This window comes from Neolamprologus brichardi, chromosome 23, assembly GCF_056152115.1.
Source record: "Neolamprologus brichardi isolate AB-2024 chromosome 23, ASM5615211v1, whole genome shotgun sequence".
In the NCBI taxonomy this organism is placed as follows: Eukaryota; Metazoa; Chordata; class Actinopteri; order Cichliformes; family Cichlidae; genus Neolamprologus; species Neolamprologus brichardi.
Genome location: NC_142125.1, coordinates 10,720,331 through 10,843,886, shown reverse-complemented (window position 1 = coordinate 10,843,886; position 123,556 = coordinate 10,720,331). Strand labels below are relative to the sequence as shown.

General features: G+C 41.6%; 9 protein-coding genes and 1 pseudogene across 9 annotated transcripts; 7 read left to right on the top strand and 3 right to left on the bottom strand.

Moving 5' to 3' along the window:
- The first annotated feature begins 26,135 nt into the window (after positions 1-26,135).
- On the top strand, positions 26,136-38,213 carry rorca (RAR-related orphan receptor C a). The gene is made up of 10 exons (XM_006790313.2): positions 26,136-26,429; positions 31,565-31,650; positions 31,750-31,891; positions 32,009-32,449; positions 32,574-32,695; positions 33,349-33,481; positions 33,804-33,911; positions 34,082-34,192; positions 34,904-35,016; positions 35,139-38,213. Exons 1-10 carry the CDS (start codon positions 26,423-26,425, stop codon positions 35,298-35,300), a joined length of 1,425 nt encoding a protein of 474 aa, XP_006790376.1. The 5' UTR covers positions 26,136-26,422; the 3' UTR covers positions 35,301-38,213.
- Positions 38,214-39,801: 1,588 nt separating this feature from the next.
- sh3gl1b (SH3-domain GRB2-like 1b) lies at positions 39,802-54,402 on the top strand. The gene is made up of 9 exons (XM_006790312.3): positions 39,802-40,203; positions 45,729-45,797; positions 48,036-48,108; positions 48,193-48,336; positions 48,581-48,714; positions 48,909-49,067; positions 49,682-49,785; positions 49,886-50,019; positions 51,976-54,402. The coding sequence occupies exons 1-9, from the start codon at positions 40,159-40,161 to the stop codon at positions 52,167-52,169; spliced, it is 1,056 nt and encodes a 351-aa protein (XP_006790375.1). The 5' UTR covers positions 39,802-40,158; the 3' UTR covers positions 52,170-54,402.
- Positions 54,403-55,355: 953 nt separating this feature from the next.
- On the bottom strand, positions 55,356-64,460 carry mpnd (MPN domain containing). Its single transcript, XM_006790311.2, has 13 exons — positions 63,949-64,460; positions 63,381-63,583; positions 63,060-63,281; positions 60,297-60,396; positions 60,135-60,213; positions 59,957-60,053; positions 59,802-59,874; positions 59,633-59,709; positions 57,287-57,455; positions 56,975-57,045; positions 56,523-56,612; positions 56,336-56,428; positions 55,356-56,265 (listed from the first exon to the last, which is right to left on the bottom strand). The coding sequence occupies exons 1-13, from the start codon at positions 63,950-63,952 to the stop codon at positions 56,179-56,181; spliced, it is 1,365 nt and encodes a 454-aa protein (XP_006790374.1). The 5' UTR covers positions 63,953-64,460; the 3' UTR covers positions 55,356-56,178.
- Positions 64,461-65,819: 1,359 nt separating this feature from the next.
- LOC102785390 (galectin-3-binding protein B-like) lies at positions 65,820-69,452 on the bottom strand. Its single transcript, XM_087836344.1, has 5 exons — positions 69,320-69,452; positions 68,033-68,224; positions 67,816-67,947; positions 67,433-67,703; positions 65,820-67,360 (listed from the first exon to the last, which is right to left on the bottom strand). The coding sequence occupies exons 1-5, from the start codon at positions 69,450-69,452 to the stop codon at positions 66,337-66,339; spliced, it is 1,752 nt and encodes a 583-aa protein (XP_087692470.1). The 3' UTR covers positions 65,820-66,336.
- A 735-nt stretch (positions 69,453-70,187) lies between these two features.
- LOC148096014 (serine protease 1-like) lies at positions 70,188-72,891 on the top strand (annotated as a pseudogene).
- Positions 72,892-76,186: 3,295 nt separating this feature from the next.
- On the top strand, positions 76,187-77,449 carry LOC148096013 (granzyme B(G,H)-like). The gene is made up of 5 exons (XM_087835902.1): positions 76,187-76,252; positions 76,341-76,491; positions 76,589-76,721; positions 76,880-77,134; positions 77,241-77,449. Exons 1-5 carry the CDS (start codon positions 76,195-76,197, stop codon positions 77,421-77,423), a joined length of 780 nt encoding a protein of 259 aa, XP_087692028.1. The 5' UTR covers positions 76,187-76,194; the 3' UTR covers positions 77,424-77,449.
- A 3,914-nt stretch (positions 77,450-81,363) lies between these two features.
- LOC148096012 (granzyme B-like) lies at positions 81,364-82,650 on the top strand. The gene is made up of 5 exons (XM_087835917.1): positions 81,364-81,436; positions 81,521-81,671; positions 81,769-81,901; positions 82,060-82,317; positions 82,415-82,650. Exons 1-5 carry the CDS (start codon positions 81,379-81,381, stop codon positions 82,580-82,582), a joined length of 768 nt encoding a protein of 255 aa, XP_087692043.1. The 5' UTR covers positions 81,364-81,378; the 3' UTR covers positions 82,583-82,650.
- Positions 82,651-102,907: 20,257 nt separating this feature from the next.
- LOC102795466 (granzyme K-like) lies at positions 102,908-105,305 on the bottom strand. Its single transcript, XM_087836026.1, has 5 exons — positions 105,219-105,305; positions 104,926-105,076; positions 104,043-104,175; positions 103,498-103,767; positions 102,908-103,385 (listed from the first exon to the last, which is right to left on the bottom strand). Exons 1-5 carry the CDS (start codon positions 105,280-105,282, stop codon positions 103,236-103,238), a joined length of 768 nt encoding a protein of 255 aa, XP_087692152.1. The 5' UTR covers positions 105,283-105,305; the 3' UTR covers positions 102,908-103,235.
- Positions 105,306-108,232: 2,927 nt separating this feature from the next.
- On the top strand, positions 108,233-109,438 carry LOC148096011 (granzyme B(G,H)-like). The gene is made up of 5 exons (XM_087836932.1): positions 108,233-108,290; positions 108,378-108,528; positions 108,628-108,760; positions 108,919-109,173; positions 109,280-109,438. Exons 1-5 carry the CDS (start codon positions 108,233-108,235, stop codon positions 109,436-109,438), a joined length of 756 nt encoding a protein of 251 aa, XP_087693058.1.
- A 2,958-nt stretch (positions 109,439-112,396) lies between these two features.
- LOC102784813 (duodenase-1-like) lies at positions 112,397-113,645 on the top strand. The gene is made up of 5 exons (XM_087836912.1): positions 112,397-112,464; positions 112,549-112,699; positions 112,797-112,929; positions 113,058-113,315; positions 113,413-113,645. Exons 1-5 carry the CDS (start codon positions 112,407-112,409, stop codon positions 113,578-113,580), a joined length of 768 nt encoding a protein of 255 aa, XP_087693038.1. The 5' UTR covers positions 112,397-112,406; the 3' UTR covers positions 113,581-113,645.
- The last annotated feature ends 9,911 nt before the right edge of the window (positions 113,646-123,556 follow it).

The window sequence follows — 123,556 nt, the reverse complement described above, 5'->3', positions numbered from 1 at the left end:
TTTTCTTTTCTTTTTTAAAAAAAGATACAGCCAGTCATTTTTTAAGGTTATTAAAACAGAAAAACTGTGCTCATAAATATACACCGAGTATTAGTTTGCAATTACATCTTTAAACATGGCCACCGTTTTATGCATGGACCTAGATACCAGCCACATGTGTAGTACACCTTATAAGTTACTTTTAATTAAATCAAATTAAATTTCTACTCTATCTGCACACTCAAAGAGCTTTACACAACTCCTACATTCACATTCACCCATTCGCACAAGCACTTTCTATCTAACACTCATTCACACTCTGATGGATGCATCTGAGGCAACATGGGGTTAGTATCTTGCCCAAGGATATTTGGCATGCAGACCGGAGCAGACTGGGATCAAACCACCAACCTTCCACCCAACTTGACCTTAATGGTTGGCTCAAGTGTCCTGAAAATTGTACAAGAGTTCACATTGTTGGGATTTTCTCTCTATTATAGATTTTATTATTCTTTTAATGATATTATATTAATTATATTTTATTCCAATCATCCATTCCGCTTATCCTTGTCAGGGCCGGAGCCTATCCCAGCTTAGGGCGAGGAGCAGGGTACACCCTGGACAGGTCGCCAGTCTGCCGCAGGGCTAACACATAGACAACCATTCACAATCATATTCATACCTATGGTCAATTTAGATTTTTCAATTGTCCCAATTGTTTTTTCAATTGTATATTATATTATATTATATTATATTATATTATATTATATTATATTATATTATATTATATTATATTATATTATATTATATTATATTATATTAGGGGTTTTACCTTACAATATAAAGCAACTTGAGCAACTGGTGTTGTGATGTGATGTTGTATAAATTGAACAATATTAAATAATTCTTATTATTACATGATATTATGAGAAAGTTTACCTAATGCTAACTAATGCTTTCACTAACAGCAGCTAATAGAGGCTAACAGCAGCGCTTACTAACAGAAAAGTTCAGATTATCCTCCACAGCTCCCCTCAGCATCGCCATCATTGGACAGAAGTGAGCTCCACCGACTCATTTCACAAACTTTATCTCTTCCAGAGTAAACAGACTATAGCAGTCACTGTAGCTTGATTATGCAGTTGAGGGAGAGAGAGAAAAGAAACAAATTTTAGATGGCTGCAGTCTACTGATGACATTTTACACACTGTACCATTAATGTCACACTTATCATCAATGTTTATACCACGACAGCCTGAGCGTGCACCCGTCACTATGCCTGCTATTAAAACTGTATGCTGTGTTTTAACAAGCAAGTAAAACGGCTTTGATCACGGCTATATTTCATACCAGCATCTTCAGCCTGTCAGCAGAGCTACAATTATGGTCCAGACTGGAATATCTGACTTTCTAAATCCCAGACTTCCACATCCTGGAAGGTGTCTGAATGACTTTGCTTAGTTGCTGAGCCGCCGGTGAAATCATAAAATTCACTTTGTCACTGTGGGGAGCAGTCTGAACATCTATTCCACGGATTGTCATTACCCTCCTGAGACCCAAGCTCTGACAAGAATACAATATAAACATTATCTCTGAACAGAAAGCAATAAAGATTCATCCTCCTATGGGGGCAATGGCTTTATTTTACAGCATAACACAATAAATTTAACACGGCATAAAACACGTTAGTGACGAGAATGAGGTTTAAGGTGTAGCAAAGCATAAATGTAATATCCACATATGAGCGTGCCTCTTTGTGACCTGCAATAATGACGTGACCCCGTAACTTACAACTTGCACCAACGTGTTAGATTCAGATTAGTTCAATTTTGGTCAAACAGCCTCAGCTCACAGCAACAGTCGTCTCGAGGGGAAAATTATAATAAAATACACACTACAAGGTTAGCGAGACAACCCCAGGTACTTGCAGTGGTGTGATGGTAGGAAGGAAGAACTCCCTTTTAATAGGAAGACACCTCTATGAGAACCAGGCTCCAGGAGGGGCAGCTGTCAGCTGTAGCACAGGTGAGAGGGCGAGAAGCCAGCTCACCAGCTTTCATTTTCCCTACCCCTTCAAGCCTGCAGCATGTGGGCTACTCTGCACGTATTATTATTGGTAAGGGGTTAAAATGACACCTGTTAATAAATCTGGTGTTGATTACTTGCAAATGTGGTAATCTCCCATCTGCCCATGGAAACCGATTTCTCATTAATCTGCAGGTGCAAACATCTGCTGTGAGCACTGTTTTAGCTCGATGAAGCTGACGTCTACATCATCTGTACTAGAACAGTGCGTGATGGTCAAATCTGACAGGGGGCAGGAAAAACAGATCTGCGGCGTTTAGCGGCTTTTTCCGTGTCAGTGCATCTCAAAAAACCATCAGACACTGCTTACAAGTATTTATACAGACAAGTCATCATAATAATGGAAATAATGATGTGAAAATGAAGCAATTTTCCCCCATAAATACAGCTGTGAACCGTCTGAGAGATACTTTTGTCAGTAGTTTGATCATTATTCCATACACAGCAGACTACATAATAAAACAGCTTTTAACAGAACAGAGGGCTTCGCATATCAAAGTGTCTGTAACAGTAGCACAGGCTCAGAGAATCCAATTTGACATACAATACTCAGAACATGCTGCAAAATTGCCCAATTATCCAGCGGTCTGGTATTATGTGACGACTACACAGGAGTGCCCAGGTTGAAAAAAAGGAAGAACAGGTGGCTGTTGTAACAACTCTTGATATATTCTTTGCGGAGAACAAATGATTGTTTTTATCATGTGTGAAAAAGCACAGTTTGTTTACGCTGAAGCGCATCTGTTCAAAATGAGCTTTTTGTATTGGCATCGTCGAAAAAGAATCGTGGCTTTTCATCGCTCCCTAATAACGACCCTTTCACTGGAAGTGTCAGACTTTTATAGCTTAATACGTTCAGATTATAATTTGGCATTTCCTCTGTTTTGTGAAAGAAAGCTCCTGAAGGGTTGGTCAGAGTGTAGATGTCACAGTTTACTGGGGCAGTAAAGCAGACTGCTGTTAAATGACGTCTGTTGATCCTTTGTCCCGTTTCCACTTCCTTTGTCCCTTCTTCAATGCAGCGTCCATTTGTGCCTCAATCTTGCTCCCTATTTGCTGTAAACTGTCCTCGTTTTTTCTTCGCTCCTGCACAGAAAGGTGTTTACTTGCTTTGTGTGATGGCGAGATTACCTCTGCCTTTATCCAGCTGAGCAGGTCGGTGAGGCAACCAGACATCTCCTTGGAAACGAGGTTCAAGGGTCGGTATATTGCAGACGAACTTGCCGAGATTTAAAGATCGTGACTGGGCTTTAAATGCGAATCCTGCGAGTTTGTGTTGTGCCATTTTCTTTTCAAATTAAACCAAACAAATGCACGTACCGTATTGTGTAAGTCTCTCTCGTGCTGCCCAAACGGCCCTGAAGTGGACACAAAACCTACAGACTTCCTGTGGTGTCTGGTACAGGACGCTTGATTGGGATCTGACACATTTCCTGTGCCTACTGGAGGTGTTTTTGTTTGTTTGTCTGCCTTAATTTAATCTAATGTGCTGATTTTATTGTTTTGTGTTTAACGTTTTTCGTTTGGCATGCCAGGCGTGCAGCACTTTGTTTCCAGCCAGCAGTTGTCTCAAAGTTCTTTATAAATAAATTGTTTGCTTTGTTTGTTTTGTTTTTTCGTTTTTGTCTCTGTGTGTTATCGAGGAATCAGGTCTTTGCAGCTGAACACTGTATTATAATCATAAGGTCATCATTTCTCAAGGAGTTGTTTTTATGTTATGGCTATTATGGCTAATTCTCCAAGAAAGCCTGTCATGGTCCTGGGTCACTGGCCCAGTGTTTCTGAGTTAGTGGACCTTTGTTTAACGGGTGGTTAATGGTTCAATAGTTTCTTATTCTCTTGGCATATTTAGTCTTTTTCTACTATACACAGTGTTGGAGTAATTCCTCCCTCTGTGTTCCCCGCTGTTATTGGTGTCTGGCTGTGAAGTCATAATAGAAGAGTCTGGGTGCTGAACTGGCCTTCCTGCTGTCCGGACCTTTCATCAGCTGAAAAAATCTGGAGGATCACAAACCAATGAATCCTCTATCACAGCGGTCCCCAACCCCCGGGCCTCAGACCGGTACCGGTCCGTGAGTCGTTTGGTACCGGGCCGCAAGAGTTGAGGCTCAGGTGTGAAATGTATAGTTTTCAGGGTTTTTATCGGTTTTCTGCGTTATTTTGTTATCGTTTTGATCGTTAACTCTGTTTTCCTGGGTCTTTTCACGTGTGTTATGAATAAATTTTCTTTTTTTTCGGTACCGATACTAGTTTTATTTTTTTGTATTTATCCGCGACACCTTAAAGGCCGGTCCATGAAAATATTGTCGGGCATAAACTGGTCCGTGGCGCAAAAAAGGTTGGGGACCGCTGCTCTATCAGACAAGAGCAGGACGATATTCCTCTCCCAAAAGTCCAGCAGGTGCTCTCCTCAGCTCACGGATTTTTCCGATTGTTGTAGAAGAAAATAGGAAGCCACACATCTGTGGTAAACATGGCCAACCTTTCTGAGCTCTGCTGCTGCGATCAAATAAATAAATGAAATTTTATTTGTATAGCACTTTTCAAGATAAAAATCACAGAGTGCTTCACAGAAAAGTTAAAACGGAAAAACAGAAATCAACCATAAGCAAGTTTAAAAAGTTTTTAGCTGTTTTTTTTAAATGAAACCACTGAGTCCACCGATCTCAGGCTCAAAGGAAGGGAGTTCCAGAGTCTGGGGGGCACAGCTACAAACGCTCTATCGCCTTTTTTTTTCAGCCTCGTGTGTTGGACGACCAGCAAGCCCTGATCACATGACCTCAGGGACCTGCTGGGGATGTACGGATGTAAAAGATCTCTGATATAGGTTGGTGCTAGTTTATGCAGAGCCCTTAATGTCAAAGTCAAAATCTTGAAGCGGATTCTGCAATTTTATGGGGAGCCAGTGCAACTGGATCAGCAGGGGTGTAACGTGAGAGTATTTGGAAGACTTGGTCAGAAGCTTTGTGACAGCGTTCTGAACAACTCGTAGACGATCCACAGAGGCTTTACATAAACACGTGAACAAAGATTTACAATAATCCAAACAAGATGAGACAAATGCATGACTCACCATTTCTAGTTCTGAGCGTGATACAGACTCAGGGACTCACTTTAGCAATATTTTTTAAATGGTAAAAACAGGACCGAACCAATAAATTAGCATGAGTGTCCAAAGTCAGAGCTGAGTCAAAATTTACACCAATGTTCCTCACAGAAGGTTTGGCAAATGTAGCGAGAGGGCCTAAGTTTTCCATAACCATAGGTACCAATTTTTTGGGAGCACAAACAAGGACTTCAGTTTTCTTCTCATTTAGCTGAAGAAAGTTATCAGCCATCCATCCCCTAATGCAGACCTTCCCAAAGTGTGGGGCCCGCCCCCTGGGGGGGCGCTGAGCCATTGCAGGAGGGGGCGCGGTATGAAAAGGGGAAAAAAAACAAAACGCTTGGACACTGCTAGCACGGGGCGCCCACACAAACGCAAAGCAGGAGATGAAGCATCGCTGAATATGTTTCCAAACCAACTTCATTCTAAGCCAAATACTAGAAAATATGGTGAAGCATATCTTCCCTTTGGCTTCACCTGCACAAGTGCCAAGGTAGGTCTCCCCTGCAGAATTGGTTTTCCCTTCGTCGGGAGCAGCGCTGGGCTGTTCAAATCACGGACAAACAGTATCCCACATTCTTGATTTTTAGTTCACAAACACTTGTTGTAATGACTAACTACTCCTGACATTTTGGAGATGTTAGCTTTATACAGTAAAGTTACAGTGGGATACAAATAATATCAGGCTGATCCTGCCACAATTTGTTCCCCCGGTTCAAACCAAACAGTATCCCACAGCTGTTCATGTTTTTGAACAGAGAGGCATTTTTTGAAAAATGTATTGTGTTAGGAAATCAGTTTTACCCCTGTTCTTTTATTCGTCGAAACTTCCAGAGACGGCACCGGAACTCAGTAGTCATTTTCACAAAACCTTTATTCATCTTTATTCATCTTCATTTAAGCATGCACTTCTAGAAGGGAAGACGAGGCCGGTGTGTCCCTCTGCAAAATCTTCACCCCTTTGTTAGTTACAGCCAGCTTTATAGAGGTGTCCCCATCATAAAACCCCCCTACGGTGTGCTGCAAACTCTGTGTCTATGTGAGTGCTCGTGCGTGACTGTGTACGCATACCTGTATGTATGTGTGTGCACGTAAGTGAGTGTGCGTGACAGTTAAAACACTTTGGGTGTGGGTGACTCCCTAGAGGTCATAAAAAACCCATTTCCCTTCCAGACCACAGTTATCCAGGTCAAATGTTGAGACCCCCACCCAAACATTCTCTGGGGAATTTCCTCTCAGGATTAACTCCTCTCTGTTTTACTTTCACAGTTCAACTGGGGAGGGTCTCCTATACTCTGCTCCTAAATTCAGGACACCATCAGGCCTTTATTACATTGAGGGCTGTGTCAATGTCTCTACAATAATTCTAGATTCTATGTTAACACATTTCTAAACTCTAAATCAGCTAAACATTTCTACAAATGATAGCAATGTTGAATATTATTACACAGGAAAAAAACAACTACATGTAAAATAATTACACAGCGAGGCTTCTGCCTTTCTAAATAGAGGGACAGTAACTGCGTGTGTGTATGTAAGCGTGTAAAACCTGAAGATAGAGACAAAATACTGTTAATCTCACTATCTGCCATTCTGCAATTCATCTCATGTAAACAATAACGTGGCGCACAGCGTGACGTGAAAAAAGCCACATACCTTTGACGTTGCGTGAGGAACTCTGTATTCCTCGTCCACACGTAAACGCAAAAAAGGAATTTTAAAAATCTCAGTTTCCGGTGATTCGAAACGCCGTTTACGTGTGGACGAAAGGTCCAAACGCATAGAAACAGCTGCGTTTTCAAAAATACCCATGTAGGTGCGGACGTAGCGTTAAAGAGTTAGTAGATTATTTCCTTACTAACTGTAATTTATTGCAGATTACTTGTATTTGCTTAATTGTTTACTAAATGGTGTGAAAGGTGTGAAATAAACCGCAATGGAGCAAAATACGGGTGTGTGTGGTTAGAGGATGTGTTTGTGCGTGTGCGCGTGCTGGGGGGGGGGGGCGAACATTTTTCTTGTAAAACAAAGGGGGGCCCAGCAAAAAAAGGTTTGGGAACCACTGCCCTAATGGAATCTAAGCCCCTATGCAAAATCAGTAGTTTGGAAACATCTTGGGGCTTAAAGGAGATATACAACTGAATATCATCTGCATAGCAGTGATAAGAAATAACTTTAAAAGTGCTCAATAAGTGCTGAAGAGGGAGTATATACAGCAAAAACAAAAAAAAGGCCCCAAAACAGAGCCCTGTGGCACACCATATTCAAGAGAAGTAGAAGAGGACCTGTATTTAGAGTTAGCCACAGAAAAAGATCATTCACACAGATAGGATTCCAACCAGTCCAAAGCAGACCCTGATATACCCACCCAATGTCTCAGCCTATCTAGCAAAATGTGATGGTCAACAGTATCAAAGGCAGAGGTCAGATCAAACTCAAAATGAGCTAATATTTTTCTTAAAATGGTCATTTTCCTCATTTTAAACATGTTTTCTATGTTCTACTGTGACTGAAATTTGGATTTATGACATTTGCAGAGCATTGCATTTCACACAACACCCCAGACTGTCAGAACTGGGTTTGTAAATTGTACACTGTGAGCGTCAACATATTGTAGAGATCCCTTTATCTTCAGCGACCCAATATCCCGCACAAATGACAGCACAGTGATACATCACATGCATTAGTTTGCGCCTGCAATTGCATGTGTTGAGGCTATGAATTTGTGTCAGTGTGTCAGGCCCGCCCAATCCTAGTGATTAGCTGTAGTGCTGATGTGCTGTAACACAATGAGGGCTGGATTTAATTGAAAAGCGATCCTCCTCCAAGCCATTATAGATCATTCGTTGTGATACGTCTTTTCTTAGGCCTTGTCTTACTGCAGTCCACCGACTGCAACTAGACTGAAAGTGAGACCGACAGAAGTGATACAGAGCACGCTCTGACCCTGTCACCATTTGTTCAGTGGCAGGTAGAATCTAATCAAGTGTGAGTCCTTGATTTCGCTCAGGCTTTAATACCTAAGATGAAAGACATAGTGTCAGCTGAACAAAAACATCATCAAACAAAAAAGCAGAATATACAGCACTAAATGTAAAATATGTGCACATTTTATGCTCGGAAGTCAAAGACTTTCCATCTTTGTTCTGTGTAACTGTAGGAGCACCGTTCTCCTCATCCCCTCGCCTGCTTTTTAAAACTGTTCTGATGTTAACAGCAAGCTCTGCGCGGCCAGACATCTGCACACCTCACCGCAGACTAAAACGCTACGGTGCGTGTGCAGAGTGCGTCAGAGTCAGATAACGTTTTCTTCTCTGTTAATGGGCTTATTTTAAAAGACATTACTTTGTTTTCTATCTATGCTAATAAAGATAACTAAGAGCTAACCTGTGTCGGCCAGTATGGAAGAGCACGAGGATGTCATTTTGCTGAAATCTTTTTTATTTATCTGCCTGTAAATAATGACCCGAGGACAGAAACAGAAACCTTGGCTCATATATCATTTGTCCTAAAGAGACTAAATAAGCAGCCTGTGGGTTTGCAGACTGGAGTTAAGGCTGAGGTAATACTGCAGAAATGGCGTCCATGTCAGACATAAGCTGCAATGTTCTCAGATAAACCTATTTCAGCTTTTTTGCATAGCATTTACATTTAAACAAACGATGAAAAAGGAAATCGCACATCATGGACACACTTTCACTGGATGCAGTTCCTTCTGCGTGTGCAGAGTACAAATCGCATAGTCTCTATTATCCTGTGTCATTATCATCGTATTCACTCCTATTCAGCCATTCTTCATGTCCTGTGCGCCACAACTAACAGGATGAAAAAGACTTGCGCTGTGTGTTCAGGTATAGAAATCGTACTCTTCACTTAAATACATAACAGGCTGCTTTTGCTGCACATAATGCGTGACCTCATGCTGTAATGGTAGCAGAGGCAATGCAAAAGCAAATGTTTTCCTGGCTCATTAGTTGTGATCATATACTGATAATAAATGTGGAGAACCGACACTGTGAAACTGTCTCCATCCAAATTATCCCAATAGAATAATTACAAGTATATTAGCCGCAAATGTGGACTCAGAAAGCTCAGTTAAATGAGTTGTTGACAGCCGCTGAGTAATTTGATTAGCTCAAGGTGTAATTTTACAATTTTCCCCTGATTGCTTTTGTTCACGCGCATCGAGCGAGAGCCTCGAACAATCAAACCATCACGTAATTTTGGCAGCTTTTGTTCGATTCCACTAAAAAGACACTTTGTCCTTTCACCACACACATCACGCTGCATGTGAACAGTCGGTCTCCACGACAAAGGATTAGCAGCTCTGTGCGCGAGTGCTTGGCCATGGGAGTATATTTTTTTCCTTGGACTTTTTGTTCAGTTATACAAGATCCTCTTTTTCTCTAATAACCAACAACAAACGAAGCATTTCGTCATCACTTTTTAATCAGCAATTATTGTTAAATGGCATCAAAGGAACTGGTATTAGGATTCATTTAAGAAATCTTTTTTCTTGGAAAATTGTAGTATGCTGACACCAATAAGGTCATGTGTATACCTGCATAATACCCAGCGGCCATGTGCAAAAATAAAAACATGAAAGAATGATGAAAAGATGCTGCTTTTTACGCTCTTGTGGGAAAAAAAAGTACACCCTCTTTCAGTTCTGAGGCTTTCTGTATCAGCAGAGGTTGCAAAAGTACGGACATTCAACACTTAAATAGAAGAACAACTACTTGTATTAAAAAGTGCTCTGGTAAAAGCTGAAGTACTGATTCAACTCTTCACTCAAGTAAAAGTGGAAAAGTACAGGCTCTGAAATGTACTGAAGTGTGCTCTGAGAGTACGTCTCAGGATAGACGTGAAAAGCAGCTGCTGACACGCAGGAACTCAAACTCATTTCGGCCTAAATTCAAATTCTTATGAGATTCAGCTTTAACATCTGTTGTGTCGAGCACGAGCAAAGAAAAACAAAGGGAATTAAAAAGCCAAAGCTCTGTTTGCCGTTGCCTGCACTGTAAATGAGTGACTTTGCCTCCACCCCCAAAACAGAAAAATGAGTTTAATTAGGAGTTATAGCAGGTGTGGAAACTAACGTCAAGTGTAGTGGTGCATCGTGACGAGAACATAGCGGCAGAGCAAAGCTGCATCTGAACAAACTGCAAGAGTTCTGGAACAATATCGTGACAGAGGATGATTTGTTTGCAGTATCTGGGCACCTTGAATCGTTGTGTTTGACCATGAACTCCTCTGGATACCAAAGTTTTTTAGAGTCACGTTTGAGATCTGTGTGACAGCTAAAGCTTGAACTCAAAAATCTCCAAAAGAACGACTGAAAAAGAAAAGAATCAAAGTCCTGCAAAGAGCCAAAGTTCAGACCTCAAACCTGACTGAGAGCCGCGCATGAAAATCTGCCCGCAAACTTCAATGAACTGAAGCCACAATGATGTGAGACACTGACAAAGTCACGCAGTCAGTGTTAGTTACTTAGCCTTTGTTAAATAAGTAATGACGTGGTGTAACATGTCAGTGTTGTGTATTTAAATCATTTTAGAACCAGATGATTATTTTATGTCCTGATGTAAAAATTTAGGATTGAAAGATTCATTTTACGTGACTGTATATGCATAAAGTAAGTGTTAAAATGTTATTATAACTACAGGGGTCCAACAAACAATGGCCATGCATCATACTGATGTCTTCAGAAGTTTATTTCTCTCTCTCTCTCGTATTTTCTTCAGACATCGTGAAAACTGAAGAAAACACAAAGTACTCAACGTAGATATGTTTGACCTCATCAAAGTCTCTCGTGTTAGTGTCCATAAACAGTCTTGAGCTAGCAGAACAGGAAAAATGCAATGTAATGGATATTACTGAAAATGTCCTGTTATTGCCAGTGTAAAACATGTAAAGAAACATTACATACACAATATACCTGAAAATGATTACCGCGTGCGCCTCTTGGACCACATGCAGAATAACATCAATGTTTTGGCTGTAGCCACATTCGTAGCTCTAGCCATGCTAGCCACGCTAGCCATGGTTGTGCTCTCAGCTAAACTCTGGTCATGTGACCATTACAAACTCTACCTCAAACAAACTTTGCATCAATTTTTAACCCTTTCCTACAAAAAATTGAACTAAACTAAACATGAATCTATCACAGAAACATATAAAACAAACACCTTTACTTAACTGTCTCAGGGACAGTTACAGTTATTATAACTTACAATATTTTAGATCAGAAGCTAAAAAAAACCATTTGTGATGGGCTATAATCCGTTTTGTGAGCTTTTCATGTTGTACAACTGATCACGAGTTGCAATCACAAAATATGGGAAACAGACGATGTCTGTGAAACAATGCAGAAAACAGCAACGTCTTTGTTGTCTTGTTCGTGTCCTCGTTTCTGAGTCCGACGTGCCTCATTCATTACAAATTAGATTTTTTTTTCCACTTTTTTTTTTGTTTTACTTTTTGTTGTTGTTGTTGTTCTTAGAAAGTGTTAAATTATTAAATTAAGAGATCCCTGATCTGGGTCAGTTTAACCATCCTAGGACAAGATTCGATCAATTATTTAAACTTCAGGCCCGATTTGCATCAGGTCGCACTAATTAGGGATTGTTTACCGATACTTTGTTATATAATGAGAAATCCTAGCCATTTGAGAAGTAAGTAAAGCCTACATAGCATCGTGGTGGACCAGCTAAAAAGAGGCTGCTGCTGCTTGTAGCTCGGCACATGTAATTCAGTTACAGCAGGCATAAGTTTGTTCGGCATGAAACCACATATCCATGGCTAAACTCCTCCAGCAGTCCGCTTTAAATGACTGACAAGCAACTACAGCACATTTGGGGTCTACATGTGTATCCCAGCGTATTTACATTATGACAGATGAATGGTTTCATTGCTATATTCTAATGTATTAAAAGAAGCATTACATTCCTGATGACAGTACATACCAGCAAACTGAATGCTGTGAATCAGCTTTAGAACAAACTGCACACAGCTTTCACTGCTCCTGCGTTCAGTCCTTACGGTGCGATGCCCTTGTGTAAATACGAAACTGTACAGCATGTACAGGGTGCACAGGGTGTGGGGTGCAGGCTGAGAGACGGAGCGTTTCTTTCTAGGTCATCCTCTTTCTTCTCTGTCGCTCTCTCACGCTTTCATTTTCACTTTCTTCTTTTTTTGCCTTTCCCCTAGATTTTATTTTAGAGTCTTATCACTCACCATTTTATTAATTTATACATAACACATCTATCTATATAAAAAAAAAGCCTTTTTGGTTTGCATTAAAAGACCCGTCAATCCACAAGTAAACAGTAACCGACCTTTTCGCTCTAAGAAGTCGAACACGGTGACTTTCAGTCACCTTTCATGTGGATTACTGATTAACCATTTGCCGATCTGACAAGACTGATTTAAACAACAGACCAGATCACAGCCCATATATGCATTTATATGTCATATACATAAACATGTCAGCTGTCAATGCAACCTTTTTGGTGATTGTGTTGCTCTACATGTTGTATGTGTGCGTGCATGCTATTAATCAATAACAAGCACATTGTGTGGTTTAGGTTAAAGTACTACTTGGTTGTATTCAAAGAAAATACACTTTTTTAAACTGCATTTCAACCTTTTCTCTGTGCATTTCTAGTTGTAAGTATGCTTGGTGTGTTTTGGTGTCCTTAGAAACCCAAATGTTCCTGACAATAGGTGCATTTATTTTAAGGTTAAACACACTATAGGTTGTGTTCGTCAGTTTTCTTGATAGTTTCAGTTTATACTTTCTTCTGTTTCTCGTCTAATTTCTACTCTTCTGTCCTTTATAATCTCGGTGTGGGCTGAAAGCACCGTGCTGCATGATTCGCCACTTTTTGCTTTTCCAGACACACCGAAACAATTTTTCCAGTTACTGAAAACATCAGCTGTCAAATCAACCTGTGCTGAATGTGGAAAAGAGCCAAAGTCAGAGCGGTATCCCGAAGTTGCCCGAGGGCACAAAAACACCAGCGAGGACCTCCACCGAGCTCTCACCGCCGCTGCACTTGCATAATACTGATTAATCTGGCTCAGTGAGAATATTAATGTCTGCGATCCCAACACACGTGAATGGAATTATAATGCTTTCATTATAGTCATTTTGCTCTATGAGCTCTCATTTACATCTGCTGTAGAGAGCAGCTGCGCCAAAGAGCTGGCTGGATGTCTGTTATGCAAGGAGCCTTCACACATCTTATCACCAGGGGTCGTCGTTTCACTGCAGTGGGCTGTTATTCAAAACATTCCTCACCACATGACTCTAATAAAAACCAAAGAGGGGAAAGGGAGGACGCATACACATAAACAAAGACATTTCTCTCCTGCTGAGACGAAAACACAGTTTTAAACTGGTCGGCTTAACTAAACAAAATAATCGAATATTACTACGAAGCCTGCAGAGGAAATATGTTTGTGTAATCTAAAGACGGGCAGCGATGAATGCACACACACACACACACAAATCAAGTAAATACTGGGAAAAACAGGTCGTTGTGGTTTGCACACCAGATTTTGATTAGCTGGACCAAAGAAGTGCATTTTTGAAATTGGAAAGATTTTTTTTTCCAAGCACAGCAACACAAAGATTTCTAATAAAGACAGATGAAAGGAATGAGGAAAATTGCTTGACTGCAGTTGAACTGAGAGCAGCTCTAAGTGCTCCGCAGTACAGATAGGTGAAATGAGGGGCTGATGGCTGGAAGTGATGGAGTTAGAAGAAGTAGGCCAAAAAGCTGGAGCAGGAAAGAGCAGAATCTGAAAGAAAAAAATCAGGACCAATATTTTGTCGCACAGCATAATTATTAAGGCAGTGTGTGGATTTTGACAGGGTGGCGTTATCTGAAATTGAATATAGCAGGTTGTGCAAATTAGCTTCCGCTTGTGCTAAAATTATGTCCGCATGCATGCTGTGTCTTGGCTGAACATGTGACAAAACATTTATCTGCATCTTTCCGGCTGATTTGTACTCCAGTGTGTGTCACTGCAGCTCTACTTGTCTTGTCCTGTTGCACTTCCTCTTGGCGATCGCCTTGTTTTGCATGTTGATCTGATACATTGTTTTCTATGATGTGTAGGCTGCAAGCCGTCATCAATACTTCATTAAAACATGTTAGCTGATCTCTAAAGTTCTGTCAAAACAAATTCTGCTGTTATGAAAGCCGTTACGACTGGCTTTCGTAACAACACAGTGCAGCATGACAACAAAAGTTACACTTACACACAAAAGTAATCTGACACACAAGGCTGTAAATATCAGCCGAAGGATACAGATGTATATTAAAGCAGCTCATGTGCACCAGAACTTCATACATGTGCATCTGTCACTAGGTCTGTTTGCATAAAGGTGACAAAGGTAGTGCGGAGACAGAGAATCACACAGAGAGTTGGGGAGGAGAGTGCGTGCATGTGTCAGCAGCTCATCGAAGTGACAGTTTTGACCTTTTGTTGAAAGGCCAGTGTGACAGAGCTCTGGTCTGAGGAGTTTGGCGTGTGCGTGCGGCTCATACCTGCTCGTGGATTCGTGTATACGTGGGTCATGCTTTGGTAAGTAGGTCGTAAAAACACGGCGTATCATGCTGATTCATCAAGGATAAGTAAATCCTCGACAGCATGGTGCCCCATATACAGCCCACCATCTTATCACCTGACAGAGCAGAAATTTGGGACACAACAGGGTCGAGTGGCAACCGTTGACTCACTGCTTGGGATGTCTGCTTTTTTATTCCTTCCAGTTTCACAGCTTGTTTGATATATGTCTGAGGTGTTTTTAGGGTAATTAACCTACTAATTTTTATCATTCAGAGGACCAGTGTGTAGGAACTACAGCTGAATACTTTTTCCAGGCATAAAGGAGAACTGGAACCATCATTTCTTTACAGTTTGTGTTTGCCTACTTTCAGCTCCTATCCAAAATGTCATACACAACTGAAGTCTTTATGTGAAAGATGGACTGTTTCATGCAGTATGAATGAAGCCCCTAGTTGAGAGTTATGATCAAAATAACACAAATACACACACCCGTAACAGTGTCACTTGTGTCTCACACATGCCCTGAAGCACAACACACAATTTACAAAACAAACAGCATGCTGTCTTGAAACTTATAAACTTGATTGGAATCTTAACTTCTATGTTTTATGTTGAAGCCTGTATTTATACTGTTGGTGGTATCCGAGTTGGAGAATCTCTTTTAAAAGGTCACCGAAACAGACAGCTCACTGCACCCACAGACGATCTCCTGTGAGCAAGCACTAGGCGACGGTGATTGATTTACACAGAAGATGAATGTGCGCCTCCTATAAGGTCTACAGGCACATCATAGGGGCTCTGTGAAAGAGCATCCAGGCCCTATTTCAACATGTTCACTGGCAAGAATGCAACCGTTTGTTCCTGATAACAGCTCCACCCAAACAACGGCCGTATACAGCGTCCTTTAACATAAAATCGCTGCAGTAAAACTGACTTGATTTGAGTGTTTTTTTATGTTGAAAATGTTGCTTTATAGACGACGTTCTCAAACCGTGTAGAATAGAAGCAGATGAGGCATGAAAAATATGGACTGAAGCAAACAGAGTGAATATAATTTATGAAGGGAAAAGAAATGGTCTTTGAAGAAGCTAAATATGTCATGATCCTGGTGTTTGACTTTTGCTGTTCTTTGTCCTTAATTAAGAGTTTTCTTCCCCCCTTGTATTCCTGTAACTATGTTTTGGGTAATATGAGGAGTTTCTAGTCCTTGAGTTTCAGGCTATGTCCACACGTACCCGGGTATTTTTGAAAAAGCAGATTTTTCTATGTGTTTGCACCTTTCGTCCACAAGTAAACGCTGTTTTTCGGTCACTGAAAACTGAGATTTTTAAAAACTCCGGCCAGGGTGGATATTTTTGAAAACTCCGTTTTTGCATTTACATGTGGCCGAGAAAAACGGAGAAAACACAGAAATGCAGCGTCAAAGGTGTGCGCCTTTTTTGACGTCACACTGTGCGCCACGTTATTGTTTCGGTGAAATGAATTTCTACAATAGTGTTACTGTTACTTGTACTCTCTGCAGTGTTTAAATGCTTACACATATACACACAGTTACTGTCCTTCCACACATACGACTCAGTTCTGCTTCTATGCCCCAGCTTTGTTTACTTTTTCCCACTGAGGCTTCTAGACTTCTGATGGGCCAACATTTCTGCACGGTTAGGAATATATCGCCACCTGTTGCTTTGGCATGTTCCTAGCAGCGTTTTCCTTCATTTCTGCCTTTACGTGTGGACGGGATTATTTTTTAAAACGAAAATGGAAAATCTCCGTTTTCAAAAATACCCGTGTACGTGTGGACGTAGCCTCAGTCAATGTCTATTTTTCTACTTGCATTCAATTTGGCGTGTTTTTGGTGTAATTAGTTTGATTCTGTTCACCTGTGTTTTGTTTTCCTCGGCTGTTTCCTCTCTCCTGACTTAACTTGTGTATATTTAAGCCTTCAGTTTTCCTTAGTCTTTGTCACGTCCTTCCTCAAACGCAGTGTGCTCTTGCTTTGTGGCTGGGGTTTTGTATTTCTGGCTCCAGCCCTGCCTGCTTTGTGTTTTTTAAATGAGACATCAGTGTTAAACCTGCTTTTCTAAGTTCTGTCTCCAGAGTCCTGTAGTTGTGTCTTCCTCTGCCTGTCACACCACCGTTCTGTGACTTGGTTAGGAAACTATTCAATACTAAAACATAAGCAATTACGTTTTAGATATTAGCTTTTTCAAATATGTTCCTACTTGTTTCTACTACTATGTCACTCGTGATAAATTCTTCCTGGGCCTGTCAGTTCGAATTTTCTTCATTTAACTGGCGAGTCTTACCCAGATCTGAAAGATGGAACTTATTAATTATATCTGTGATAGTGTTTGTTTAAAGCAAACATCCTAATTCAACTACTGTGGTTATCCATATCGGGCAAAAACTGCTCAACTAACTATAAAAATTACCAGTCCAATACTTCAATGCATTAACGACAGTCAGCCCCTGAGAGCTTCTACTTCCTAACAACCTAACCAGGAAACCTCAACCACCACAATAAATTTAACAAATGTTGCACATGTGTTAACTGCTCTAACAGTTGAAGTGTGATCTTGTTCTGTGGAGTAGAACTCCCACTTCTGTGAGAGCTGAATTAAAGTCTCTGAAAGCTGATCCGACATAAGAAGAGAACGTGGTCGTGTGCGTGTCTGTATGTCACCCGCACACTTCGCACAGACCTGTGTGAACACTCGCACAATATGTGTTTTCATGTATTTACATGCACATGTGTGAATCTTTGCATGCCCAAATGTGTTTTGGTGGGTGTTACCGTACCTACAGCACAGATGATTCATTACAGACGAGCCACGAGGTCGGGGGCCCTGCAAGGCTGTTGTCATGGAAGCGAGTGTAAGACACAGTAGATCTCCTTTCAGTATCATCTTCAGATCGTTGGGACGTCGGGCTGGTTCCCCCTGAGTGTCTCACTCTTGTGCAGTGTCTCACCTTTTCTCTCCTGTTCAGGTTCTTTCTTTGTTAGTTTATATATATATATATATATATATATTTTTTATTTATTTATTTATTTATTTTTTTGCCTGTCCCGTTTGGTTCTTTTGCCATCAGAATTATTGTCTAAAGGCGAGGAAAGATGTCCAACGGATTTGCTTTACCAAATTGACCATCTCAGCCTTGCCGTAATGGTCTATTTGATTCACCTTTTATTGTTTATTTTATTTTATTTTTTTATTTTCACTTGCTAGATACGGGACAGACTTGAATAAGGAAAAGAAAAGGGAGAAAGGAAGAAGGGGGAAAAAACAGCTGAGAAGAGGGACGGGGATAAAGGGCAAAAAAACAAAAACCAACTAAATAAGCAGACACAAAAAAAAAAATACATATATCAATCACCTGGATCACCTGTTGAGAAAGAAAAAAGAAAACAAGCAGAAGAAAACGAGAGCAATACAATAAACAACATCACGATGATATATGGGAATATAACAGTAAATACTAAATATTAAACATTATTGTGCAGCACGTAAGATTGACAGCGCACAGTGTGCTTTGAGGTAGGAGCCAAAAAGGGTGTCGTTTGTGTGTGTGAGCACCCGTGTGTACACCTGTGAGCATGGACGCGCTTGTTTTTAAAAGGTTCCTTCATGTAATGATCTGCTAGAGGGTGTGGGGGGCCACAGCCCCGTTAGTTTATATTTTATATGGATATAAAAGATTCAGAAGAGCTTTTTTAAAACACATTTTGTACACTTAGTCTTTGTTCTTACTCGCAGCATACTTTTGTAATGTTACAACCAAAAACTGCAATTCCTCTAATAACCACTTGGGGCTATCTCCAAGTTATATGTGCTGTGTGGCAGGCAGGATAGGACCCAAATGTTCCTCACTGTACACACACTATCAATCAATAGCAATGGAGAAAGAGACCGTATGGGTGTCCTGTGAAGCAGGCTTTCTGATAGATTGTGTTCACTCATCTTTGTTCATTTGTCTTGTTCACTATAGACAATAAATATTAATAAGGGTAAGTGTTTTTCTCTTCTTTTCCTCCCCAGGAGCACATCTAAATATATGCTCATGCCAAGAAAATGTGGAGTGGATTAGCAGTTAATTAGTAATGAAGGGAAGGGTGGGAAAAATAACAGCAGATGGGAGGAAGGAGATAAGAGGTAATGAACATTCAGGCCTTATACGCTGGAGCCACTCGAATGTCTGCAGCGTGGTTATTCAAAGACCCCTGTGGCGATGAAGAGACTTACTCATGATCTGGTTTGGAGTCATTATAGTAGGAGAATGATATATAAGCTTATATCCACCAACGGTTTCAAGTTGGAAGCACTGATTTTGCAGTACTTACCTTCAATGCTGATGCTAGAATAATGTTATGCTGTAGCAGGGACTAAGAAATGACGAATACATGAGCTGAATACATGAGTGAGGATCAGTAATATTATTCTGAGGAGATAAGTACGAACCCCAGTAGGCAGCAATCCCTTGTCCAGCTCTGTCCTTATTTAATGTTCCTCTAAGACTCCATTTTTATCTCCCAGTCATAATCTGCCATAATCTCATCTGGGTCCTGGTATTATCTATTAGGCTGTCTAAATTGATGTTTATTCCTCTGTCCTTTTATCAAACCCCTGTGACAACTCTGAAAATGCCTTCAGCCGCTTTTTCCTGTCACGATTGTAAGATTTGATATTATCTGGATGGAAGCAGAAACAATATCGACAGACAACGGGACAAAGAGCGTGTGCACACACAGATACACCATGCTAAATGTCAGGTTTAATTGGATGTCTATCATTTGAATATTGCCTTTCAAGACCAAATAAACAGCACAACTTCACAGATGACAGGATCCAACGATAATGGGCACCTAAGGGTAACAAATGCAGCCATCTCTGGTATCCACAGCTGCTGATGGAGGACGAATACCAACTTAAAAGTGAACTGAAGGGCACTCCAGTTTGCATCTTCTTTGTTTGTTTAGTACTTTAGTGCATTCTCAGTATGTCACATCCAGTTCACCTTGGAGAAGTATGACAGCAGTTGTAGCTGGTGGCATATGAGAGGAAAAGGTGGATGAGGGTTTATTTGTTTGTTTAACACAGATATTATTTGATTAATTTTAAAAAAACAACAACATTTAATTAAAAGCAAAACCGACTATCTGCCTCAGCAGGTGTCAGCCGGACTTACAGTGTTGCTTTGTAGATCATGTCAGAGGTTTATCCTGGTAAATCTTTGTGGTTCACATGAATTCCACTTACTTCTTTTTCCTGCCTCCCTTTCTGCCAAGCTCCTATGCCTTCCTCAAAATGAACTGCATTAACTACTATGACTCAATGACTTTATATCTGCTGCCATAATAAATTCCACATTTAAAAGCTTTTAGTCAATGACTAAACACTGCAAAGTAAGTGAAGTTGGCCCTTATGGTGATAAATGTTGTATTTGTAGATTGCTACCACGATAATAATGTTCTGCTGGTTGACTGGAGCCTGTTTGGAGGAGGCACAGGGCTGCATTAGAGCACTCTGTTGCCCAAGTGCTCAAGTTTCTCCCACACTTCCTTAAAGGTATCTGCTTGCTATAAGTTCGCTATAGGTGGGGATGTGAGTATGAAGGGTCTCTTGTTGTTCCTCCCTCCTGACCCTAGCTGGACAGGCAGTAAAGAAATGAATGGATAATATGGAGGATTTGACTATGAGCCTTCAGGACAAGTCGATGCAAAATCGCAGACCAGATATCGTTCTTGAATGTGGAAACATTATCCAACAGTCTCATCTACGGCACGCTTAACCTGCTGGTTCTGGAACTGTCCACCATCTAGCACGATCCTCCATAAACCTTTAAACTTTTGTCATGATACGACTGAAAGCTTGGAGAGCAAGTGTAACAGTAGCTGCGTGCACCTGGAGCAACTTCATCAAACACCAACGAGTAGGAGGAGACATCCCTCGTGTTTTGGAGGAGATGGGAGGGATGAGAGGTAAAGAAGGGCGCGGAAGTGGCGCCCTATAGTTTGACATACTGACCTATTGATGCGAACCTGGTGCAGGTGAAAGAAAGGTGCAAACCAGATTACAGCCACACAGAAAGTCCAAGTGAGAGATTAGTAAGCATTTGAAAAAGGAGAAGGGAGAGGGTTTAGCAGGATGAGGGAGAGGAGAGGAGAGAGGATTATGGAAGCCAGAGCCTGGATCCTAAAATAATCCTCTCAGTGCACTGGGCTCTCTGCAGTGTGTGACAAAGGCCAGCTGAGGTCTTATACTGTTGTTGCATACATGCACCACGCTGTGAAAGTTCACCACTCACTTCTGAACGTGTTAGCATCATTAGTGCAGCCTCTGTTTTAGAGCTGATGGCGATTTGATTTGTTCTTTGATTTCTGTTTCTCTGACACACACACACACACACATGCACACACACACACACACACATGCACACACACACACACACACATGCACACACACACACACACGCGCACACACTCATTCCATCTGACTTAATCTGGAAAGCTGGTTGAGCGCTACGTGCCCGTATGTGAAGCTCTAAGCGCCCCCTTCTTTCCATGGGCAGTGTTCTAATTTGGGTATTGCCATGGTTATATAAGATTCAGGGTCAGGAGGTTGGTGACGTTGGAGGCGAACACCAAATAGATGTGTGACTACTTCATGGCGACATGATATAATCCGAAAAAGATAGCAGATGAGGATGAGGAAGGAAACATACTGAATGCTGGGGAGGAAGAGGAAGTTTACATTTGCAGAACAAAATAAAGCTAAACGTTCCTTCAGCATTTCCCAGCACTGTATTCTTAAACAAGGACAATCAATACACTGTGGCTCTGCATTTAAGTTTAAATGTTTTGCCTTCCTTTTTGTTTCGAAGATGTGTGGGAGAAGTCGTACAACGAGAATAGCAAAGGCGCGCAGTGTACACAAACGTCCGACAAACAATGAGCACAAATATAAAGCATGCATAGGTGGAGATGAGAGACTGATATGATTCAGGAGAAAAGTGTTCACTGTGGAAAAAGACAAGAGGAGACTCACCACGCATGCACAGCAGAAAAAACAAAGAAGGAGGGGCGTAAAAGCTCTGCGTTGCTCCACTAACCTACTTACCATAATCCCTCTCTTCTCCCTATTTCATAACTGTGCCTACGTTACATGATACACTCGTCATCTCGCCCACGCCTGCAAATCAGTTATTTTCATCAGAGCTGTTATTAATCGTTTTGGTGTGCTGTACGGTGCCGGGGTGTTTCTGCTGCGCTGTACACACACCTACTTCAACAAACACAAAAGGGAATCACAACAGGAATGAAAATGCATGTCATGCACAGAAGCACAGCTAAGTACACCCTACATCCCTCGCTTTCCCTCCTGATGTCTTTCTTTCTTTTATAACTACACTACACAAACACTGTGGTCAGTTCATTAGTCTGTATTTTAGGGTTAAAAGATTTGCTCTCAGCTGCTTCCCAAGTCCAACATTTAGCCCGGATTTCCCCATATCAGGAAACGGAAAACAAAAAAAATGCAGCACAACAACCTGTGCTCACACTTAATTCCTCTGCCCAGATTAGCGTTTGTTAATCCTGTGATGTAATTAAGCTCTCTTGCAATGTATCCAAGTAAAAGGTAAGCTGAGCACAATCTTCATGAATATAAACATATCCATGTATATATATATATATATATATATATATATATATATATATATATATACATATATATATATATATATATATATATATATATATATATATATATATATATATATATATATATATATTCCTAGAGTATTTAAAAGTAGAATGGGAGGGAGAGCCTTCAGTTTTCAGGCCCCTCTTCTGTGGAACCAGCTTCCAGTTTGGATTCGGGAGACAGACACTATCTCTACTTTTAAGATTAGGCTTAAAACTTTCCTTTTTGCTAAAGCATATAGTTAGGGCTGAACCAGGTGACCCTGAATCCTCCCTTAGTTATGCTGCAATAGATGTAGGCTGCCGGGGGATTCCCATGATGCATTGAGTTTTTCCTTTCTAGTCACCTTTCTCACTCACTATGTATCAATAGACTTCTCTGCATTGAATCATATCTGTTATTAATCTCTGTCTCTCTTCCACAGCATGTCTTTTATCCTGTTTTCCTTCTCTCACCCCAACCGGTCGCAGATGGCCGCCCCTCCCTGAGCCTGGTTCTGCCGGAGGTTTCTTCCTGTTAAAAGGGAGTTTTTCCTTCCCACTGTCGCCAAAGTGCTTGCTCATAGGGGGTCATATGATTGTTGGGTTTTTCTCTGTATCTATGAAGCGCCTTGAGGCGACTTTTGTTGTGATTTGGCGCTATATAAATAAAATTGAATTGAATTGAATTGAATTGAATTGAATTGAATATATATATATATATATATATATATATATATATATATATATATATATATATATACATACATACATATATGGGTGTTTAGTTTGCAAATGGAGTACCACATTCTTTCAGCTAGAACATACTAAAGTAAATGGAGTGTTGTTTGTGTGACTATTCTTACTAACTTCTGTATTTACACAAGAAGTGTTTACCATTTAACACATTTTCATTCATAGAATTTGTAACTATGCTAAAAGCAGTTTTAACATGTGTGCAGATGTCACAGCATTGCAGTATATTTAAAGACAAAATGTTTTTCAGCCTATTATGGGTCACTTTAACAGCCATGAAGAATAAATAGATTTTCAAATTTCATATGTCATCATCTCTGCTGTCAGGATCAGCTTGTATGTAAGGTTTTTATGGAGGCCTAGCTTGTAGGTCCAATTTTAGGCTGGACAGACTTTGCCAGTTTGTTCTTAATGATGTGATGTGTGATCATTATTTTGTATTTTGGCTTTCATTAATGGTTTTTAAAAATACAAATGATTTGGGGGCACCAGCCTGGAGCAAAAGCAAAAACTTCTGTGAAAAAATAGTCCAATTTGGACTATTTTTTCACTTAATGCTTTCCATTGATGCTGAATTAAAGTAACACACAGTATGTGGGGGTTGGGGCTGAGGCTGCTCTGTCAGCCAGCGCTGCCTTCTTCATCAGGATGGGGAACTTCACAGACTGGAATATCATAAAGGAGACTTCACTACTAGCTGACTAGAAGACCAGCATTCCCCAAGCATCACATGAGGCAAACTGGCTTCTGTGTGTCCAGCCTGGGCATTTCTGGTCCCTGTACATCTGTAGAGAGGCCTTGGTTTGCAATAGAATAGAATAGAATAGAATTCAACTTTATTGTCATTGCACATGCACAGGTACAGGGCAACGAAATGCAGTTTGCATCCATCCAAAAGTGCTTTTAGTGATATAGATATATTACAATATATATTAGCAATAATATAGATATGTAAGTATATTACAGAAATGGGTCTATTATGGTATGTTATAATGTACACGGTATGAAGTATGTTATGAATATTCTATAACTATAGGTATGTACAGGCTGTAGTGAGTACAAGCTATGTACAGGCTATGAACAGGATATAAATATGAAATAAAAAACTATACAGAAATCTGAGATATACAGTTATACAGAAATGTGAACTATGCAAGTTATAAACAGTTGTAGGATTAAAAATTATTGTATGTACAGAATGATTATTTACACAGAGCTATACAGTAGTGCAGTTAAGATAAGTGAGATATGTGGATAATTTCTACAGAGGCTATAAAGTGCTGGTGGTTGTGAGTGGTGGTTCAGTCCATGTTATTATTGTGTGTTTGAGGGTACGGTTGTCCATGTGTGTGTGTGTAGGTGGTTGTGGGTGTGTGTATGTCCAGACCATGAGTTTAATGTGGGTAAGATGTCAGGAGGCAGAGTTCAGGAGTCTTGACAGCTGTGGGGAAGAAGCTGTTCTGGTACCTGGTGGTCTTAGTCCGGAGGCTCCTGTAGCGCCTCCCAGAGGGCAGGAGGGTGAAGAGTCTATGTGATGGGTGACTGGGGTCTTTGATGATTTTCCCAGCACTTTTCAGACACCGCTTCCTGTAGATGTCCTTTATGGCAGGAAGTGGTGCTCCGGCGATGCGCTGGGCAGTTTTCACGACCCTCTGCAATGCCTTCTGGTCCGAGGCAGAGCAGTTCCCGTACCAGACTGTTATACAGTTGGTCAGGATGCTCTCGATGGTGCAGCGATAGAAGTTCACCAGGATGTCTGAGGACAGGTGGTTCTTCCTCAGAGTCCTCAAGAAGAAGAGGAGCTGGTGAGCCTTCTTGACCAGCTTGGATCAGTTGGTCGTCCAGATGAGATCCTCGGAGATGTGGACTCCCAGGAACTTGAAGCTGCTCACATGCTCCACAGCCGTCCCCTTAATGTGGATGGGTGGATGCCAATGCCAGCAGTACGTAAGAATGAGCTTCTTCTGAAGGGTATCTGCCCTCTCCCATAGAGGCAGGGTGAGGAGCTTGGTGGTCTGAAGTACCAGAGTAGAGCTGCTACTCCTCCACATCCAAAGGAGCCAGCTGAGGTCATATGGGAATCTAAATGGAAAGGGACTGGTTCTTATCTAGTGCTTTCCTCAGAGCTCTATGCAACATGCCTCCTTCATAAAGGCACTTGGACTGGAACAAACGACCAACCTTCCAATTAGTGGATGACTGACTCTGCCTCCTGGGTTACAGCCATCTGACCAGGATCACCACTGGACACCTCCCAGGAGAAGTGTTTGGGTCATGTCCTTCCAGGAAAAGGCCCAAGGACAGACCCAGGATTACATCGCTGGATGGCTGGTTATGCTGCTTTACTTTAACCCTCTCAAGGCAGGCGTTGCAGATTTGCAACAGTTAAAAGCTAACAACCTGATTACCCCACATACATATTTTACTCTGAAGTACCACTGCAGGTATTCTTTTGTGCATTAGCAACAAAAACTTAATTTGAGCCTGACAGGGTTAAATTACGACTGAAAACTATATTAAAAATAAAATTCACAGTCAAAGGATGGCAAATAAGCTGACAAATAATGATGTGAATGACACAAAAAATTGTATTAAAGATTTTATTATATGTGTGTGTGTGTGTGTGTGTGTGTGTGTGTGTGTGTGTGTGTGTGTGTGTGTCATTATTTATATACCTAATAAAGCTGTGATAATAAAGTTTTTGTGTTTGCTGCTCTCTGAGTGTTCTCACACTCAATGATGGGGGGGTCTGGGGGGTCTCGGGGCCTCCCTGGCAGTCTGCGCGTGCCGCAGGTCTGCAGGAGGAGAGTAAACAGTTCCCACGCTGGTCTGCTGCCGGTCTGAAGTGACACACTGCCACACTTTCCCACGCACGCGAGAGCCTCCTTAAAGCGCGAGGGGGAGGGGGAGCGCGCGTCAGCTCTCTGGGCACGAGGCGGGCGGGACGCGGGATGAGGATCATGTGTAGTCCACGCGCCGAAACTAGGTTAGAGCGAACCGCGCAGCAGAGAGGAGCAGAGCGCAGAGCAGGCCTGGAGTTTCCCGCAAACAGAACGCACATAGCGGAGGCGTGCTGTCACACACTTGCGGGTTACGGATCCATATGAGGAGTCGTTGTTGTGACGGTTTCCAGCGGCTCCGGTGTGGAGCGAGTAAGTGCGCGTTGCTGTCACAGTTCCTTGGCTTCATTTCCACGCGGACATTTATGACCCCAACAGTCGGTTAGACCCACGGCAGACATGAGAGGTGAGGTTTCTTTTCTTACTGTGGAAAACGTGACTTTTGGGTGTATTTGCGTGTTTGTTCGTGCCGTAGAAAGTTTCCGACTACGCGCAGCTGGTCGGACGTGAAGTTATCAGCTGTCACTTCAAAGACTTCCAGGCTCGTTTGCACACTTTTGACACAAAGAGTGAAGAATATAATTTTAAAAAGAGGGTCGTGTTAAACATAGATTATGGCCGTGAGCGCGGATCCGAGCAGGGATTCGTGATTAGAGGAAATCTAATCGGCGAGCGGCTCCGGTTATGTAAGAGGCAGGGAGGAGGAGGAGGAGAGCGGAGTGATTCGTGGCTGCACAAAAACCTGCAGCCAGGATTGTTTACGTTATTTCCAGCGTCATCTCTCAGTGAATATTAACCTTCCTACTGTTTATACTTACAGACACGCTTTAGAAGTAGTTTTACTGTTGACATGTTAGAGCTGCCTGCTGTGTCATACATCTCTGGTTTACTAAAAACAATAATAATAATGATAATAATATGGAGGTTGTTTGAGTTTCTCTTTTGTCCCGGTGTTTCCTGTAATTCATAGATCAGAGAGTTTTGTGTTTTCAGACTCGGTTTTTCTGTGAAATAGAGAGAGGAGGTGCTCCATTGACCTAGTTCTGTCATTGGGGATTACGGCGCGCGCGTGAGTGCGCGTGCGTGTACACCGATACTAATAAAACACAGTCGATCATTTCCTTCAGGGATGTTTTCATCGGATGGGAGCTGAGCTGGGACAGCCTGCTGTCTTGAAAGCTTCAGTTTTCTTCAAAGTTGTGCTGCAGACAAAATAATGGGACACAAACGCGTCTCCTCCTCTCATGTGCGTGTTGTGTTTGGAGTTGACTTTGCCCGTTTTAAATGGCTTTTGCGATGCTGGACCATCATGCACACCGCTGTGACAGGCAGGATATGGACACAGCAGAGTTACAAGACACAGCCACTCACAACACAAATGTAAGCTTAAAGTGCACTTGAATTTGGCCTTTTCCAGAGTCATGAGTGTAACTGAGTTCGAGGCGGGTGGGTGCAGAGAGTTTCATACTCGGTGCCGCTGCATTTGAGCTCAGTTACCCGCCCCCCAATCAAAGGCACGGTGGCAGTAAAGAGGGACGCCGTCTCTGCTGTCCAAGGACACTGCTGTGCTGAGCTCAGCATCAAAGCCACTATCTGTGGGCTGTGCAGCCTTGGGGAAGTTCACAGCAAGTTACTGTATGTGTCAAGGTGCCCTTTGTGTCTGACAACTGCATGCTAAGATTCCAGTCCTCTTATCTAAAGCTTTAACTCTTCGTGTAACCTGCAGGCTGCTGTGTGAGCACAGTGTGACAGCTCTGTGTCTGTTATGGCTGCACTTCATTCTGCAGTCACCGTGTTAAAAATATCATTTTGTTCTCTTTAACATTTGTTTAGAGTAAAAAGTATCATAATCCATTATCATTTGATAGGTGTGCTAATACACGATAAGCATTTCTGTGAAAGCAGATAGCAGACATGCGAACAGACGTAAAGAGATTTTAATTCAAGGTGACTGTGATTGTTTCTGCACAGTCCTGAATTTGTTCCTGCTGTTTGCAGCAGCGCGCACGATTACATGCTGGGAAGCAAATTCCTCAGTCCGTCTTTGCTTGTGTTGCAGAGGCCCACTTGGGTTGGAGCTTGGAGTAGCGCGCGCACACACACACACACACAGCCAGCTGAATCTTTTCTGATCAATGGTGCGGGATTACAGAGGCCCGCTTTCTCGGCAGACGCAGCACTGTGCTTGTATTAAATATAATTATTTAATACAAGACAAACAAAAAAAGTAGAATGAAGGCGTGCAAATATTTATATTAAGGCAATCACTTTAAATGTCTAATTGTTAGCAGTGTAATAGAGCCAGTGTAAAGAGAAACACCCTTTTAATCTGGCGAGGCTGACGTGTGCAGACAGGCTTGTGTGCGGCACATTGTGTATATGCACTGACGTGGCTGGCTTCCAGTGATAGGCTGGTTATACTTCAAGCCAGATGTGTCTCATTGCATTTGTCTGAAAATCTGAGATAATTAGAAGAAGAAGTGTACTGTGGGAGTGTGACATCCTCTGTGTGCAATAACATGTTTCCATTTCACCGCAGATCAATCTATTACGCTTGCAGCACATTTTTAAAATGTTCGGGGGTTAGTGTCAGGCCACGCTGGGCTATCTGTGCTCCGTAGGTAGGTCAGTGGGAGGAGAAGAAGAGAAAAGGCAATCATTACTCCTCACCTACCGAAGCTGTACAGAAAACAGGTGGTCACTGGGGCCCTCAATGGGAAACCTGTAGAAAGTGGGTAATTGAATAACCTGGCTGCAGCAAGCTCTTCAATGGCAACCAGTCCTCATGCTATGTTGCACAAAACCCTATGCCGTGCTATACCACGCATACCCCGGATACCCGTTCGATTATGGGTTAAGTATACAATATGTCAGGTAAATGTAAAGTCCAGGGCAAATAGGACCTTGGACGGTATTTGATTAGCTGGGATAAGAGGGCAAAGTCTGCCTCGCTCACTGTTTACAGCGCTGACAAAGAAAGAAGTGTTGAGTAACTGGCACAAAAGGGACTTTTACATGAAAACCTCTTTGAATCGGAAGGTTTCAAAGGCCGTAAACCTGATGGAAGAATAATTTTTTTTGAATTGGAGGTTCCAACAGGTAGCACAGCCACAGGCAGCACAGCCTGTGAGGTAAAAGTTTACATATTTGAGCTCGATCAAGCTTCAGTTATACAGCTGGTGTCAGCTAGTACTGAAGCCACTGATCACTGAGCTAATATTAGGTTCTAATGTGATTGTGTCTAAAAACACACAGCTTTCTGGGCTTAAACATACAATCTGGCATTGAAACAAAGAGGAGTTTCTTTGTTTGTTCCTGGAACAAAAATGAATGCTCAGAAATAAACAGGGCGAGAATAAAGACGCTCTTGTTCAGACCCGTCCTGCACAGCAACATGTTTACGAATCACAGCAGCGTGTGTTGGCCTTTAGGGCTCGGCATGATTAATCTACAGGCTGGTATTTACACAAAATCAAGTGTACTTATGTGCAGCATTTTAGTTTATGCAACATTTATTGGTTTATTTGGCAAAGAGCCCCTGAGAGCAGGGGAATCTCTGCACAGCCACTCTGCACCAGGGTAAAAATAGATTTATGGCCAAGCTCAAAGTCAGATGCGATTTCACTCAAACACCTGACATGCTGTAACAAGTTAAGACCTACTATTTGCTGCGTCTGCCTGCGTTTTACTGTACGACATGCTGCTGGAAATAAGTTGGATATTTGTGTCTTCAGTCTAGTCTCCTTCTATAATCAAATGTTACACCCTTGTCTTTCTAAACCAGAAGCAGGAATCCACCCCGCCTGTACTTAAAGACCGAGTCACATCTGATTCCACCTTAAAACCTGCCAGAAGCAGGATTGTGTTCCTTGCAGGCTGCCAGCGCAGGCGCCTCCCATCCACTGAATGGGAAACTGTGTCAGTGGAGCAGCTCCTGGTTGCTGAGCTTGGCTGTGCCGCTCAGCTGACTGGCAGGTGAGGCTGCGAGTCACAGGCCAGGCTTCTCCCTCGAAAGCCAATAGGAGCGCAGGAGGGTGTGGGACTTTCGTCACACTGTTGCCGGGACAACCACCTTTGAATGAGTTAGTTCGTGGAATGCAGCCAGATGCAGTTATATAACAGGCTGAAGGGCGGGGTAAAGCTCTGAGGGGGGAGCGATAAAGGGAGCAGTGGAGAATGGGACTTTTTTTTTTTTCCATTGCCTTTTATTTATTTATATCCCACACTTACGTTTCAGTGTCTAGCTCGTTCTAGATCACCGAGATCCTTAAAGATATGTCACCTGTGCTGCACACAAAACTTCTCTGTAAGGCGGAAATAAGGGGAAATTAATGAGGCCATAAGTCAAGATTTGCAGGATGTCAGTCACCGATCCGTCTAATTTAGCCTCGGTGTGTGACGCAGGTCTCTCCCCACGCAGAGTGACTCATGAAATCTATTGGTTGTGAGTGGTTTAAATCAGCCCCTTCAGAAAACAGCAATTTTCTCAAAAGCTCTGAAGACCAGTTAAATCCTTTTGTGTGATTTACCGGTTACCTAATGCCCCTTGTGACCCAGCAAAAGTGGTTTAGTGGATTGTTTGGTGCGGCTGAGAGCCCTAGAAAAATGAGACACAGCATACACGGCGACAGTCAGCGTGGCTGTAATAGCTGCTGTTAACCCGCTAACATTGTGTTCAACCTGGAGGAAAAGCTACAGAGCAAGAAAGAGCTGTGAAACTTTATAACCCAGGGCCTCAGCTAATGCAATTGACCTGCTATTCTGGGCTCGAAGGAGGCCCGGCTACTTAGATAAACAACATAATGAAAAGAACAGCCTGTTCCTCGGTAAGAAGGCTCAGGCTTTCAGTGAACTCCACGGGTGTACTGTGTACGTTTCTTTTGTGTTCCTTCTTCTCCTCCTAACATAATCACAAACGTGTCTCATCTTCATCCGCTGCATTTCAAATATCGTGCCCCAAAGGTGATGCGATGCCAGTTTCTGTGAGGAAAAGTGCACCAAAAAGTCTCCTATGCACGGCCGCCACTCGATCTCAAAAAGCTGAGCGTTATGTCAGCCTGGAGTAAAGGCCTGACAATACCTGCATTCAGCATGACTGCCCTAAAAAGCAGACTCTGTTCTGGGTTTTCTGCAGAGGATTTAATCCACTTTCATTTTCACTGAAACTTACTGATATTTTTATTATAAATGTGACCAATTTGATTTTGCCAGTAAAATCATAAAGAAAAAAATGCTTCTGACAGTTAAAAGTAGATATAAATAACTGATCAACTCTTGTTTTAATAAAAGGTTCAAATAATATTGAGAAACGCCGCAAGCAGGTTTGCTGAAAACAGGTTAATGTTTCAGGCGTCGCCCACGCTGAGAGATTTTAACAATGAATGAGTGATGGATTACGTCCTTTTTATGTTTTGTCTTTTATGTGTACTCTGTATAAATTGTATCATCTTTCTGTTATTGTCATATTTGTTCTGATGAATCTGTACCCGTGAATGTGGATTTCATAGTTTCTCGTTTTTCTGCACTCGTCTCTCTCTGCAGCTCAAATAGAAGTAATTCCCTGTAAAATCTGTGGGGACAAATCATCAGGGATCCACTATGGTGTCATCACCTGTGAAGGCTGCAAGGTGAGCGGCATTCATCAGCAGTTGGTTTAAAAACAGGATCTTTAGAAAGTGTCGATGCGTTTTGTCAGATGCGCTCATCACGTCTGCTTTCGCTTGCAGGGTTTCTTTCGGCGCAGCCAGCAGAACAATGCCATGTACTCGTGCTCGCGACAGAGGAACTGCCTAATCGACCGGACCAACCGTAACCGCTGTCAGCACTGCAGGCTGCAGAAGTGTCTCGCTCTCGGCATGAGCCGCGATGGTGAGTTCGCTTACAAGATCTGTATTTAATTAACTCCAGTTTTCGCCCATCACAGTGGTGAGACGCTAACGCTTGTTTTACCGAGACCTTTAAATGTTTCGTTTTTCCCCGCCGCAGCTGTAAAGTTTGGTCGAATGTCCAAAAAGCAGCGTGACAGCCTGTACGCAGAGGTCCAGAAGCACCAGCAGTCCCAGGAGTGCGGCGGGATCGGTGCCCGTGAAGAGAAGAGCGACACGGCTGACCATGGCCGTACCTACAGGAGAGGCTCCAGCGCCACGCTCAGCGATCTGGACGACATCACGACGCTGCCGGAGGGGCTGCTTTTTGACCTGCCGCTGACCCCGGAGGATGGCGGAGGAGACTACTGTAACCTGGATATGATGGGAGGAAGTGCAGGCAGCGGCTCCTCCTCGCAGAGCTCCCCAGAGCAGACCAGCTTGGACTTTGGTGACGGAAACCACAGCATCAAGCATGAGTACCAGCTGCTGCATGACTCTGGACTCTTCTCACACGCCATCTTCAACCCGCTGCCTGACGGCTGCTCCCTGCTCGAGATAGGTCAGCATCAAACCCTCTAATAAGACGTTGCAACTGCTGATGTGCTTCATGAATATTAAAAACCTCTCGAATGCTCTTGCAAATCTAAAAACAGAAACTAAAGTAAGACTTTCTTTTGGTTCAGAGCGTGTTGCCCAGAATGTGGTCAAGTCCCACATCGAGACGAACCAGTACACCTCGGAGGAGCTCAAGAGAATGGCGTGGACCTTGTACAGCCCAGAAGAGACCCGCTCATACCAGACCAAGGTAAACTTTAGACAGATTATTGCTGACAAATTTGCTGCTGACCTAAACGAGTGCAGAGTCATTTTTGAGGGTTTTTTTGTTGCTGCTGCGAGTCCAACTGTAAACTAGCAGAAGTTGGTGAAACTGTGAAACAGAGTAACACAACACAGCCGGTATCGTGCGCACCACTCCAGCCGCCGTTGTGCATTTACATTGTTTTCCCTGGAAATCAGTCACACGGCCTCCGTGCAAATTGTGAAAGTCAGCGAGCGACTGTTTGTTGAGAAACAGTGAGGCTTTATGACTTTATAATTAGCGAATCTGACACAGTGGGACAAAAATGATGTGCAGCGTGATTCCAGCTTGTTAATCCTACTCTGTAAACTCACACTGTCCTTTACAAGGTTATCAAAGGAATGCTTTCAGTTTTTACAAAGCGCAGAAATCAGAGGTACGACTTGTTGGAATTCGTTGTCGCTTTAATCTGAACATTCGTACGGGAAGGACACAGATGGACGCCGCAGATTCACACGAGATGCGTGAAATACTTTAAACCACACTGTAGGACCGGGAAAAAAACCCCCAAAAAACTGGAACCATGCCAAACAACTTGTTTAATGTCTCATGTGTTGCTTTAATCCGATGGCCTTCCTGTGTTTGTCTTTCTCTTGCAGTCAGCTGAGGCGATTTGGCAACAGTGCGCCGTTCACATCACCAATGCAATCCAGTATGTGGTGGAGTTTGCTAAGCGCATCTCTGGCTTCATGGACCTCTGTCAGAATGATCAGATTATCCTCCTCAAAGCAGGTCAGTACATAACACACACAAACACTTTATTTTAGCTGTCTCAGATTAGAACATCGCAGCTCAAAGTGGTTTCATTGCATTTTAAATCAATATAATTTATGTGTAGTTTTGTGTAAATCTAAATCTTTGCCTTTGTGTACTGTTGTAGTAGAGCATCTTTACTGGAAATGTTGTTGTTGTTGTTATTAATGTGTCAGTCACATGTGGGATTATTTGAAAAATGAAATCAAAACATGTAACCGTGGTAACTGGTTTTATTGTGTTTGATCTCTGCTCAGTATGAATGTGTTTATCCTGAATGGCTTTTTGTTTGTGTCAACAGGCTGCATGGACGTCCTGCTCATCCGCATGTGTCGGGCCTACAACCCCATCAATAATACAATGCTCTTTGATGGAAAATTCTCCACTCCTCAGCTTTTCAAAGCTCTTGGTGAGTCCACACGTTTACGGTCTCTTCCCGGCTTGCTAGTTTTCTCTCCAAACGACTTTTATGAAGGGAAGAGCGGAGGACTTTAGGTCATTTTTAAATGGTTTACCGTTCTCATCGCAGCCACTAGACTTTTGTTCTGATGCCATTTTTTTCCCTCTCTGTCCCCGAAGGCTGTGACGACCTTGTGAATGCTGTGTTTGACTTGGCTAAAAGCCTGAGCCGTATACAGATGTCTGACGAGGAGATTGCTCTTTTCAGTGCTGCTGTGCTGCTCTCGCCAGGTGAGATGACAGGAAATCACCCACTCACACATGCTAAACTGGTGTAACTGATATTCGGTGCGTCCGAGTACCATCTCGATGCTCTGGTTTTGTTTTTCTAATGCACGTAGAAGGGTCAGTACAGGTTTTCTGTCTGGGATCTGTAAACTTGTAAACCTTTTTGTTGGGGGTTGATTGCTTGATTGATTTGAAGCTTCCCTTTTTTTTTACCTTAAAAATGAATGAACCTGTCCAGATGTCCTACAAATGCAGCATAAGAAATATGTCTGCATGCTGGGTGTGAACAGGTTTTAATGCAGTTCAAATTCACCTCACAGTACTAGCGCTCACAAGGTATTTATAAACCCCATAATTTGCTAAATGTTCTGGCACAAGCTGAAAACTACTGTTGGCCTTTTACCAAAACAAACCATTGATGAATGAATGATTCATCTTCACCCCTACCTTGCAGCCCGCCTACATCATCATTGCATCATAGTATAAAAGTGAAACTGAAACCATGGCGACTGTGGTTAAATTGTGGATGTTTAACAGTCAATAAAAGCTCAAGTTTTGGAAAAAGGTGTGCCGTCCTGTAAAACGCAGACAGTTATATATATACTTTTTTATAGCAAAACAATATAAAACTACTTCATGTTTTGTTTATATGTAGTTACACAGTTAAAACTTCAGATCCAAACGATGACCCGATGTGACTGCCTTCTCTTTCAGACCGACCCTGGCTGACGGATGTTCAGAAGATCCAGAAGTTGCAGGAGAAGGTTTACGTGGCTCTGCAGCGCTGCTTACAGCGACAGGGAGCATCAGAGGAGAAACTGGCTAAGGTACAAACCCTGCTGCAGCTCCTGTATCACCATTATTTTGGTTAAAACACCCTAGTATTCAAACATTTACTGGAAGTTGTGTCCACTTTAAATCCTTAATCTTTTCTACATTTCTCTTCTAGATGGTGTCTAAGCTTCCCACGATGAGGTCCATTTGCAACCTTCACATTGACAAACTGGAGTTTTTCCGTCTGGTTCACCCAGAGACGGCGTATACGTTCCCTCCTCTGTATAGGGAGGTTTTTGGTAGTGAAATCACCTTCCCAGACTCCACAGAGGGCTAGGGCTATTTAGCTAAGTGCTGTGAGTCATATAGTGACACTGAGGTGCAGGGAGAGGAAGATTCAAATGTGGCAACCAGCTGAAGGAACACCAGCCAGCAGCTCAATGACAATCCTGCATGCTACGCTTTAGCGCACACTCCTCTCACCTCTGGCTCTCACTGCTCTGCGAGCCAGTCCTTTAAACCTAACACGACAGGAAGTGCTGCTGTGTAATCCATGCACTTTACCTCCTTTTAGGGAGTTAAAGGAACTATTCAAAAGTAGCCTACGCTCTTTGTATTCTCAAAATTATTTTTCTATAAGACCTTAAACCTCTCGTTAGGTTGAGTTCTTTTCTAATAAATTGGACTCTCGCCGCTCTCACAGTTCCTGTAAGCTATTGTTGAATGTACCCCCCGTTCCCTGAACCATTCAGCACAGCCCTGCGCTTGATATAGAATGTACATACCTAAAATCCTCACCTACTTTGTGGAGATTTGCAGAAACGATGCCTGTTTCCATTGTCAGTCTAGTAACTGTTAATTGTTTCTTTAAGTATTTTTGGTAGCACGCATATTTTTTCAGTTTTCTAACATATGAACAAACTGTTTAAAGGGACCATGATCAAACTCTCGAGCAGACAGAGTTTTTAAACTGTGTGGGTCATGGGCGAACATTTAGCGTTTCTGTTGGCAAGCACTTGGAAAGTCTTGCACACAGAGCACAAAACTTAGCGTTTACGCTGAAAATGTCGTAGGTATTTTTATGAGCACACCCTCGGACACTGACGTAAGTGATCTCTCTATTTTTTTAATCTAATCAGTGACCTCAGTCCTATTACCTTTTCCCTTTGCGAATGCCACTTAGAGAGACGCACACAGAGCTATTGTGGGTCTTTCGGAGAGAGACAGGCTGTTGCTGAGCTGTAAAAATGTAAACTAGCACTTACGAGTCCTCCTTAGAATCAAAAAAATGACCTCTGGGCACGAGATGTTACGGGTTCGCGCTCATGCTAAACCAGTGAGAAACACTAAATAAACCCTCCCGCTGTAGATGAGCTGTATCGCAAAGGTGCTCAGAGTCCAGCCCCCGAGAGGTTATCGTGCCCCCCAGAGGATCCCCTCCTTACCGTCGCCACCCACAGGTTCAAAAGACATGGGATTAAAGAAAGCTCTTGAATGTGACAGTTAGTGTATCACCACCAGTATGGTTGGAGGAGGAGATAGGTGGATGGTGGTGTTAGAAGAATTCCTTTCTGCTCAGGTCCTCGCCGCTGTGGGGTCGGGCAGGTGTTCTGATCAGAGAATTCACCCTTCTGTTTCTTGTTCTCCACTCCTTTACTACCTCACCCTTTTCAAACACTACATGGCACAGCAAAGGGTTGACAGAGCCATCAGCTACCCCCCTGAGTTATTATTTCTGCTTCGTATTAGAAATCAGCAATTAGTGCTAAAATCTGAACACCAGTGCTAACTGTTTCAAAATGTACTGTGTTTTCGCTTAAAACTGGACAGGAAATGAGTGCAAATGACCTGCTGGATGTGCTTCCCCTGAGGACATCCTCTCCGATTGTCAGAGCAACTCATGCCCTTAGGTCGAGGAAGCCCGGGATAGATACAGATCTATCTCAAATCCTGGAGACGCACTCTGCAGACAGAGGACGCGTCTTCATAGCTGGGGAATGTATTGGACTTGTGTAGAAACAAAGGAGCATCCATTCTGCCAATATCCTAAAAAGGCTGTGAAGAAATTGTAATTCGAAGTTCTATCTCGAGCATTTTTTAAGACAATCACGCGACAGATGTTGGATGTCTGCTTTTGTGTAAAAATGTAAGCCAGGTTTGCTCTGCACTGCTGGGACAGTGCTCTTCACCATACACTATATTTTGTCAGATAGTATGAAGGGGGTGTTACTGTCGTCTTGGTACTTAAGACAGAGGCATTGTGGGATTGTGCAATGTTGTCTTTCCCATCGTTCTCAGTACATTGAGCTGTTTTTTGCCGTGTACTATAGCTAATATTTTCATAAGCACTTTGACTAAGTTGACCTTGCGGCACAGCAAGTAACGCTATTTATAATGTAATGTACCAAATACACAGCCACCTTCTTTTCAGATCGGCTGAAAATGGCCGAATGGCATTTAGAGATTGTAACAAAGTGCAATACAAAGTTTTCACGCGTCGAGCCTGAAAACGCTAGACGCGCTAACTTCATAAGATTGAGTATATTTTGTGAGCTTGCAGGCCTAAAGTCTGTCCGGGGGGCAGTAGTTACGCTCTGCACTCGCATTTCTGTTTAGAGTCACTCAGGGAGATAGCTGGGCTCTCTGTCCTACAGTGTCTGCAGTCAGTCTAGCTAGCAAGACACCTTGCACCAACATAGAAGACCTTTAAACCTTGATCACTGTGTACAGTACATGTTCTTGTGAATGTTTGATTACAGAAGTATCAAAGATTTTACCCCTGTCTAATATCATTATTGCAAAATGTTTTTTTTGAGTTGTAGATTAAATAGGATATATAAAAATATATATATCTACATATAAATATAAAAGATGGATTATAATCTCGGATTCTTGTGTTGGTTTTGTTGTGATCTTTCATTTCTAAATTTTTATCCTTTTATGTGCTTGTTTCTCATCGGTTTAGTGTCCTTTTGTCTTGGAGAGATGTAATTCTATTTTTTTTAAAGAGCGTTTTTAAACATGTCGCCCTAAACTTTCTCTTTGTCATGATCCTTCTGTTTATGATATTTTCACTCTATTTTAAGATTATAACTATGAAATCAAGATAGATTTTAATATGGAATAATTTATGACATGTCATGAATATAAAGCCCTTTAGGGTTTAACACAGTGAAGTGTTATTGCACAATGGTGATACTATATGTGGATTTAAGAATGTAATAAAAGTGTTTTTGCAATTAAAAAGAAAGTTTGTTGTGGCTTTGTGTTTTTTGGTGACAAGCTGCTGGTAAGAAAATTGCTTCTTTGTTAGGTTTTTGGTTGGGTTGGTTGTTGGGTGGCTTAACAAACTAAACATTCTTCTGAAAATGCTCAGGTCCAAGGACTGGACTCAAAGTAGTTGATGTGGAAAGAGAAGCTTTGAAAGCTGTGCAGGGGGCTGGAGAACTACAGCTGAAGACCAGTTTAAAAACTTTTAAAAAAGAAAGTCAACCTTAGAAGCAAAATATGAAGCAAAGTGCAATAATGTTTAAGAGGCATCTCCTCAGCTGTGTTTCATGAGCTGGAAGATGTTTACACTGTTCTGTATTTTGTAGAGTAGGTGATGGAAAAATGTGCACCACAAACAAAGAACTGATATAATACAGAGCTTTACATAATGACCCAGGGTTGAATGTAGGCTGTAGGTCAGAGGGCACGACCAACGCACCAAACATGCAGCAGAGAAATCATTAACAATTCCAACTGTCCAGTTATCCATGTTTAGATTTTGTCACGTCTTAGTTCCTGTAACTCTGTCAGTCAACCCTGTCCTGCCTGCAACTTGTCCGAAATGCAGCTATAAGGCTCCTGACGGTTACCAGAGAGAGTATTACTCGGATACTTGCATCTTTACATATGCTGCCAGTTAAGTACAGAGTCGATTTCAAGGTTCTGTTATTTGTTTTTAAAGCTTTCCAACACTTGGCTCCCGTTACATTTCAGATCTCTTAGCCCGCATTAACCACTCGAACTCTGCGGCCTTCCGGTCAGGTGATTTTACTGGTCCCACGCTGCCAAATAAAATCTAAAGGTGACAGTTTCTTCGCCGCCGCTCCTCTGAGACTCTGGAACAGACTTGCCTCCTATTTGGAAATCTTTAAATCAAACCTCCTTATTTTCACAGGCTTTCAGATCACTTTGAAATTGGCTGCTGGTCTATTCGGTCTTTGATGGATGATGCATGCATGTGTATATGTATATATGTATTCATGTCCATGTGTGGTCCTGTGTGTGTGTATATGTATGTGCACATATATGCATGTATAGATGTTGTAAATTTTTTTTTTTTTTATCTCATTTATTTAAATTCTTTCTTTTATTTTGACTACATTGTCCCTCTGTTCAGCACTTTGGACAAGTAAAGCTGACTTGACTTGAATAGAATGCATCCCAGTACAAGCATGGAAATGTAAAGCAAATCAGAAATACTTGTGTTTGAATCATAAACAAGTGCACTGTCTAAATTTAAATGTTTTTGAGATTTGGTAGTAGCTTTGTAAACTTACTGCTTGTTTTTTTTTAAACAGACACATTATTTTTCTTCATTTGGTTTTATAAATATTTTATATCCCACTGAATGTAAAATTCTTCAGAGCGTCTTTAGTACATTTTGAAACTCCTGGTTTATTTCCTAATCTCAGGTTCTACCTCGAGGAAATTGTAGTTTTTAGACATAAAAATATAGAATTTACTTAAAATTGTGTGTATGTGATCAAATTACACCCGACCAGAGCACTAGCAGCCTGCGTTTTCCTGCTCCATCCAGCAGGGGGCAGTGTTCGCCAACAAAACATCCGCACTCTCGGAAACTGATTATTTCTTTGAAAAAGGGCCGTGCGGCTTTGGCGTTCTGTGTAAGGCGGGCTGGTAGTATTGAGTCGTAACGTTTGTGGGTTTTCTCAGCTCGGAGAGTGCTGATCCCGCTGTCTGTGGCTCCGTGGGCCCCGTTATCTGCCGTGACAGCGCGAAGAGTCTCTCGACGTGGACGTGGTCAGTTGGCGTGTCCCGACTTGGAGTGACGGCTGTGCGGTCCTATGATTTTCCCGACACGCTCTTCGCATTGGCCCATTTTCTGAAAAACTATATCGCCAACTTCACGTATACCGCAACCTTTTTCACCTCGGTTGGAAGCTGAAGACAAGACAGGCTTCAAGATGTCTGTAGCGGGCTTGAAGAAGCAGTTTTACAAAGCCAGCCAGGTTTGCGAAACTTTTCTTGCCGTTAGCGGCTAGCCTCGTTAGCATGTGCTAACGGTGTGCGGTGAGCTAATGTTTGTAAGAGTTTGTTGTGTTAGTTTGTGGTGACAGCAGTAGACTGTCCGTGTCAGCGTGAACTGTTTCTGTGGGTTTAACACTTAGCTTGTGTCTGTCTACTTTTATTAAACCATCCTAACTAACTAACTAACTAACTTTGGCCGATGTGAGGTTAATTTTAAGACCGCTTGCGTGGTCCGCAGGTATCAGACAGTCTCAGGGAATCTGTCTTCTGTAGCTTCTGACTCGGTATCCTGTGGTAAACATTAGCTGTGCCGCAGGGAATCTCCGGGTGAGTCAGAGCTCTCACTTAAAACAAAAGTGTTGGAACTCAGTCCGAGTTTACAGAATGCACTGAAACCACTCCATCTCCATCGGTGTAACCTGCAGAATGTCTGCTTTCGGCACAGCTGTCTCTTTTCCAGCGGTGATTTTTAGGTTGGGCTCAGATCGGTATTTTTGGCAGCTGAGGGGAGTAAACAACACACCACTACAGACCACTGTGATTAAAAAATGCCACTACTTGCACTAGAAATGTAAAAGTCATGATTCTGGCGTCTGAGCCTCGGTGTGAATGTTTTTAATTTAGGCCAGCTCTCAGTGATGGGAGGGGACGGTTTGAGAGGGTTTTTTGGAGGCGCTTTTCTTCCTACCCTGCTGATCTAAGCAGGAAAGACATTTGGGTTCTGCCCCAGCTTCCTGTCAGGAACAGACTCAGATCCCTGTTGGTTTGCGTTTAACGGGGAAAATAAGATGATTTAGAAGCTTCGTGTCGAGGTTAGCAGCTCTTACTCTACTGAAAATCATTAGGAGAAGAGATTAAGTGGATTGGTGCATTAGCAAGTGACCCCAGAAAGGAGGTGGAAAGAGTGCGCTTTCCCTTTATTTGACTGCATTGCAGCTGCTCCTGTTGCCAAAACTCCATGAGAGTCAATAACAGTCACATAGCTCAGATTTTCTACACTGGAGGCATGCAGGAAGTTGGCTGTGGAAATGATATCTGTGCCTCGCTCCTCTCATCTGCTTGTTTTTCTCTTTTAACGTCTCTCTTTCACTTGTACTCGTTTTACGAGATAAAATCTTCAAGCCTGGGATGTTCTCCTACAAATTCTGGGTGGGACGAGTTTTTAGTACTGAATGAATACTTAGATACTTAGAAAGCAAAGTACTTTCATGTGAGAGTAACTCTGAATACATCAACCTTCACGTGATTTAATGGTTGACAAGAGGCAAATATCAGACACCTTTTGCATCGTTTATTTTGTTAGTTTAATAAAACAAAACTTGGCTGATTCTAGTGTGCAGTTAGGAGGTATTAATGAGTGAGTAGTCATAGGAGAAAGTCTTGATATGCAGTGCTTATTATTATCTGTCATCTTAAAAATGTTTCTATAAAAACATTTTGTTGGACCACAGTGCAGGCTTAGAAACATCAGCCAACGTTATTCTTTTTAGCTCATGATACTCGGTATTAAGACGCTGCATTCAAAGGATTAGATTACTGGTGAAAGGAGATTACATTTTGATGCAGACTTCATCTGGGATTAAAACCATTTATAGGAGCGATATTTCATCTGCCGTATAATCCCAGAGCTGCTTTTTATCACTCAAAGTCAATTTTTGGTAAAGCGTGCCGGTGAAAGGATGCTGGCATTGGTGTTTAAATAAATAGACAGTCCTTTATTTTTGCCTGTGTGTGCATGATGTTCTTACTGCTGAAAGGCACAGAAAAAACTCCCTTCTACAGCTAGTCCATCTAAGAATTATTATCATTAGATAAACCATAGTTTTAATAGCGAATGTCTTTGACGTGAAGTAACAGAAACAAACATTCGTATCGTTTGTATTTGCTGGAGAAAACTAGAAAATGTGCATTTTTACGGGTCATAACGGCATGTGGGATAGCTGGTGGCTACTCGGGACAAGTCATAGTGTATGACAAGGCCTCCCTTATACCTTCACTTTGATAGCAGGCTCATCTCTTAGCCATCATTTCATTCTGTGCCAAAATAAATTTCAAGTATAGTCGTACTTTAATGCTTACAAATAAAAAGAAATCGGAGTGTTCTTGGACGATTGGGTGGGATTTTTTTCCCACATTTGACTTGTTTTGTACAAAATTACATAAATGTGATTTGGATAAACGTGACTCATGATGATGATATTATGAGATCATATTTTTGATCGATAAGAGTTGAGCATTAAGTTGGGAATCACTGAGTAAGACTACTTTTAGCAGCTTCTGATTTTTGTACAAGTTTGACACCAGTGTGATAAAGTACTCTGATTCATCATCGGCTTAATTTGCTGCTTTAGTCGGCAGTACCGTCTTTGGAACAATAGATCGGGGGGTTTGAATCCTGACCAGGGCCAAAGGAGGAGAGAAGCCACTGACATCAAGCGTATTATCATGCATGAAGGGTTTCACCCTGAGACTGTACGCTAAGCGAAAGGCAGGAGGCCGAGGACAGAGTGTCAGAATGATTATCCAGGATAAGACAAAGATCTATGAGTACGTGAAACTTCAGGAAGATAGACTCAAACAATTATGTGCTCAGCAGCCACATAAAGCTGGTTCAGACGGCCTGATGGCTTCAGGGCAGCTGCTGCAGAGTCTGGCTGCTACTGTCTCACATAAGCGACTTCTGAGTCAGAAGTCAGAAGACGTTTGTTGGATGATTAAAGGCGGTCACTGCTTAAATAGGCCTCCGTAAGATCGGTAACCTGGCCATGTAGAGCTTCATATACAGCTGATACATAAGAAAGTGGCTCCCTCTTTCACAGCAAGTAGATCTGTTTGTATTTGATTTGGCAGTTTTACGCCGGATGCCCTTCGTGATGCTGGCCTCGAGAGATTTGTCTCCTTCTGAACTTGAACCTGGATTCTTTCTGCTTGCAGTTAGCCAATATGCAGCTGATTGTGATAAAGTTTTAAAATCTGAAATTCACTGGAAGCTAATTTAAGGAGGGAAGAGTGCCATGCATCTGCCAGCTAGCTTCTGTTGGAGGACGTAAGGGCTCCTGATCTTGCCTGTTACCATGAGTATTATATCCGTGTTACCCACCAGCAGAGCCAGCAGGCTGTTGTATGCATTAGGTGTGAAATTATTAACCAGGTATAGCCTGGAGGGAGCTGGAGTTTAAATTTTAAATAGAGGAGGATGTAAAAATAATTAAAAGCACAAACCTTAGAAGCTTTTTACTTAGAGTAAAAATGACGTAAGACATCATCCGACTTCTGACTTTTAACTCCATAACAGTTCGTTGTGACTGAGTTTCAACTACCTGAGAATCATAACTTTTTTCCACCAACTGTCTCTTTAACTGCAAACCAGACTTTTGGGATTTGCCATCTTGATGTAATCTTAAGCCAAACAAGAGCTTGAACCTTGTGATAATGTGCAGGTATTTAACTAACACCGAGTCATTGTGAAGAACATGATACGTTGCACAGGCTGATCCCTCTGTGTAGCACTGTGAGCTGTTTATACCAAAACTTAGCTGTGATAGAGTTTTTCTGGGGATGCTGTTTAGCTTCTTCTCTTTATGTTTGTGTGCATGTAAATAATGATGTTACACTCACAGTAAAGACGACGCTTGGATCAGGAGAAGAGCTGAGGTGTTGTTTAGTTGCCAATCAATGTTGCCAACAGAGCTGCAAAGGAATAAGATTTAACGACGTAATAAAAATAGCCGAGTTCCCCATTATGAATTTAATTCTTTACCAAAGTGTGTAAAGCAGATAGAAGTACCCAGGATAAAGGAGGGCTGTGCAGTGCTGTGTAGGTCCTGAGTTGAGGCTGTATCTATACTTGTGACCAAGCCCTGGTCTTGTGATCTCTGCATACAGAAGTAAAGCCTGAGGATACCAGACTGCTGTTAGAGCTACAGCTGAGATGCGGACGTGTTGCAGTGGTTATTCTGTTTGTGTTGAAACCTGATAACCTCAGTGAAACAGATGAAAGGCAAAGTTTGTCATGGACACGAGGAAGTTTCTGTGATTCCAGTTATCACATAAAGATCACAAACAGCAGTTTTAAGTCATGTAGGAAGTGACTTCAAACAGCTGCTGATGGTTTCATGACCAGCTTAGGCAAGAGCAGGTTGCTGTGTTTTTCATCTATCCCCGTTAAAACCAGCCAGAGTGTTTCCAGCTGAGGCAGACTGTCTCCCGCTGGGTGCTACATGTGGGAGGGTCACTGTGGACAGTGTCCCGACCAGAGTTCATGTGCCAAAGAGGCTTAAGGTCAGGAACACTGTATGTCTCTGAGTAGATTACCGTAGGAAAAGGTTGACTGATCAGCCTTTAATTGAGTGAGGGCTGTTTTAATAATATACATGGATACATAGCATAGACTGGATCCACTGTGTGCATATGGGTCTTTAGCGTTATCATCTACTGTACCTTATCAAAAAGGTTTAAAAGATATTTCTGAAATGTCAGCAGACTGCACGGACGCCGGCTATGAAGGCCTCACGACTCATTAACTCATTACCTTAATTATGCTGCTGACCTTTTGTACTTAAGCCACTCCCTAAAAGGGTGCTCTGAGTTGGGGGGTGGCTGAAAATGAGATCCAGGTCATACATGTGTAGCTAAAATCACGTATTCGTTGCTTGTGACGTTTCCTGTGTTTCATTAACTGTGCAGACGGTATAAATGTCTCCCTCTGTTATTACTGCATGGTGAAATAATTAACAATTAACAGAGAGCTTGTTGCAACTTTCCTCAGAACTTCAGCACACAAGAGCAAAGCAGATTCTTCACATCCAGGTTTTATTGCTCTCACAGTTTTATTGCTGTTGACTGGAATCATAGCAGAACCACAAACAGAGCACAAATTAGTCATTGTGGCTGGATTTCGTCTTTGCACAACAGGGCTTCCGGGTGATATTAGGCCTAGTTTTGCTCCCTGTTCTGCTTTGAAAAGCTTCAATATGGTACCATGTAGCCTGTGGGTTATTATCTTGAAGTCGCTCCAGCGCATTAAAGAGACAGAATTAGCACTTTCATTGAATTCAGCCTCCTCAGAAATGTAGATTATTAGAAAACAGAATGTACAGCAGTACTTGCACAGTAACGTAGTTCCTTCATTTCTTAGCATGATCAGAGACCACAGACAAAAATCCAAGTGAGCTCTCTAAGATAGTTGCATGCTGTCAACATCAACAAGATCTACTTTGAAATAGCATAACATTGCATTTTTCATGCATTTGTGAGATTTCTGTGGTATTACTGCAAGCTTCTCTGTTGTTCTGAGTCACCCGAGGTTAAGGTTAGGACCGGGCATATAGCACGCCATGCTAGCGGGCACCGACCCGTCTTCTTGGGTGTATGATCACAGAGCAGGCAGTGATAAATTAAAGATGTGCTTCAGCTTGTTTATCTGTTCAAATCAAAACCTTATGAGCAACATTAATGAATTTGTGCTTTTGTTTTCTCAATCCTCTTCCTCCCTTCCTCCCTCTAGATGGTGAGTGAGAAAGTTGGAGGTGCAGAAGGAACCAAACTAGATGATGACTTCAGAGACTTGGAACGGGTAAGAGAGCCATCCTTGTGTAGTCTAACAGAGAAACATGCTGAAGCTGAAGGCCTGTGTGGTTTCACCGAGTACACAGGCAGCATTATTGTGTTATTTTTGTTTGACTTGTATTTACATGCCATGGAAAGCGTTATGTGATCCTATCATACAGGGTCAACAGTTTATCTGCTATATGTTGCACACGTCTCAGAAAAAAGAAAAAGTAAATCTTTATAAACCGATCCTGATTGAGAACCGGCGCTGAAAAATACCATTTGGGCCCACTTTAGGCACAAATGGCAAAGAAATGTCACTGGTGGAAGCTTCCCAGGTTTTCTGATGTCCTTGGGTTTCAAACGGTTGTGCAGACAAAACAAGTGAAAGACGTCTCTTTGGGAATGTTTTTTAACCGTTATCTGAAATGTTTCAGGGCAAAACTTTCATCATGAATAAATCCAGTGGAAAGTGCGTAGAGCAGCATGTGTAGATGCATCTCAGTACAATATAATATACCGATCAAACTTTTTCCAGTGCTGAGATACCTTTACTTGCAGTATCTGACAAACCCATCTCATACCAGTGCTAAATTAATAAAGTGTAACTGTGTGGAAGAGCCTGGGAGTCATTCTTTTATGCATGACCTTTAAACACAGTTTTCCTGTGAGTGTTTTAAACTAGCATGACATGAACTCACAGTGAAAGTTGTTGCTGTAGCTGGAGTGAATTTCTTTTTTTTTTCTTTTTCTTTTTTGCATATTTATCCCACTGACATGTTTTCAGATCATCAAACAAATTTTAATATTAGACAAAAATAACTTGAGTAAATACAAAATGCAGTTTTTCGATGATTATTTCCCTTTCTCATACAGGCCACCTGGACTTATTCAGTAATTTTGGCTGTAAAATTACAAAATAATTCAATTTTTTCTGAAACTGTTTGAATTTTGTCTGTAGCACAAACTGTAACTGAGTTACGTTATTTAAGGTTATCTAAAGAGGGCTTATAAAATGGGCCTGTTGCAGGGCTAGTAATGTTTTTAAATGGTTAAGGGGAAAAAAACATCCAGAACACGTGGGAAGAAAAATCATAAATTAACTTTGTTAACCACATTTCTCAATGCTAAATTTAATTTCACTGCCACACCCAGGCCTGATCACTGTCGGACCTGTTGAATCACTTAAATAGAAGCAGTCTGACAAAGTGAAGTAGGCTAAAGGATCTGAAGAAACAGCCGAGAAACAAAGTCACTGACATCCATCAGTCTGGAAAAGTTTAGAGACATTTCTGAGACTCTGGGACTCCAGTGAACCACAGAGAGATCCATTATTCACACATGGAGAAACTGGGAAAGGTGCTGAACCTTTACAGGAGTGACCGGCCTACCAAAATTCACCCAGGAGGTCACAGAAGAACCAGAACAACTCGGGCAGCAGGACCATGACAAGTCCACCTCTGATTGGCTCAGAAAGGCTAAATAAATGTTTTGGAGTGTCCGAGTCAAAGTCTGGACTTAAATCAGACTGAGCTGCTTCAGCGTGACCTTAAACAGGCGTTCATGCTGGAAAACCCCCCGATGTTTCTGAATTAAAGCATTTCTGCAAAGAAGAGTGGGCTAAAGTTCCTCCACAGTGACGTGAAAGACTCACTGAAGGCATCACAAATGCCTGGTGGTGGAACAGCCAGTTATCAGGTTTAGGGGCTGTTACTTTTGCACACAGGACAGGTAGGTTTACATAACCTTTTTCTCTTAATAAATGAAATCATCCTTTAAAAACTACATTTTGTATTTGCTTGAGTTATCTTTGTCTAATATCAAAATTTGTTTGATCTGAAACATGTAAGTGTGACAAACGTGGAAAAACCAAGGTAATAAAGGAAGGGCCAAATACGTTTCCACGGTACTGTACTTCCAAAGTCGTTTGGTTTTACTGTTAGCTTCCTGCGTGCTACGTTGGGTGTCACAGTGAACCGATGGATGCGTGCTGGATGGACTACACACGGCTGAGCGGTTTGGATCTGCCCTGGGCAGCTCGGTGTCTTATCCAGGCTTTCCAGTCGGGATTCATTGGCTGTATATTGGATTTATGCAAACTTATAATATTTATCTTGTTACTGTGACAAAAGTGTGTTTGAAAACAGGAACAGATTAGCATACCTCCTCTTTCTCTCTGTGCTGTTTAAGGTCTCTGACCTGGGGCTCTGATGCAAATGTGTGACGAGTGTGTGTGTGTGTGTGTGTGTGTGTGTTTCTACAGAAAGTGGACGTGACCAGTAAAGCAGTGGTAGAGGTGATCTCCAAAACATCAGAGTACCTTCAGCCTAACCCAGGTGAGGAGAAGACCGGTTTCCCTGCAGCTGCTTAGATTATTTAAACTCTGGTTAGTTTCACCTCCATTTCCTTTATTTTCACAGCATCACGAGCCAAACTGTCCATGCTGAACACCATGTCCAAGATTCGCGGTCAGGTGAACAACCCGGGCTATCCTCAGGCTGAAGGGCTGCTGGGAGAGTGCATGGCCAAGTACGGGCGGGAGCTTGGAGAGGACACTAACTTTGGTAAGATGTGTGTCTGTATTCTGGTTTAGTGTCATATTTTCATGTCAGAATAGCACTTCTGTGAGTCATTAGTGGTTTTGATGTGCGTGGTTGTGGTGCTTTTGGGTGTGATAAATTTAAGCGGACCCAAAGCTTACCCAGCGTGTGCTGAAATACTTTGATTTGTGTGCTTGGATGCCGCATGTCTCTGCAGTTCAGCTCTAAAATCACATCTCCGCTTTCAATGTCTCTGTGTGTGGTTAAGGTGGCGCTCTGGTCGATGTAGGAGAGGCCATGAAGAGGCTGGCCGAAGTCAAAGACTCTCTAGACATTGATGTCAAACAGAACTTTATTGATCCACTGCAAGGGCTTTGTGACAAGGACCTGAGAGAGATCCAGGTATCATACACTGGAAATGTCTTTTATTAAATATCTTCTTCAAGTTTGAAGAAGCTGCACGATTGCTGTTTCTGTAAAATATTCAATGAAATACCTAAAGCGTCCATCTGAAACTCCTGACTGCTAACGTTAGCATTTTAAATGACAAAAGTCAGTGGGGCCAGTTTCAAAACGAAACAGTACATTTTCTGCAGCACTATCTGAAGAAGCTGGAAGGGCGTCGCCTGGACTACGACTACAAGAAAAAACGTCAGGGAAAGATCCCGGACGAAGAGGTTCGACAGGCTCTGGAGAAGTTTCACGAGTCAAAGGAAGTGGCTGAGATGAGCATGTACAACCTGCTGGAGACCGACGTAAGGATTTATTAAACGTGTTTGACACGTGAGCTTAAGCCTGATCCTTAATCCTGTTCCTGAATCCACTTTTTTCTGTCTCTAAATATTTCAAAAATATAACTGTGGACATTTTCAGCCTGGTGGTTCTTTAGATCTGATGCTGATATTACTGTATTATACAAAACTGTAGTGCTCCGTGACCTGGTCAAATACAACCCACCCACAGAACAAACACGCGTTCCAGTAGCTGGACCTGTAAAAACTGATAAAGCACAGCCATTCAGCGCAACACTGAAGACAGCCTGCTAACACCTGCAGTTTAACAGTCACGACCTTTAATCCCTTTATGGTTCAGTACTTCTTATTCATAATAATCAAACTAATAATGCATCACTTCAGTTGAAGAATTCATTTTAGTAATGAAGGCTGGTCGACGGGGATGAGTGGGCTAATTGGGATGAAGTATGAAATATTTCCTGTTATTTCTCTGGTGTCCTCCGATCTGTGGCGTGCGTCTGTAATTTTGGACGTTGGAAACTAGCAGTTGGTGGAAAGTTGAATTGCTTCATAGTAAAAATCAGTTCATAATAAACAAAAGAGGTGAAACTCAAAGACGAACTCTGTGTGTGTAGATCGAGCAGGTGAGCCAGCTGTCGTCTCTGGTGGAGTCCCAGCTGCAGTACCACAGACAGGCCGTGCAGGTGTTGGAGGAGCTTTCAGGCAAACTCGGAGACAGGTGCAGTAATGAAACCCGATGATTTAGCGCAGCTGTGCAGGTTTCTGCGTATGCCTTTCAACGTGCTGTGGAAGATGCATTTGTTCATATTTTTGAACAGGATGAATGAAGCTCAGTCTCGAACAAGACGTGAATACACACCCAAACCCAAACCCGTGTTTGACTTTGGAGACAACAACCATTCAAATGGAGGCTACTCGACCCCCATGGCTCCTCCCCCGTCACGCATCTCGGGTAAGAAACCTTTTAAGAGGACTTAAAAAAAGGTTCAGTGTGAACACGTTGCCATGTTACAGTGAACAGAGTAACAAAAGATGGCATCTTGGCAAAAGAAAAAGCAGTACTGTCTCTTTATTGTTTTGTGTTCATGCTTCCAGCTTCAAAGCTGCATTAAAGCACCAAAAATGAGCCGCCCCGGCAGAATTTTAACAGCTAACCCTCCATCTGTTTGTGCCGACACAGCAGATGGGCTAAACCGAAGCAGTGTGCCCGAATAAACTTCAGTCCTTACAAATCTGACACAAAGTCAACTGAAAGTTCTTGGCATTGCCAACAGGATTGCTCAACAAACAAGCGCCACTGAGTCCAGTGAGCATCTCCGTTTGTCTGCTGTGTGAGTGAGGTTTTTTAAAAATGATGGCACTGAGTTGGTGATCATGACAGCATGGGGTGTGTGCGTGCGTGCGTGCATGTGTGTGTGTGTGTGTGTCATCTTTCCGGCCTTTCTCCAACCGACCTTGTTCCTCTTCCTTGTGACATCATCAGAGGCGACTTTTCACTTGACCAGGCCACAAGGATTGTGTGAGTCACCGGTTATGTGTGGTGCTGTTTCTCAATTGTTTTAAACTGGTGTGTGTGCGTTTGCGCTCACTTCTAGGGTGAAATGTAGGAAGTGGACCAAAAGCTGCTTTTCATTGGTTGAACAGATAGTGGTTTATGCATAAAACAGCAGCGAGTATGTGGTTTTGTTTAAAATGACTGACTTCCTGAATCTGCAAATGTTTTTTTTTTTTTTTTTGCTGTATCTGTATTGTAATGACCTTTCAGTTAGGTTTTAGAGGTGAACACAGAAGCATGAGTACATGTAAACCTTCAAACATGTAACCCAGATACAGACACTTTGGTCTCTGCATGGAAAAAACACATCATAACTGGTTTGTAAAACTATAGTTATGTTGGCCCTCGTTCGTTGTATGTGATATTTAATTTGTGCACAGCGAAGCGTCCTGTTTCCATGTCTTAATTTGCATGTCGTGGAAGCATAAAACACAAATAACTGACAGGGTTTGTTGTGGCTCTGAAAAGGCCTGTGGGTGTGGCTTTGACTGTTTATGTGTGACCTTTTTAATAAATAATAATGTCTGTCCCCATGTAACTTAACCAGTTAACATTACAGGACAGCACATCTGATTGAATGAAGGATTGTTTTCATTTGTGAATCGGTACTAAATCAGCCGTGTTCAGCACAGTTTTAGAGTCTCAGCAGTGTGTTCAGTGTTAGATATTTATTTTGCAACTTTTTTTTTTTTTTTTTTTTTAAACTTGTCTGGTTTTTTGTTTTGTTTTTTTTCCATTCATCATTGTTTTGCACAGTGCAGCGAGCATCATTTATCATCTGTGTGTGTCCGTGTGTGAACGCTTTACTGTAAACACGTGAGCTCAGATAGTTGTGAAAGAATTTCATGCTTTCACAAAAAGTGTGACGGTGAAGGAGAGTTCATCTGATCTGATTCTCTAGACATCAGCACCTGTGTTTTGGGTTGTAAATACAAGAAGCAGTCGGTCCTTTTCCATTTATAGTTTGTGTTGCGTTGCTGCTCTTGTAAACAGATGAAGACCAGAGAATGGCTGACCAAATCTTTTCCCATCTCTAGCCGTCCCAGCAGTCTGCGGGTTGAGCCAGATACAATGAGAAAATTGTGTGGCAGAGAAAAAGCCCAGTTTGTCTGTGCATTGAGCCTCCTCGTTGCTGCTGATCTCAGTGAGGTCACAGAGAGCGAGAGGGAGGATCTGGTCTTGGAAAGCTGCTGTCAGAGGAAGTTCTTTATGCTTTAGTCTGTTCAGAACGTCTCGTGAGCACCGTTTACTAATGTTATACTGATGTTTGCTGTGACTTGCTTTTCCTCGAATTGACAGTCTGTGACCTTTAACCTTTTCCTCATCTCTGCTCTGTTTGCTGGTCGTTTTCAGCCCCGGAACAGCCAAGCTGCAAGGCGCTGTATGACTTTGAGCCCGAGAACGACGGAGAGCTGGGCTTCCGCGAGGGCGACGTCATCACCCTGACCAATCAGATCGACGAGAACTGGTACGAGGGCACGCTGAACGGCCAATCGGGATTCTTCCCCCTCAACTACGTCGAGGTCCTCGTGCCGTTGCCACACTAATGCAAAGAGAGGGAGCTAGGAGGAGACTGATGTAAAGGAGGAGGGGAGAGAAGGTAGAATGAGAAGAGAGCGAAGCGAAGTGGAGGGATGGTCCGCAGAGGTTTCATTTTTCACCTTCGGCTCCAATGTCATCATCACAGAGCACTTTTTGGTCACCTGGAGTCCCGAAGAACTACCCGACCAGAATATCAGCGTTTCACATGGAGATCTGTTGTCCAACAGCAAGAAGCGTATCGAGGACTAACTGATGAAACAATTTGTAAGGATTTCTAACAACAAATTAATAATGTAGAAAAAATTAATGTGGGTAATTGGAGCGGTCGGGGTGACTCTTTCATATCGTTTTCTTGTATTTGCAGTCTGTTTAAAACTCAGGTTGGTCACCAGATTAAGAGGGGTGGGGTGGGGGTCATGCATAACTTGGCTGAACATTTTCCTCATTTCAAAGTGAAAACTGCTGGTTTTCACTTCAGCTGTGGACTGGTTTGTGCCTGGTGATGCCACCTGCTGGCATGACTGAGAATTAGTAAACTGAGATGGAACCACACACAACTAGCTGTATTTAAAAAAAAAAAAAAAAAAAAAAAAAAAAATACTGCTTTGATATTTTAATGATAAACTTGAGCCAAATTCTTTTCAGATTTTGAACATTTTCAGGTTTCCCCTGTTGCGTAACGACCTGTTTGTTTTATCCCTGTCAGGCTGTGCAGCCGCACTCACGCTTACTCCGTTCTAGTCTTTGATCGGTGTCCGCTCAGCTGACTATGGTATCTTAGTAAAGTTCAGCTGGTAACGTGTGAGAGGATGTTGCAACTGCACCTTTGTCCTCAAATGAGATTGATGTGTGTGACGGACATCTCCGGCGTCACACAGACCCGAAGGTTGCGCTTGTCCGATGTGTGGAAGAGCAGAGCGGTGTGTTCTGCTGAGGAGATGATGCAGGAGACTTTATAAAATGCAATAGAAACATATCGCTCAGCGTGCCTGTTTGTTTAATGATTCTGTACAACAGCCATACTTTATAACATTTCTGGCCTGTTTGTTAAGTATGTTAACCTTTTTTCAGCCTTTCGGCCCACTTTAGACACCCGTCGGCTACACGCAGAGACAACGCTGCTGGCAGCGTCCATCTCTCTGTCACGCCAACGTCGTCTTAGCTCAGAAACGTCCTCGCGCCCCGTCTTTCTGACGGCTCACGGGCTCTGATTCACGTGATTGGTTAGTGTGTTTAGGGCTGATGGAGGCAGACTGTGTAGACAAGGCTGGCTTCTTGTTCTGGATTTGGCCTCGGTGCACACCTGTCAGTGGAGTCTAATCCAATACACCCTGTACAGTCTGAGGGAATAACGTGGAAGTAAAAGGGAACCATTGAGGGAAATGTGCATGTAAGCGGTTGTCCGTTTGGATTATTTTGGAGAACCTTTGTTAGCAAACCTTTCTCTTCAGTGCGTCTGATTTCAGATGCTGAATGTTGAATACACTGTGCAGTTTCTTCTTTTTGGTCCATCACTCCATGCTGCCAAACACCAACTCCTGTCTAACCTGTTTACATCTTTGACCCTTCTGCACTTGGATGCTCACATGAGGTTCGGGGTGAATGTGAGCAGAGGTGTGCTGTCTGGGTCTCACTGTTATCAGAGCCAAGTCTTTGTTTTAGTGCCTTTGGAAAAGAGAGGGGGAGTATCCCAGCTTACACAGCAACCAAAACCTAACGACTTACGATGGTCACAATGTCTTACTGCATTTTCTCATCGTCGTCACCTTCCCGCGTAAAGGGGACATGCACTTGTGCATATTTCTGCACATTTTGATGACACTACATGCAGTTTCCTGGATATCTTGATGTGACATTTGTCAGCAGGCCACCAAAGGAAACTGTCTCTCTTTCTCACAGAGATTTTAATCCCGTTTCAACATTTCTCATCGTAAAGGGTTGCATCTTTGTTTCATCAGTCTTAAATGCTCTTTTCACTGTTAAATCCTTCTGACTCTCTATAGTATTATTTTTTTTTATATATACAAGACCTAAAAACCTTTAAATTAATCTCTGCATGTAGTCCTATATTACACCTAGTACGTGTATATCTTAGATTTAAGTTGCTTTTTACTTTTGGTATGAATACAGAATTTAACGACAATATTGTGTCTTGTATTATCACAGTATTTGTACATGCTTCTGTCCTGTCCCCTCATTTCCCCGTTCTTAAAATAAATAAATACAGTTTTAAATGAAGCCGTTGTTTGTAGTGAGGTGTCAAATTATGGCTTTAATGTTGGATTTTATATGGAAAACGCACACAAAAGGGTACATCACTCTAGGTGTGTGTGTGTGTGTGTGTGTGTGTGTGTGTGTTCGTGTTCACACTGCTCTGAACCTACTCCGGTACAGGTGGATCCACAGACCCTGTTTATCCCTCCTGACTCATTTTTCCGTAGTTTCACTTTTCCTTAGTGACCTCGTCTCCTCTGGTAGGAGGAGCCTACAGTACCTGTGCAACCATCCAGCTCCACCAGGATGAAGCATTCATGGTTGGAGATATCAGGAGATGAGCAGTCTAAGGAGCTCAGAAAGAAAAGCGACTGAACTTCTTTAAGTTTCCTTGAAAACATTTCATCCGAGAAGCTTCTTCAGTTCTAAGAGCAACTGGTGGAGAGTCCCAGATTTTAAGCCCTATGGGAGTGTCCCCAAGATGTCATGGACCCCCTATTGATCTTCTACCTAATCACATGAGCCAAGGTGTGAAAACAGGTGAGGGTCACAATCAGCCAAAGTTTTGGGTGAGCCCATTGTGAGACCTAGCCCCACCCTATCATCTTTCCTTGGCTAATTGTGACCCACACTCGCTTTTCTTTCCGAGCTCCTTAGACTACGATGAGCTAGATGACTGAGAACCTGAGGACAGCTGGACAGGACTCTAAAGGGGTATAAAGGGTTCACGCTGAGCCCATGTGACGAGCGTGAAAGAACCTGGAGATGCTGCCCGGTCTATTGTTGGGACAGCACAGAGGAGCTGGACTACCTGTGCAGCCTGAATAGGCTGCAGGTACCATCTCCTGTTACTGAAAACAAGGACACTAACAAAAGCAGGTCAGAATCCGTTGTTGGTGTTGGCCCGTCTGTTCTCCGGTCCCTTCATTTCTTTGGAGCAGTGTGTTTTAGACTGAAGGGAAAAAAATAACCCACACTTGTGTTTAAATAGTTCCAGTGTGTATATTTTAATGCTTCGTGGATCATCAATCAGCAGGCTTAAGGCATTGCTCTGTCCTCAAAGATGTACCTCTACAATCCACAGGCAGTAATAAATACAGTACAGGTAGAGAGGAAGCAAATGTGTGTTCCTAACGAACAGGACTCAAGTTTCACACAACCTGACAGGAAGACAGTAGACGGGCACGTTCACAAAACGCTGGCACAAACACAGACACACACCTGTTCACTTCACTAGTGGAACTGAAAAATTAACTTGTGTGGCACAGCGGACTTGATGCACTCACAAACCCGGCTGCAGAGCACACTTCAGGTCGCTGTCGTAGATTCTGCACTGCTTTTCACTTTTCCCCAAACGCCGATCCATTGGCTTTTGTCAATAAAAGGCAATTATAAGACATAAATTTTCACGTTGTATATATCTGTCAATGTTTGCTCATTGCCACAGGTTACTGGCACAGACAGGCACATACTGTAGGTCCATGTGTAGAAGGTAAAAGGCCGATTTGTCTTCTGCAACGTGGTTCTGAGTAGCGTGCTGAGGCAGAAGAGCATGGTCTCATGTTTTCTAACATGCTACTTTTTGGGTCTCCTAATGAAAACAACCTTCTGGGGCAGCTAATATCACAGCCACTGTAATGTATTTGTCTGATAATGCTGTATAACAGGTAAATATCACTCTAACGTACAAGCAATCGAGGCATCTATATGTTTGTAAAGCAGGGTTTACATTGTATTTCACACCAATCCTGCAAGCTCTGCAAAAAAAAAAGGTGTTTGAAGTGAACAACAGTGATCCGCTCAGTTCATGCTCCCCAGCTGACTGTAGACGTGCTCCAGGATCTGAGAGTAGGCCTGGTCTTTGGGAGCGTGGCAACTCAGAGAGCCCTGAGGAGGAGGACGAGCTCAGTCAGCCTGCCTGCAATCTGATCAGGTAAACAGTGAGACTTTAACTCACCTTAATTTTGTCCATCATGGTCGTATCAGGACACCAGTACTGGTTGAACTGGACGAGGTCAGGAGCTGCCCTGTAGTAGTCGACCAGCAGCATCTATGCAGAGGTTTTTTTTTTTTTTTTTAATGAGTTACAGCATCACCAAAGCTTTTTCCAGTCTTTTCATACAATGCATCATGCAGTATCATACCATCTCATTGAGAACATCACTGGTGAGGAAGTTGTCCTGTACGTAGGTGACCTCAACAGCGACTGGGATGCCGTAGTCATTAGGTCTTTGCTGCAGAAAGAGACCACATGTGTCAGAAAAACTCAAACCCATTTCATCTGACACTGCAACCTAACCTGCTGACCTCTAAAAACTTTTCCATTCCCTCTTAAGAAGCTTGAGTTTATTCTGAAAACGGTCACACTTTAATACAAACTGATGATGAGCAGCGCGTCTGAAATTTCCACATTACAAAGAAACGCTGCTGTACAGAGCCGCTGTAGACTGAGCCAACGATGGCCACGACTAACGTCTCTGTGAGCAGGGAGGCTTCGAAACTGAACAACTCGTTATGAGACCCTTTGATGGGCCAGTTCTGGCTCCAGGCTGTACGTTTAGGTGAAGGGGACCAGTTCAACACTTGCAGCACTCACCTCAGGTGGCGGTACGACCCAAAATGGAGTTATTGTTGATGCCACGCCTTGATTTCCGTGATAATACGGACCTGAAAGAGAAAAGAGATGAAAGCTCAGCCACCAATGCGATGACACAGAGCCAGTTTCAGAGAGTTCTTATATTTTTCTGTTTGCAAACACAAACCTATATCAACATGTAGATTTGACCATCAACAGGCTTCACTGTGTATAAATAAATAGTTTAAATACATCATCCCGTCTGAAGTGCAGTGCACCGATTAATACTCAGTGAACCTGATCGTTTCTGCAGCACCGTTATGAAGGACGTACCACAGATGATGCCCAGGCAGGGCTGGAAGCCGTTGTTTGAGCCCTGCAGCCTCAGCTGATGGTCCATCTGTGAGTCGATGTCCTGCAGCGACGGCAGGGCCGGACCTCTCGGGTGACTGTGGTACCAGCCCACCAACGACAGCCCACGCATGAACAGGTTCTGACAAATCTGAGACGGCAAGCACGACAAAGAAACAATGATGGACGGCTCGTTTAATTTTCATTTTTATCAGATCAAATCAAAGAAATCACAGAAAAACTACTGCTCTGACTTTCTTGGCTGTATTTTGTAAGCCTGAAGGCTTTTACACTCCGGACACGTAAAAGTCATGAAAATGCTCAGTGTTAAAACTGTTTTTCAGACTCATCTGTTCTTCATGCAGCCGTTCACACCAACTGTGTGATTTCACAGGACAAATTTGCAGATTTATTTTTTTGGATCAAGCTACATTTTTTTTCCCCCAGTTTTTCACACGTGAATAAACAGACCTGACCAATCGGATCACTGCATGTGGTAACAAGTGTGGTCAGGGCTAAAACGCGCACCAGCACTGAATATCCAATGATATTCAAACAGCGACCTCAGACTCGCAGCTAGCTGAAACGATTCCTCCCAACTCTGCCAACAGGAGCACAAACCGATCAAACCAGGGAATCACCCTTGCTGCTGCCTGCTCTTCAGAGTTGGACGAATCTCCGTTTCTTCCTTCTCTTGTTCGAAAAAAAAAAAAAAAGGACCATCGCTTCATGTACGCTTTATTTTTTTATTTTATTTTTTTAAAACCACAGTGCGTTTTTTGGAGGATGAATTCTCTTTATATACCCATTTTAAAATTCAGATACACTCAGTGTGTAAAGGCCTTTAGATTGTAATTTTCACGCACAGCCATGATTAGAATTTGGATATTTAGTCCAGCAGCCTCGCCTTTGTCAGTGCGCCCCAGGGTGGCTGTGGCTACAATGTAGCTTACCATCACCAGTGTGTGAATGTGTGTGTGAATGGGTGGATGACTGGATGTGTAAAGCACTTTGGGGTCCTTAGGGACTAGTAAAGCGCTACACAAATACAGGCCATTTACCATTTACAGTGCTGTACAAGCTATACAAAATACACACTACATACAACAGTCAGTAAATCAACACTAATAAAGTGGAATAGCACGGGATCAGGGGGGTTTTACTGCACTGGGGGGAAGAATTACTTAAGTGACAGGAAACAATTCGTGAAGCTGGGTGAATATTCCTCATCATGCTTGGACATTGTGTGTGGTGTTCCACAAGGCTCTGTACTAGGTCCAAAATGATTTATTATTTATATAAATTATATATGCAAGGTCTCTGATTTAAAATTAGTATAATTTGAGGACGGCACAAATATTTTTTGTTCTGGAGGAATCTAAAGGAGCTGCTCAATACGACAGGAACAAACTATCACTAAATCCAAGTACAATTAAAATCATCTTATTTGGGAAGTGCAGATTCATATAGATGGTGTGGCAATTGAAAGAGTTCTTGAACATAAGTTTCTTTGTGTGATAATAGAATAGCTGGAAAACACATTCTGGACCACAAATCACCCCACATTCTCTACTATGGTTGCTACTGGTGTTTGTAAAGTACAGGGAGAAGGTAAGACTCTGATCACCCACTATTTTCACAATAGGGATATATATATATATATATATATATATATGGGTGTGGGTGCACAAGTATGTTCATATACGTAGATTTGCATATTTGACGTGTTACTGGGGTTATAAAAATAAATAAATACATGAAGCAAATTATAATGAAGAATTTCTGATGGACAGGGCATAAACAGGAAGAAAAAGTTTAGACTATGAGTTAATAAACAGTGGAAAGGGGGTAGTTATTATTTATTATTGCTTATTGCTTTGTTTTCCTTTGTCTCTTTTTCCTCTTTTGTTGTTCTTATACTATTTAAACATGTTTAAAATAAAGACTCAATACAATCCAAAAATACACTAAAACTCAAAGTAAATATGAGTTTTTGCATTATAATAAAAGGTGTATTTGCAAAATAGGAGATAAGATAGTCTCAGCTAGACATCAAAGCCAAAAACAACTTGGTTGCAGAGTCTTTGGATTCCTGTAGCTTCTGCTCGACTTCAGATTTGAAGACTCGCATCTTAGATGCAGGAAACTACTAAACACTTGCATTGTTGTACATCATTTTAAAGGCAGACACATCAACAGCAACAACCTTCAGCTTGCAGGCGAAGATTCAAGTGCAATTTTTTTGGAAATGCGTGCTGCCAGGCTGCAAACTGCAGCTTTTAGTGTTTAAAGTGGGTTTTTCCACCTCTGTGTCTCTGCGTGCGTTACCTCCTCCTCAACAGCGGAAGCCAAGTCTCTGTCTGCCAGCCTGGTCCGACACGGGAAAGCCCTCAAGACCGTCAGCACTGAAATACAGAGCGAGAGGAGGACAGCTTTAGCCCGGCGTTCTGCGGATTTGATCACTATGCTCTCTTTTGTTGAATAAAGTCGCACTCACGCTGCGTGTTGGTATCCCATCGTCCCCCGAGGTATCCCACCACCTCACTGGTGGTCAGGTGACAATGGAAGTCCTACAGTGGGAGAAGTGGGCAAGTTAGCTTTTACCTGTGATCAGTGTGAAGCTGGTCTGCTTGAAAGCGTTTTAATGCGTACCATTAGCAGCAGCACATTACTGGACACGGCTACATTGAAAGGCTGGAACCTGTTGATGGCTGAGAAGGCTGACAGCTCCACTAGTGTGTGTGGATCTCTGAGGACACAAGCACACCTTTCATCGTACTCTGATTCGCTTCATGCACAGAGCTGTGAAAGAAGTCAGGTAAGGTGGTACCTGGCAGCATCTCGGGTGCCCAAAGTGCAATATCTGACGGGAATTCTCTCTCTGTCAGTCCTCCGTGAAACCATCACATCTGTAACATCGAACAGATGAGGATGAGAGGAGGGGAGCGGGGAGGAGAGGGGGAGGAGGGAGGAGGAGAGGAGGAAATGGTACCATGTAGTCCAGGTTTGGTGTTTTTGTTCTTGTCGTCTGCCTGCACAGCTGCCTTTCCTTCCTCTTCATCCTCGTCATCATCTTCCTCACTCACCAAGCTCTGACATCACAGGAAGTAAAACAAATGTCAAAATAAAGTTCTGGTTACACTGGATTTACCTTACTGTAATGAATGTTTCATCGTTTCCTGTTTGCAGAGACTCCAAATCGATTTCACCATCACATATTTCTTCTTTATGTTTCCTTTTTTCCCGTCAGCATGTGAGTCAGCACTAGCTAATTGTCGTGTCAAACCACAACCTTTATTCTATTTTCACGACCTGGCCTGTTTTAATACGTTTAAAGGCTCGATCGCCCTTTGACAGAACCTTGGAACCACTCCTTATTTCTAACACCACATCTGTTTAAAAGGGTCTTTCCGAGTACTTATACCATCACTCCACATTTCTGCAAACCGGGGATTTTAAACTGTGAGAAAAATATATACTGGTCCACCTCACAATGTGACACGGGTCAAGTGTTCCTCCTGTTACAGGAAGTTAATAAAGTTTTTGAATGTGGGCTCGCTTTCACATTTACATTTTCTAAGAGACAAAATGTCCCCGAAGTCACCCTGCAGACGTGGTTAAGAGGCTGTTAATAAATAAAGTGTCTGAAAAAAGGACACAATGTATTTCAAAGTGTGATTAAAAAGATTTTCCATCGATCCATCCTCTTCCGCTTATCCTTGTCAGAGTCACGGGTGGGCTAGTGCCTATCACAGCTGTCTTTAGGGCAAAGAGGCGGGGTTCACCCTGGACAGGACGCCAGTCTGTCACAGGGCTAACACACACACACAGACAATCATTCAAACTTCCAATCCACTCCCAGTGTCACAGTGGACCAGGTCAGGAGACAACTGAGGAAGCTTCGCCCCAGGAAAGCAGCAGGCCCAGACAAGGTGTGTCCTAGGATGCTAAAGGCGTGTGCTGCTGAACTTGGGGAGCTGCTACAAAGAATCTTCAACCTCAGTCTGCTACTGGGGAGAGTGCCCGCCCTCTGGAAGATGTCCTGCATCGTCCCCAAAAAGAACCAGCCCAATGAGGTGAATAACTTCCAACCGGTGGCACTGATGTCACATCTTATGAAGACTCTAGAGCAGCTCTTTCTCAACCTCCTCCGACCACAGGTACAACATGCCCAGGATCCACTACAGTTCGCATACAAGGTGGATGTCGGAGTGGAGGACACCATCCTGTACCTCCTACACAGAGCCCACTCAAACCTGGACAAGGGAAAAGGCACGGTCAGGATCCTTTCTTGACTTGTTTGCGGACGACAGGGCCATCATAGGGTGTATCTGGGATGACCAGGAAGAGGAGTTCAGGAGTCTGGTGAGGAACTTTGTCACATGGAGTCACACAAACCACCTGCAACTCAACACCTCGAAGACTAAGGAACTGGTTGTGAACTTTGGGAGGTCCAGAGCAGGTCCACTGCCAGTTCAGACAGAGGAAGAGGAGGTGGAGGTGGTCAACACGTACAAGTACCTCGGGCTTTGGTTGAACAACAAACTGGACTGCTCATGCAACACAGAGCACCTGTATAAAAAAGGCCAAGGCAGACTGTACTTCCACGGGAGACTGAGGTCTTTTAACATCTGCAGGAAGCTCCTGAGGATGTTTTACCAGTCGGTGGTTGCCGGAGTGCTGTTCTATGCTGTGGTGTGCTGGGGGAGCAGCACATAAAGAAGGACTCATCCAGGCTGGAAAAACTAATCAGGAAGGCTGGCTCTGTGGTCGGCATGAAGCTGGACACTCTGGTTTATATATATATGTATATTTTTCTTTCTCTTTTTTAATATCCAACAGTACAATAGACTCACAACATCCCCACTAACTTTATGTCTTTGGACTGTGGGGGGAAGTCGGAGTACCCGGAAACATGGGGAGAACATGCAAACTCCACACAGGAACACCCTGACCTGGTGGAATTGAACGAGGACTTTTTCGCTATGGGGCAACAATGCTAACCACCATTTTTTATTTTTACATTCTGAAATCGTTTCAGTGTCTTATTTCATTTGCAGGCGACAGGCTGGACAGGACATAACGATGCTTATGTCACAATGGATGCTGGCTCTGTGTTACACCACGACAACATGCAGTTTTTACGTGGTTTCACTGCCAGAGCTGAAATTTCATGTATTAGATAAGAAAAGAAAAACTAACCTCTTAACACGGTTAAGAAATTATAATCCTGTAAAGGTTTAAATGTTTATAACGTCTACTAAGTAATCATTTTAGAAATGTCTAAACCTTCAGGCTTTAAGTAATACTGTTCATTTCTTATACCTGTTCTGAGTTTTACTTTGACATCTGTGTTTACGATAATTTTTTCTTGTATTCATCACAGTTACTAAAAATATGAGTTGTTTATACTGTGAACAAGCGTCACAAGGTGGATGTGTTGTGCTTTACCTCATCGGTGAAACATGGAAAAAGAGCTTTGTGAAAGAGTGATACTCTCACAGATATTACTTCCTGTAAGTCATGTGACCAGAGGAGCAGCGAGGGACGTGCTCATGAGTAACACAGGTGAGAGGAAACTCAAGGTCATGACTTAATTATTAGACTTTGAACATTAAAAACTCAGTTTAAAGTCTAAAAGCAAGGATAATAAAATAGGCTTAGAAATCTGTACTAACCCATTTTTACACAAAATACATTTTGTAATGGAAGCACTAAATATTAGGAATGCTCCCTTCAGTCATGCTCCTCTCACCATGTCGGCACTGGGCTGGTACTTGTGCAGCCAGGTGGTTTTGTACTGGACCAGCTTCTGTCCCCGGTACCGCACCGACGCCCAGCCGCAGCCAGACTTTTTGGCCGGGTTCACCAGGCGCTTGCAGTGAGTCGCCCAGGCGCTGGGGGAGTTGAAGATCTGGCCCGTCTCCACCCATCGGATTTTCCCATCAGTCAGCAGGTCTCCCACAAAGTTTTTACCCTGCAGGAGGAGAGAAAGCAAGAGTTTATGACCTCCTTTCAAGTCACACATACTGTGGTGAGTCAGAATCATGTTCACATAACTGCTACGTGTTATTACCAGATAGTGTATGGCTAGCACGCCGTCCCCGGGCTCCACCAGGCCATCCTTGAGGAGCACTCTGAGGGTGATGCCCCTGCGGGTGAGCAGGGAGCCCCGGCCTGAGCTGGACCGCAAGTCTGCCTCCTCCCCTCCGCTCAGCTCCTCCTCATCCTCCTCTCCTCCATCCTCCACCACCTGTGGAGAGCTGGGAGGCTCTGACCCTAGGGAAGCACAAAGCAAAACTGGGATGTTGGCTTGGTACAATGCATGAACCGTGTTCTCATGCAGCAGGCTGTGAATGTCAGATTGCTGCGTTTACGTGTGTGTATTTGTAGACTGACTGTGTTTCAGAGGCAGATCAGGAACAAACAAACGCGCATTACTGACAGCGTCATGGCAGCCTACATCCTCCATAACCGCAGGAGCTCAATGATAATAAGCGCGTGCACACGTGATGAAGAGGAAACCGAAACTCGCCCTTCGTGGATTCACGAGCTCGGCGGGCCTTTGTTTCCAACTACTTGACAACAGGCCTGCCGCTCACCCCCTCACCCCCCACCCTCACCCAGAGCTCCGTTATCCTCACCCATGTCTCAGGGAGCGAGCCTGTGCGCGGCCTGGTGTGAGCAGCTCGTTCCCGGTCCGTGTCCGGTGGTTGTTGAGAACGAGCTGAAGGCGTCCGCGGCTGCGCGGCTGGTTTCCTCGTTGTGCTGCTTTACCGTCCCCCCACCGCCCTCTGCCTTCCCCCCCTCTCTCTCTCTCTCTCTCTCTCTCTCTCTCTATGTTCCACAGCGTGCCGTGCCGTTATCCGCGCTTTGTGTCACCGTGGAGCAGGAACCCTGTCAGACCAGCTCACGGAAACACGAACCTTGACGCTTTTCTCCGCCAACACCACGAAGCGCTGCCGCGTGCGCGTGCACATGCAGCGGGCGGCGTTCGGTGGGTTGTGCGTCGGCGGGATCGTGCAGAAACCGCGGAGCTCTCAGTCACCGGAAGCGACCGAGCGGTTCCTCCTTTATCTCCGACACCGAGCACATTTACCGGGAAGCTGCCGGCGGAGGGCAGCAAACCTCCGGCAGCCTGTCCTCCTCACCGGGCCCACCGTATGCCGCCCCCTGCTGGCAGCTCCGAGCGCAGCTGGCCGTTCTCTGGTGTTCAGTGGAGAGGGGCTCTGATCTCAAGCATTTAGACCAGGGGTTTTAAACTTGCGGCCCACGTCACCCCTATTTGCGGCCCGTACATTGACGTGAGAAATGTAACACAATTTGGCCCTTGAAGTGACTTTTTTTGTTAGGGAGGATTTGTTTGTTGTTGAGTGCAATGTTAAAATAAGTTATTTAAAAAGGCAAAAATAATTTCATATGAAGGAACTATGAGCAGAGAGTACAAACATGCGGAGGGATTGGCTGTGTTAGTTAGGTAAGAGAACAAAAACTAATGTGTACACTTATATCTGCATTTTTATTTTGTTAAATACAAACAAAAGTATAGCAGAAGTGCTGCCGCATGTCTGACTAGAACGAGAGAACCAATGTGTTTTTTTTGGTAGTTCAATGAAAGGCTTCAGTTAGTTAAGAGTGAGAAAAAAAAATAAGCTCATGTTTGCAGTTTTGAATTGTTATACAAAATCTGAATTTTTTTTAAAGTGTTTTGTTGTTTGTTTGGCTGGGTTTTTTTGTACTACTTGAACACTAAAGGGCCCCTCCAATGAGACGACAGTGCCACCCGTGGCCCACAGCTCATTTGAGTTTGAGACCGCTGATTTAGACCCTTTACTTTAGTCACAGTATTCAAAACATTAAAGTGAGGAAATGAGAAGCGTTGTTTATCAGAAAGGTTTCTGCCTGTTTTTGTTGAATTAAGCTCGGCAGGATCTAAAAACCAGCTCCATAAAATAAAAGTGTTTATGATTTTGACACCGGTCCCATTTAAAGAAGTGCAAGAAGAATTTATTTCGTACCTTAGTGGAGAAAACTCTTTAAAACACTTAAAAACCAACAGAAACTAACAGCAGCAGAGTTGATGTGAATGCTTCCGGCCTCCGTACCGTGTTAAAATTAGCTGAAATAATTTGATGACATAAAACACGTCTCCTAAATGATTTAGCAATCATACATTTGTACTTACATAACTTTAATTTACTTGTAACTTCATTGCAAAAGAGTTTGTTTTTTTTTCTTAAATCTTTATTTTCAATCCATCAGCCTTTGGTATCATTATCACCCCACTGTGGGGCGGGTGGGCAGCAGGTGTATCTACACAAAATTTTGGATGGATTCAAATCTCAGTGACCTTGACCTCAAGAAAGTCTTGTGAATGCGATAATTTGAGACATGGGTGATGAAGGATTTTCAAACTGATACCATAGGAGGAGGCAGCCTGCAGTATGTTTCAACGCTCTGTTACTTACAGCGGATTTTAACAGGTATTATTAATAACTGTCTGAACTGTCTCTATTCTATCATTCTACTGTATTTGTATAAGGACAGACAGATTGTGCTAAGACTGCTGGACTGTTGTTATGGCAGTGACAGTAAACATTTTCAGTGAATCAAATACATTACAGAAGTGTATACACTGTAATCTGATTACACATACATTGCATAATAAAAGAAATGCATGACCCTCTGCAGACAGAGTGATTATAACAGTAGACCAGACCTTTTTTTAAAATTATTTTTTCACTTTTCATCAGATAGAAATGCGGTGATACTGCTCTCTGCCCAGGTTTACACTAGCACCATGTGCCCAAACAAGCCACAGCGATGCATTCCACAGCAACTACAGGACAAGCTGGCTCATGTTTAGAAAACTTGCATTAAGCCAATTCTACCTGCTCCAGGATCCACCTTAATTTTCACTGTGAGGTTTCCACTTGCAGCCGCTGCACGTAAGGAGGAGAGCAGAAAGCATTATGTGTGTGCAGTTCTTGCGCTGACGCACACCCTCCTTCTCTTAAGTTCTCTAGTCAGATCTAATCTGTTGAGTACTGAGGACGTACCACCACCTGGTAGGAGAACAGGTTTGAGTGGCACGGGTAGACTTGTTCCGAGATGCTGGGAACAGCTATGGGGCTGTCGCTGTCAACAGCATTAAATTCGTTCACGTGGAACACGTGCCTTCCTGCGCACATGAGAACGAGCCTGTTGCTGTAACGGATGCGGCCCTCCATCTCACTGGGTAAATTCTTTTCTTCAATCTTCAAGCTGATCGCTGGTAAAGAAGCACAAGTAACACTTTGCTTTGTGCAGTCTTCCTCTCTGACGTAGGCCGTGACTTTCCAGCGCATGGTGTGAAAAGCGAAATAGGCGCTGTTATGAACCGGGGTTTGGAAATCAGACTTCAGGCTGCTGACTCGCTGGCCTCGAAGGATGTAGACCCCGGAGTGCTGGTAAGCTCCGATCTCCTGACTGCTGAAGGTGAAGCTCCACGGTCTGCCATTGTAAATCCTGGGTGTGTAGATGGTTCCTGTCAGGTCGCTGAGGAGCATTTTTACAGGAAGAGCATTAAACTGAAACCCTTCCAGCTTGCTAGCGTGGTACTCTGAGCTGTCAAGACTGTATAAGTCCTCAGCTGGTATCATCGGGAAGCGGACGAGATTTAGAAGTATCTCACGCATGGTTGCGTTTCCTCGAGCTTCTGCCCATCTCTCCAGTCCGCTCAGGACGACTGTTTCGTTACGCACCACGAGGTCTGAGCGAGAAAGGAGTGCTTTGACCAGATTAAAAGGAAGGCTTGTCCAGGCCGGGGAGTTGATCAGTGCCTCGCAGTTCCATGCCAGGTAGCGAAGACATAGTTGCTGCAGCGTGTCGTCACTTCTGCGAACTGCGTACTCATAAAGAGAGTTCTGACTTTGGAAGGTGGGGTCCTCGGGGAGAAACAGTCTGAAGAGATTCGCAGCCTCATTGTGATATTCAGTCAGGCCCCAGTCAGAAGCCATTTTCAGGATGCAGTGGGAGGAGGCTAATGTGACCGTAATCTTCCTCGTGTAGAAGTATCTGAAATTCAAAGATTTGATTGACAGATCACAGGTTTACATAGAAATATGTGCAAGTGTGAACTTTTTATACCTGACAAATATGTCGGCATGTTGGCTGCAATCAGAAGACACGTTAATGAGCAAGCTGCTGAGGTCTGGATGCAAAGCCTTGAGGTTTGAATTGAGAGAAAGGATGACCCTGTGAGCACAGATGGTCTCCACTATGTTGTTATCCACCGCCACTGCAATGTCCACGTCACAGTCCTGTCTGCTGTCAAACAGCTCGCCTAGCTGCTGAAAAAGGCTCGCATTGTGGTCCAACGTGTACTCGTGGTTGAGGTCCCTGCTCTGAGGCTCCGCCCCTGATAGAGATCATAGACACAGTGAATACACCTGTTTCTAAGACAAATGTCTTTCTGACCTTTATTTCTCAGAGGAGGTTGGAGACTTCTGTCCTTATGCTGATTTCATCACCTTTCTCACATCTAACTCCGGCATCTTCGCCGTGACCACAGTTATGGACCCCCCAGCCAGGAAACGTACACTGGAGTAGGTTAATCTCCGACCCACCGCAGGTTAAATCGTCCATCCAGATGTTACCGGCCCCTAAAACCAAAACAGCCACACAATTACAGTCTAGCCATTAACCACTGAAATGCAGCGCATAAGAGGAGCATCGTGGTTTTGTTACCGGCGCCAAATGCAGCTGATCCAGGAGCCTCGGCTGCACCAGGGAAACGCAGCTGTCGACACACTACATGAGCGTCATTTATGTCCCAGCCATCGTCGCAAATCGTCCCCCAAACTCCATCGTGAAAGATCTCCACACGGCCCTCGGAGTATTCCTGGCCACCAGCCAGCCTGATATAACCTTCTTCATAGGCTAAAGGAACAACAATGCAGTGTAATCGATTTATCTGGGATTTATGGTGAAAGATCATGTAGATTTCACAGCACAACAGATACTTTTTCCACTTCTATTTAAAAATAATGATATCAGATCAGCAGTGGTTCGTTCTATAGCCTGCAACAGGCTGCAGAAATTCACAGCAATATGAGCAAACGTCTCGACAGCGTTAGTACTGTACACAGCGTTACAACATCAGCTGTTCTTTACAGTGACCAGGGTTAAGACCATGCAGTTTTTTAAAAAAACAACCATGTTTTTTAAAAATGAATTTACTTTATTTACTCTTGTTTTTGACTGACTGGTCATGTTTGACTGGAGCAGAGAAATGCATAAAAAACCTTATAAAAAACACCTCAGCATTACTTTTAATTCAATTCAGTTTTATTTATACTGGGCCAAATCACAACAACAGTTGCCTCAAGGTACTTTATATTGTAAGGTAGACCCTACAGTAAATGTCTGGATGGAATTTCCTCCCAGGACAGGAAAAGTAAATAAGTGAGCTGTGACTATGATACCATAAATGTTTTCCTTATAAATTCTGGACAAAAAACAAGAATTTTTTATTTTTGATTCATTATTGCACATCTATAAAGCATTAAATAAAACTAAAGTGCATCATTATTAGCACTTGCATTACTACTATCGCGGCTATGTTCGGTGCAAACACCTGAAACCTTTCTTTGTATCTGCACACCTCATACCGTGATAGCCAGTCGGTGTTGGGTTGTAAAGCTGACTTATATGCGTTTGTGATTGGCTGCCATGTTAGTAAACTAACTCATAACAACATACTGAGAATGCTCATAATCCTCTGTGCTGGTAATAATTATTTATTTATTTGTTGTGACATGATAACTTTACAAAGTAACCCTTAAACTGTCGACTGACAGTTTCTTGCAGTTATGAAACCTTGGAAACAAGCGACAACCTCATCAAGAACATGCATGCACATGCACATGTGTTTAGGTGTGTTCTGATACTAAACAAACAACACTACACTTGTGTTCAGCTTAGATTGTAACATTAATAGAGAATTGAGTTTAATGGGAAATCAGTTTTACTCACCGCTGGATAAGGTGACGCTCAGCAGAAGAATACAGAATAAAAAAGCATTTCCATTCATTTTAATGGCGCTAAACTGGAGACAAAAGGCAAAAGTGCAACACATTTCTGTAAAAATGCGTTCTTTTCTTTTCATCAGCAATCATCCTGCTTCTTTCACACTTGAGCATAATAATGACATTTCGGCCTAAAAAAAAATACATCAGAGTTTTAAGAGTTGTAGAAGTTTTGTGTGCACATCATCACATTCAAATGCAGCTTTGCAGAGCATCGACTGAAATCATAAAAGAAAAACTAAACGTCCTTTTCTTTGTTGCCAGTAAATCATCAATCATACGCATTCCTGACCAAAGCTAGGAAAGGACTTACCAGAGCTCCAGGTTAAGAAAAGCTGCTCTGTGATGAGGTCCGTCAGTCCGTGAACTGAAGAAGCCACTTTACTTACTTTATTTGTAGGCGGTGGTTTTCCAGGAATTACCACACCCAACGTGCTTTTCAAACAACTTGGGATGATGCCACATTTGGTTCCAAAACATATGACTTTGTCATAAAAGATTAATAACAAGGCTTTATATTTTAATGGCCAATAATATTTTCATGAGATTATGGATAGATCATACTCAATACAATGAGAAGTGAAAATAGTAAAAACAGAAAGCAGGACGAAATGTAGACTTTAAACTTAAATATTGCATTTACTAAGCTATGTTGGATCATGTATAGCAGTTGGGCATGCATACTTTTGGGGTCCCCAGACTGCCCCACCCTATGCTGCCCGTACATGAGCCAGAGATAAAGTTATTTCAAAGCCAGAAGTTGATGTTTGTTTAGAGGCCAGTCTGAGTCCATCACCAGCAGATGGCATCACATCATGAAGGCCAAAGAGCGGGCTCAGACAGACGACGACTTCAGTCCGGTTCCTCAGCAATGCTCAAGCATCCAGGCTCACTGTCACATTGTTAGCATGAGCTGTGCTCTCCCTGCTGTGACTAAAAGCTTTTAAACCATCACCAGGCGCTATGAATGCAGCTGCAGAAATAAAAACAGCTGTGCTTCCATCATCTCACCTCCACATCCTTCCTGCTTCACCTTCAAGTGATCGAGCAGCTGTGAATTTCTGGAATGTTTTCAATCATTAACATGTCTCCCAGCACGAATGTTTCGATGTGTGTTTCCAACTAAACACAGTTTTTAGTCTGTATCCAGTGTGAATGCATCACTCCTATAACTGTGAGATTCAGCTACAGTTTATCACAGGGATCAAATGTTTTTCAGTATCCTTGATCTTACGGAGCCCCGCAAGGGACATGGGAGAAAACAAAAATTACGATGAACTTTTGCGAGATCTCGCAAAACTAACTCAGGATCTCGCAAAAGTTTCATACATCTCCGAAAACGTCAGAGCACTTTTGCAAATATGTGATGTCTTGTAAACCGAGCAGATATCTGACGTTTACACAACTACATTCACGCCTCAAAATATCTTAAAAGTGTATTTTGTGACCCAGAAAGAGTAATATTACAACTAAGTAGCTGCCGCCATTGTTGGAATTCAACTTTTGTGAGATCTCGCAAAAGTTTTGCGAGATCCCCAGTTTGTTTTGCGAGATCTCGCAAAACAAACTCGGGATTAATCTCGCAAAAGTTGAATTCCAACAATGGTGGCAGCTACTTAGTTGTAATATTACAGAGCCCCGCAGGGGACATGGGAGAAAAAAAAATTAAGACGGACTTTTGCGAGTTTGTTTTGCGAGATCTCACAAAACTTTTGCGAGAACATTGTTTTCATTTTTGTGAAATCATAGATGGTACAGAAGCCCCAGAGAACTCCATGGAGTATATGGCCTCTGTGCAGAACAACAAGGGTTGCCATGTTTGTGGTGGATTTCTCATCACTGAGGACTTTGTAGTGTCGGCTGCACACTGTGATGACTCGTGAGTAATCAAACATCTTCTGCTTCTGCTTCTCTGACTCATGTCATTAAAACACATTTAGAAAATGTATTGATTACCTCCCATTGATTACTCTTTCAGGAGCCCCACATACGTTGTTCTCGGGAACCACAATCTCAAGAATGGCAATCATCAAAAAATAAGGATTGAAAACAAAACCATCCATGAAAATTATAAAGGTGTTGGACAGGGTGATGTCATCGTGCTGATTAAAGTAAGGACATATTCACAGTTTAACATGATACATATTTGTGGTCTTATTATTCTAATTGTATTTTTTGTATTATTTTAGGGTCTTTACCTCACAATTTAAAGCACGTTGAGAGAACTGTTGTTGTGATTGGGCGCTGTATAAATAAAATTGATTTGGACTGAAACAGACATTTCTATTTTTACTTTGAGTCTCCAGCTGAGTAAGTTAAACTGGAACATGGCGTAGAAAAAATTAAGCTTCTACAGGCTGAAATAAACCCAAAAGAAAACCAAGTGTGTCAGGTGGCTGGATGGGGAAAAACTGAAACTGATGGTAAACATGTTGATGAGCTGAGGGTAGTGGACGTGTCGTCATTCAACGAAAGGTCTGTGAGCCCCAGTGGCCTGGTCTTCCTGCCAATGTTATCTGTGCAGATGGATATGAGACAGACAAAGGATTCTGTCAGGTATGTTTTCAGACATCTCAAAATACCTTCAGTGGATTGACGGGATTGTGAAATCCTGAAAATAGGATGAGTAAAACTTTCACTGAAAGTTTGGCTTGTATATTAATGAAATGTCAGCATTTCTGATTCTCTGTCAGTGTAACCAAAAATGAAAAGTATTAAATATGTGATTTCCTTTTTTTAAATGATTGTTTTATTTTGAACATTATAAATAATAAAAATAACAATAAAACACAGTAAACATTAAAAAAAATGTGGTAAAACCAATCAATATTTCCCCATCTTACATCATAAATATGCCGTACTTCTTAGGGCAGGGTTCGTATTATGGGTTATTCTTTCTTTTTTGCATCTTTATTTGATCTTCATCATATCGATATGCATCATGGATGTTCTGTTGTTCAGTCGTCCTTTTAATTTAACCATATAAATGTGATAAAGACTGTTCTCATTTACCAACTTACATTAAAAAATAAATACCATCAAAAATTTGTAGAATGTGTCCTTTCCTGAAAAATACCTGGAAGTTCAGTGAGGTTGATCCACTTGATCATATGACCCATGTCCTGAAAATACACTGTACTTATGATATAAGATTTCTACAAGTAATAAATTACATATGAATTAAAATGACCTATACAGTACTAGCAATACTTACAGTATTTGTGTATTTCCTTTCAAATACTCAAAATTTAGGTACAACCTAAAATTACTTACACACTACTTAAATGCAACTATTTTTTTTAATGTAAAGTAACTGGCGTTGCAATACTTAAAACATCACGTTGCAATGAATAATTATATACACAATCTACACACTTGAAAATGAGCAGTTAATTAATCATATCCTCATTAATGCTGTTTAATCATTTACAAATCACTGTTTTTCCCCTTCAGCTAGTGGAACAATTACCCACTCAGTGTAAATACACTCTACTCTGTTTTATTGTCATCTTCAGATAACGACAGATGATTATCACCAACCACAGTCTTCTCAAAGTTTGCAGAGTCATCTACGCTTAAATATAAATGAAACACATATAAATGTACATCTGTAGTGTTCTGTGTGCAGCATATGTATATTCCAACACATGCACAGTATTTTAAAGTGAGTGGGGAGTGTATTGTGCAAATGATGCTCCTCATTTCTGTTAAACACTGTTGGTGGTGTTTCTGTCAACTACAAAAACAACTGCAAACACCCCGATAAGCCCAACGTCTATATGACATCTCAAAATACCGTCAGTCTACTGACAAGCTAGATAAGTTTTACTTTTGCATTATTGAAATGTAATTTCTGATTGCACTGTAAGTGTGACCAGAAATAAAAAAATAAAAAAATAAAAATATCATTAGACACTTTTTTATTATCAGCTCGATTTCAACAAGAGTGAAACATTTGTTGATTCAGTCATTTCAATTAAACTGTTTAATAAAGGGTCATTGCGACAAAAGGAAGATTAAAAGAGTACATACTGATGAGGAAATAAAGTCACCAGAGATCACCAGTCTATTGCAAGACTATCACATAAAGAAAGACAACCTTTCACACTCATGTGTGAATTTAGAATCACCCGCTAACTTCCCTGCATGGGGATAGAACCCATGCAGGCGTGAGCATCACTTATCACTGTGGTCACATCAGGCCTCACACGTGCAGGGCAAGACTTAGGCACTGTTATCTTGCTGGCCTTGTTGAGAGCAGCCATCCAGTCTCTCATGTCGGTCACATCATTGGCTTGCAGGAAGTACCATCACGAAAGTGCATTGATGACAAAGCAGAACTCTGTCTTGGGCTTTTGCTTCGTTGTAGCTTCACTCACCTTAGAGATGTAGGTTAATTTCAGGCTGCCATTCTCCACTGGGCAGATTCTGAGGGTTGTCCAGTTCAAATAGGCTGCACAAAAAATTCAGCTTCCGTGTGCTTAAATACACCTGCAACAAAAGGATGTGCATGGGCAGGTGGGGGAATGACTGAAATAAGAGTGGTGTACGTGTCTGTCATTAATGTGTTATAACAATCATCAGTAGTTTAGAAAATAAAAAATATAATTTGCCAATTTGCTCACATGTTAATCATATGTGCTTTTCAATAATCATCATTAATTTTGTAGTTTTACCAGTATTACTGTGAACTGGGTTGAAGCCACACAGTGCCCACAAAATATATCAGAGATCACCACCTAGTGGTTTAATATGAATATTGAGTGTCAGTGACACAGTGAGGCTAGGATCATAAAAGCAAAGATATTTGATTGATTGTTAAATATCTGTGACGGCTGTGTCTGATTTACAGTGATTTTGATTTTTCAGGTGGAGAGTATTTAAATGAGTCAGGCAAATGTGAATTGAAAAGTCTATGACACAAAGTTTCTTGCAAGTTGCACAAAATTTAACATGGAAAAACAAATCCTGTATTCAGCCTGCGGTGGCTGTGATAGCTGCTACTAGAAGAGTTTATTTTTAGGAGGCGAGATGTTATCAGAACGAGTGAGAACTCTCTGTATTGAAACTCTTCACTCAGTCTTCATGCCGAGTGTGTCGGTGAGCCCACTCTTTGCTCCTCACTAACACAGTTTCCATGAAACAGAGCAGAAATAAACCGAGCTCAGCTTCTTTTTCTCCGCGCACACAGCGAGCGGCTTCTCTCTGCTGAATCTGTAATTAATAAAAGTGTTACTGTGTTAGATTAATGCCTGAATGTTGCCACACCCATGTGGCATGGTAACATTATATCAAAACATACTGATTTTCCTTCAGCCTCCTCTCACTTATCGGAACTGCCTATTTTCAGAGATTACCACTGGACTGAAACCCGAGTTTACACTGGATTATTTTGGTCAGAAGGCCTGCAATCTGCAGCACTTTATTCCTACCTCTGTGCTTACGTTGAGTGTTTGGAACGAGCAAAAGCATCTGGTCTGCTGACCTGAGAGAATGAGGCAGGACATAAGGGTGTAGCAGGTCAGACAGATAAAACAGGGGCACAGCCATTAATAGGAGATAGGAGGCGATTTTGGAACACGGCCATTGTCTCAGCCTCCTTTGTCACGTTCTTCCTCTGTCCTCCCCTGTGTGGTTTCCAGAAAAATCCTTAAGTCTTTATGCAGTCCTTTCTATATGTTGACAATACACACCACACTTTTACTTTTAAGCACTTTTAATCTTAAAAGGCTTCTTTTTCTGTTTTCCACCAATAAATCTTGAAGTTGACCTTGAAGACAGTCAAAGGTGGATGTGAGCCAAATTTAAATGGCTTGTTAAGATGACCCCGCTTCACACCCCTACAATGTTTTAACAGAATTAATTCAACACTTATTGAGCTATATGTTTACAGATGGTATGGCATGTTTCCCTTAGCACTTCAGCTAGACTTTTCCAGTCATCTGATAACTCTGCCCTGCCACAAGGAGCCTGTCTTAGTAGTCTACTATCTTTTGTTTCTTCTACAAATATGCACTCCACATGTTTACACTTTGCTCCACTCTTATACATTACACATCTTTCCTTCTTCATGAGGTTCACCACACAGTCATTTCCATCCTTTTGGCAAAATCCAGCACCATCAGCATTTCTCTCCTTAACACAATACCTAATCAACACTTCCTCATTGCCTCTGCTCCCTTCACCTGCACGGATGTTTGCTGCTTCATCCAACTGACTTCAGCATCACGTCTTCAATTTCAATTCTTCCTTCAAGAGACCATGCTCCATAATAATGCCTCCTACAGAAGTGTCGTAGTTCCCTCCTACAGGACAAATCCTGCAACCCTCGCTCCATAAACAGTTCACACAGTGGAAGAAATGGCCCCAAGGAGGCGCTAAATGAAAAGGCATCTCCTTCCTGTTTTTACATTGCTGGTGGACAGATTATGAGCCAAGTACCATAATGTTATTAGTCTTGGTTCAAATATGAAATCAGTAACTCAGTGAGATATTGTTGTTTTGAGCTTTAACAGTGGTGCAAAATGTTTCAACAACCCAGCTTTTTGAAGGTTTAGGCAGGTTTCTGTGCATGTGCTGGTGGTGTACTAAAGTTGTGGTGTAAGACAGAAACTCGCGACCATTAAACAGCCCGTGTGTTTCAGGAAGACAGTGTAGTGTTATAATGATAAACAAGATAATGTAAAGATGACACAAGTCCCCAAAAAAACCAGGATGCGGTTAGAAGTCAAAATGTGATCATCAGATTTGACAGAGCAACTGCTGTGTAAAACCTCCATTTCACACTCGTGCCAACACAACTTCACCTTTTTTGCTGGCATCATGCTCAGTCTTCAAAAAATCCTGCTCCTCCATGTTCTGGCATGTCTCGGACGACTCAGTAAGAACTGCAAGTCTTTCTTATTGTCCTCTGACCATTTAATGGAACGTTAACTTCATTTTGGTTTGCTTTATTTGACTTTTTCCAGCACATGTTATTGCCATCATACATGGAGTAAAAGCCCCGAAGAACTCGATGCAGTACATGGCCTCTGTGCAGGACAGCAAGGGTCGCCATGTTTGTGGAGGATTTCTCATCACTGAGGAATTTGTAGTCTCGGCTGCACACTGTGATGAGTCGTGAGTAATCAAACATCTTCTGCTGTAAAATCTGACTCATGTCATTAAAACACATTTAGAAAATGTATTGATGTCCTCTCATTGATTACTCTTTCAGCAACCCCACACACGTTGTTCTCGGCAACCACAATCTCAAGAATGGCAATCATCAAAAAATAAAGATTGAAAAAAAAATCATCCATAAAAATTATAAAAGTGTTGGACTGGGTAATGACATCATGCTGATTGGAGTAAGTACATGTTCATGTTCACAACAGTTTACATGTTGTGTAATTTCCCCTTGTGGGACAATTAAAGGATTATTCTATGTGGTTTTATTATTCAGATTATATCTAAAGAACTATCGTATGAACACAGATATATTTTTTACTTCATGTTGTGTCTCCAGCTGTCTGAGAAAGTTAAACTGTGCCACGGAGTACAAATAATTCAAATTCCACATGCTGAAATAAACCTAAAAGAAAACCAAGTGTGTCAGGTGGCTGGATGGGGAAAAAATAAGACTGATGGTGAATATGTTGATGAGCTGATGGTGGTGGACGTGTCTGTCATTGACAAACAAGTCTGTGAGGACCAGTGGGGTAGTCTTCCTGCCAACGTTATCTGTGCAGGTGGATATGAAACCACCAAAGGATTCTGTCAGGTATGTTTTCTGTCCTTTCAGTTTAAAATGGTTTCATGTTCACAAATCTTAAAAACATAAACACAATGAGTATAAACTGATAAATTAACATTCTTCCTCCTCACAGGGAGATTCTGGTGGTCCTCTGGTGTGTCATGGGTTTGCTGTTGGTTTTGTTTCTTTCAACTACTATAACAACTGCAATTACCCCGATAAACCCAACGTCTATACGGACATCTCAAAATACCGTCAGTGGATCGACGAGGTTCTGGAAAAAAAAACATTTCTTTGTGTAAAAGACTTAAAATAAAAAGGTTTTTCTTTTCACTATTGAAATGTGAGAATTTCTGATTCTTTCATCTGTTTAATCAAAAACAAAAATACAAACGTATCCCACACTCAATCTGCCATTTCTTTCTGTAACAGCCAAAAGGCTGAATTTTTTATATTATTTCTGCCTTTGTAGTGGACCACGCTTCAGTTTGCCTGTGACGAAAGACATATTTGCATCCTTGTATGTTTTTTTGCTTCTCAAAATTTTAATTCAGCGAAGTTCAGTGTCAAAAGAAGTAATCGAATTCAGACTTGAACAGCTCTTCTGGCACAGCTTTATCATTTTAACTTTTTTTTTAAATTGGTAAATTATATTCATAATATAATTTTAAGTGTGCAGGTGTTACCATGGATACAGGTCAATGACTGTAGAGCCACATTCTTCTAGCAGAAAATGAGAAAATATGTTTCATAACATTTCATTTTTTATATTCCTTGTTTGTTGCTCTATGAATGATGAACAGAAGCGTACTACAGTAAAGCTCAAAAACATGCTGGGTTCAGGGAATGACTACTTTTTGGTATTTAAGTAATATGAGGATTTTGTCGGCTTACTGTCGGCTCCAACATGTGCTCGGTGGAGATTCTGTTTGTTTTTACCTTAAATGCATTACACAATACTTGTCCTCGCTCTCACAAGTCACCACTTGTGGAGAGGGGTGATTATTGGCAAAAAGACATAAGATTTGAGGGTAATAGTAGAATGACCTGGTTTGCAGTGGCTTGATTTTTTTTTTAAATACTGCACACACCTGTGCTGGAAGATTTTATCAAACATTATAACAACTTCATCTACTGAAACAGCATGCTCTAGTGGTTCAACAGAGACCCATACAAATGCAGGGCAATGAGGCTCAAACAGCAACACAAAAGGTTTCATTTATGTGCACTATATCTTACTATAGCTGGAGTACAGATTTATGAGGATAAGGATAATGAATAATAAATTCACATTAATGCTGCAGATGCTGTATGAATGATAATTCAACAGATGAAAAGCTCTGAGTGTACGTGCAGTTCTGCTAACCACAGTAATAGTTTCATAACTGTGAGTGTAGAGCATTGACTCTTAATCTCAACACAAAGGCAAATAAGTATATAAAATTACACATTATACTTATAAAAAAGAGTCCAAACCTCCAAATTCTACCAACTACATTAGAATGAAATTGCGTTGATATAATTATATAGATATGAGAAGCTCTACTCAACCCAAAAGAGTCATAAACTGGCTGTTAAGCCGGCAGGAGCCAACCCAAATGCAGACTCACAGGCAGGACTTTAACTCAAAAAACACAGCTCTTATTGCTGGATATGAACAGAGGTTGAAAGAGTACTAAAATATTCTACTCAAGTAAAAGTAATATTACTTTGATGAAATTTTACTCAAGTACAAGTAAAATTACCTGTCTAAAAATTTACTCAAGTAAAAGTAAAAAGTAGCTAATTTAAAATGTACTCAGAGTAAAAATTAAATAGTTATTTTTTTGACAGCAGGAGAACAATGGGATACAAATGTCAAAGTAGTTGTTTTTTAATTAAAAGAAAAACAAATTAAAGTGCAATGGCAGTTAAACTGGGTAATGGTCACAAGTATTGTTGGTCAAGTTACTTGAAAAAAGTAAGTAATCCTGTTACTTTACTGATTACTTATTTGCAAAAGTAATTAGTTACTTAGTTACTTAGTTACTTTTTAAAAACATGATCTACAACCTGAATAGGTAATAAAGCGATAGATCTTTCAGCCCAATTCTACTTTTTCTGCATAATCCATCATATAAAATGTAATTAAATTACACGCCTGCCTGCAGAATAGATATGTCTCAAAGGCATGACCAGGTGATTGAGAACAGCTGTGGGAGTCAGTTTCCGCCTACACCACACCCCGAAACCCACTGCTCCACCCCTCCCCTGCAGCTGAGCCACAAACCACTCCCACTGCACCGTCTCCTTCACTGACAATGTCAACCTCTGCTGAGAACACACACAGTCATTCAGATACGATGGTATACATCCACATAGACTTGGAGCAAAACTTCTTTCCCCAAACATCTCATACTCTATTATCCACTTAGGTACCATCACAGCAGGTGAAGTCAATTCATCACAGTCATCACTCACTCAGTCTGACCAACCCGGGTACTACTGACATCATTTGGGTCCTAAATGGTGGAGATAGGACCCCAAGTAAACATTATGAATCCCATATTGAGAGCTCTTCCTTCCTTCCTTCCTTATAATAAGGAACCACATATATTTTGATCCCTTGAACTTGAATATAACTTTCCCAAATCATAATAATTAACAACATCATTATAAATAACAACAGACCAACAACAGAGAGTGATCAAAATCTGCTGATGCTACCATCACTCCCAACACTTCTTAATGTCAGACCATTAGCAAATAACAACAGAGCTCATAACACAGGGCTTGTTAAATATCACCCGCTAACAGTGTTGGGGAGTAACGGAATACATGTACCGCCGTTACGTATTTAAAATACAAAATATGAGTAACTGTATTCCGTTACAGTTACCGTTTAAAAAGGTGGTATTTAGAATACAGTTACTTTGTTGAAATAAATGGATTACACGGCGGTACTTCCCTGTTTCATATTGTGGCGGGTCAGGCCTGTTTGGGTTTTGTTTGACAGCTACGTTCTGTTGTTCCAGGTGGCAGCGTTACGGTTGCCATGGTTACAGGGTGACGCTCTCTCTCTGCGTGTTTCCTGGGTGAGACAGGCCTTTTTGTTGTGTTGTGCTAAGCTAATAGGCAGAATGCTACCGGTATAGCTCTAAAGAATGTAGCATCATAGGCAGTGTAGTCCGTGCTGCTGGGAGAATGGACTGCCATACACGTTATGTGTCTGTGAGCGAGGGAGGGAGAAAAAGGAAAAGTACGAGCTGTCATCGAGCAAAAACGGGAGCTGGAAGCATGTAAATATAATAATAACCACTGCAGCCAAGAAGAGTGCCTGACGAGCCCACCTGTAAGTAAGCTATTAAGACTCGACTGTACACCGTGTTCGTGTTTTCCTCCAAAAACAATAAGTTCTGTTGGAGCAGCCTTTCAACGCCTCTCTCTGTCTCTCGCTAGCAAAGTTGACCCAGACAACAAAGTAAAGCTAGTTTTCGGCTACTGCCCGACACAGAACCCACCGTATTAGCCAGAGGTCCCTTTACTACGGTTCGGAGCCGCGGACCTTCAGTAACAGTAATAAATCACAGCAATAGTACATTCATGTAGTTGTAAACAGCATGATAATATATTAAGTAATCCAAAGTATTCAGAATACGTTACTCTCATTGAGTAACGTAACGGAATACGTTACAGAATACATTTTGGGGCATGTATTCTGTATTCTGTAATGGAATACATTTTAAAAGTAACCTTCCCAACACTGCCCGCTAACCATAGTTTTGGATATTACACAAAAACAGGAGGGACGGTGGGATCGCTCTGATCTTATTATCACATCCTCACACATCACAAACTTACGTTGCTCATTAACGCACACTTCTCACGGAATGACCACTTGTCTGCTGGTAATCTGGAGCAGAAAAGCTCAGGTGCCTTGCCCACGTTTCTCCCTGCCCATAGTCTCTCTCATACAAAACGGTGGGGTGACCTCTACTGGCCACTCTAACAAACTACAGGTGAACTCACAACTGAACAGAATAAAACCGTAACTATGGGGCCTTTTGTACAAAAAAGATCATGTAAATTGCCAAACATGAAAACTTACGTCGCATAAATAATGTGGTTAGAAGGTGTTACTTCCTTTTTTAACTCTTATGCTACGTTCCTGTAGCCCTAGACTGGGGCGTAACAGAAAGGACATTAAGATTGATTGTAATCATACTTGTCAGTGAGACAAACTGCTGTATAAAAGGTTCACCTAGACACTTGGTAACTATTTCGCTGGCATCATGCTCGGTCTGCAGAAAAGCCTGCTCCTTCATCTTCTGACATGCCTCGGAAAGCTCGGTAAGAAAGCTTTGTTATTATTCTCTGATCATTTAATATGGCATTAACTACATTTTCTTTCGTTTGTTCTTTTACTTTTTTCAGCACATGGAAGTCACATCATACATGGTAAAAAAGTCCCAGAGAACTCGATGCAGTACATGACCTCTGTGCAGGACTACAACGGTCACCATGTTTGTGGAGGATTTCTCATCACTGAAGACTTTGTAGTTTCAGCTGCACACTGTGATGACTCGTGAGTAATCAGACATATTTTCCTGTAATCTCTGACTCATGTCACTGAAATGCATTTAGAAAATGTGTTGATTTCCTTTCATTGATCACTCCTTCAGCAACCCCACACACGTTGTTCTCGGCAACCACAATCTCAAGAATGGCAATCATCAAAAAATAGAGATTAAAAAAAAAATCATCCATGAAAATTATCGATGGGTTGGAGGGGGTAATGACATCATGCTGATTGGAGTAAGTACATGTTCATGTTCGCAACAGTTTACATGTCGTGTAATTTCCCCTTGTGGGACAATTAAAGGATTATTCTATGTGGTTTTATTATTCAGATTATATCTAAAGAACTATCGTATGAACATAGATATATTTTTTACTTCATGTTGTGTCTCCAGCTGTCTGAGAAAGTTAAACTGTGCCACGGAGTAGAAATAATTCAAATTCCACATGCTGAAATAAACCTAAAAGAAAACCAAGTGTGTCAGGTGGCTGGATGGGGAAAAACTAAAACTGATAATAATAAACCTGCTGACGAGCTGATGGTGGTGGACGTGTCTGTCATTGACAAACAAGTCTGTGAGGACCAGTGGGGTAGTCTTCCTGCCAACGTTGTCTGTGCAGGTGGATATGGCACAGACAAAGGATTCTGTCAGGTATGTGTTCTGTTTTCACTGAAAGTTAAACTTGTGTTCCATCAACAAAAGAATCATTTTTTTTAAATAGAAAAATTGAAATCTTTGCTCCTCACAGGGAGATTCTGGGGGACCTCTGGTGTGTCAAGGGTTAGCTGTTGGCATTGTTTCTTATAACCGCAATGATATCTGCAATTACCCAGATGAGCCCAACGTCTACACCGACATCACCAAATACCTTCAATGGATCAACAAAACTGTGACTGGCAGAAACAGTTTGGTGTAAAAGTTTGGCTTTTGCATACTGAAACTTAAACATTTTGAAGTGGTTTTCTCTGCTTGCTTTGTCATCGTGACCACAAAATGGAAATAAAAATGCTTCTGACAAGCCGCAGTCTCATTTCCTTTATTTCAGTGTCATTGCAAACATATGAGTTAACAAAACAAACAAGAAACTCAGATACTATGAGAAATGACTTTTTGTCAAGTGAATGTTAGATAAGCTAATATCAAGGCTATCACCATTATCCCTTCAACTTCCTGTTTTCACAAAACTACAGTGATGCTGTTACTGCTAGCTGACCAGAGTAGCGGTCAAAGCGGCTCTTCAGGTTGTTTTGTTGCTTTCATTTATTTATTATCAACAACAATATAAAATTATGCACAAAATGAACTACTAATGTAAAAATATGTGTTTTTATTTATATATTTGTATTATATAAATATTCTTTTATTTATTCACTCCACATAAAATGTAAAAAAAAAATTATAAAATACAAAAAACAACTATTTACAATTCAACTTTTAACTATTTAAATTTTCAGATTTTTCCTTTTAAACAAATTTAAAAGGAAACAACACAAGATACTGCAAACCTTTCTAATGTGACGATGTTGTCTCTTGTTGTTGCTCCGGGCTCTCGTTCTCTCTCTCTCCCTCCTGCTTTTTTCGTGTGCTACTGCTGTTGCAAGTGTAACAAGAGGGCAAGAGAAAGAGAAAAAAAACCCCCATGGCTCCCAATAAGGAGCCGGCTCGCATCGTTCACTTCAAAGGGCCGGCTCTAAGAGCCATTTCATTTGCGAACGACCCATCGCTAGAGAGTAGCAGTGACCACAGTCCCTGTCAGAATAAGTCACTATAAAATATTATTGAATAATAATAATTCACCAATTGATGAACAATATAAAATTCTATTATATTTGAAATCATTTTTTCTCTTATACAAAGACTACCTGATTCATGCAGACAAATACCACACCAAAATATATACTAACAGAAAATATCACTTAAGCGAAAATAGTGTCTCATCACAGAGATAACATACATCATATTCAACTACATCTGGAACCTGTTTCTGACTTTTCTGAAAACATTTAAAAAGGGTTTTTTTTAGTTTATTTTTTCTTTTATGTATTTATTTATTTTTTAACAAATTATTTATGCATAATAGGTACTGAGCTTTAAATTACTGGACCTCAATAACTTCAGATAATTATTTAATAGTGATGTGAAAAGCAAAACCTCTCCGTGAATCGTTACCTTATCGTGGTGGAGGGGTTTGTGTGTCCCAGGGATCCCAGGAGCTATGTTGTCTGGGGGCTTTTGCCCCCTGGTAGGGTCTCCCATGGCAAATTGGTCCTGGGTGAGGGACCAGACAAAGAGCGATTCAGAAGACCCTTATGAGAAAAACATCGAGGGAACAGTTTACCGTGCCCGGGATAGGGTTACCGGGGCCCCGCCCTGGAGGCAGGCCGGGGGAGGGTGCCCGAGGGCGAGCATCTGGTGGCCGGGCCTTAGTCCATGGGGCCCGACCGGGCCAAGCCCGAAAAGGGGACATGGGCATCCCCGGCTACCAAGACTGGCAATTGGGACATGGAATGTCACCTCTTTGGTGCTGAAGGAGCCTGAGTTAGTGTGTGAGGTTGAGCGGTACCGGCTGGATATTGTCGAGCTCACCTCTACGCATGGCTTGGGCTCTGGAACCTGGAGAGGGGCTGGACTCTGTCTCAGTCTGGAGTTGCCCCAGGTGAGAGGTGGCGGGCTGGGGGTGGGTATTCTATTATCCCCTCGGCTTGCTGCCGGTACGTTGGGGTTCTTCCCGGTGAATGAGAGGGTTTGTTCCCTGCGCCTTAGGGCCGGGGAACAGGTCCTGACTGTCATCTGCGCTTATGCGCCGAGTGGCAGTTCAGAATACCCAGCCTTCTTAGAGTCCCTGGGTGGGGTGCTGGAAGGTGCTCTACCTGATCACCACCTGGTGGTGAGTTGGATCAGGTGGTGGGGGAGGACACTGGACAGACCTAACGAGTAGTGAGGGTGTGCTGGGAACGCCTAGCAGAGGCCCCGGTCCGCGAGATCTTCAACGCACACCTCCAGCAGATCTTCAACAGCATTCCGAGGGAGATTACGGACATTGAGTCAGAATGGACCATGTTTAGCATCTCCATTGCTGAAGCTGCTGCATTGAGCTGTGGCCGCAAGATGGTTGGTGCCTGTTGTGGTGGTAATCCCCGAACCAAATAGTGGACACCAGAGGTGAAGGGAGCCACCAGGCTGAAGAAGGAGTCCTATCGGGCTTGGTTAACCTGTGGGACTTTGTAGGCAGCTGACAGGTACCGACAGGCCAAGGGGAATGCAGATCGGGCAGTGGCTGAAGCAAAAACTCGGGTGTGTGAGGAGTTCGGAGAGGCCATGGACAAAGACTTTCGGACTGCCTTGAAGAGATTCTGGCAAACTGTCAGGCGTCTCAGGAGGGGAAAGCAGTGCTTTACCTGCACTGTGTATAGTGCTGGCGGAGCGCTGCTGACTTCAACTGAGAAAATTGTCAGGCAGTGGAAGGAATACTTTGAGGACCTCCATAATCTCATTGACACGTCTTCTAAAGAGAAAGCAGAGTCTGGGGATGAGGGGGATGACCCGCCAATTTCCGGGGGCGAAGTCACTGAGGCAGTTAAACAACTGACTCGGCTTCGCACCCTGCACTCACCCTTAGCTAGCCAGGCCCCTGTAGCTGGTGCAGTCGAAGATAGCGTAGGCCCCGCTAGCTGTTCCCCGGCAGATCCCAAGCAGCTGGGGAAAGACGGCTGGGTAACGGTGAGGAGGAAGCGTAGTCCTAAACAGAAGCCCCAGGTACACCACCAACCCGTTCATTTGTCTAACCGTTTTTCCCCACTCGGTGACACACCCGCTGGGGGTCAAACTCTGGTAATTGGTGATTCTGTTCTCAGACATGTGAAGCTAGAGACACCGGCAACCATAGTCAATTGTCTTCCAGGGGCCAGAGCAGGCGACATTGAAGGAAATTTAAAACTGCTGGCTAAGGGTAAACGTAAATTCAATAAAATCATAATTCACGTCGGCAGTAATGACACCCGGTTACGCCAATCGGAGGTCACTAAAATCAATATTGAATCGGTGTGCAACTTTGCCAAAACAATGTCGGACTCTGTAGTTTTCTCTGGTCCCCTCCCCAATCAGACCAGGAGTGACATGTTTAGCCGCATGTTCTCCTTAAATTGCTGGCTGTCTGAGTGGTGTCCCAGAAATGATGTGGGCTTCATAGATAATTGGCAAACCTTCTGGAGGAAACCTGGTCTTGTTAGGAGAGATGGCATCCATCCCACTTTGGATGGAGCAGCTCTCATTTCTAGAAATATTGACAAATTTATTAAACCCCTCAAATTATGACTATCCAGAGTTGGGACCAGGAAGCAGAGTTGCAGTCTTACACGCCTCTCTGCAGCTTCCCTCCTCCTGCTACCCCCCCAAAAACCCATCTCCATAGAGACTGTGTCAGCTTCCAAAAAGACAAAAAACAAACTAAAAACTAGCAACAAACAACTTAAACATTTACAAAGAAAGAACAATACAGTATCCACACCTGAACCAAAGAGTAAAACAGTGAAATGTGGATTATTAAATATTAGGTCTCTCTCCTCCAAGTCTCTGTTAGTACATGACTTAATAATTGATCAACAAATTGATTTACTCTGCCTTACAGAAACCTGGTTGCAGCAGGATGATTATGTTAGTTTAAATGAATCAACACCCCCGAGTCATTCTAACTACCAGAAATCTCGAAGCACAGGTCGAGGGGGCGGTGTGGCAGCAATTTTTCACACCAGTCTATTAATTAATGAAAGACCAAGACAGACTTTTAATTCATTTGAAAGCCTGATGCTTAACATCGTCCACCCCAGCTGTGAAACTCAGAAACCAGTCTTACTTGTTATCATCTATCGTCCACCTGGGCCTTACACAGAGTTTCTGTCTGATTTCTCAGACTTTATATCTAATTTAGTTCTGTGCTCAGATAAAATAATTATTGTGGGTGATTTTAACATCCATGTTGATGCTAAAAATGACAGCCTCAACATGGCATTTAATCTGTTGTTAGACTCAATTGGTTTCTCTCAAAATGTAAAAGAACCCACCCACCACTTTAATCACACTCTAGATCTTGTTTTAACATATGGCATAGAAACTGAACATTTAACAGTGTTTCCTGAAAACCCTCTCCTGTCTGATCATTTCTTGATAACATTTACATTTACAATAATTGATTACGCAGCAGTGGAGAGTGGACTTTATCAAAGTAGATGTCTTTCTGAAAGCGCTGTAACTAAGTTTAAGAATATAATCCAGCCACTGTTGTCATCGTCAATGCCCTGTACCAACACAGAGCAGAGCAGCTATCTGAACGCTACCCCAACAGAGGTCGATTATCTTGTTAATAATTTCACCTCCTCACTACGTACAACTCTGGATACTGTAGCTCCAGTGAAAACTAAGGTCTCTAATCAGAAGTACCTGACCCCGTGGTATAATTCTCAAACACGTGCCCTAAAGCAGATGACTCGTAATCTGGAGAGGAAATGGCGTGTCACAAATTTAGAGGATCATCATTTAGCCTGGAGAAATAGTTTGATGCTTTATAAGAAAGCCCTCCGCAAAGCCAGAACAGCTTACTACTCATCACTGATTGAAGAAAATAAGAACAACCCCAGGTTTCTCTTCAGCACTGTAGCCAGGCTGACAAAAAGTCAGAGCTCTTTTGAGCCAACCATCCCTTTAACGTTAACTAGTGATGACTTCATGAACTTCTTCACAAATAAAATTTTTATCATTAGAGAAAAAATTACCAATAATCATCCCACAGATGTAATATTATCAACAGCTACTCTTAGTACCATTGATGTTAAGTTAGACTCTTTTTCTCCAATCGATCTTTCTGAGTTAACTTCAATAATTACTTCCTCCAAACCATCAACGTGCCTTTTAGACCCCATTCCTACAAAACTGCTCAAAGAAGTCCTGCCATTGATTAATTCTTCGATCTTATATATGATCAACCTATCTCTAATAATCGGCTATGTACCACAGGCCTTCAAGGTGGCTGCAGTTAAACCTTTACTCAAAAAGCCATCTCTAGACCCAGCAGTCTTAGCTAATTATAGGCCAATCTCCAACCTTCCTTTCATATCAAAAATCCTTGAAAGAGTAGTTGTCAAACAGCTAACAGATCATCTGCAGAGGAATGGTCTATTTGAAGAGTTTCAGTCAGGTTTCAGAGTTCATCACAGCACAGAAACAGCTTTAGTGAAGGTTACAAATGATCTTCTTATGGCCTCTGACAGTGGACTCATCTCTGTGTTTGTCCTTCTTGACCTTAGTGCAGCATTCGATACTGTTGACCATAATATCCTATTAGAGCGATTAGAACATGCTGTAGGTATTACAGGTATTGCACTGCAGTGGTTTGTATCATATCTATCTAATAGACTCCAATTTGTGCATGTAAATGGAGAGTCCTCTTCACACACTGAGGTTAATTATGGAGTTCCACAGGGTTCAGTGCTAGGACCAATTCTGTTTACATTATACATGCTTCCCCTAGGCAGCATCATTAGAAGACATAGCATACATTTTCACTGCTATGCAGATGACACCCAGCTCTATCTGTCCATGAAGCCAGATAAAACACACCAATTAGTTAAACTGCAGGAATGTCTTAAAGACATAAAGACTTGGATGGCCACTAACTTTCTGCTTCTTAACTCAGATAAAACTGAGGTTATTGTACTGCGCTGAAAAGCTTAGAAATATGGTATCTAACCAGATTCTTACTCTGGATGGCATTACCTTGGCCTCCAGTAACACTGTGAGGAACCTTGGAGTCATTTTTGACCAGGATATGTCCTTCAACGCACATATTAAACAAATATGTAAGACTGCGTTCTTCCATTTGCGCAACATCTCTAAAATTAGAAATATCCTGTCTCAGAGTGACGCTGAAAAACTAGTTCATGCATTTATTACTTCCAGGCTGGACTACTGCAATTCATTATTATCAGGATGTCCAAAAAACTCACTGAAAAGCCTTCAGTTAATCCAAAATGCTGCAGCAAGAGTACTGACAGGGACTAGAAAGAGAGAGCATATTTCTCCTGTTTTGGCTTCCCTTCATTGGCTTCCTGTTAAATCCAGAATTGAATTCAAAATCCTGCTCCTCACATACAAGGTCTTAAATAATCAGGCCCCATCTTATCTTAATGACCTTGTAGTACCATATCACCCTATTAGAGCACTTCGCTCCCGCTCTGCAGGCCTACTTGTTGTTCCTAGAGTATTTAAAAGTAGAATGGGAGGCAGAGCCTTCAGTTTTCAGGCCCCTCTTCTGTGGAACCAGCTTCCAGTTTGGATTCGGGAGACAGACACTATCTCTACTTTTAAGATTAGGCTTAAAACTTTCCTTTTTGCTAAAGCATATAGTTAGGGCTGGACCAGGTGACCCTGAATCCTCCCTTAGTTATGCTGCAATAGATGTAGGCTGCCGGGGGATTCCCATGATGCATTGAGTTTTTCCTTTCCAGTCACCCTTCTCGCTCACTATGTATTAACAGACCTCTCTGTATTGAATCATATCTGTTATTAACCTCTGTCTCTCTTCCACAGCATGTCTTTTATCCTGTCTTCCTTCTCTCACCCCAACCGGTCGCAGCAGATGGCCGCCCCTCCCTGAGCCTGGTTCTGCCGGAGGTTTCTTCCTGTTAAAAGGGAGTTTTTCCTTCCCATTGTTGCCAAAGTGCTTGCTCATAGGGGGTCATATGATTGTTGGGTTTTTCTCTGTATCTATGAAGCGCCTTGAGGCGACTTTTGTTGTGATTTGGCGCTATATAAATAAAATTGAATTGAATTGAATTGAACTCCTTGGTGGCAGAGCCCCTGTTGTTGATGAGGTCCGCCCCGAGTTCCTGAAGGCTCTGGACATTGTAGGGCTGTCCTGGTTGACACACCTCTACAATGTTGCGTGGAGATCAGGGGCAGTATCCCTGGACTGGCAGACCAGGGTGGTGGTCCCCATCTTTAAGAAGGGGGACCGGAGGGTGTGTTCCAACTACAAGGGGATCACACTCCTCAGCCTCCCTTTTGTTTGTCCAGTTTGTTTGAGTTTGTCCGCTAGTCGAACGTCAGATACAGGAGGAACAATGCGGTATTCGTCCTGGTCGCGGAACACTGGAACAGCTCTTTATCCTCTCAAGGATACTGGAGGGTGCATGGGAGTTTGCCCAACCAGTCTACATGTGTTTTGTGGACTTGGAGAAGGCATTCGACCGTGTCCCTTGGGGTGTCCTGTGGGAGGTGCTGCGGTTCGCAGCCGAGTGTGAAGCAGCGGGAATGAGGATCAGCACCATCAAATCTGAGGCCATGGTTCTCAGCCGGAAAAGGGTGGAGTGCCCACTCCGGGTCGGGGATGAGTTCCTGCCCCAAGTGGAGGAGTTCAAGTATCTTGGGGTCTTGTTCGCGAGTGATGGGAGAAGGGAGCCAGAGATCAACAGACGGATTGGTGCTGTGTCCGCAGTGCTGTGTCCGCAGTGCTGCGAACGCTGCACCGGTCTGTCGTGGTGAAGAGGGAGCTGAGTGTAAAAGCGAAGCTCTCAATTTACCGGTCGATCTACGTCCCTACCCTCACCTATGGTCACAAGCTGTGGGTAGTGACCGAAAGAACGAGATCGCGTTTACCAGCGGCGGAAATGAGCTTCCTCCGAAGGGTGGCTGGCCTCTCCCTTAAAGGTAGGGTGAGAAGTTCAGCCATCCGGGAGGGGCTCAGAGTAGAGCCGCTGCTCCTCCACATCGAAAGGAGCCAGCTGAGGTGGCTCGGGCATCTGAAAAGGATTCCTCCTGGGCGCCACCTGGGTGAGGTGTTCCGGGCATGTCCCACCGGGAGGAGGCCCCGGGGGGCAGACCCAGGACACGCTGGAGAGATTATATCTCTCGGCTGGCCTGGGAACGCCTTTGTGTTCCCCCGGATAAGCTGGAGGAGGTGGCTGGGGAGAGGGAGGTCAGGGCTTCTCTGCTTAGGCTGCTGCCCCCGTGACCCGGCCCCGGATAAAGCGGAAGAAGATGGATGGATGGTGAAGAGCAAAAGTGAGGTCAGAGATCAAATGTGATAGCCCATACACCAGTATCTTCTCCTAAACGTTTCCAGTACAAACAAAGGGAGCAGAATTATAAGCAGAGTTTTAAAGATAAAAGTCATTTTATAAAAGTTTGACCTTTTTTGACCTTAAAGAAGAGGCCAGCATTCCCAGGAATTTCTATACATTATTGCCTATATGTTCTCAATACAAACAGTGACAGTAATGATCATATATAACATTATTGTCACTTCAACCTTCAGAGAGTTTCTATTAACCTTGAAGGAGAGGTCAGAAGTCACCAAGATGACGGCTGAGATGCAGGTTTCATTACTGAGATGATTCACGAGTGTATCACTGAGTGTGTATGTGAAAGCTGCTTCATCTGCTTTGTTAAGAAACTCATCTTAGTTCATTACACATTATCCAAAAGTGTCAGTACAAGTTAGCATTTTTCTGTTTTGGGGTTTTTTCTTTTTCTTTGCCTGTCCCGGCACTGTGGCAATCAGAATTATTGTGGGAAGGCCAAGAGAAATGCCCAACCGGTTCACTTGATTGATCTTTATTATTATTATTATTTATGTATTTATTTATATTTATTTGTTTGTTTATTTTAAGTTTTAAGTTATTGCAAATGGAAAAGACATGACTGGGGGACTGAAAAGGGGAAAAACGCAGAGAAGAGAATTTCAAGAAAAGGAGAGGGAAAGAAAAATAGAGGGCAAGAGGGACAGTGAGAAAGGAGACTAAAAATCAGCTGGATCACCTGTTGGAAGAAAAAGAAGAAACCAAGAATAAAGAGAACAACACAGTGGGGAGACCACAGCATCAACCTGGATAAGTTGATGCTCACGCACCTGTGCACGTGAAAGTGCTTGTATTCAAAAGGTTCATGTGAGAGTGATAACTTAAGATTATCATTTGTACTTAGAAAAATATAATCATTTATGCTTAGAGACATATAATTGTTTGTATGTTGATAAAATATGTCATCCTTATTTAGGTCTGCTAAGGTTCTGTGTGCACTGTGTGCACCATGGGAGGGGAGGACGTTCCCCTCCCTTCTGCTGTTTTGGCATACCTCATACACATGTTAAGTTCATGGGAAGGTCACATCTTGTTTGGTGATATATGGTATGGCAGAACACACACTCTATATCTTTTCAGTTACAACAGTCTTTTGTCTTAGTTGCGCTGCTGCAAGGAAGACTCCCGCTATTCTCCCGGGAGGCTCCTGGCACCGGTCATCTTGGGAGTTTCATCTCTTTGCAGATAACATAGTAAAACATTGTTAGGCCTGGCTGAGCAGTTTTCACAAGCTCATATTTTGACACACACACACACACAAACTATGCATATTCATGTAATCACTGTTGTCAGTAAAAGTAGCTGTACGGGGAGTCCGTCCGAGGTTGACGGGGTTCAAGTGAAAGGAACAGCGTTTGACCCTGGTCGGCTTCCCTCGCGAGTGAACTCACAAAGAGCTCTGTCTTGTGTCTTGTTTTGCTGCTGCGGTTGGTTGTCTTACGTTCCAGCAGGATTTGTGCTTAGATAAACCCAACAGTTTCTCCATCGAACTATCTAATAGTGGGTGTGGGGAGCCATAGCCCTGCCCCCCAAGACATGAAGCAGGCATGGATGAGATCCAGCCCCCAGACATCTAGAGGCCCCCAGAGCACGAGAGCCCTGGGAGGACCAGGAGGGGCAGCTGTGCCACCAACCTAGAAAAGAGCTGAGGAGAGCCCCCACCGTTCCCGCAGGCTCTGCCGGCAGCCAGCTGTGCTAGAGTGGACTGAGCTGCGAGCCTAATTTTCAAATATTAATATTCATGTAAACTCTGAAGTGATATTAAGGTGTTTTACGATCACAGTTTAAGGTATATTTGGTGTTTGAACTATTTAAATAGGCAGCTAAGCGTTTGTAGAGGGAGTATTATGATTCCTAACCACTGTGAACAAGTTTAACAGATGGTTTCTCCTAAAAGCTTGGGTATTAATTAATGAATTAACTAATAGGCACAGACGTTTATTCTGCTGTGTGAAAATAATAACATTTTTAAGTTATCTAAGTGGCTTATATATCACGTTTAACCTGAGTAGCGAAAGACCACGGGGGGTTTGAAAACGATGTGCCAGGAGTTCGCTATTCTCGCCGGCTCTAGTGAGCCTTGACCTCCCGGTCGCCGAGCTGGTGGGTAACAGACGTCTCCGAAAACGTTGCAGCACTTTTGCAAATATGTAATGTTTTGATAAATCGAGCAGATTTTTGAAGTTTACACAACTACATCCTCGCCTGAGAAAATCTTAAAAGTTTATTTTGTGACACAGAAAGAGTTATAGGAGTCATATATAACTCCAGTTTCCATTGTTGGACACTGGAATTGGCTGCGTCGCGCTATGAATTCTGGGATAGGTTGGGCCATGAAGAATACACCCGACCCATCCTTCAAATCTGGGGAAACGGAGGCCACATTTGTCGGCCGCATTTGTCAGAGTCTTCAAATTTGAACGGTCTTCGTTGCGTCACTGTAACGTAATCGGCCTACAAATGCGGCCTCCGAAGGATGCAGCCCCTGAATTTGGACACAGCTACGATACCGGAGACTGCTTCTTCTTCTTCTGCGTTTAATGGCAGCTGGCATCCTTGTAGATGCATTGCTGCCATCTTCTGTTTCAATCCATTTACTCCCGTTACTCTTTTAAATTCTACTACTTATCCCTGCGTCTTTCAGGATTTTATAAAGCTTCAAACGACACGTTGACTATTAAATAAGTCGTTGACTATCCCAGCTGTCTTAGGGTGAGAAGCAGGGTACACCCTGGACAAGTCACCAGTCTGTCGCACGTCTCTCTCTATTCTCTATTTCTGCTATCCATTGATGGCAATCAGCGAGGCTGTACTGAAGACCAGTGTTGTCATCTATTCTCCTCCAGTTGATCAGCTACCTGATGGTGGTAACCAGGCCTCACTGTTTCATGTTTCCATGTCTATGCTTCGTACTTACCATTTCCTCTTTGTTTCTTTGTGCCTCCAGTAACCTTGTCAAGTCACTGCTAAACTCACCTGCAGCTCAGTAATCTGGACGCCGGCCTCCACGGCAAGATTCACTTTATTCACTTTGTGTCTCAATTGTGGAAACCTAAACAACCCACTGTTCTCACTTGCCTGTCCTCTTGCCCGCCATCTTCTCAGGATCATTCACTCATTCATTCACTCACTCACCAAAAGTTCATATAGTTTTATATATAAGATCATATAAAACCCAGATTTAATTTCATTTTTTCTAAAATGTAAAATGATGAAATGAAGGACAAAACGTAGATTAATGTGACAGACTGTGTTGCAATGCAGTCAGTGAAAAGGTTCCAGAGCAACCAAAGATAGCGTGATTGACTAAGCTGCATCTTTGCTCCAATTAAGGATGTGATAAAAGAAGTCAAGATAAGTGTTGACATGTTTAGCATGTAGTGATAAGATTGCCCACTGTTGTTCTTATCTTCTTGTATCTTCCTTTAACATTAACTAGTAATAACTTTCTGAACCTCTTCACAAATAAAATTTTAACCATTGGAGAAAAAATTACTCATAACCATCTCACAGACAAAACATTATGCACAGCTACTTTCAGTACCATTGATATTCATTTAGAGTACTTTTCTCCAATTGATCTTTCTGAGTTAACTTTAGTAATTACTTCCTCCAAACCATCAGCATGCCTTTTAGACCCTATTCCTACAAGACTGCTCAAAGAAGTCCTACCATTAATTAATGCTTCAGTCTTTTTTAATTAAAAAAAAATGTCACGGATAAGTCTAAAAAAAACAACAAAAAAAACCCCCACAATGGTGGTCTAGTACTACCAAGTATTCTTACTCTTGATGGCATTACCTTGGCCTCCAGTAACACTGTGAGGAACCTTGGAGTCATTTTTGACCAGGATATTAAATATATTAAACACATACGTTGGACTGCTTTCCTCCATTTGTGCAATATCTCTAAAATTAGAAATATCCTGTCTCAGTGGGATGCTGAAAAACTAGTTCATGCATTTATTACTTCTAGGCTAGAATACTGTAATTCATTATTATCAGGAAGTCCTAAAAACTCCCTGAATAGCCTTCAGCTAATCCAGAAGTTTTGAAAGTTTTTCCTTCCCACTGTTGCCAAAGCGCTTGCTCATAGGGAGTTATATTTTTATACATATATTATCTTTACCTTACATCATAAAGCGCCTTGACACAACTGCTGTTCTGATTTGGTGCAATATAAATAAAACTGAAGCTAATTAAGTTACATAAAGCTGGTGGTCACCAAACACTGACTTTATTTAACTGTTAAAAAATCTTAATGCTCATTAAAAAATCTTAGGACATTTTTACCACAATGTAATAAGGCTGTACATGTATAACCCTCTATCTGTCAAAGCATCTTATCACTTATATGAAAACACCAAGATTAAAGAGGAAAGTCCCACCCATTCATGTTATCTGAGTGTATCGGGTTGCATTGCAGCAGATTTAAACAAAAGTTTAAATAACAAACTATTTTTAATTTTCTATTAAACCCCAGTTTCATTTTGTTGCTTCAAGGTACGAGCTAAACAAGCTGTCATTTTTGTCCACCCAGAGAAAACAGAAATAAGGACTCTCAGTAAGCAGAAGAGTAGAAGTAGCTCACTTATCTTCTAAATTCAAGTCTTTTGGTAAGAAAGGGGCGTATATAATATTCCGTGTTTATTCTAAAACTTGAAGTCTGTGTTTTGGAAAGCTGCAAAACCACATTCATCAAAGGATGTTACTGCAAGCTGTGATAAAATCATGTTCTTGCGAGTTTGTACTTATTTGTGTTCCGATATGCCTCAGATGATAATAAGTAGCAGCACATCAGCCCTTTTTTTCTGGCCCACCAATGTGTAAATATGAACGTTTTAACTTGAGCTTTTCTCTAATTACATTTGCACTTGGACCACCGCTCTATATGACCCTAGTGCACAACTGAAGCTACATTTGTATTAAGTAGTCAGATATAAAAATCACTTTTCACGGCTCCACACTGAAAATAATTTGAGTTATATATTTCTCCTTTTTTCACTTTTTAAAACTTTCAAATTACATGCATATTTATTATTTTTCTTTTATTGTTGATACCACGTCATATAATCTACTGATGATCTTGGATTTTAACGTATTCAGCTATCCTACACGAGCAGGTCTTAACATAAAGAAGTTTGAACTGTGAAGAAGAAATGCAGAGAGAGAGAACAAGAGCAAGAGAGGCAGCATGGCTGACGCAAAGTGCTGTACATGTTCCAGTGTAAAGCACTTTGTGCTTTATAAAGAAAATGCCGATGATGATGATGGCCCGTCGTGGTAGATTTGAACCCAAGCTTCTGCAGCTGTCAGGGTTCCTGGCCCAGCATTTTCAGTTTACACTCTCTCACAGTGTAGTTTTCCATGTGTTTCCGGTTTGTTTAGTTCTACTTGCTGTGTTATTAGTCAGATTTAGTTCAGCTGTGTACTTACCTGTTTCTAATCATCATCATCCTATGTATTTAAGTCCTTAGTTTCCTCCAGTTTGTTGTCTTGTCACCCTCAATCCCACATGTGATTCCAGTTCAGCCATTCAGTAGTCTCATGTTCTGTTCATCCTGTCATCACAATAAACACCATCCAAGTGCTTCACCAGCCTGCGGGTCCTGCGTTTGGGTCCTCTCTTCTCCACATCCACACACCAACGTGACACCTGCTGAACTCAGTGAGCTACACTACCTCATATCTTCTACTTTGTGTGCTTTTTGCATTTACACTTAGCTAAATAACAGTAGTTTAGGCCATTTAAAACAACAAAGTGTTATTTCTGGTGCTGGTACACAGTACTTACTATTTACTTAAAACACCTAGTCAAGAAACTATATATACATAAATTTAAATGATTCATGGCTCTGGAGAGATTTAATTGTTTTGTTTTTGTTTGGTTGTTTGTTTGTTTTTTTTGTTCATTTGAGCTCTGTCTGTCTACAAATCTCTAAGGAAGTCCAGGCAAACAAAATCATCTGAAAAAAATATTAAAATTAAGTGTCATGTGGCTTAGTGGCTGAAGACTAGAATTGATGACAGAAGTGTTGACCAACTGAGGGCAGCTGAAATGTCTGTAAGAAGAAATTGCCTGGTCTCCTATTACAAGTATTATTTGTACTTTTGGATAAACAAATAAAGGAAACCTTTAAATATACATATTTTTAGTTGTCAGTTAACTTGTTTGTACTTGAAAGATTGTAGTAACACCTTTTTTCTTTTCACAAAATAAATTATTGGCCTACAGCCTTCGAGTGTTCCTAATTTTTTGCTGCCTGGTTCCATACAAGGCTTACAATTTGATTTTTGTCTGATGACCTTTGAAAGCACCTTGGGGCAACTGTTATTGTGATTTGGTGTTGTATAAATAAAATTAAATTAAATTGAATTGAAATAACAATAATAAATAATAATAATAATGACCTATGTTCATAATTGGATGATTCTTTTCCTGGATTAAAACAAGAGACCTGCACAGTAAGAAGACTCAATAAGCAGCTCTCCTCAGACCGATGCACACCTGGCTCCCTCTAATGGTCAAAGAACAAAACAAATACTTCTTTGACAAGGCATAAAAAAAAAAATGCATGATAGTCTAAATCACTGAAAGCAGCAAAAACTCAAAGATCTAACAGAAACAAAAATACGAACACTGGAAAAAATGAAAAAATGGAAACATATGAAGCTCATGTGTAAGTATTTGTACTTTGTTACTTCCCACCTCTGTTGTCAGCACATAGAAAGTAGCGTAGAGAGCGGCAGAGAGAGGGCGACACAGTCTTTAATCTTTAAATAAAGATTTAAAATATCATCTCATATTTGACCTCTGACCTCTCTTTCAAGGTAAATAGACATTTAAATGTTAAAGTGATAATAATGCTGTACAGAGCCATTTAAAACTATGTTTATCACTGCCATTGTTTATATTGAGAACATTAAAGGCACGTAAGATTGATATACAGGAATTCTACATATTACATTACATTAGAACATTGACCTCGTCTTTAAGGTCAAATAAAGTCAAACTTTTATATCTTTAAAACTGCTTATAATTCTGCTCACTTTGTCTGTGCTAGAAACATTTAGGCGATGATGCTGGTATATGGGAATTCTAAATGTCACATTATAGTTTACATCCAAATGTCACATTTGACCTGTGACCTCACTTTTACTTTTCATATTTGCCTTTCTTTCAAGTCGACCCTAAAATGTGTTAGATAGTTAAAGGAAAAAGTTTTCTAAAGATCAGTACCTGTTATCCATTATCCGCTCCTACATAATGTCTGTGTAATCACATTGAACATCTGTCATGCTACATGACACATCAATAAATAACAATAATAATACAATAATCAGTAATAATACCAGCATCACCTCTACTGTTGTACTACTATGAATAGTAACAATAATACTGATAACAAAGACGAATAAATCAGTGAAGATAAATAATGATATTAATGAAAATATGAATGGAAATATGTTTCAAGAAGGCTGCTAAAAGATTTGTGAAAAAGAATGACCCTGGGTTTTGTAAGTGTCTATCCAACATTTACACACATTCATACTCTATGCTCTTCGTCGGAGAGCAACTTGGAGTTAGTATCTTGCCCAATGATATTTGGCATGTGGACTGGAGCACCCAGGGATCAAACCACCAACCTCCACAGATGACTTGCTCTAACCCCTGAGCTTCAGCCACCAAGGAGGCGTCATTATTGGGCAGGTCAACAGTGCTTTTGTTCTTTATTTCACCTCAGCTGTAAAAGACTGGTCATACACAGACAGATAGCTGGAAGAAATGTGTATGGAGGTGTGGACCCGCTCCTGAAATTTTAATATATTAGCTCCAGTTTCATCTTTTATATGATTTTTTATATGGTGTGAAATTATCTAGACTATTCAGAACCCCTTTAGAACCCCACTGTATATTCATAGAAATATATAATATGTGCATAGAAATATTAAGAAAGATTAAGCCACGGTGATGGGAAACATCAGTGATAATTGTAACTGCACCAGCTGTTTTATAATTACTTTGTTTGAGAACCAATTTGGACTGAATTGCTGATGTTCCCTTACTGTAACTGAACTGCTATTTGCCTATCAAGGTTTTGCATCTGATGTCATGCACACAACACTCGGCTGCCCGCTATTGGACGTGATAACCATTAGCATTCACGTCCAATAACTAGTTATCACTTCCTTCTTGTTAGTTATCTTCTGATGTGTTGGCTGCAGCAATCATCAAGGACAGAAAGTGAATCCTTTTTTTTTTAATCGCTTCTCTGCTGATGTAGATAAACAAAGATGAACAAAAAAAAAAAAAAACGATTTGATATACCGGCATCAGAAAAGTAGTTATCAGTTATTTGAATTTTGAAAATCATCAAAATACATTTCAAACAATTTTTGAACATTTACATTTTTTACATTTTAATTTTCTCTCTCTAATTTTTTCTTTCTCATCTTCTTCATCCGCCTCCTCAACCACTACTCTCCTCCTCATCGCCATCTCACTCCTAAACCAAAGTCAGGGTTCTGACATGAGAAAACCAAGAGGAAGAGGTTTATTTAATTTTGATTAGTTATCAGACATATGCCCTCCCGTCTACAAAAAGGCTAACAAGAAATAGCTAAACAACAGCACAATGTTGTAAGTAAACATTATGCTGGCTAACATTACACTCTAGCATCCTAACACTTTTAAATTACTTTCCCTTTGATCAACAGAGCACATGGCACTAGTGACTCTTTGCTTGTGCCATTTAATGACTGTAAAAAATATGGACGACTTATTATCGCCCCAAAAATGAAGCCAAAACATCTCTATCGCCCCCTGGTGTCTAACTGCAGTATAGGTCAGAAACCCTGCCTCCTCTATGTTAGCGGCTGGGACTCTTTTTTTAAAGTCATTTGTGTCATTAAGCACATGTTAGGCAGGTGTCAAAGGAGCATGCTAAAATAGCCTACTTCTACTAATTTAGATAGAAGAGAGAGGTTTGTGGTGGTGTCAGTCTCACAGTCTAACAGCAGAACAAAGTGTCAGAAAACAAGTAGAAATGAACCAGAGTGAAAAGGAGTAGTATAAGGGCTGGCAATGTGTGACAAAGTTATAATATTTTTAGGATGTCAGGAGGTCTTACTGTTTGGCTTAGATGTCCTGTGTGCATAAAAAATGCCATGCTGATGGAGTTGTCGAACAGCTTAATGACTGAAACAGGAGATACAGCACCTTGTAATGGCTGTAAACCAGAGACACTATGAAACATCATCTCTGGTTTTCTTGGCAGAGTAATTAGGCCCGAGCTACACAGCAACAGACTGAATTTCATTAATTTAGAAATTGAAAAAAGGGCAAAATGTATTTTCTTCTAAATATTAAAGCTTCACAACTGTGAGTTCAGAGAAGTGCACTGAAGTTTGATTCTTATCTGGAAATGGTGGTTTCTGCCGTTCATCTAGTTTGCTGTATAAAGATAGTGACAAATGACCATGTTGAGCAGTTCCAAGGAACAGTATCATGGACTTGAATCAGCCTTCTTCAATTTTAGATGAACAAATTTTACAAAAACACTCTTTATGTGTTTGAAATGTGTTCACAAAATGTGAGACAAGATGGTGTCTCACCATCCAAATGAAAATGGTCCAAAAATAATTAAAAAAGGGAGAGAAGTCAACAGCTTTTGTTTTTATACAGTACACATGCAGTACCACTAGAGCTACAAGATTTTTGGTTATTATTGCACATTTAAACGTTTCTAAATCAAGTTATTTATTTACAAAAGTTTAATTGTGCAAACTTCAATCCACTGACAACGTTTCTAGTTATGGTCTGGAAATGAGTGAGAACTGAAATGACACCAATAGTGTTAATTGCATTAAAAACTGTGTTTTTGTCATTAGCTTAGCAGTTAATAGGAAACACGTCACGTCACGTGGGATTGTACTTGTGCTGTTAAATCGTTGTCAATACATTTTTTTTAAATATTGCTTTCTTTAGTAAAACACAAGTGCAGTTATATAATGACTGAAATATACTTACAACTGAAGGGACAATGATTTTACACACATAATCAGAACCTAGCAAAAACCTTTTAACTATTCCATCTATTAGCATCTTACTCCACCATTATGCTATCAAACTGAGAATATAAAGTCAATATTAAGCAATGTGTTAATTATTGGACCAGTGGGGCAATAAATAAATATCAGGCAAAGTTTTACAATTAACAACTATTCAGTTTCCATCTTGTCTACAGTTTCATGAGCCTTATTAATATGGATGACATTTCACTTTTAATCAGGTTTAATCAATAAACTTCTGAGGATGGTGAAATGGGGTAACTGTCTAAATACAGCTAAGTTTCATAACCGTGAGTCTGGAGAAGTGCTCTGAAGTTTAAATCTTATCTGGAAGTTGTGGTTTCTGTGGTTCATTTAGTTTGTTATAGGATCTGAAGATAGTGACAACTGGCCACGTCAAACAGTTCCTAGGAACAGTATCATGGACTTGCATCTGACTTCTTCAATTGTAGATAATTAAATAATCAAAAACTAATTTCTAATTTCTGAAATGTATTCATTAAGTGTGAGACAAGACAAATGGTTCAAATAAAGAAATGAAGGAGAGAAGGAAACATATTTAGTGCACGTGCTGTAGCACCAGATCTAAAAATCAATATTTTTTTACATTACTTACTGATAAAAAAGCGTAAACCAGCCAGATCCAATCTACCAACTTCTCACCAACAAGTGAGAAGTCAAATGAGCATTTATTAGATAAAAAAAAAAACTGGATGATTGGTTGGTTGCTGCTAATAGACTTAAATTAGTTTATGTATTATTTTATGACAACGCACAGACGTCCGAGCTCCATGTTGTTGTTAAGCTTAATGTAGGGATGCTTTACAAACATTCAGAGATCAACTTACACACTTGCTTTACTTCTCTGGGACTGCTTGCTCAGAGATGAAATGCCGGTTTGGCAGCACGTCCAGATGAACAGCTTTTTGGGTTTGACAGTAGTTACTGTAATTCTCTGATTAAAATGAGGAGACAATAGTTCACAATTTAGAAATGTTCCTTAAATGAAGAGAGGAGTCAGATCTTATGCTGAGATAATAAACAGTGGATGGACAAAACAAAGTAATCACTTGACTGATTCTTGAATGTATATCGGGAGGAGCTATTATCACCTTTCGCCTTGGTGTTACAGGAGTTAAAGCAAAGAAATTATTGGAGAGCCAGCCACAAATCTCAAATAAACAATCAACTAAGGTCTGGCTTAAAAGACATAAACAGCGGAATATCATCAGCATAGAAATAAGAAACACCGGAAAAGAATGGAATAATGCTGAAGGTAGCATGTAAAAGAAAAATAAGAATAGACCAAGGACTGAACTTTGTGGAACACCACAGGTTAGAGAAGCAGTGCTAGAGAACGTGTTCACCCTAACAGAGAATCTTCTTTCAGAAAAATAGGAGGGAAACCAGGCTAGCGCTTAACCAGTGATGCCAGACAAAACCTTGAGGCTATAAAGCAAAATATTTTGGTGTAACGGTATTAATGGTAACATTATATCATTGATGCACCTGTTGATTCTGTGAAATGTTCAAATTAATTGTGTGGGGGTTTTTTATGATCGCAATTTAAAAACACACACAATCACACAATGTATTACCTATGAGACAGTGTGATAAAAAAAACAAAACCCCACTGCTATATTTTATTTGAAAATGTAAGAGAAGCAAAGTGATTTTTACTTCTTCAAATATGTAAATAAATAAGCCACAAAGGGCTCGTTTGACAAAGAACAAATCAAGAATGTGGCCTTAATGCCTTTTCAGGCAGGTTTCTTAGGCTTAAAAGACATTTAATTTGGTTAAAAATGAAGGACTAAATTACCAATTTTTGATAAAGATTTCTTAAATTAAGATTAAGATTTAGTGATGTGAGATTTAGAAGTTCCTGTAAAAACATGACACTTTGAGAGAATTGCAGTACAAACAATGAGACACACAGAAGGAAATATATCTTTACTTCAGCTTTATTAGAAAGTAGGAAAAGTAGAAAGTAAAAATACAGCAAAAATATTGTTTTGTATCAATTTTTTTTGTGGGGTCTTTGGTGGTGTCAAGTAAAAATACTGAACAAAACTAAACAAGAAAACATATTTAAAAATTTATCTTTATCAAAAACTCTGTTCAAAATCCTCATATTCATTTACTGGACATAGTGAATGTGTCTGGGGCTGCTATGTGCACAGTCTGTAACAATTAGAGCAAGCCAGCAGTGACAAAGATTCCATAAAATATAACATAATCAATGAGATAACAAAAATGATGCTGGTCAAGTGAAAGGTATGAAGTGATAGCTCAGCCGATTAAACATCATAAAAGCATAAAACATTGTCATCTTGATTAGCTTATGTGGACTGATGCCTGATGACTTTTAAGACTTCATTGTTTCTTTGATCCACTTGAGTTGTCTCTTTGAGAGAAACGAGTAGATTCCGGGCTTGTAAATGTTCCCACAACCGGCTCCAAAAGAAGTAACTCCAACCAGATGAAAGCCGCACAGCAGTGGGCCTCCGGAATCCCCCTGCAGCAAGTACATATGCACTGTAGACCTTTTTTCTCACTTACAGGTGTCAAAACATCAAAATGGTGCTGAGGTCGATGATTACATGCTCATATACATTCTTAATACTTACTTGACAGGTATCCGCTGCTTTTTTGCCATTTGAACCGGCACATACCATGTCACTAGTGATTAAAGGTGCGTAGTTGTAATATTCACAAGAGTTACACTTATGTCTGCCGATCACAGTCACGCGGACAGACTTGAGAACATCCGAGATGTGGTTCTCTTCAGTTACTCCCCATCCAGCAACCAGACACTTGGTGCCATCTGGAGGGTCTTTGACAATTTTGCCCAATTGGAGCCATTTTACTGACTTGGTTGTATATACTGGTTCATTAAGCTGAGAAAGAATCGAAAAGAAATGTTACATTTTGACAGTGACTATCTATATGTTACAGATTTGGCTTTAAAGTAAGTATATCTGTGATACTGTGATAAAGTCTGGGTCACTATAATAATTCATATATTTTGTTTGGAAAATGGGAAATAGGTGCAGTGAATTATTGAAACATGTCTAAACATACCCAGAAATGCACTTTATCAGGTGGAAACAAACTTATTTTCATTGTTGTATCTTTGCTTGACCAGCTACTGGACACTGAATTTTCAGCTTACCTTGAGCAGCATGAGGTCATTGCCCACAATATGATTGAAATAGTTAGGATGAGCAAAATGTTTCTCAACCTCTCGGACCTGCCTCGACTCTTCTTCCTCTTTGACGATGGAGTGCGCTCCCAGGATCGCCTTGCTCATTCTGCAAAAGAAAAACTCAGTGTAGTGATGACACTTCACTTACATGAAAAGGTCAGGAGTGTGTAAAACTGTTCAAATCATAGTTGTGTATTATTACATACGCCTGGGCTATGGCTGTTACTGAGCCTGAGATGGACCTGCATGACACTTTCCTCCAACTGAGTAACAAACTTCAACATTATTAAATGTTATAGATGAAAATTTATTTTTCTCTACTTGAAGGAGGGCAGGATGTAATCAGTTCTTTGTGTTTGTTTGCCTGTTTGCTAGTTTTCAAGTGTTGTGTGATGTCAGATACCAATAACAACTCAAGCTGATTTCATGTTGGTGAAAATCAGGTCAAAGCCACATCAAACTTTAAATTGCCCACAATTGTTTATGGATCATCTTCAAACGTCTTAGGGGACATGAGTACCTAGTTTGGCTATGCATTTGACCTTGACCTTCACTGTTAGCACCCAAGGTCAAAGCATGGAGAGAGAGCTGTACAACACACTTATTATTTTTTCACTACAAGATCCTATGACATCACAATGAGTAAAAACAACTGTAGTATGTAATTTTCAAGGTCAAAGGTTTAAAGGTCGTGTTCTTATAAAAGCATGAAACATTTTAGTGCAGCCCCTGCCTGTCAGGAGGAGTTATGCTGTGAGTAAGAAAAAATATCAGTTAGCATTACACTTCACATCTCCTGTTAAAAATAAATACTGCAATATTTTGATTTGGAAATTTAGGAAAAGTGAACCTCAGGTTCCCAGTGCAGTGAGCAGCTGTCAGGACCCATTGTGGGTGGATTAATGTCCCCCCACACATAGATTTCTTACTTGTCAAATAAGCCATGAAGGGCAGTGAGTGTGGCTTAACTTCCTTCCCTCCAATAATCTCAGAACCATGACCTAAAACAACAAAAAATATCCAGTCACATAAGAAAATCAGCAGATTTTTAAGTCAAGAACAGATGAGTGAGCACAAATCCTAGCCCAACTGCTTTACTGAGAGATATCAGTAATGTAAACTAAAGTGCAAAACATCAATCACCTGACTGGATGATGGAAAGAAGCATGAACAAGATGAAAACATTGAAATTCCTCAGGCACAACATGTCGTCTCAACTCTCGCTGAGCAGATGTTGAATTCACTGAAGTCCACTGTGATGCACAGCTTTATACACTGAGCAGACACACACACACACACACACACACACACACTCACACACACACACACACACACACACACACACACACACACACACACACACACACACACACACAGCCAGAAGTGCTCTTAATGTGTTATAACAATCATTAGTAGTTTTGAAAATAAAAAATATAATTTGCCAATTTGCTCACATGTTAATCATATGTGCTTTTTAATAATTATCATTCATTTTCTAGTTTTACCAGTATTACTGTGAACTGGGTTGAAGCCACACAGTGCCCACAAAATATATATATATAGATCACCACCTAGTGGTTTAATGTGAATATTGAGTGTCAGTGACACAGTGAGGCTAGGATCATAAAAGCAAAGATATTTGATTGATTGTTAAATATCTGTGACGGCTGTGTCTGATTTACAGTGATTTTGAGATGTTGAGATTTTGAGACTTAAAAGATTTTGAGACATTAAAAAGCTGTTGGATTCACTGAAAAGGCTGAAGAGTCAGTGACTGAAAGCTACAAGCAGAAGTATTTATAAGAGTTTTACTTTCAGGTGGAGAGTATTTAAATGAGTCAGGCAAATGTGAATTGAAAAGTCTATGACACAAAGTTTCTTGCAAGCTGCACAAAATTTAACATGAAAAAAACAATCCTGTATTCAGCCTGCGGTGGCTGTGATAGCTGCTACTAGAAGAGTTTATTTTTAGGAGGCGAGATGTTATCAGAACGAGAGAGAATTCTCTGTATTGAAACTCTTCACTCAGTCTTCATGCCGAGTGTGTCGGTGAGCCCACTCTTTGCTCCTCACTAACACAGTTTCCATGAAACAGAGCAGAAATAAACCGAGCTCAGCTTCTTTTTCTCAGCGGTGCGCACACAGTGAGCGGCTTCTCTCTGCTGAATCTGTAATTAATACTGTTACTGTGTTAGATTAATGCCTGAATGTTGCCACACGCATGTGGCACGGTAACATTATATCAAAACATACTGATTTTCCTTCAGCCTCCTCTCACTTATCAGAACTGCCTCCCTATTTTCAGAGATTACCACTGGACTGAAACCAGAGTTTACACTGGATTATTTTGGTTAGAAGGCCTGAATTTTGCAGCACTTTATTCCTACCTCTGTGCTTACGTTGAGTGTTTGATAACGAGCAAAAGCATCTGGTCTGCTGACCTGAGAGAATGAGGCAGGACATAAGGGTGTAGCAGGTCAGACAGATAAAACAGGGGCACAGCCATTAATAGGAGATAGGAGGTGATTTTCGGAACACGGCCATTGTCTCAGTCTCCTTTGTCACGTTCTTCCTCTGTCCTCCCCTGTGTGGTTTCCAGAAAAATCCTTAAGTCTTTATGCAGTCCTTTCTATATGTCGACAATACACACCACACTTTTAATTTTAAAAGGCTTCTTTTTCAGTTTTCCACCAATAAATCTTGAAGTTGACCTTGAAGACAGTGAAAGGTGGATGTGAGCCAAATTTTAATGCTTTGTTAAGATGACCCCGCTCTACACCCCTACAACGTTTTAACAGAATTCATTCGACACTTTTTGAGCTATATGTTTGCAGAGAGTATGGCATGCATACGCTACCACAATTTCTTGGTAAAACTATACGTGGCAAAAAAGCCCACGAGAATTCAATGCAGCACATGGCCTCTGTGCAGAACACCAGAGGTGATGTATATCAATGATTTCTAATCACCGAATACTCTGCGGTCTATGAGGCATATCGTATAGCCTCATTAGTAATCAGATATCTTCCGTGGTGATGCACACCACCTCTCAGTGATTAATTGTTCAGTTAATGAGAAAAAAACACTTTGCTCTCAGTAACCATAAAGTTCCATGTGAGTTTATCATTCTTAACATGTTTGCTGTGTGCTCACCACTACTGTTAGCATCAGTATGTCCTAAAGATAAAATGGCCATTCGTTTTGTTTAAACCCTCCTAACGACGCTCCTTTCCCTCGTTGTTTATCTTCTCTCTGTATCGTATCATGCTTGTTGGTGTCCATCTTTGTTTTGGTATTGCATGGACAACAACATGGTAGCGACTACCCAGAATGTATTGTTATTACAGAATTCCATTTCATATTACTTATGTCTTCCTAACACTTCCTGATTCATTATATTCACCGTCCTCCATCCATTCGCCTCCCTCTCTCTCGTTTTCACACATCCATCAGCTCCTCACAGTGCTCCTCCCATCTTCTCCACACACTCTCTTCACTTGTTGGAACATTTCAATTTTGATCCTGAATCTTCCTGCACATCCTTTCCAGTCTTCAATTTCCAGCTTCAAACTCATGATTCTGTCCAAAACTCTCTTTACCGCCAAAGCACTATTCACATATTATTCATTCAAGAGACCAAGCTCCATACAGGAGGGCACTACGACTCTTCTGTAGGAGAACCCTCGCTCCATAAACAGTTCACACAGTGGAAGAAATGGCCCCAAGGAGGCGCTAAATGAAAAGGCATCTCCTTCCTGTTTTTATATTGCTGGTGGACAGATTATGAGCCAAGTACCATAATGTTATTAGTCTTGGTTCAAGTATGAAATCAGTAACTCGGTGGGATATTGTTGTTTTGAGCTTTAACAGTGGTGCAAAAATGTTTCAACAACCCAGCTTTTTGAAGGTTTAGACATGCCTGCTTGGTACAAAAGTTGTGGTGTGAGAGATCGTGAGAAACTGGCAACCATTAAACAGCCCGTGTGTTTCAGGATGATGGGGTAGTGTAATAATGATGAAGAAGATAATACAAGTGCCCAAAAAAACAGGATGCGGTTAGAAGTCAAAATGTGATCATCAGATTTGACAAAGCAACAGATGTATAAAAGATCCACTTCACACTTGTGCCAACACAACTTCACCTTTTTGCTGGCATCATGCTCAGTCTTCAAAAAATCCTGCTCCTCCATGTTCTGGCATGTCTCGGACGACTCGGTAAGAACTGCAAGTCTTTCTTATTGTCCTACAACCATTTAATGGAACGTTAACTTCATTTTGGTTTCCTTTATTTTACTTTTTCAGCACATGGAAGTGACATCATACATGGTAAAAAAGCCCCAGAGAACTCCATGCAGTACATGGCCTCTGTGCAGAACAAGGAAGGTAAACATGTTTGTGGAGGATTTCTCATCACTGAGGACTTTGTAGTCTCAGCTGCACACTGTAATGACTCGTGAGTAATCAAACATCTTCTGCTTCTGCTTCTCTGACTCATGTCATTAAAACACATTTAGAAAATGTATTGATTACCTCTCATTGATTACTCTTTCAGGACCCTCACACACGTTGTTCTCGGGAACCACAATCTCAAGAATGGCAATCATCAAAAAATAAGGATTGAAAACAAAACCATCCATGAAAATTATAAAGGTGTTGGACAGGGTAATGACATCATGCTGATTAAAGTAAGTACATGCTCATGTTCACAACAGTTTACATGTTGTGTAATTTCCCCTTGTGGGACAATTAAAGGATTATTCTATGTGGTTTTATTATTCAGATTATAGCTAAAGAACTATTGTATGAACACAGATATATTTTTTACTTCATGTTGTGTCTCCAGCTGTCTGAGAAAGTTAAACTGGGCCACGGAGTACAAATAATTCAAATTCCACATGCTGAAATAAACCTAAAAGAAAACCAAGTGTGTCAGGTGGCTGGATGGGGAAAAAATAAGACTGATGGTGAATATGTTGATGAGCTGATGGTGGTGGACGTGTCTGTCATTGACAAACAAGTCTGTAAAGAACAATGGTGTGGTCTTCCAGACAACGTTATCTGTGCAGGTGGATATGAGACAGACAAAGGATTCTGTCAGGTATGTTTTATGTCCTTTCAGTTTAAACAGGTTTCATGTTCACAAATCTTAAAAACATAAACACAATGAGTATAAACTGATCAATTAAAATTCTTCCTCCTCACAGGGAGATTCTGGTGGTCCTCTGGTGTGTCATGGGTTTGCTGTTGGTGTTGTTTCTTTCAACTACTATAACAACTGCAATTACCCCGATAAACCCAACGTCTATACGGACATCTCAAAATACCGTCGGTGGATCGACGAGGTTCTGGAAAAAAAAGATTGAGTAAAGTAATTTAAGTAAAAAATTTACTTCAAGATTTTCTTTTCACTATTGAAATGTGAGAATTTCTGATTCTTTCATCTGTTTAACCTAAAACAAAAATGCAAACATTATCCCACACTCGATTTGTCATTTCTTTCTGTAACAGCCAAAAGGCTGAATTTTTTATATTATTTCTGCCTTTGTAGTGGACCACGCTTCAGTTTGCCTGTGACAAAAGACATATTTGCATCCTTGTATGTTTTTTTGCTTCTCAAAATTTTAATTCAGTTTTTTCCAATTAAACTGAAGTTCAGTGTCAAAAGAAGTAATCAAATTCAGACTTGATATTTTTTTTAAGCCTCCAGGCGTTACCATGGATACAGGCTAATGACTGTAGAGCCACATTCTTCTAGCAGAAAATGAGAAAATATGTTTCATAACATTTCATTTTTTATATTCCTTGTTTGTTGCTCTATGAATGATGAACAGAAGCGTACTACAGTAAAGTTAAAAAAACATGCTGGGTTCAGGGAATGACTACTTTTTGGTATTTAAGTAATATGAGGATTTTGTCGGCTTACTGTCGGCTCCAACATGTGCTTGATGCAGATTCTGTTTGTTTTAAACTTAAATGCATTACACAATACTTGTCCTCGCTCTCACAAGTCACCACCCGATGTTTGTGGAGAGGGGTGATTATTGGCAAAAAGACATAAGATTTGAGGGTAATAGTAGAATGACCCGGTTTGCAGTGGCTTGATTTTTTTTTTTAATACTGCACACACCTGTGCTGGAAGATTTTATCAAACATTATAACAACTTCATCTACTGAAACAGCATGCTCTAGTGGTTCAACAGAGACCCATACAAATGCAGGGCAATGAGGCTCAAACAGCAACACAAAAGGTTTCATTTATGTGCACTATATCTTACTACAGCTGGAGTACAGATTTATGAGGATAAGGATAATGAATAATAAATTCACATTAATGCTGCAGATGCTGTATGAATGATAATTCAACAGATGAAAAGCTCTGAGTGCACGTGCAATTCTGCTAACCACAGTAATAGTTTCATAACTGTGAGTGTAGAGCATTGACTCTTAATCTAAAACACAAAGGCAAATAAGTGTATAAAATTACACATTATACTTATAAAAAAAGAGTCCAAACCTCCAAATTCTACCAACTACATTAGAATGAAATTGTGTTGATATAATTATATAGATATGAGAAGCTCTATTCAACCCAAGAGAGTCATAAACTGGCTGTTAAGCCGGCAGGAGCCAACCCAAATGCAGACTCACAGGCAGGACTTTAACTCAAAAACACAGCTCTTATTGCTGGATATGAACAGAGGTTGAAAGAGTACTAAAATATTCTACTCAAGTAAAAGTAATATTACTTTGATGAAATTTTACTCAAGTACAAGTAAAATTACCTGTCTAAAAATGTACTCAAGTAAAAGTAAAAAGTGGCTAATTTAAAATGTACTCAGAGTAAAAGTTAATTATTTTTTTGACAGCAGGAGAACAATGGGATACAAATCTCAAAGTAGTTGTTTTTTAATTAAAAGAAAAACAAATTAAAGTGCAATGGCAGTTAAACTGGGTAATGGTCACAAGTATTGTTGGTCAAGTTACTTGAAAAAAGTAAGTAATCCCGTTACTTTACTGATTACTTATTTTCAAAAGTAATTAGTTACTTAGTTACATAGTTACTTTTTAAAAACATGATCTACAACCTGAATAGGTAATAAAGCGATAGATCTTTCAGCCCAATTCTACTTTTTCTGCATAATCCATCATATAAAATGTAATTAAATTACACGCCTGCCTGCAGAATAGATATGTCTCAAAGGCATGACCAGGTGATTGAGAACAGCTGTGGGAGTCAGTTTCCGCCTACACCACACCCCGAAACCCACTGCTCCACCCCTCCCCTGCAGCTGAGCCACAAACCACTCCCACTGCACCGTCTCCTTCACTGACAATGTCAACCTCTGCTGAGAACACACACAGTCATTCAGATGGTATACATCCACATAGACTTGGAGCAAAACTTCTTTCCCCAAACATCTCATACTCTATTATCCACTTAGGTACCATCACAGCAGGTGAAGTCAATTCATCACAGTCATCACTCACTCAGTCTGACCAACCCGGGTACTACTGACATCATTTGGGTCCTAAATAGTGGAGATAGGACCCCAAGTAAACATTATGAATCCCATATTGAGAGCTCTTCCTTCCTTATAATAAGGAACCACATATTTTTTGATCCCTTGAACTTAAATATAACTTTCCCAAATCATAATAATTAACAACATCATTATAAATAACAACAGACCAACAACAGAGAGTGATCAAAATCTGCTGATGCTACCATCACTCCCAACACTTCTTAATGTCAGACCATTAGCAAATAACAACAGGGCTCATAACACAGGGCTTGTTAAATATCACCCGCTAACCATAGTTTTGGATATTACACAAAAACAGGAGGGACGGTGGGATCGCTCTGATCTTATTATCACATCCTCACACATCACAAACTTACGTTGCTCATTAACGCACACTTCTCACGGAATGACCACTTCTCTGCTGGTAATCTGGAACAGAAAAGCTCAGGTGCCTTGCCCAAGTTTCTCCCTGCCCATAGTCTCTCTCATACAAAACGGTGGGGTGACCTCTACTGGCTACTCTAACAAACTACAGGTGAACTCACAACTGAACAGAATAAAACCGTAACTATGGGGCCTTTTGTACAAAAAAGATCATGTAAATTGCCAAACATGAAAACTTGCGTCGCATAAATAATGTGGTTAGAAGGTGTTACTTTCTTTTTTAACTCTTATGCTACGTTCCTGTAGCCCTAGACTGGGGCGTAACAGAAAGTAAATTAAGATTGATTGTAATCATACTTGTCAGTGAGACAAACTGCTGTATAAAAGGTTCACCTAGACACTTGGTAACTATTTCGCTGGCATCATGCTCGGTCTGCAGAAAAGCCTGCTCCTTCATCTTCTGGCATGCCTCGGAAAGCTCGGTAAGAAAGCTTTGTTATTATTCTCTGATCATTTAATATGGCATTAACTACATTTTCTTTCGTTTGTTCTTTTACTTTTTTCAGCACATGGAAGTCACATCATACATGGTAAAAAAGTCCCAGAGAACTCGATGCAGTACATGACCTCTGTGCAGGACTACAACGGTCACCATGTTTGTGGAGGATTTCTCATCACTGAAGACTTTGTAGTTTCAGCTGCACACTGTGATGACTCGTGAGTAATCAGACATATTTTCCTGTAATCTCTGACTCATGTCACTGAAATGCATTTAGAAAATGTGTTGATTTCCTTTCATTGATCACTCCTTCAGGACCCTCACACACGTTGTTCTCGGCAACCACAATCTCAAGAATGGCAATCATCAAAAAATAGAGATTAAAAAAAAAATCATCCATGAAAATTATCAAGACGTTGCACTGGGTAATGACATCATGCTGATTAAAGTAAGTACATGTTCATGTTCACAACAGTTTTACATGACATATTTGCGGTCTTATTATTCTAAGTACATTGCAACAAAAGAGCAATCATAAGAAAACTGGCATTTTTACTTTATGTTGTTTGTCTCCAGTTGTCTAAGAAAACTCATCTAGGCCACATGGTACGAACAATTCAGCTTCCACCTGAAGAAATACACCTTCGAGAAAACCAAGTGTGTCAGGTGGCTGGATGGGGAAAAACTAAAACTGATAATAATAAACCTGCTGACGAGCTGATGGTGGTGGACGTGTCTGTCATTGACAAACAAGTCTGTGAGGACCAGTGGGGTAGTCTTCCTGCCAACGTTGTCTGTGCAGGTGGATATGGCACAGACAAAGGATTCTGTCAGGTATGTGTTCTGTTTTCACTGAAAGTTAAACTTGTGTTCCATCAACAAAAGAATCATTTTTTTTAAATAGAAAAATTGAAATCTTTGCTCCTCACAGGGAGATTCTGGGGGACCTCTGGTGTGTCAAGGGTTAGCTGTTGGCATTGTTTCTTATAACCACAAAGGTATCTGCAATTACCCAGAGGAGCCCAACGTCTACACCGACATCACCAAATACCTTCAATGGATCAACAAAACTGTGACTGGCAGAAACAGTTTGGTGTAAAAGTTTGGCTTTTGCATACTGAAACTTAAACATTTTGAAGTGGTTTTCTCTGCTTGCTTTGTCATCGTGACCACAAAATGGAAATAAAAATGCTTCTGACAAGCCGCAGTCTCATTTCCTTTATTTCAGTGTCATTGCAAACATATGAGTTAACAAAACAAACAAGAAACTCAGATACTATGTGAAATGACTTTTTGTCAAGTGAATGTTAGATAAGCTAATATCAAGGCTATCACCATTATCCCTTCAACTTCCTGTTTTCACAAAACTACAGTGATGCTGTTAGTGCTAGCTGACCAGAGTAGCGGTCAAAGCGGCTCTTCAGGTTGTTTTGTTGCTTTCATTTATTTATTATCAACAACAATATAAAATTATGCACAAAATGAACTACTAATGTAAAAATATGTGTTTTTATTTATATATTTGTATTATATAAATATTCTTTTATTTATTCACTCCACATAAAATGTAAAAAAAAAATTATAAAATACAAAAAACAACTATTTACAATTCAACTTTTAACTATTTAAATTTTCAGATTTTTCCTTTTAAACAAATTTAAAAGGAAACAACACCAGATACTGCAAACCTTTCTAATGTGACGATGTTGTCTCTTGTTGTTGCTCCGGGCTCTCGTTCTCTCTCTCTCCCTCCTGCTCTTTTCGTGTGCTACTGCTGTTGCGAGTGTAACAAGAGGGCAAGAGAAAGAGAAAAAAAAAACCCATGGCTCCCAATAAGGAGCCGGCTCGCATCATTCACTTCAAAGGGCCGGCTCTAAGAGCCATTTCGTTCGCGAACGACCCATTGCTAGAGAGTAGCAGTGACCACAGTCCCTGTCAGAATAAGTCACTATAAAATATTATTGAATAATAATAATTCACCAATTGATGAACAATATAAAATTCTATTATATTTGAAATCATTTTTTCTCTTATACAAAGACTACCTGATTCATGCAGACAAATACCACACCAAAATATATACTAACAGAAAATATCACTTAAGCGAAAATAGTGTCTCATCACAGAGATAACATACATCATATTCAACTACATCTGGAACCTGTTTCTGACTTTTCTGAAAACATTTAAAACGTTTTTTTTTTTAGTTTATTTTTTCTTTTATGTATTTATTTATTTTTTAACAAATTATTTATGCATAATAGGTACTGAGCTTTAAATTACTGGACCTCAATAACTTCAGATAATTATTTAATAGTGATGTGAAAAGCAAAACCTCTCCGTGAATCGTTACCTTATCGTGGTGGAGGGGTTTGTGTGTCCCAGGGATCCCAGGAGCTATGTTGTCTGGGGGCTTTTGCCCCCTGGTAGGGTCTCCCATGGCAAATTGGTCCTGGGTGAGGGACCAGACAAAGAGCGATTCAGAAGACCCTTATGAGAAAAACATCGAGGGAACAGTTTACCGTGCCCGGGATAGGGTTACCGGGGCCCCGCCCTGGAGCCAGGCCTGGGGAGGGTGCCCGAGGGCGAGCATCTGGTGGCCGGGCCTTAGTCCATGGGGCCTGACCGGGCCCAGCCCGAAAAGGGGACATGGGCATCCCCGGCTACCAAGACTGGCAATTGGGACATGGAATGTCACCTCTTTGGTGCTGAAGGAGCCTGAGTTAGTGTGTGAGGTTGAGCGGTACCGGCTAGATATTGTCGAGCTCACCTCTACGCATGGCTTGGGCTCTGGAACCTGGAGAGGGGCTGGACTCTGTCTCAGTCTGGAGTTGCCCCAGGTGAGAGGTGGCGGGCTGGGGGTGGGTATTCTATTATCCCCTCGGCTTGCTGCCGGTACGTTGGGGTTCTTCCCGGTGAATGAGAGGGTTTGTTCCCTGCGCCTTAGGGCCGGGGAACAGGTCCTGACTGTCATCTGCGCTTATGCGCCGAGTGGCAGTTCAGAATACCCAGCCTTCTTAGAGTCCCTGGGTGGGGTGCTGGAAGGTGCTCTACCTGATCACCACCTAGTGGTGAGTTGGATCAGGTGGTGGGGGAGGACACTGGACAGACCTAACGAGTAGTGAGGGTGTGCTGGGAACGCCTAGCAGAGGCCCCGGTCCGCGAGATCTTCAACGCACACCTCCAGCAGATCTTCAACAGCATTCCGAGGGAGATTACGGACATTGAGTCAGAATGGACCATGTTTAGCATCTCCATTGCTGAAGCTGCTGCACTGGCAGCTGACAGGTACCGACAGGCCAAGGGGAATGCAGATCGGGCAGTGGCTGAAGCAAAAACTCGGGTGTGTGAGGAGTTCGGAGAGGCCATGGACAAAGACTTTCGGACTGCCTTGAAGAGATTCTGGCAAACTGTCAGGCATCTTAGGAGGGGAAAGCAGTGCTTTACCTGCACTGTGTATAGTGCTGGCGGAGCGCTGCTGACTTCAACTGAGAAAATTGTCAGGCAGTGGAAGGAATACTTTGAGGACCTCCATAATCTCATTGACACGTCTTCTAAAGAGAAAGCAGAGTCTGGGGATGAGGGGAATGACCCGCCAATTTCCGGGGGCGAAGTCACTGAGGCAGTTAAACAACTCCTTGGTGGCAGAGCCCCTGGTGTTGATGAGGTCCGCCCCGAGTTCCTGAAGGCTCTGGACATTGTAGGGCTGTCCTGGTTGACACACCTCTACAATTTTGCGTGGAGATCAGGGGCAGTATCCCTGGACTGGCAGACCGGGGTGGTGGTCCCCATCTTTAAGAAGGGGGACCGGAGGGTGTGTTCCAACTACAAGGGGATCACACTCCTCAGCCTCCCTTTTGTTTGTCCAGTTTGTTTGAGTTTGTCCGCTAGTCGAACGTCAGATACAGGAGGAACAATGCGGTATTCGTCCTGGTCGCGGAACACTGGAACAGCTCTTTATCCTCTCAAGGATACTGGAGGGTGCATGGGAGTTTGCCCAACCAGTCTACATGTGTTTTGTGGACTTGGAGAAGGCATTCGACCGTGTCCCTTGGGGTGTCCTGTGGGAGGTGCTGCGGTTCGCAGCCGAGTGTGAAGCAGCGGGAATGAGGATCAGCACCATCAAATCTGAGGCCATGGTTCTCAGCCGGAAAAGGGTGGAGTGCCCACTCCGGGTCGGGGATGAGTTCCTGCCCCAAGTGGAGGAGTTCAAGTATCTTGGGGTCTTGTTCGCGAGTGATGGGAGAAGGGAGCTGGAGATCGACAGACGGATTGGGGCTGCAGCTGCAGTAATGCGGACGCTGCACCGGTCTGTCGTGGTGAAGAGGGAGCTGAGTGTAAAAGCGAAGCTCTCAATTTACCGGTCGATCTACGTCCCTACCCTCACCTATGGTCACAAGCTGTGGGTAGTGACCGAAAGAACGAGATCGCGTTTACAAGCGGCGGAAATGAGCTTCCTCCGAAGGGTGGCTGGCTTCTCCCTTAAAGGTAGGGTGAGAAGTTCAGCCATCCGGGAGGGGCTCAGAGTAGAGCCGCTGCTCCTCCACATCGAAAGGAGCCAGCTGAGGTGGCTCGGGCATCTGAAAAGGATTCCTCCTGGGCGCCACCTGGGTGAGGTGTTCCGGGCATGTCCCACCGGGAGGAGGCCCCGGGGGGCAGACCCAGGACACGCTGGAGAGATTATATCTCTCGGCTGGCCTGGGAACGCCTTTGTGTTCCCCCAGATAAGCTGGAGGAGGTGGCTGGGGAGAGGGAGGTCAGGGCTTCTCTGCTTAGGCTGCTGCCCCCGTGACCCGGCCCCGGATAAAGCGGAAGAAGATGGATGGATGGTGAAGAGCAAAAGTGAGGTCAGAGATCAAATGTGATAGCCCATACACCAGTATCTTCTCCTAAACGTTTCCAGTACAAACAAAGGGAGCAGAATTATAAGCAGAGTTTTAAAGATAAAAGTCATTTTATAAAAGTTTGACCTTTTTTGACCTTAAAGAAGAGGCCAGCATTCCCAGGAATTTCTATATATCATTGCCTATATGTTCTCAATACAAACAGTGACAGTAATGATCATATATAACATTATTGTCACTTCAACCTTCAGAGAGTTTCTATTAACCTTGAAGGAGAGGTCAGAAGTCACCAAGATGACGGCTGAGATGCAGGTTTCATTACTGAGATGATTCACGAGTGTATCACTGAGTGTGTATGTGAAAGCTGCTTCATCTGCTTTGTTAAGAAACTCATTTTAGTTCATTACACATTATCCAAAAGTGTCAGTACAAGTTAGCATTTTTCTGTTTTGGGGTTTTTTCTTTTTCTTTGCCTGTCCCGGCACTGTGGCAATCAGAATTATTGTGTGAAGGCCAAGAGAAATGCCCAACCGGTTCACTTGATTGATCTTTATTATTATTATTATTTATGTATTTATTTATTTGTTTATTTTAAGTTTTAAGTTATTGCAAATGGAAAAGACATGACTGGGGGACTGGAAAGGGGAAAAACGCAGAGAAGAGAATTTCAAGAAAAGGAGAGGGAAAGAAAAATAGAGGGCAAGAGGGACAGTGAGAAAGGAGACTAAAAATCAGCTGGATCACCTGTTGGAAGAAAAAGAAGAAACCAAGAATAAAGAGAACAACACAGTGGGGAGACCACAGCATCAACCTGGATAAGTTGATGCTCACGCACCTGTGCACGTGAAAGTGCTTGTATTCAAAAGGTTCATGTGAGAGTGATAACTTAAGATTATCATTTGTACTTAGAAAAATATAATCATGTTTGTATGTTGATAAAATATGTCATCCTTATTTAGGTCTGCTAAGGTTCTGTGTGCACTGTGTGCACCATGGGAGGGGAGGACGTTCCCCTCCCTTCTGCTGTTTTGGCATACCTCATACACATGTTAAGTTCATGGGAAGGTCACATCTTGTTTGGTGATATATGGTATGGCAGAACACACACTCTATATCTTTTCAGTTACAACAGTCTTTTGTCTTAGTTGCGCTGCTGCAAGGAGGACTCCCACTACTCTCCCGGGAGGCTCCTGGCACCGGTCATCTTGGGAGTTTCATCTCTTTGCAGATAACATAGTAAAACATTGTTAGGCCTGGCTGAGCAGTTTTCACAAGCTCATATTTTGACACACACACACACACACACACACACACACACACACACACACACACACACACACACAAACTATGCATATTCATGTAATCACTGTTGTCAGTAAAAGTAGCTGTACGGGGAGTCCGTCCGAGGTTGACGGGGTTCAAGTGAAAGGAACAGCGTTTGACCCTGGTCGGCTTCCCTCGCGAGTGAACTCACAAAGAGCTCTGTCTTGTGTCTTATTTTGCTGCTGCGGTTGGTTGTCTTACGTTCCAGCAGGGTTTGTGCTTAGATAAACCCAACAGTTCCTCCATCGAACTATCTAATAGTGGGTGTGGGGAGCCATAGCCCTGCCCCCCAAGACATGAAGCAGGCATGGATGAGATCCAGCCCCCAGACATCTAGAGGCCCCCAGAGCACGAGAGCCCTGGGAGGACCAGGAGGGGCAGTTGTGCCACCAACCTAGAAAAGAGCTGAGGAGAGCCCCCACCGTTCCCGCAGGCTCTGCCGGCAGCCAGCTGTGCTAGAGTGGACTGAGCTGCGAGCCTAATTTTCAAATATTAATATTCATGTAAACTCTGAAGTGATATTAAGGTGTTTTACGATCACAGTTTAAGGTATATTTGGTGATTGAACTATTTAAATAGGCAGCTAAGCGTTTGTAGAGGGAGTATTATGATTCCTAACCACTGTGAACAAGTTTAACAGATGGTTTCTCCTAAAAGCTTGGGTATTAATTAATGAATTAACTAATAGGCACAGACGTTTATTCTGCTGTGTGAAAATAATAACATTTTTAAGTTATCTAAGTGGCTTATATATCACGTTTAACCTGAGTAGCGAAAGACCACGGGGGGTTTGAAAACGATGTGCCAGGAGTTCGCTATTCTCGCCGGCTCTAGTGAGCCTTGACCTCCCGGTCGCCGAGCTGGTGGGTAACAGACGTCTCCGAAAACATTGCAGCACTTTTGCAAATATGTAATGTTTTGATAAATCAAGCAGATTTTTGAAGTTTACACAGCTACATCCTCGCCTGAGAAAATCTTAAAAGTTTATTTTGTGACACAGAAAGAGTTATAGGAGTCATATATAACTCCAGTTTCCATTGTTGGACACTGGAATTGGCTGCGTCGCGCTATGAATTCTGGGATAGGTTGGGCCATGAAGAATACACCCGACCCATCCTTCAAATCTGGGGAAACGGAGGCCGCATTTGTCGGCCGCATTTGTCAGAGTCTTCAAATTTGAACGGTCTTCGTTGCGTCACTGTAACGTAATCGGCCTACAAATGCGGCCTCCGAAGGATGCAGCCCCTGAATTTGGACACAGCTACGATACCGGAGACTGCTTCTTCTTCTTCTGCGTTTAATGGCAGCTGGCATCCTTGTAGATGCATTGCTGCCATCTTCTGTTTCAATCCATTGTTACTCTTTTAAATTCTACTACTTATCCCTGCGTCTTTCAGGATTTTATAAAGCTTCAAACGACATGTTGACTATTAAATAAGTCGTTGACTATCCCAGCTGTCTTAGGGTGAGAAGCAGGGTACACCCTGGACAAGTCACCAGTCTGTCGCACGTCTCTCTCTATTCTCTATTTCTGCTATCCATTGATGGCAATCAGCGAGGCTGTACTGAAGACCAGTGTTGTCATCTATTCTCCTCCAGTTGATCAGCTACCTGATGGTGGTAACCAGGCCTCACTGTTTCATGTTTCCATGTCTATGCTTCGTACTTACCATTTCCTCTTTGTTTCTTTGTGCCTCCAGTAACCTTGTCAAGTCACTGCTAAACTCACCTGCAGCTCAGTAATCTGGACGCCGGCCTCCACGGCAAGATTCACTTTATTCACTTTGTGTCTCAATTGTGGAAACCTAAACAACCCACTGTTCTCACTTGCCTGTCCTCTTGCCCGCCATCTTCTCAGGATCATTCACTCATTCATTCACTCACTCACCAAAAGTTCATATAGTTTTATATATAAGATCATATAAAACCCAGATTTAATTTCATTTTTTCTAAAATGTAAAATGATGAAATGAAGGACAAAACGTAGATTAATGTGACAGACTGTGTTGCAATGCAGTCAGTGAAAAGGTTCCAGAGCAACCAAAGATAGCATGATTGACTAAGCTGCATCTTTGCTCCAATTAAGGATGTGGTAAAATAAGTCAAGATAAGTGTTGACATGTTTAGCATGTAGTGATAAGATTGCCCACTGTTGTTCATATCTTCTTGTATCTTCCTTTAACATTAACTAGTAATAACTTTCTGAACCTCTTCACAAATAAAATTTTAACCATTGGAGAAAAAATTACTCATAACCATCTCACAGACAAAACATTATGCACAGCTACTTTCAGTACCATTGATATTCATTTAGAGTACTTTTCTCCAATTGATCTTTCTGAGTTAACTTTAGTAATTACTTCCTCCAAACCATCAACATGCCTTTTAGACCCTATTCCTACAAGGCTGCTCAAAGAAGTCCTACCATTAATTAATGCTTCAGTCTTTTTTAATTAAAAAAAAATGTCACGGATAAGTCTAAAAAAAAAAAAAAAAAAAAAAACCCCACAATGGTGGTCTAGTACTACCAAGTATTCTTACTCTTGATGGCATTACCTTGGCCTCCAGTAACACTGTGAGGAACCTTGGAGTCATTTTTGACCAGGATATTAAATATATTAAACACATACGTTGGACTGCTTTCCTCCATTTGTGCAATATCTCTAAAATTAGAAATATCCTGTCTTAGTGGGATGCTGAAAAACTAGTTCATGCATTTATTACTTCTAGGCTAGAATACTGTAATTCATTATTATCAGGAAGTCCTAAAAACTCCCTGAATAGCCTTCAGCTAATCCAGAAGTTTTGAAAGTTTTTCCTTCCCACTGTTGCCAAAGCGCTTGCTCATAGGGAGTTATATTTTTATACATATATTATCTTTACCTTACATTATAAAGCGCCTTGACACAACTGCTGTTCTGATTTGGTGCAATATAAATAAAACTGAAGCTAATTAAGTTACATAAAGCTGGTGGTCACCAAACACTGACTTTATTTAACTGTTAAAAAATCTTAATGCTCATTAAAAAAATCTTAGGACATTTTTACCACAATGTAATAAGGCTGTACATGTATAAGCCTCTATCTGTCAAAGCATCTTATCACTTATATGAAAACACCAAGATTAAAGAGGAAAGTCCCACCCATTCATGTTATCTGAGTGTATCGGGTGGCATTGCAGCAGATTTAAACAAAAGTTTAAATAACAAACTATTTTTAATTTTCTATTAAACCCCAGTTTCATTTTGTTGCTTCAAGGTACGAGCTAAACAAGCTGTCATTTTTGTCCACCCAGAGAAAACAGAAATAAGGACTCTCAGTAAGCAGAAGAGTAGAAGTAGCTCACTTATCTTCTAAATTCAAGTCTTTTGGTAAGAAAGGGGCGTATATAATGTTCCGTGTTTATTCTAAAACTTGAAGTCTGTGTTTTGGAAAGTTGCAAAACCACATTCATCAAAGGATGTTACTGCAAGCTGTGATAAAATCATGTTCTTGCGAGTTTGTACTTATATGTGTTCTGATATGCCTCAGATGATAATAAGTAGCAGCACATCAGCACTTTTTTTCTGGCCCACCAATGTGTAAATATGAACGTTTTAACTTGAGCTTTTCTCTAATTACATTTGCACTTGGACCACCGCTCTATATGACCCAAGTGCACAACTGAAGCTACATTTGTATTAAGTAGTCAGATATAAAAATCACTTTTCACGGCTCCACACTGAAAATAATTTGAGTTATATATTTCTCCTTTTTTCACTTTTTAAAACTTTCAAATTACATGCATATTTATTATTTTTCTTTTATTGTTGATACCACGTCATATAATCTACTGATGATCTTGGATTTTAACGTATTCAGCTATCCTACACGAGCAGGTGTTGGTACCCATAACATAAAGAAGTTTGAGCTGTGAAGAAGAAATGCAGAGAGAGAGAGAAAGCAAGAGCAAGAGATGCAGCATGGCTGACACAAAGTGCTGTACATGTTCCAGTGTACAGCACTTTGTGTCAGCTGTGGTTGTTTTGTGCTTTATAAAGAAAATGATGATGATGATGACCCGTCGTGGTAGATTTGAACCCAAGCTTCTGTCAGGGTTCCTGGCCCAGCATTTTCAGTTTACACTCTCTCACAGTGTAGTTTTCCATGTGTTTCCGGTTTGTTTAGTTCTACTTGCTGTGTTATTAGTCAGATTTAGTTCAGCTGTGTACTTACCTGTTTCTAATCATCATCATCCTATGTATTTAAGTCCTTAGTTTCCTCCAGTTTGTTGTCTTGTCACCCTCAATCCCACATGTGATTCCAGTTCAGCCATTCAGTAGTCTCATGTTCTGTTCATCCTGTCATCACAATAAACACCATCCAAGTGCTTCACCAGCCTGCGGGTCCTGCGTTTGGATGCTTCTCCACATCCACACACCAACGTGACACCTGTTGAACTCAGTGACCTCATGTCTTCTACTTTGTGTGCTTTTTGCATTTACACTTAGCTAAATAACAGTAGTTTAGGCCATTTAAAACAACAAAGTGTTATTTCTGGTGCTGGTACACAGTACTTACTATTTACTTAAAACACCTAGTCAATAAACTATATATACATAAATTTAAATGATTCATGGCTCTGGAGAGATTTAATTGTTTTGTTTTTGTTTGGTTGGTTTTTTTTTTGTTCATTTGAGCTCTGTCTGTGTACAAATCTCTAAGGAAGTCCAGGCAAACAAAATCGCTTCGCATTTTCTGAAAAAAATATTAAAATTAAGTGTCATGTGGCTTAGTGGCTGAAGACTAGAATTGATGACAGAAGTGTTGACCAACTGAGGGCAGCTGAAATGTCTGTAAGAAGAAATTGCCTGGTCTCCTATTACAAGTATTATTTGTACTTTTGGATAAACAAATAAAGGAAACCTT

Coding starts and splice junctions, on each gene's coding strand:
- rorca (XM_006790313.2), top strand. Junction 33,912..34,081: donor TCAGCTTTTCAAAGCTCTTG/GTGAGTCCACAC, acceptor CTGTCCCCGAAG/GCTGTGACGACCTTGTGAAT. Junction 35,017..35,138: donor CAGAGGAGAAACTGGCTAAG/GTACAAACCCTG, acceptor TTTCTCTTCTAG/ATGGTGTCTAAGCTTCCCAC.
- sh3gl1b (XM_006790312.3), top strand. CDS start 40,159: ATGTCTGTAGCGGGCTTGAAGAAGCAGTTTTACAAAGCCAGCCAG. Junction 40,204..45,728: donor AGTTTTACAAAGCCAGCCAG/GTTTGCGAAACT, acceptor TCCTCCCTCTAG/ATGGTGAGTGAGAAAGTTGG. Junction 49,068..49,681: donor ACAACCTGCTGGAGACCGAC/GTAAGGATTTAT, acceptor CTGTGTGTGTAG/ATCGAGCAGGTGAGCCAGCT.
- mpnd (XM_006790311.2), bottom strand. Junction 60,214..60,296: donor CACCAAACCTGGACTACATG/GTACCATTTCCT, acceptor TCGATGTTACAG/ATGTGATGGTTTCACGGAGG. Junction 60,054..60,134: donor GGCACCCGAGATGCTGCCAG/GTACCACCTTAC, acceptor TTGTGTCCTCAG/AGATCCACACACACTAGTGG.
- LOC102785390 (XM_087836344.1), bottom strand. CDS start 69,452: ATGAAAAGAAAAGAACGCATTTTTACAGAAATGTGTTGCACTTTTGCC. Junction 68,225..69,319: donor GAGCGTCACCTTATCCAGCG/GTGAGTAAAACT, acceptor TTGTTCCTTTAG/CCTATGAAGAAGGTTATATC. Junction 67,704..67,815: donor CGGAGTTAGATGTGAGAAAG/GTGATGAAATCA, acceptor GATCTCTATCAG/GGGCGGAGCCTCAGAGCAGG.
- LOC148096013 (XM_087835902.1), top strand. CDS start 76,195: ATGCTCAGTCTTCAAAAAATCCTGCTCCTCCATGTTCTGGCATGTCTC. Junction 76,492..76,588: donor GCTGCACACTGTGATGAGTC/GTGAGTAATCAA, acceptor TTACTCTTTCAG/CAACCCCACACACGTTGTTC. Junction 76,722..76,879: donor ATGACATCATGCTGATTGGA/GTAAGTACATGT, acceptor TTGTGTCTCCAG/CTGTCTGAGAAAGTTAAACT.
- LOC148096012 (XM_087835917.1), top strand. CDS start 81,379: ATGCTCGGTCTGCAGAAAAGCCTGCTCCTTCATCTTCTGACATGCCTC. Junction 81,672..81,768: donor GCTGCACACTGTGATGACTC/GTGAGTAATCAG, acceptor TCACTCCTTCAG/CAACCCCACACACGTTGTTC. Junction 82,318..82,414: donor CAGACAAAGGATTCTGTCAG/GTATGTGTTCTG, acceptor TGCTCCTCACAG/GGAGATTCTGGGGGACCTCT.
- LOC102795466 (XM_087836026.1), bottom strand. CDS start 105,282: ATGTTGTGCCTGAGGAATTTCAATGTTTTCATCTTGTTCATGCTTCTT. Junction 104,176..104,925: donor CACTGCACTGGGAACCTGAG/GTTCACTTTTCC, acceptor TTGCAGAATGAG/CAAGGCGATCCTGGGAGCGC. Junction 103,768..104,042: donor ATGACCTCATGCTGCTCAAG/GTAAGCTGAAAA, acceptor ATTCTTTCTCAG/CTTAATGAACCAGTATATAC.
- LOC148096011 (XM_087836932.1), top strand. CDS start 108,233: ATGCTCAGTCTTCAAAAAATCCTGCTCCTCCATGTTCTGGCATGTCTC. Junction 108,529..108,627: donor GCTGCACACTGTAATGACTC/GTGAGTAATCAA, acceptor TTACTCTTTCAG/GACCCTCACACACGTTGTTC. Junction 108,761..108,918: donor ATGACATCATGCTGATTAAA/GTAAGTACATGC, acceptor TTGTGTCTCCAG/CTGTCTGAGAAAGTTAAACT.
- LOC102784813 (XM_087836912.1), top strand. CDS start 112,407: ATGCTCGGTCTGCAGAAAAGCCTGCTCCTTCATCTTCTGGCATGCCTC. Junction 112,700..112,796: donor GCTGCACACTGTGATGACTC/GTGAGTAATCAG, acceptor TCACTCCTTCAG/GACCCTCACACACGTTGTTC. Junction 113,316..113,412: donor CAGACAAAGGATTCTGTCAG/GTATGTGTTCTG, acceptor TGCTCCTCACAG/GGAGATTCTGGGGGACCTCT.